At 43.7% G+C, this 144,179-nt stretch overlaps 2 protein-coding genes across 2 annotated transcripts; both read left to right on the top strand.

The window, feature by feature from the left end:
- Nucleotides 1-6,255: 6,255 nt before the first annotated feature.
- ELOVL7 (ELOVL fatty acid elongase 7) lies at nucleotides 6,256-39,795 on the top strand. Its single transcript, XM_066602776.1, has 8 exons — nucleotides 6,256-6,301; nucleotides 26,224-26,300; nucleotides 29,883-30,073; nucleotides 30,253-30,333; nucleotides 33,578-33,634; nucleotides 36,017-36,122; nucleotides 36,939-37,075; nucleotides 39,058-39,795. The coding sequence occupies exons 2-8, from the start codon at nucleotides 26,231-26,233 to the stop codon at nucleotides 39,283-39,285; spliced, it is 870 nt and encodes a 289-aa protein (XP_066458873.1). The 5' UTR covers nucleotides 6,256-6,301; nucleotides 26,224-26,230; the 3' UTR covers nucleotides 39,286-39,795.
- A 35,324-nt stretch (nucleotides 39,796-75,119) lies between these two features.
- DEPDC1B (DEP domain containing 1B) lies at nucleotides 75,120-106,285 on the top strand. The gene is made up of 11 exons (XM_066601865.1): nucleotides 75,120-75,220; nucleotides 83,547-83,812; nucleotides 86,901-87,036; nucleotides 89,334-89,461; nucleotides 95,679-95,809; nucleotides 96,491-96,538; nucleotides 98,361-98,501; nucleotides 100,567-100,733; nucleotides 103,999-104,175; nucleotides 104,287-104,472; nucleotides 105,786-106,285. Exons 1-11 carry the CDS (start codon nucleotides 75,173-75,175, stop codon nucleotides 105,945-105,947), a joined length of 1,590 nt encoding a protein of 529 aa, XP_066457962.1. The 5' UTR covers nucleotides 75,120-75,172; the 3' UTR covers nucleotides 105,948-106,285.
- Nucleotides 106,286-144,179: the final 37,894 nt, after the last annotated feature.

Below are 144,179 nucleotides of genomic sequence, written 5' to 3'. Positions count from 1 at the left end.
TCTAATTGGCTGAGCCACGGCGCTCAAGAACCAATCACAGCCAGCTCTTCCTGGAGGCGGGGATTTTGAACCTCCAAACCAGGAAGCACTTACTGAAAACTACAAGCAAGTCTGCCGGAGCTGCAGTGCCTCTTAGGTGATGTATTCTTTTTTTTATGCAGCTGAGGCTTATTTTAGGGATTTTACAGTCGGATTACGTACTGTAAAAGTTGCATTGCACAGCACGCAAACCGTATTTTTGTGCGATGCAACACAAAGGAAGGGTCCATAGGGAACCATGGGCTACAAAACACAGCAAATCGCGGCTGTATAGAGCATGCTGTGCTTTTGTATTCTCGCAATGTCACAGGCTACAAAACATCGCTAATATGAAGGAACCCATTGGAAAGCATGGACTTCACATACATGTGATTTGTAGCACTACCACATCGCAAGAAAATTGCGCGATTTTGTCGCTGGTGTGAAACTGGCCTCATGAACAAAAAATGGGTTCTATTCAATAAATATTGCGCGCACAAAACGCTGAGCAAACACGTTCGTGTAAATCTGGCCTAAGAGTCCGTTTACACTAAATGGTGTAATACGATTCTCCCATGCGCACAAGAGGAAATTGTGCGGATGGCTTTTATTGCAGTCAATGGAAGCCGTCCGTCCCGCGATACTTCCGCTGTGAGTACTGCGGAAGTATCACTAGAATACGCTTCCCAGCCCAGCGCCGGTGCGTCATGTGCTGCACTGCACATGCGCGCTGGCTCGCCGATGGAGACACTCACAGCGGATTGGGAGAGGTGAGTATAGGGTCTCTAGGGGGCACTGGTCTGGTTCCGCTGTGATATTTCGCAGGTGGAATCTGACCCGGCCGTGGGCAGGAGGCCTTACTGTATACGTGACTGAGAACGACTGAATGATCAGGATTTAAACTGAATAATAAGTAAACGAGTCAACGAGGATTCTTACACTTGCATAAAATGAACAATGAACGTAAAGCAAAGGATTTATCTCTGGCTGCGTTTACACTGAATGATTAGCGTTCGTCTCGTTCCTTATACGATAATCGTTCCGTGTAAAAGGCTGGCGATACACTTACATGGTTGCCAGCCAGGTCTCCCAACCCCCAGACATTAAACACTCATGCTTGCTGTGTATTTAGTGTCTGGGTTGGACGATATTGTATTTCTTACTTTCCGGTCAGATGCTTTCCGATTAGTTTTGTGTACTTGAGAGTTTTTCCCAGACACACCTCCCTTTGTCATCCGTCAGGTTATAGGTAACATATTAAGGAATAGTGGAGGCTGGTACAGTAGGGAAATCATTGCCTCAGGTAACATTAACTGGCATCCAAGCACCACTTGTCCCGTCAGCATGCAGGACATCATCAGCTCTACTTAAGGCTAGTTTCACGCATCTTTGTTCTTGCGATTTTTGAGCGTCAGCTATGCTTTTTTTTTTTTTTAGAATAACCCAGCATTGCATCGCTGCCGCTTCCGATGAAATTGTGTGATATTTTTTTTTAATTGCACAATTCAATAGGGCTCTTTTAATGTTAAAATCACAACGCGCGTTTGTTGTGATGCGATAAAAAGAAGCCTCCATAGGGAAACATGGGAGATAAAAAAAATGCTGATAGAGCATGCCGCGATTTTTTGTTCTCTCAACATCGCATCAATGAAAACATCGCTATTGGGAAAGACACCATTGACTATCACATTAGGTGAAAATCGCGCAATTTTCTCGCCCCTTGTGAAACCACTAGAGATGAGCGAGCATACTAGTCCGAGCTTGATACTCGTTCGAGTATTAGGGTAGTACCACGCGGTGTTCAGGTTACTTTCATTTTCTTCCCTGAGAAATCTGCGCGCTTTTCTGGCCAATAGAAAGACAGGGAAGGCATTACAACTTCCCCCTGCAACGTTCAAGCCCTATACCACCCCCCTGCAGTGAGTGGCTGGCGAGATTAGGTGTCACCCGAGTATTAAAATCTGCCCCTCCCGCTGCTCGCCACAGATGCATTCTGACATTAGTTCAGGGAAAGTGGTATCTTGGTGAAGCTGCTATAGGGAGAGTGTTAGGAGTATTTTAGGTTTCAAGAACCCCAACGGTCCTTCTTAAGGCCATAGAAATCGCAGATCGCACCTATGTGCGATCTGCGATTTCTGTTCTCTTCTCTATATGCGCTCAATGGGGCCGGCGGCAGCAGCGCCGACCCCATTGAGAACATATAGAAGAGAAATCATTCTTCTCTGCCGTGGACCAGGAGGGAGCGACAGCCTGCAGCAGCACCGCAGAACGTCAGAAGAAGTGAGTAATGATTTTTATTCTTTGCTCCACTGTATTGCCGGCGTATAAGGTGACAGTTGGGGGGTCGTCTTATACGCCCCGTCGCCTTATACGCCGGTATATATTTTTATTGTAACACATTTCTGGATGAATTGCAGGGAAGGGCTTATATATGTAAGCCCTTCCCGACAATTCATCCCGCGATTGCCGGCAGCCCATTGCTTTCAGTGGAACCTGCTGTATTGCCGGCTCCATTGAATTCAATGGGCAAACATCGTTCTTCTCTGCCACAGCTGTTACAGCTATGGCAGAGGAGAACGATCTTTATGCTGACAGTGGGGGGGGGGGGGGGCACTCTTGCCGCTATTGTGGCTTAATAGTGGGACCTGGGAACTTGAGATGCAGCCCAACATGTAGCCCCTCGCCTGCCCTATCCGTTGCTGTGTCGTTCCCATCACTTTCTTGAATTGCCCCGATTTTCACAAATGAAAACCTTAGCGAGCATCGGCGATATACAAAAATGCTCGGGTCGCCCATTGACTTCAATGGGGTTCGTTACTCGAAACGAACCCTCGAGCATTGCGAAAAGTTCGTCCCGAGTAACGAGCACCCGAGCATTTTGGTGCTCGCTCATCTCTAGAAACCACCCTAAACTTCATGCTTCCACGTTCAATGAGATTTTTCCGGAATAGAATGCTGTACAATAATCATCTCCACGTGGATTTTCCATTCTAAGGCCTCATGTCCACGGGGAAAATCAGATCCGCTGCAGATTCTCCATGGAGAATCCGCAGCGGGTCCCTCCTGCCCCGCGGACATGAGCGCTGAAAATAGGAATTTAAAAGCATTTACCCATCCGTAGCGGGCGGGGAAAGCCTTCTCTTCCTCACGGCCGGATCTTCTTTTCCGGCCGGCGGATGAATTCGTCACGCCGGCGGCACGTCGCCGGCACGTCACCGACGTGCCGCGCGCATGCGCCGGGCACATCCGCCGAGCCGAAGCAAGAAAGATCCGGCCGTGAGGAAGAGAAGACTTTCCCCGCCCGCTACGGTTGAGTAATTCTTTTAAATTCCTATTTTAGGTCTCCCTTCAATAGAAGCCCGCGGGAGCCGTCCCCGCGGGAGACCCGCATGAAAATGGAGCATGGTCCAGATTTTTTCATGCTCCATTTTTTTTTAAATCCCTTTTATTGACCATCCGCGGGTATTTATCTACCTGCGGGTGGTCAATGCATCCCTATGGGGTGCGGATCCGCGGGCAGAAGAAGAGTTAAAATCCGCTGCGGATTTTAATTCTTATTTTGCCCGTGGACATGAGCCCTTAGGGTACATGCATATGGACTATATTTCTGTCTAATTTCCGCATAAAACAAAATCGGACAGAAAGAGCACCCATTTACTTTAAAGGGTGTATCCACATGGGCTTTTTCTAACTTGGACGAATAGTCTGAGTAAAAATAATTGCATGTCCTAGTTTTGTGCGCTTTTCGGATGAGGGTAGCATGTTAATGTACTGTGTTCAGCACACGGATGCGATGGCCAAGTGCTATATGATGTGAGTGCATGTACCCTAAAAAAGTAGCTTTTGTAAGCCATGTTATCTTCAGGTAAAGGTCAATTAAAGGCCCTGTTACACAGCAAGATACATTGGAACGAGCATGTGGCCATCAGTGAAGTGGGGATCATATATCGTTTGCTTGGCATGTACTTAGACTGAAGAATATTTGGATAGTTTATTGGATCATAAGCGCACCTCTAGCAGGGGTGTAACTATAGTAGATGCAGGGGATGCGGTTGCACCCGGGCCCAGTAGCCTTAGGGGGCCCATAAGGCCTCTCATCTCCATATAGGGAGCACAGTACTATGAATAAAGCATTATAGTTGGGGGCCCTGTTACAGGTTTTGCATTGGGGCCCAGGAGCGTCAAGTTACGCCTCTGACTTCTAGTCAACCCGTCTGCCACTGCTTTCTATTCAGTGACGTGTTATGATGACGCCTGTTTATACACAAAGATTTGCAGCAAGCAAACCATGATTTATAGTTCTGCATGACAGATGCAATCAGCGATAATTTATTGCTGATTTTTCAATACCTGCATGTGTTTACACCTAAGGGCTCATGCCCATGGCTGTATGGCTAAAACCCTACGTGTCTCCCTGCAGCGTTTTACACATTTTGCAGCCATAGGCTCTGCCAACAGAGAGCCGGCAAAGACTGCATATGGCTGCGTATGGCACTGCCCACGTATCACATGGACATGCACTCTGTTTCAGAGTGGCGATAAGTATGAATTGTGTATGGACAGTGAATCATAGGCGGCCCATACACGTGTATACGACTCATGCTGCATGGTACACAGAGAAATAGAGCATGCTGCGATTTATTTCTCTTATCTCACATGAGCAGATCTGAATTGTGGATTCTGCAATTGCCATCCCTGTATATGATACGTGGTAATACGCGGGCACTGACCTTTGAAGTTTCACTTACACTTGTAGGTAAGAATTGTGGATTCCACGAGTAAAAGAAAAATCGCAGCATGCTCTATTTTACCGCGGATTCTGCGTGTATGAGCTCCATTGATCTATGGATGCCTTTGATCCACAGTGCATACACAATTAGGGTGCATTTACACGACAGATATACGGCATCTCTCTCTGCAGGGGGAGGAGGCTGGAAAAGCCGGGAGCAGTGCTCTGAGCTCCCGCCCCCTCTCTGCCTCCTCTTCACCCCTCTGCACTATTTTCAATAAGGAGAGGCGGGACAGGGGGAGAGCTAATTCCCAGAACTTAGCCCCACCCCCCTTCCGCCTCCTCTTATTGCAAATAGTGCAGAGGGGCAGAGAGGGGGTGGAGAGTTGGCGGAGAGGGGGCGGGAGCTCAGAGCACTGCTCCTGGCTCTTCCAGCCTCCTCCCCCTGCAGAGAGAGACGCCGTATATCGGCCAGCATGAAAACCCAGCCGATATACAGTTGTGTGAATGCACCCTTACATTGTGTATGGATGCAGATTTTCTTACAAGTTGCTAGGAGATCAGATACGTATGGAATAAATAAAGCAGGAATTTGTGGGCATTGAATGCAGGACAGTGTGGGGAGCTACACCCCATCCAGCCTGCTGTCTGCACTTCCGCTTGTCCTTCTGGGCTCTTCGTCCACAAGAAGTGTTGTTGTTTTTTTTAAATGGTTTATACTACTCCCAAAATCAGCAGTATAACCCAGCTGAGCCTAGAGAGCAGAAGGCTCTCAGAACCGCTTTCACCACGACAGTACAGGAGAATATCACCTGAGTGATAGAAGGGTGTTTCTAGGGGGTTGGGCAACTTTCTCATGTCATTCCCTGCTTGCGTTCGTTCTTCCGTGAGGACAATACGCTGTCATACGCAATATATCCACATGGAAAACACACATATGCGACCAAACGCAACCATACGCAATTCGCTTCTGCAATCATTCACAGGTCTTCCTCTGTGGCTATCCGCACCCAGAATCTGACCCGCTTGTGTGAGCCCAGTAGAAATTTCACACTACAATCAATGCTCCACAATAGAGCAACTAATAGAACATGTCAAATTTGTTTTATCACTTTTAAATGAATCGGACAAAGAAAACTTCTGAAATCCGAAACGTACAGAGGTATACCAGGACTCCAGAGACTTCTATGGGTGCCGTATTATAACTCTGTAAGCTGCAAACCTGTATGGATGGCCATGTGGTGCATGAGCTCAAAGGGAACACTCAATCCCATTAGATAATAATAGTTATAGTTGCAGTCACTTTTTCCTTTACGCCTCTTTCTGCAATACAATAACCTCCGATGAGTGTACCTTATTAACCCTCCGGGTGATTGTAACATTCCTGTAGGAAGGCTTCAGCTCCCCTAGCTTCCCATTCTTCTGCTGTAAGGGCCACTCCCTATGGGCATGTGTAATGTGGGATGGGAGGCATCTTTAGTGACTCACACTACACTCCAGGTCTGTTCTCTCTTCTTGTCCAGGCGGTGGGACAGGTGCTGCTAGTCCTGCAAGGTAGGAAAGTCTCTTCTCTACATGGCATATGTGATGCTTTACCCCTTAGGTATAATACTCTTCAGTCTGCAGCAGATTGGTTGTGTTATATAGTTACATTGTTTCTTTTGTTGCCCTAAATATGATATCTGTTTATAAACAGCTTATGAAATATCAGATAAGTGGGCAGATATCTATATGCTGGTATATTGCAGACAGCTTTCCTTGCTTGGCTACAATTAGCTGGTGTGTTGTAACACTTCTGTGGCTACTTTGTAGTTGTGATGTACTTGGAAGTCACAAACCTGTTATGACCCACAAGCTACGATGTGTACAGAGCGAGCTGTTTTTGGATACTTTGTAAATTAATGCTGTACACAGGTGCTATTATATGACTTTCTCCGATGTGAAATACAGACCACTACACTGATTGGAGCCAGCAACTGGGCTTCTCAGCTCTATGTGGAGTCTAGGTGTCGGCTGCAATCGTATTCTAAGTAAATTGGTGCGTTCAGATGTGCTCCTTTTTTTTTTTCTTTTTAGATGCAGGACGATTGCAGCATAACCTATTAGGGTCCATATTCTATGGGAGTGTTAAACAATTCCCCCCCCCCCCCCCCCCCCCCAAATCATGAACCAAAATCACATATTCCCATGTGAAGGAGTCCCTTCGTCTTTCACACGAATGTAAATATACAGCGTTTTAGGCAGTAAATATTTTATTTCAATGGATTCGTTCACAGCTGCATAATTTTTCATGTGACTTTCGGTCATGTGAAAAAAGCAACATGTGCCACCTTGGTGTGTATTATACACCAAACTAGCCCATTCAAATCAATGGCCGTGCATCAATAGGATTTTGTATTTAAAAAAAAAACAACTGCCGATAGGCAAAAAATCGCAGTAAGTCCTAAGGCTGATTTCACCTGGGTGAGGGCAATATCGGGCCATGAAATTCAGCCTAATATCGCGCTCACCAATGTGTGATGTGTTTTTGTGTAAAAACTTCGGGGAAGTAGCTGCGAGGCTTTTAGTTGAGGCGGAGGATCAGAAGTTTTTCAGTGGGACACATCACACTCACGTGCACCTCACACACAGTGTGATACTTTGCCAATCCCATTAAAAATAATGGGCGATACGAAACGCCCAAAGATGGCACATGCCGCAGTGTGTATGAAATGATGCAGGAAAAAAAATCACTCGTGTGTATGACTCCATTCAAAAGAAGGGGGTTCGTATTCGCGCGTGCTGCAACGCACAAATCTCATGTGATTTTTTTTTTTTTACTTTTTTTATTTTTTAAATGAGCATATTTTGTGGTGTGGGGGGCCCATGGCCCAAAAACATGGCCCGTGTAAAAAGTGCAACGGGTGTTTTTTTTTGTTGTTTTTTTTAAATTTTGATGCAGTTCTAACTGCACGCCTGAATACACCCCGAGTTGGCAGATGGGGTGTCCTCTGATCTAGAAGCATGTGTTCCAACCTCTGTTATTAGCCGCCACTAATATCAATAGACCCCAATCAGCGTCAGAAGGTATTATGGATCTCTCTAGCTGTAGGCTTCATGTTGAGGAGTATATACAGTTTGAGCCTTGGGGTCTATGTATACATATTGCACTCCTTCTCATAGCATAAACTGGCATGAAATCTTCTAGACATGACTGTAGGAACTTTAGGAGGATCTACAGGATTCCGTGTGCTTTATTGTTTGCATGTGATCATCATGAGCGCTTTTACCTGCTGCGGCCTCGGGGCCTGAGAATGCAGCACCAGCCCCATTGAAAACATAGAGAATGCATTGCGGACTTCCGCCCCAGCTGTGGCAGAAGTCTGCGATGCTATCCCATTGCTTTCAATGGGGTTGGTGCTGCTGCGGTCCCATTGAAAGCAGTGGGTTGCCTGCAACCCACTGCTTTCAGTGGGGCTTCGTGGGGATGAAGGAATCCCCTGCCATAGCCGTCACAGCTGTGGCGAAAGTCTGCAATGTACTCTCTATGTTTTCAATGGGGCTGGCGCTAGTGCCGCCGGCCCCATTTAAAACAATGAGCGATATCGCAGAGGTTTTTTTTTTGCGTTGTGAAGCCTGCATTATCACTTGCTCTCGCATCACAAGAAAACATATCGCTAGTGTGTAGGTGCCCAATCACACTGGCGATATATTAGCGCACTTCTTTAGCGCTATTACTGCAAAATGCGTGAAAAAACAGGCGAGAGAATCACAAGTGGCAGTGATGTTCAAAAATCGTGGGAAAAAGTCGCAATCGCCAGTGTGAAGGAGCCCCTAGGCCTCTCGTGTTGTTTTCAATGGGACCTTAAGAGACCTTGCATGCCATGTGAGTGCGATGCGATGTTTCCCATTGAAGTCACTGGGAAACACTTGCGATCGTTTCACGCACGTGAAAATCACAATTGCACAGAAGCAATGTGATGTATTTTTTAATCGCCATGAAAATCTCATGTTGGCAAGCGCAATAATGTCCCAATATCACGCTGACTGTATGAATGTGGCTTTCAGACAGATTCATACGAACAACGTATTTGACCACAAAAAATCTGCGTGCGCAATATGCAGAAAATAGAACCCATTGATCTTAATGGGTTTATTGACATACTTACTTGTTGTGCACAATTCCATCATTCCAAAAAACCGCAGCGTATTCTATCTTTCTGCGCATTCACTGAGGGAAAGAACACGTTTTGCACTTGGTAAATTGGTTGGCTGTTTCAACAGCTGGGATCATCGGTGCGCGGCAGTAGAAAAACTCAGTTGTATGTGCAAATACGCAATATCCGATGCGCAAAAACGTGCAATACGTTTATGGCTTTCATGGGTGCCTGAATACACCAATTTAATTCAATGGATCCATAAACTGTCAGGAAAAAATACGGACACAAAATACGCCTGTGTGACTATGATGGGACCTGGTGGCTCGGTGGCATCTGGTTTACTGCGCTGTATAAACTTATCGCCTAGAGACGAGCTGATCTGCGTTAGTGAAATATTAATGGCTCTGACGGCCGGATGGGGTTTTCTTTTCTTACCAGCAGGTTTGAATATTAAATGAAGTTTCGCCCTCCAGGATTTGAATGAGCTCTGACTTGTTCTTTTATTTGCGTACCTTGCCTGTCAGCTGCACGTTTTATGGGAACTGAGGGGCTGCCTGCGTGACTCGTCTGATTTTATTTTTTTTTTAATGGGGTTTTTTTATGCCACTTTCACACCTGTCTGTCTTTGAAAGCCAAAACCAGGAGTGTAACCTACACTGTGAGAAAAGTATAATGGAAAGACTTGCACCTCCTTGTTTTGGCTCATAAATTCTGATGCAAAATACTAATCAAAATCTCAGTGACCTTAAAAGCCCGATCCTAGTCATTATATCCATGTATTATGTCCTGTAGTGTTAGTGGGGCAATTTAAAGCACTTGTGCAAAACCTGGTACTTTTACACAGACCAATATCAGACCTGAGTGTTCCTCTGAGCGCTTGTTCGCCCACCAGAATGTGCATTAGTGAAACCATGTGTGTTTTTACTATGTTTTTAGTAAAATGTGGCAAAAAACGCACACAGTTTTGCAAATGTACTTTCTGGTGGGGTTTTTATTGCAACGGAACTGCCTTGTGTAAATGGAGCCTAAGGGCTCATGTCCACGGGGAAAAGAAGAATTAAAATCCGCAGCGGATTTTAACTCTTCTCCCGCGCGCGGATCCGCACCCCATAGGGATGCATTGACCACCCGCGGGTAGATAAATACCCGCGGATCGTCAATAAAAGTGATTTTAAAAAAAATGGAGCATGAAAAAATCCGGACCATGCTCCATTTTCATGCGGGTCTCCCGCGGGGACGGCTCCCGCGGGCTTCTATGGAAGCCGTCCGGATCCGCGGGACACAAAAATCATATTTTACTTACACGCTCCGGTTCTTCTCTTCGGCGCCGCGCCATCTTCTCTCAGCCGCGGCCGGATCATTTTGCTTCGGCCCGGCGCATGCGCGGGGCACGTCACCGACGTCATCGTGCACATCCGCCGAGCCGAAGAATGAAGATCCGGCCGCGACGAGAGAAGATGCCGCCGCTGCGAAGAGAAGAAACGGAGCGGATCGGAGGTAAGTTTATTCTCATTTATTTGTATTTTCAGCGCTCATGTCCGCGGGGCAGGAGGGACCCGCTGCAGATTCTCCATGTAGAATCCGTAGCGGGCCCGATTTTCCCCGTAGACATGAGGCCTTAGTGTGCTAGTGCGAGCGGCCTCCACCGGCCCTCATGTAATATCTACAAGCTATAATAGCGTTAATTGTAGGGTGGCACCTATGCTTTCCCGGTAATGGTCAGGAAAAAAATAGGGACCCAAAGGGACCAACGATCAGCCAACTAACGAGCAAATGCCTGTTAGGGGCCATTTAGACACAACGATTATCGCTCAAAATTCGTTATAACGATCAAAAGTGAGCGATGGTTTTAACCTAACGAAAATCGTTGGAAAATGGACGTAGTGGCCGGGCTTTTCAGTCGTTCGATTATCGTTGTATAGCGTTTCCATTAAACGATAATTGAGTGATAGTTTATTTTGAAAGGCGTGTGCATTTAGTGATGGGGAAAAAGAGCCGCTTTGTATTGGCTCATGAAAATTGTCGGTGCGCTTATCTTGTCTTTAAAAAATAACGAGCTGTTTAGAACTAGATGTCTTTAAAAAAAAAAAAAAAACGCCTATAATAGGTGATCTATCTTAAGGAATTGTGAAAGGGTTATATGAAATAAACTAGGTGGTACAAACTATAGTATTTTTGTCATTGGAATGTAAATCATCTCTTGGTCATCCGTGTCAAAAATACCTGTAGTTTTGTGTTTTGACCTATTAGTGACCTAAAATCTAACCAGATCTGCGTAAGCCTAAATAAAAATAATCCATGAATCCGTGGATGCGTTTAGAATGGGGAATTAACTCTTAATGGTCTTGGTTGCTGCTTGCAGGGTTCGTCACAATGGCACAGGCAATGGTTGAGCACCAGGTGGGCGTGTGGTAAAATCCAAGCTTTGTTCTCCCGACAGCCAATCGCGCTGCCTTGAGGCGGCTGCATGTACGCCCGCCAAACGATTAAACCCTTCCATCAAAGCGCTGGACGAATGTCCTTTAAACCAAACGAAAAGCGATCTGCCGAACGATGGAGTTTAAGTGGACTGAAAGACAACAATGAACGAATAGGTAACAAAAAATGCATGATGGGCGCATGTTTACACACGATTATCGCTCAAAAAACAGCTTTGAGCGAATCTTGGGTGATAATCATTGTCTAAATGGGCCGTTAGTCGGCTCATTTAATTGAGCATAAAAATGCTCACTGGTCAGCTGCACATCTTGACCCTACTTTTCCAGACTTCTACAATTCGCCATGGCATGCTGGATATCAGCTTCTGGACCAAATTCTGACTGATGGCAACCCATTTGTAGTGACCCCGAAGGATCCTACACAATGCTATTGCTATACTAAAGTAGTTCAAACTGGTATCACCCGGTGGTTAAAATGTCTAACTGCAGATTAATTTGCTCGGCATCCAGCTTCTTTCTCATTGGCTAACGGCAATTCTAACTCTCATTGGCCAGTCTGCGTGATGAGGACTCGCAGATTGGCTGAGAGATAGTGGGGTTACAGTGAGCCCGTGATTGGAGGAGAAAGAGAACATGCACGAAGGGTAAGTCCTGCACAGGAAGGCAGGGAGTGCGTAGTTAGTGGACTGAGAGCAGAGCAGATGCGTGTAAGGAGAGTTAGTGAGCGCAGCGGTAAGGAGATGTCTTGGAGCGGACTGTAGAGAGATCCCAGAGTGGGTGAGCAGCTGTAAGGAAGGAAGTGCCGGAGCCCATCTTCCAGCCTGAGTACAAACAAGGCTGTAATATATTCACCTTGGGTGAGCGATTCAGCGCAGCATCAAGCATCTAGTTCTGATAGAATTGTTACTTTTGGAGCAGAGGCATGACTTGAAGCTTCTGGGCCCCAATGCAAAACCTGTAGCAGGTCCCCCAACTATAATGCTTTATTCATAGTACTGGGCTCCCTATATAGAGAAGAGAGAATTTAGGTGCCCCCTAAGGCTCCTGGGCCCCGGAGCAACCGCATCCCCTATAGTTACGCCCCTGTGTAGGAGCCAGCGCCATAGTTAACACTATCGTGGAATATCTCCCTTTTAATAAAGGCATTTCATAGCCATATATTCCCAGGTCATTCTGGCAGACGCTGCTATTTGGGAAGCACTGGTGATGGCCACTGGGACACCAGTTTAGCTAACTCCCAGTCGCACAGTTCACATCCCTCTGGTGCGCTACACGTTGTTGCGTAATTAGTGTTTGGAGTTCATCACAATTTCTCTGTGTTTGTTTATACACTTTTTGACATCTGGGGAGTTTGCTGGCCATGGAGCAAAGATGTCAATGTTCACTGAGCCCCACTTGGTTATCACCATTGCCTTGTAATATGGTGTTCCATCATGCTAAAAGAAGCATTGGCCCTGGATTGTTGGTAGAAGTTGCTCTTGGAGGAGGTTTATGCTTTTCTTTATTCATGAATTGTTCTAAGGCAAAATTGTAAGTGAGCCCACTCTCAGATTGAAAGCCACCCCACTCATGAATGGTCTCTGCATGTATTACTGTTGGCATGACACAGGACTCATGGGAGCACTCCCCTTTTCTCCAGACAGTCATTCTTCCAGATGTCCCAAACAGTCTGCAGGGGCCTTCATCAGAGAAAATAACCGTACCCCAGTCCTCTTCAATCCTTGTACTTCCTGCAAAATGACAGTCTGTCCTTTGATGTTTTTCTTGGTGAGAAGTGGCTTCTTTGCTGCCCTTATTGACCCCAGGACGGCCTCCAGAAGCCTTCACTGTGCATGCAGATGCACTGATGCCTGCCTGCTGCCATTCCTGACCAGGTGCTGCACTGGTGCTGTATCTTCTTTAGAAGACAGTCCTGGCAATAAGAAGAATACTGAAATTATGTTATTTTGTGGCAAGGCTGGAACTCAGTGGAAATTAGGAAATGTTCATAGCAAGGAATGACTTTGCAATTTATTGCAATTCATGATCATTCTTCATAACCATCTAGACTTAAAGGGCCCTTGTCATTACCTGAGTCCCACAAACTGCATCATGGGGCTCAAAAGATGAGGGAACAGAGTGTCTGGGGAGCTGTTTTTAATACTCATTTGGTCCCCCATTCCAGCACTGTGCCCCCAGGAAATCGGTGCATTGCACACATGGTGATTCTTCTTTTCACAAGGCTTTGCACGTGTGTTCACCCATTCATCTCTATGGGAGAGCTTTCACACACAGCCTTGTAAAAAGTCACACTGTGTTTGCGCTGATTCCTTGGGTGCACAGAGCTGGAATGTGGGACCGATGAGTATAAAAAGCAGTTCCCCAGAATTTCTGTTCCCTCATCTATTCAGCCCCATAATGTAGTTTGTGGAACTCAAAGGTAATGACAACAGCCCTCAATGCAAATTGCCACTATAAAAACTGAAGTGGCAAACGGCTCATGCCCATGGCCGGATCGGATTCCGTCTGCGAAATCTCACAACAGAATCATACCCAGCTCCCCCCCTGAAACCCTATACTCACCTGTCCAGATTCGCTGCAAGAGTGTCGGCTGGCGAGCAGACGCACATGCAAAGGGCAGCGCATGACGCGCTGGGCTGTAGAGCAGATTCCCGTGATACTTCCGCTGTGCCCACAGCACAGAGAATCGTGGGACGGATGGCTTCCATTGACTGCAATGGAAGCCTTCCATGCGTTTTTTCGCACAAATTAGAACATGCTGTGATTCTCCCCCACGAGCGGAAAATCACAGCTGATTTCCACTCTTGGGCATGGGAGAATCGTTTTACACAGCATGTCTATAGACGGACATTGCTGCTGAAATCACGGCAGGTGTCTGACTACGATTTCCGCAGCGATAATCCGTTTAGGAGCATTCAGCCAAAATTTGCATTAATCTCCAAACTTTTGGCCACAACTATACACATTGCTGATCCCTCTAGAGCAGTGTTTCTCGCTATGGTCCTCAGGTCATAGTTACAGGATTTCCTTAGTATTGCACAGGTGATATGTTAATAAAAGCTACTCAGAAACGGTCACAGGTGTTCTCTATAGGATATCCTCAGATAATCTTCTGTACTTTAGAATGGCGTTTAGAAACAGCATCGGCTTTGTTCCGTAGATTGGGGAGGTCACGTCAACTTATTATTTTTTTCGTTCTGTCTACCATCACAGATTTGACACAGATTACCGTGAACGCCCCCCCCCCCCCTTTACCCCCCACACACTGCATTTACTTCCTGTAAAGTATCAGGCAGTTGAGTGGAAAACTAATGGACCCCATTATAGTCAACTAGCTGATATACCCGGCTTCGCCCGGGTCTATTTGGTACTGGTGTTTATCTGGTGTTCACACGGAAAATCTTATGAAGTCGTGGTTACTTTAGAGATACCGGGGGAAAAAAATATATTCACCATTTTGCATAGTTCTCTGCGTTACCCAGGAAACAGCACGGGGAGGTAACCATGCGACGTTTCCTTTATATAAAATGACATCAGGAAGTGAGAGAATTAGATTCCATTTAAAATTTTGACGCTAATTCTTTTGCACTTCGAATTGAATAATAGAGTTGGGACCCATTAACTTTTTTCCTATTTATGACATAATCAATGCCCGTGCCAAATTTCAAGTTTCTATGACATCCCGTCGCGCGTTGCTGCGAAAACAGACATACATACATTCGTTTTTATAAATAGATGACATCAGGAAGTGAGAGAATTAGATTCCATACATAAAATTTGGACGCTAATTCTTTTGCGCTTAGAATTTAATAATCTAGTTGGGACCCATTAGCTTTTCCTATTTATGACATAATCAATGCTCGTGCCAAATTTCAAGTTTCTATGACATCGGGAAGTGAGAAAATTAAATTCCGTACATAAAATTTGGACGCTAATTCTTTGGCGCTTAGAATTGAATAATCGAGTTGGGACCCTTGAACTTTTCCTATTTATGACATAATCAATGCTCGTGCTAAATTTCAAGTTTCTATGACATTGGGAAGTAAGAGAATTAGATTCCGTACGTAAAATTTGGACGCTAATTCTTTGGCGCTTAGCATTGAATAATTGGGTTGGGACTCATTAACTTTTCCTATTTATGATATTATCAATGCTTGTGCCAAATTACATCGGGAAGGGAGAGAATTAGATTCCGTATGTAAAATTTACACGCTAATTATTTTGCGCTTAGAATTAAAAAATGCAGTTGGGACCCATTACCTTTTCCTATGTATGACATATTCAATGCCCGTGCCAAATTTTAAGTTTCTATGTGAGAAAATTACATTCCGTACGTAAAATTTGGACGCTAATTCTTTTGCGCATAGAATTGAATAATCAAGTTGGGACCTATTAACTTTTCCTATTTATGACATAATCAATGCTCGTGCCAAATTTCCCGTTTCTATGACATTGGGAAGCGAGAAAATCAGATTCCGTACGTAAAATTTGGACGCTAATTCTTTTGCGCATAGAATTGAATAATCGAGTTGGGACCCATTAACCTTTCCTTTTTATGACATAATCAATGCTGGAAATCAAATGATCTACGTGGGGGGGTTGTAACTGTTGACGACGCACGCGCCATTTATAAAATTTGGATGCTAATTCTTAGGCGCTTACAATTGAATAATCGAGTTGGGACCCAATAACTTTTCCTATTTATGGCATAATCAATGCTCGTGCCAAATTTCAAGTTTCTATGACATTGGGAAGCGAGAAAATTAGATTCCGTACGTAAAATTTGGACGCTAATTCTTTTGCGCATAGAATTGAATAATCGAGTTGGGACCCATTAGCTTTTCCTATTTATGACATAATCAATGCTCGTGCCAAATTTCAAGTTTCTATGACATTGGGTAGCGAGAAAATTAGATTCCGTACGTAAAATTTGGACGCTAATTCTTTGGCGCTTAGAATTGAATAATCGAGTTGGGACCCATTAACTTTTCCTATTTATGACATAATCAATGCTCGTGCCAAATTTCATGTTTCTACAACATCGGGAAGTGAGAAAATTAGTGGCAATGATGGAAATCGAACGATCTACGTGGCGGGGTTGTAATTGTCGACGACGCACGCACGCGCGCCATTTATCGTAGCATAAATGTACCATGCCTATAACCTTCCCAGGAGTGTACTCAACAACTTCCCAAAGTTTCATGGCGATCGGATGAATAGCGTAGTAGCGCATAAAGGACAAAGACACGCACGCATACAGACATACATTCAATTTTATATAGATAGATGGTGTCCGTTCAGCGCTGATTGGTCCTTTCAACCAGGGGATTCCCCTTTCCTGCTTACCTGAATGGAGCAGGAAAACAGAATCCCCATCGTAGATGTGAAACCACCTTAACTACGTCATGTGCTAAAGAGATCCGTTGCTGCTGCATTACTACGCTATAAGTTATTACACATGCTTCATTTATTATATGATTTGCTACATTGCTAAGTCATCTGGTTTACCTTAAGGGTTCACTCACATAGGCGTATGTTGCCCACAAAAGTTCTCACGCATGTAATACACCATGCTAAAACTCAATTGATTTCTCTTGGGCCACTCACACCTGCTTTTTTTTAAATTATTTTTATTTTTTTAACATGCATGAAGAAAAATGAAGCATGTCCTATTTTGGTGTGTTACGCACCCATATAGGCTATAGGGAATTAACAAATGCAGGAAATACACATGTAGATAAGTATTTGCTGTGTACCCTGTATTTTACATGGGACACATACGCCGGTGTGAGTGAGCCCTAACATAATCTCCCTTGGTATGTGTATTCAGGCTGCTTACACTTGGGGTGTTGGCCTTGTTACTACACATAAGATAAACTGTCCTGTGTGATAGTTACTAAGGAGAGGTGAGAGGTCTGGTCACAGTAACACATTGCCAGGTATATGATGATCAGTGCATGTTCTATACTAGGTAAGATCCAATATTTTGACTTTTACTAAAGGTATTAAGATACTTTATTAATGGGCAAGAAAAATACATGTCACTATAACACACTAAGTGGGAAACCACTGGGCAAATGGAGAGAAACTTGGGGGTTTTAGTTAACTGTAAGCTTAACTGGAGCAACCAGTGTCAGGCAGCTGCTGCCAAGGCAAATAGGATCACAGGGGGCACAAAAGAAGTCTAGGGCACATGACAAGAATATTGTTCTTCCACTTTACAAGTCACTGGTCAGACCACACATGGAATATTGTGGACAGTTTTGGGCATCGGTACACAAGAAGAACATATCAGAGCTTGAGCGGGTACAAAGGTGGGCAACTAAAGTAATAAATGGAATGGGTGGACTACAATACCCAGAGAGGTTAGCAAATTTGAGATGATTTAGTTTAGAAAAAAAATGTCGGAGGGGCAACATAATAACTATGTATAAATATATCAGAGGAGAATACAGAGATCTCTCCCATCATCTATACCAAGAACTATGACTACAACAAGGGGGCACTCTTTACGTCTAGAGGAAAGAAGGTTTCTACACCCAATATAGAAGGGGGTTCTTTACTGTAAGAGCAGTGAGACTGTGGAACACTCTGCCTGAGGATGTGGGGATGGCAAACTTGATAAGAGTACAGGAGGGGCCAGGACACTTCTTCAGTATTACATGTTATAGTCACTAATTACTTCAGAAGGGCCGGTGATCCAGGGAGTATTCTGACTGTCAGATTTGTAATCTGGGAGTATTTCCCCCCCCCCCCCCCCCCCTAAATTGAGGAAAATAGTCTTCTACCTCATTGGAGTTTTTGCCTTCCTTTGGATCAACATTGCAGGATAATTGGCTGAACTAGATGGACTTGTGCTTTTTATTCAGCCTTGCTTATGTCGCTATGTTAATATTTAGACATCACAAAGATGTGACGTGGTTCATATGCCTGGCGTCATGTTACTATCTAGAGGACAACTTCCATTCTGTCAAAGGACATATTGATATCATTTCTAGGTTATGTATTATTAATGGCAATGTGTGGCATACGATGTGCAGATTATACATACAGCCAGGCAACCAGGTTCTATAGTTCTCTGTTACAGAGCAACTCCCTTGAGGTCTCAAGCACCCCGCAGTAGCGCAGTGATTGGGGAGCTCATTTGTCCAAGTCATCAACCTCAACTTTATTGGTGGACTGTAGCTTAGGTCAACACGTTTAGCCCTGAACAGAGCTGTTTTCCCAACTTGTTGATATTATAATATTTCCTAATATACAGACACCATCTGTTGAAATGGGTCAAATTGCCTTTTTATTTATTTTTTTCAAAATTTTTTTCAGACATCATTGTAAAAAAAGGGACTGTTAATAGTTAGTTATCTAACAGATACTTATGAGTTAATTGTTTTTTTACATTTATGTTTAGCAGATTGTTTTCTGCTTTGCCTAATGTAAAAGTCTTGAGCGGGTGAACTCCGGATTCCCGCAGCGGAGTTTGACCCGTTGACCCCTGCGTACCTGTCTGTCGGCTTCTTTCTGCACTGCGGATGTGCCGGCCGGCACCTCGTTGGCATGCCCAGTAGCCACCGACGCTAGGTGATGATGTGGATCCTGCGATACTTCCACAGTGCTCACTGCAGAAGTGCTGCGGGCTTGACAGCTTCCATTGACTTCAATAGTAGCCTGTACACAATCGCAACATGCTGCAATTTCTTCTCCGGAAGTGGAAAATCGCAATAGATTTCCGCTCGTGGAGATGAAATAGCAATTTGCCACAGCATGCTTATGGGGCGGTATTTGCTGTGCAGTCCGGAAAAGGATGCCCACCGTGGACTTCACAATGCAAATCTGCCCGTGAGCGGGAGGCCTAAGGTATTCAACAATGGGTTTTCTAAGGCTGCTTTAACACCTGCGTTAGGGCTTAGTTCAGGGTTTCCAGCTTTCTGCTTTGTTTTGGGGGGAGAAAAACTAAAATAAAACTGGATCCCTTTTTCACCATTGACTTCAATATGGTTTAAAGCACACAAAAAAAGAATGGGAAGCAAGCAGAAGCCTTTCTGTTTTTGAAACGCCACAGTACATGGCATCCGTTTTTTTTCCATTTCATCAGTTTCAGTTTTTCTCATCCAAAAATGGAGCAGAGCGATGGAAACCTTGAACTGAGCCCTAACACAAGTGTGAAAGTAGCCTAAAGCAGACAACCCCTTTAACAGTTAGTGGAGGAAATACAAGTAGTATGATAGAAATGATGTAATAATTGGGGAGTCACAAATGTATCGTGTGAGTGAACGATGTCGGGCAGATACACTGTTGGCTTGTGCAAGAGATAAATCATTCAGTCGTTCACATTCACTGTATAAGTGATTGAGAATGGCCGAACAATCGGTATTTAAACCAAACGATTAGTGAACGAGCCAACGAGGATTTTTATGCCTGTATAAAAGGAACAATGAACAAAAAGCGAACTATTTATTCTGCATTCGATTGTTAACTGCGTTTAGCGTTCATTTTCGCTTGTTGGCACAATTATCATTTTACAAAACCGTTCCGTGTAAAAGGGCCGTTGTATATAGAAGTATATAGTAACAGTTACTACTAGTGTTAGTCACTAGAAAAGATTGTAAAGATTATGCTGTTCATAATGATTGTTTATATAGTGCTAGGAGATTGACAGAAAATGCCCATACAATCCTATCCTGCTCAACTGGACCAACCAGTTTTCGGCACATTCACACCGCTGTGCTCTTGTTCTTCTTCTACATTTCTTTAATTTGCAGAGTAAATACTAAAAGTTGTAAAGAACATTAAACAGGTAATGTTAGAGCTGAAATCCTTTTTAGTTAACATAAATTCTTGGCCCAATCTAAGAAGCAGATACACAAGTCAATCGGTGCTTTGAATTTCCTTTTACATAGGCAGAGAATGGTGTTGAACAGTTGCTAAGATCATTTGTCCCTGTAGGCTGAGTGATCAGCCCATGTAAAAGAATCTTTAGGTGAGACCTGGAGTTGTCCTCTTAAAATGTGTCGGCTTGTTTTGTGGCATTACCTAAAGTATTGATGTCCTCCAGCATTGCTTTTTGTCAATCATGTTTCTTTGTAGATGTACATGTAGACTGCCGAGATTTATGTAGCCCATGTTTCTCTATGGAGCCTTCCTTTCCGTTGCATCGCAAAAACACAACCTAGCTACATTAAAAAAACAAACAAAACAATACATTACCTAACAGACTCTGTCCGGTCCACCACACTTACCCTCCCGAAGCTCTGGCACACTTGACTGTAGTCTTCAGCCAGTGTTTCCTGGTCAGGGGGTTAAAAAATCCCGCCTCCAGAAAGCGCTGACTCTGATTGGTTTTGAAATGTTGTGGCTCAGTCAATCACTGTAGCGCTGGATGAAATAATCTCTCCATTTATCGCAATGGCTGTGATTGGCTCATCGAGCGCTGCATTGATTGGTTCTCGAGCACAGCGGCTCAACTAATCAGAACCAGCGCTTCCTGGAGGCAGGACTTTTTTAACGCTCTGACCAGGAAGCGATGGCTGAAGACTACAAATTAGTACTTCCGAACTGCCAGAGGAGAAGTGCGGCGGAAAGGACAGCGCTTGTTAGGTAATATAAGGCTTATATTTCAAGACACCCCCCCCCCCCCCCAAAACAAAGAAAAAAACAATCCCGGCAAAAAAGTGCTACAAAGTCACGTGACTTTGTAGCGCCACAAAATTGTGATAGCGCACAAAATGCAACTGCGATTTTCTCGTGGTGATATCGCCCATGTGAAAGAGGCCTGATGGAGTGCACCTAGAAGGTGAGTGAGGAGACTTGTAATGCCGCGCATGCTCCTCTGGGTAATATGCAAATAAGAGAGATGGAACAATACCTCTACAGTGCCACCTATTGGATGGCAGCATTTCTTGAAATCAACGTCCAACTCTTTATACAAGTCTTAAAAATGATTGGTAATTGAAATCCAAACCAGAATCCATACACAGACAGCTGTTTCAGGCTATTTTTCTCCTCCTCAGTGTGCAATGTTAGGCATGACTGCAATAGGTATGGAATAAGTGTCAATGGTGGTCCTATATCAGGGGCCCCTACAGAACAGAGGGTCGTGCTACTCGATTGGGTGTTGAGAACGCTTCAATGTTAAAACCCATTTTTAGTGACCAGAAATACCGTTGTCAGGCTTCAGTGAGTGTGGGGTCCTACTACTGATCCTACATTGATGGCGTCTTCTAAGAACAGGTTATCACTGTTTCCTCATGAAACGTTCCTTCGACTGCTTTTTTAAACTTTTTTTTTTTTTTTTTCTTTTGGAATGGATTTTCAATGTTTAGGTTTGTAAACTATGCATTGTTAATTTGAGATTTTCATCTAAATTGTAATTTTGGGCTTGGTAAGCATGTATAACTGCAATATACCGGGGGAAGGAATGTGGAGGAATGTAAACTATTTACTTGTGGGAAGATTCCAGTCTAAAGAATGTAAAATATTTCAACTCTTCTTCAGGTTTAGTATTGCGTGATCACAATTTAGTTGTAGCAAGGAATGTTTTCTTATACATGAGCGACTATACTGGATGTGTAATAGCACAGGAGCCACTGGCCTGTTCAAAAACCATTACTCTCTAAGGTCTGTTAGGTTGCATGTAAGTGATTGTGCTAATGAGACCATGGATCTCAGTTACTAATGAACTGGCATATTGGTGAGACTTTCAACATAGCCATGAAGGAGGTTCTCCATGATTAGCACAGTACTGCCATCAAATTAACAATGGGAAGCATCTGTTTATGGCTTAACCAAAAGAAGGTGATGAAAAATATTATACATTGGGGTAAAATATATTGGATTGCACTGTAATACTTGTTATAAATCACAAACAACCCAGCCTGTTTTTGGCATGCAATTGGCTTTTTGGTACCATACTGTTAGAATTAATTTGCACATATGTGGAACATGTTCCATGCACAACTGCCATTTGATGAGAATTGTACCTTGTAACCATGACAGAAAACTAGACTACATGTAAGTTGTTAGGTTGGGTAATAAGGTTATAGACCTTCTCTACTGATTAGTTGCTCCAGGTAAGTTCATCAACTCCAATCAAGTACCTCCAGATCATGATTTGAGGATATCCTTTAGAAAGAAAACTTGTGGCAATTTCTTAGGCACTGACCATAACTACATCACCAATGGAACACAAAAAAAATCCTGAAAACATGACTTGTTGAGGGTACTTGGGGACTGGAATTGAGAAACATTGTTCTAGGTAATGCTTGTTTGATAAAACTAAAGGCCTTCTACTGCTCCACCTGACCTTTCCATTTGGAGGGTAATCGTATTGAGTGAACTGGCATCCAAACCTTGGCGTTGTAGAGTACAGTATATGCTTATGGTACCCACTAAGTTAGTCCTTTATGGGCATCATTTAGGCTTTTATTATATATGCACAAATACACTTCCCACTTACATTCTTAGTTAGTTCCCCCCCCCACACACACACACAAAAAAAAATGGCTTCTCCATACTAGAAATAAGAAGTATTTTCGACAAGACAAAAATGTACTCCAATCCCAATCTGATTCAGTAGTTGTAGTAATAGATCTTATATGTATTAAACCTTATTGCCTAAATAAGCTCTATTGTCTATACCATCCTTTATTTAACAAAGAACACCGTTCAATGGGTATGCCCATATCATAAAGTGATGGCATATTGCTAGAATATGCAATCCTTCTATTACTGTGAGGGTACAACCTATGAGTCCCTTGCAGATCCTGAGAAGTACTGATCAAGTACTGTGGCCCCTTCAGGCTTTCTCTGCAAAGCGATATTCTCTGCCATCCAGCTGTGCAGGATAAAGTGTTGCACAGCTCCATTCAAGTGAATGGGGCTGGCTGCAGCTCTGCATGGCCGGGTGCACCAGTTTACTGTGGGAAAATGGTGAAGGGGCTTCAGTGCTGATGCAGGATTCTGCGGGTCTCCAACTGATCATAAAGTGATTGCATATTGTGCCATCGGTTTACAGTATGAAAATGCCGCTTAAAGCGGTTGTCTGAGAGCCAGAATCTTTAAAGAGGTTGAACGTCAAATAGAGTAATACTTCTAATATACACACTATTGGAATTATTCTCTATTCCCATTACTGTGTTTATAAGGCTGCTGTAACATTGATGTGGCATCCCACTGTAGCAGTCATTGGACCTTCCTACATGGCCAGAAGTCTTTAGCTCTTGTAAAGTCCAACAATTTGTCAGATGGATGTGCCATGTTGCTAGTCGAATAACTTTTAACTGGAGGTCACAAGGTTTATATGGCCAGTTGAGCATGTAACATAGTAACATAGTATGTAAGGCCGAATGAAGACATTGTCCATCTAGTCCAGCCTGTCTATCCTACTGTGGTGATCCAGAGGAAGGCAAAAAACCCCAAGGCCAGAAGTCAATTAGCCCTTTTGGGGAAAAAATTCCTTCCCGACTCCCTAATGGCAATCAGACTGTTCCCTGGATCAACCCCTAATAGTTCCTACCTGCCTATATACCAGGATTGACACTTAACCTAATATTTATATCCTGTAATATCCTTCTCCAGAAAGACATCAAGTCCCCTTTTAAACTCCTCTATGGATTTTGCCATCACCACTTCCTCCGGTAGAGAGTTCCACAGTCTAACTGCTCTTACAGTAAAGAACCCCTTTCTGTGTTGGTGATGAAACCTACTTTCCTCTAATCGTAGCGGATGTCCTCTTGTTACCGTCGTGGTCCTGGGTGTAAACAGATCGCGGGAGAGATCCATGTGTTGTCCCCTCATGTACTTATACATGGTTATTTGGTCGCCTCTTAACCTTCTTTTTTCTAGAGTAAATAGTCCCAATTTGGACAGCCTCTCTGGGTATTCCAGTCCCGTCATTCCATGTATTAGTTTAGTCGCTCTTCTTTGAACCCCCTCAAGCACTGTGACATCTTTCCTGAGCACCGGTGTCCAGAATTGTACGCAGTATTCCATGTGAGGTCTGACAAGTGCCTTATATAATGGAAGGATAATGTTCTCGTCCTTCGCCCCTATACCTCTTTTGATGCACCCCAAGACTTTATTTGCCTTTGCAGCGGCTGACTGGCATTGGTTACTCCAGTTTAGTCTATTATCCACTAATACCCCCAGATCCTTTTCCATATCACTTTTCCCTAGTGGTACCCCATTAAGTGAATATTTGTGACATCCGTTCCTCCTGCCCATGTGCATAGTCTTACATTTTTCAACATTGAACTTCATTTGCCATTTTTCTGCCCAAGCCCCTAGCTTATCGAGGTCCGTTTGTAGCCGCACATTGTCCTCCGTTGCATTAATTATATTGTATAATTTTGTGTCATCTGCAAATATTGATATTTTGCTGTGCAGCCCCTCTATCAGGTCATTGATAAATATGTTGAACAGAGTGGGGCCTAATACTGAACCCTGTGGCACCCCGCTAGTGACTGTGGTCCAATCAGAGTACGAACCATTTATTACCACCCTCTGCTTTCTATCGTTGAGCCAATTTTTTACCCACTTACACACGTTTTCGCCCAGTCCGAGCTGCCTCATTTTGTATATTAGCCTATTATGTGGCACGGTGTCAAAGGCTTTAGAGAAGTCCAGATATACAAGATCAATAGATTCTCCCTGGTCCAGCTTAGAGCTTACTTCATCGTAGAAACTGATCAGATTTGTCTGACATGAGCGACCCTTCATGAATCCATGCTGGTGAGGAGTTATTCCCTTAATCTCCTTGAGGTACTCATCGATGGCGTCTCTCAGAATCCCCTCGAAAATTTTTCCCGTTACTGAAGTGAGACTTACTGGCCTGTAGTTACCAGGCTCACTTTTGCTCCCTTTTTTGTAAATTGGAACCACGTTGGCAATGCGCCAGTCCAATGGTACTACTCCGGTCTTGATAGTGTCTAGAAATATTAGGTATAGCGGCCTAGCTATCTCGTCACTTAGTTCCTTTAGTATCCTTGGGTGTAATCCATCTGGGCCCGGTGATTTATCAATTTTAGTTTTCTTTAGACGCTTCCGCACCTCCTCCTGCGTTAGGTATGAGATATTTTGTGAGGGGTTCGTTTTATTCCCCTGCATCTCGTGTGGCATTTCCTTTTCTTTGGTGAACACACTTGAGAAGAAACTGTTTATTAGATTTGCTTTCCCTTCGTCATCATCAATGATTTCTCCTGCATTGTTTTTTAAAGGGCCAGCGCTCTCCCTGCAAATCCTTTTGCTGTTTATGTAGCTGAAAAATAGCTTCGGGTTGTTTCTGCTCTCTTTTGCGATCCGTCTTTCTGCTTCCTCCTTGGCAGTTTTAATCGTATCTTTGCATATTTTGTTTTTTTCCCTGTATGATTTTAGCGCTTCTTCGCTGCCTTGTTGCTTTAGTAGTTTGAACGCTTTCTTCTTTTCGTTTATTGCCCCTCGTACCGTCTTGTTGAACCACATTGGTTTCCTTTTAGCTGAGTTTCTTTTATTTTTAAAGGGAATGAACTGCTCACATGAGGCGATTAGGATCCTTTTGAACTTTTCCCATTTTTCCTCCGTACTGATATTTTTGAGGATGTTGTCCCAATTAATGTTACCGATAGTAGTTCTAAGCTCATCAAATTTTGCTTTACTAAAGTTTAGTTTCTTTGTCACTCCCTGATAAGGCTTCCTATTGATTGACAGCTGGAAGTTGATTATATTGTGGTCGCTGTTCCCCAAGTGCCCCTCAACCTGCACCCCCTTTATACGTTCCGGTTTGTTAGTTAGCACTAGGTCCAGAATGGCTCTCCCTCTTGTTGGTTCCTGCACAAGTTGGTTCAGGTAATTGTCTTTGTCAGGTAAATGTAGTATTGGTCTATCTTTGCAAATCGAAGTGAATATATATGATTTGGTTACTTTACAGGACACAAATGAACATGGCCTTCAAGGACTTAACATCAAGAGCAGTGCTGCTTTATGACGAGTGGATGAAGGATGCTGGTGAGTGACAGGCCATAAATTGCATATTGCTCATTTGACTTTGGAAAATAACTTTATGATGGGGTGTGATGAACATGTATCTTGACTGTCTATATGTGATGTATTCTGTAAGCACTTCAAACTAGCCAATACTGGGATTAATACTATTGGATCCATTCTTGAACACAATCACTCCATCTCTCATTTAAAAAAAAACCGTTGAAGCCCTTTTACACGGGACGGGTGTTGGGCAAACGATGCACAATGCTCATCCCTTGTATACTCGCTCCCATACTGTTATACAGGAGCGAGTAGCACTGGATTGCTCTCAGCGCGGCCTGCAGGGAGACGGGGTGGTTGAAGGAGAGCTGTCTCCCCGCCCTCTCCTTGCCCACTTCCATTCTCTGTAAGCAGCATCTGTTCAGTACTGAACGGCTGCTGTTTACACTGAAAGAAATGTCCGTTTTTTTTTAAGCATTTCAGAATAACCCAGACACTGTATATCTGTCCCGGGTTTATGCTGCCCTTGGTTCGGGCAGCATAAACTTAGTAATCAGTTCCCTTTAAATCCTGCATGAAATACAAACAGCTAAATAGTGTATAAGAAGATGAAAGTCATGCTGGGCTGGCTAATGCGCTCACAAGGAACAAACTGCTATTTATGAATAACAGAGTGGATTAATAATTATAGCTCCCATCTATAGCATGCTGGCTGACGTCCAGGAGCAATGTCACAGCCAATGTCATTCCATGAATATGCACTCTCAAGACCTGATACAAGACTTTTGATTCTCAGTATCTGTGTAGCAGCTTTTAGAATATTTCAATATTCCTAAGGGTCACTTTGAAGTCCCCTTTTAGAGGCTCTCCTGGGCAGAACGTCATAAGGATCTATCCCCTTTTCTACCATGTCTGGTAAAATTGCCACATTGTATCAATTCAACATTTTGGTTGGCTGGAATGTAAGAGTTGTTACAGCGTGTAATACTACACTAAGATGTACAAGGCACTGCCAACCTCCTCCTTCCTTCCCCTTTACTATGAGAGGCTGCTGGGCTAAATATGTTCCTTTCAGTCATTGGGTACAGTACACTCTTGTGGTAGTGAGAATAATGTGTCCATATGTAACTAATGAGATTCTAAACACCTACAATGCTTGGAATTTTCAGTTGGGGAATAATGGCTAAAGTTTAGAGTTAATTTTGATGAGCGTAGCATTCTGTAGTTTGTTCAATGCGATGTAGCAGAGTAAAAGGGGGTTTATCCCAATATACTAACTTATTGTCCTGTGAATAGGGAATAAGTGCCTGAAGGAGGTCTGACTGCTGGGACCTGCACGAATAATACAACAGAGGTTTCGTGTCAGGTTATAGACTGCGGTGCCTAGGGCTCACCAAAAAACTATGGGAGCCCATTGTACAGCTACATGCAACTATTACCTGATCCCCATTCACAAGTTCACCACATTTTCCATACAGTTCAGTGGAAACAAGGCTGGACACAAATGCAGCCCCCTTTCCTTAGAAGTATGTACCACTCATTCAGGTGTTGGTGGCATGGCCCACTCCTGGCTCAGGGTCCATCGGTGAATTCTGTTGGCCAGTCTGAGCTTGCCTTGTTCCCTGGTATGTTGATCATGTGCACTCTTGCTTCGTTGATCACTGTGGGACTGCTGAGTGCTTTATTTGGCTTATCTTTGGTCACATAGAATGCAGCAGTAGGAAAAATACTCCCATCACCTCTCCATTCTCACAAGGTGACATGGTACCCCATTCTCAGGATCCTGGTTTATAGGACTGTAAAGGTTCTCTTTTTAATTTTAATGGCACAATGATCACATGTGAAATCCTATGGTAATCCAAATATAACATGACCCACTGAATTACATTAAATTTGTACCTCAAACGATATCATTTTTAGGTCCCAAATTTTTAACTCCTAGCATGTATAGAGGTGACCACTTTCACTTTATTTACACTCTGTCAAAAACAAATCGATCACCTAGTTGGCATTTTGCTGCAAACTCCTCATGCGATTACATCTCGGGTAGACATGCAAATGATTAGATTTGTGGTGTGATTAAATGAACGGTCTTGTTACCTTAGACCATAAAAGTGGTTCCACCCTTGGCCTATAAAAAGGCTCTCAGAGGCTCGTTGTGTGTGGAGCTTGTTAAACACTAGACTTCTCTATGACGAAATGGAAGAGATTTCATCCAGGTAACAGAGTTTGAGAGGGGGCACGTTATTGGAATGCGAGTAGCTGGATGGTCTTATTGACTAATTGCCCACCACCTGGGCCATTCTGACCAGACTGTTAGGAGTCTTGCATAGTGCTGTTACTAGTGGATGCATAAGGGCAAGAGCAAAAAGGCGACGGGGCTCAGGATGCCCTTGACAGACTACCGGTAGAAAGAATGATCCAATCATTCAACAAGCACAAGCAGCTCCAACTGTTTAGTTGAGCGACATCCAGAGACAGGTGGCATTATTGTTACTGGCCCCTGTGTCTGTCAGAACCATTTCCATGTGCTTGGCTGAAGAACATTTGGAGTCATGGCGCCCATTATGTGTACTGACTCTGACACCCACCATCGCCTCAGTTTGCAGTGGTGTCGCGAGCAACAAAACTGGACTGCTATAAAGCGGAACAGAGTTGTCTTCCGTGATGAATCCAGGTTTAGTTTGGGCACTGATGACGGCCATGTTCATTTCTGGAGACCTAGGGGGTGAGTGCCTCACTCCTCAACAAACTCCTCGGGGCAAGCGTGATATCGGGGATGCAAGGCATTTTTTTATACAAAAAAGTCTTGCATCGATTCTGTGAAATTGCAACTCGCCGGTGCTTGTTTCACGTGCATCGGAGGATTGGTAAGTGTTTTCCATTGATATCAATGGGAAGCATCACATCGCACGGCATACAATGTGTTTGACTGTCCCATTAGAAACAATGTGTGGTGTGTTCCCGAGGGGCGCAAAAAAATAAAACGTGCAACAATTATCTATCTTTTTTTTTTTCTAACTTGCAGTCTTGATGTGAGGGAAAACATTGCTCATGTCTATAACCCCATTAAAAGAAAGGCGTTCCTATTCGTGTGTCTTGCAACACCTAGGACTCGCGCAAGATTCGGGTGAATGTAGCTCAACTAGGGGAGCGCTCACAATGGACAAAAGTTAAACGGGTTGTTCGATTACTGGATAAATCAACTTCAATAGAACTGTATGGGATAAAATAAACTGAAACGTACTCATCCTGCTGTGGTCCCCGTAGTTGTTTTGATCACTGACGTCGCAGGAACTTGGATGACCATTTCTGAACTCTTGACATCATGGGGCTCAGGTTGAGAGTGTTGATGCTGCAGTGGTCGCCTGAGTTATCAGTGATCACAACCACCACACCAGTGCTGGATCCCGCTGGCTGTGTAGGGGTAAGGGTGTTTATTATTTTATCTCATACACCTCTATTAAAGCTGGGTTGTTCCGTAACCGGACAACCCCTTTAAATCATAAACCCATCTCTGCTATATCTGTACATAAAGAAAAAAGTAAATATCTCTCTTGTGCAGATGTTAAAATGGATTGGTATTTCACTTTGTCTTGATAGATCCGCGAGTGGAGGACTGGCCCCTTATGTCCACTCCGATCTCCCAAACCTTCATCATTGGTGCCTATATTTATTTTGTCACATCATTTGGGCCCAGGATGATGGAGAACAGGAAACCATTCGACCTCAAGGGCATAATGGCCACGTATAACTTATCCATGGTTCTCTACTCTTTGTACATGTGCTATGAGGTAAGTGCTTTGTAAACTTATCCCCCCCCCCCTTATATACTCCCCTCTCCGCCTTCCAAGTTGACTATAGGCTATATAATATGACATATGAAAAGGGACTTTCTTAGAGTCTACTCTAATACAGAATGCTGCTCTTCTTGACTGTTCTTTAACACTAATAATTTGCTCTTTTCCTTTAGTTTCTTATGTCGGGCTGGGCTACGGGTTACTCTTTTCAATGTGACATCGTGGATTACTCTAGGTCACCCCAGGCAGTAAGGGTGAGTAATTGATTTATGATGCCGAGTGTTATGATCACCTAGGTACCTTACTATGTGTCTTGGTTACAGGTAGGGCTGAAAAAATAATTGTTGCTTAAATACCCAGTTACGCTAGGTGCACATGGGTGTATTTTCAGGCCATGTGCCGTCCATATAATTCCAAGGACCGCACATGGTGCCATTATACTTAATTGGGCTATACACATGGACATTTTTTTTTATTACAGACTCATGATCCCTGTGGGAAAAAAAACCTCATGGTATATCCTATTCCTGTCAATTTCCCTGATGATAACATAGATATGCCCTAGACATGTTCATTATCCGTGTGCGTCGGATGGGTCTGTGTGCGCTGTCTGATGTGAGTTGCCCCCAAGTCCCCCAAATGGGTGCACCTAGACTTAAATAGAATATTCCTTCTAATAGTCTGCAGAACCTGTATATCACTGCTTTCTTGCCTTTTATTGCAGGAATGATTTAAAACCAGCAAATATTATCTTCACAATACCCTTTTTGAACAAACTTTTTTTTTGGTCCAACATTCGGTCATCAAAAGTGAATAAGCCAGACATTTTTAGAATGCCTTACTAGATTAAAGTGCATATCAGAAGTGCATAGAGCCTGCAGCAAAACATCGAGCTTCTGTTTGTATGGTGAAGTGTTGGGTCTAGGGGACAATTCCTCCAGAATACATGGTGTCCAATGGAGTCCACTACTCATTATTATTTTATTTTTTTCATAGAGGCATTTTTGGAATCTTTCATAGAATGGCTGCTTTACAAAAAAATGCTATTAACCACTATGGACACCAATAAATTAAATTTGCTGGACAAACAATACAATTGGATGGCTAGATATTCTCAAAACCCATAGAAATCAATAAGAGCCTCACCCTCCTAGACGAAGCATAAGTCAAACGTGTGGTGGTTTGCCTTGCTTTTATCCACAAGCACTTTGCTTCAAACTTTGATATTTACTTGTATTTGTACTTGATAGCACTGCGTTGGTTTACCGCCTTTTTAGCTGTCTGCATATTTCTGCTTTTATTAATATTTTTTTTTAATTTGATTTTGGTATGGAAAGAATGAAAAAAAATTATACATAGTTATTATGGGGAGAGTGAATACTATATTACAAGTGTCAGCACACTCAATCTATTGGTATCTGTAAACTGCATGCAATTAGACATTTGATGCTATTTTGTTTCTGGAGCTTGGTGTATGTTTTTCAAATTGATTAAGGGGGGGGGTACATTTTATCTTAACCCCATAGTGACCACCCTATTGCCTTTTTACGTCCTGGCCTGCTGGGCTTCAATTCCAGAGGACGTAAAAACATGCATCCTCTGGTAATGAAAGCAGTGCAGGCTGTGGACGTGACAGCTCCATGCTGTCTGTTACCGGAGGTAGCCGACATTTTGGAGCTGTCATCCCGAGTGGTGGGACCCCCTCCCGGTCACCGTATACTGGCGATAAGTCGATAGAAAGTTAAAATAAAAGCTACTGTTTCAGCTCCCCTTATGGATTGGATCCGTTAGAGGAGCTGAGAATACTCACCCCCGTCCTTCGCGATGTCCCACGGCATTCTGGTTCTCCAGGACCTGACGCCTGTCTTTTGCGCATGCGTGCCAAATGTCATCATGTCACGCGCAAAGGGCCGGGAGGCACGGGAAGTTTAAAAGCTCCCTGCTCCCGGCTAGTATGAGTAGCCGAGAGCAGGGAGATGTCACCAGGAGCCGCTGTATGCGGTTCCCAGTCACATGCTCACTGTTATCCAATGGATATCCAATCATGTAATAGTAAAAAAGTTTGTTTTCTCTTCCCTCATGGATCATATCAGTGAGGGGAGACGAAATTAGGTACCTAAGACCCCCGGATTTATCCACGGACCTTACCTCAGCTTCTGCACACGCACTTGTCGCCAAAATGGCGGACGCATTCGCAAAAGCCGCAGATTGTCAGGGTAATTTAAAATCTTCCCACACTTGGCTACTAAATGTAGCCAAGAGCCTGGAGATCTCATGGGGGCTGCTGTAATGGATAACGGCGATCACGTAAAAGTTAAAAAAAAGCTAAAGTTTCACATCCCATCACGGATCCAAACCATGGGGGGAGGTGAAATTACTTAAGAAACTGTGGGGTCAAAATACTCCTGACCCCCCCCCCCCACCCCCTCAATGAATACATTAAGATGGTGTCATTTATGGGGGTACCTATCATTCTGACTCCCATGAGCCTTTGCAATCTTGGCTTGGTGCAGGAAAACAGTGTTCCTCAAAATATTAACAATTAATGTTAAATTTGTACGTCTTCTAAATGGATAAAAAAAAAACACTAAAGTTTTTCCAATGTGCGCCCAGAATAAAGTAAACAGATGGAAATATATATCTTATCAAAAATTTCTATATTATGTTTGCACATATTTGAGATCCTGCAGTTAAAAATGAGAAAAAAATTACAAATTTATTATTTTTTTTTTTTTGCAAAATGTTCCCAATTTTTACGCTTTTAATAAATATACGCAAATTCTATCATTATTTTTACTGCCTAAATGAAGCACAACATGTGGTGAAAAAAACAATGTCAGACTCACTTGAACATGCAAAACTTTTACAAAGTTATTCAATGTTAAAGTGACACACGTCAGATTTCCAAAGTTTGGCCTGGTCATTAAGGCGCAAACAGGTCACTAAGGGGTTAAAACATCTTTGTGTAGTATCTTTTTAACAATCGAAAAATTAATGGTACTTTAAACTTGGGGTCTAGTAACACAATGCAGCCTTGCTGCAGAAATTTCTGCGGCCTACAAATCAGTTTCACGCATGTGAATGGGGTTTTTTTTTTTGCAACATGTGCATGAATTTTTGCAAGCCCCATTGCAACACGCGGGACTGCTGCAGATATTTCTACAAAACACTTGTAAATATGCCCAAATGTCCCTAATCAAGACACCTACATGCATGGCCTAACTGAAGATTGAGCAATGTATCTGTATGCAGCGTAAGACTCTATAGGATTGCTGCAGTATATGCAGCCATTGCTGAATGTATATTGTCCGCTGCTTGAAGTACAGCATTGTCCTCTGTATCCCCGTGGAAGTAAATAAGTTCTTTGTAGCGCTGGCATCTTACACTTTGATTGTGGAAAGAACAATGGTGTGCACCACGTCACTTGTAAGCACGGGCGAATGGGAAATAATTTAAAGGAGAACAATTAACTAGTCTTCTGTTTCTCTCCTTCTGCAGATGGCATGGACATGCTGGCTCTTCTATTTTTCCAAGTTTATAGAGTTACTTGACACAGTAAGTGTATTCGGATAAGGTTATACACCTCACAAGCATTGTTTTATCCTTAGTGCTAGCTGCATTAACGACTGTTCATGTCATTCAAGTGAATTATTTTTGACAGTCTTTAGTTTAAAAAGCCACCCAAAACATAAAATGGTTCAGAGATTAATAAATCGGCTAATAAAGTTTGCTATAAATCGGCACTTTTGTATTGTGGTGGCCATTTAAAAAAAAGACAAAAGGACGTACATCTATTCTGAATTAACTTCTTAAGTAATAAGACTGGAGGTGCCCGTACACCCTAAAGGGATTATTATCTGCCCTCCTTTTCATTTTTCCACTGATGATCTATTCTCTGCATAGGTCCTCAGTAGTTTGACAGGGATCCGCCACTCGGGACCTCCATTCATCAGCTGATCATCCAGTCTTCTGTCCAGTCAAACAGGACAGACGTTGTCATAAGCAAAGATGGGAGAAAATGCATGCTTTGACTCCACTCTCATTGAAGTCAGAGGGAGAGCCATGCTGCTATGGCACTTCTTGCTCCTCTTTTGGTTGGGACAGGATGTGATGTCCTGATCAGGAAGGACAGGAAGTGTCTTAGCAGTGCAACTCTCGTTGATTGTAATGGGAGTATTTCTTGTCCTGACTGTTAATGACAATGTCGGCCCACTGCATTGACAGTGGGCTAGATAGTCAGCTGATAGACTGGGATCCTGAGTGGCGGACCCTGTCCATCAACTATTAATAGTCTATCTAGAGGATAGGTCAAAGGTGAAAGTTGTTGGCCAGCAACTATTCTTCCTAACCTCCACCATGCAAATGCAAGGCCTGGGAATGTGAATGGGACTGAGCAGCAATACTAGGTACAACGATCATCAAATTTATGGCACCATACCTGGCAAGCAAGGAAGGGGATGTGGCACTCATTGGAGTGCTGCGGCCCCTTTGGCCAGCTGGTTCTAGGTGTCGGGACACCTTTTGGATGACTTTAACTGTTGTGATTGTGTTTTTTTTTTTTTTTTTTTCCTTAATCCAATTCCATATGAGTTTAATAGAAAATTGCTCTACAACCCCTGCCCTATTTAGCTATGCAGCTGAAGACTCATTGCTGAGGAAAGCCATCTTTAGCTACATAGTGGAATAGAGTTACTGACAACCGGTAAAGCTTCTCCTCGTTGTCTGCACTCTGGCGCATTATTCTTGGCCATGGACGCTGCGTTCTCCTTTAGCATCCAGCTTCTTTGGTGTGCCATCTCCACCCCTTCCCAGTACCCAGTGCGTAGTCTGCCTTGGGATTATGCCCAGTGCATTGCCATATAGTGCACTAGGTACTCTGGGAGCAGGGATGAACACAGCGTCTTCTAAAGAGGGACTGCTTCTCTTCACAGCATCTGAAGCCAGCCAGGAGAAAAGAAATAAGATTGTGGGAGGAAAGAAAACTGACCTATTTGTCTAATTATTCTTTGCTGTGTGCGAAGAATAATGTGCCAGAATGCAGACGCTGAGGAGAAGCCTTTCCTGTCAGTAGCTCTATGCTGATGATGACTGATCTTCCTTAGCGATTGGCTGCATGGCTGAACAGGATAGAAACAGTCATTCCAGAGCAAACCTCTATTAAAACCGTCTGAAAATGAAAGGGGAATAAAGGGCTGCATCCTTAAATCACTAATTCTAGTTTATCCTCCCAATTAAAAAAATAAATAAAATCATAGATTTTATTTATCCATCAATCTAGTTGTATGAGGTCTTGTTTTTTGTGGGCCGAGTTGTATTTTTCAATGGTACTATTTAATGTAACTTATACTTTACTGAAAAACTTGACATAACTCTATTCTATGGGTCAGTACAATTTGTGACAATGCCAAATTTATATAGTGGTGTATTTTTATATATTTATTTTCTTTTAACTCCTTTTGAAATTTATTTATTTTTTTTTGGTCCCCATAGGGTATAGTGGTACTACTAATACTGCAAGGGTTACCATTATACCACAATATGACAGGCAGTCTATCAAGCCACACCACGGCAGCACTTCAAAAAGCCTCTGGCAACCTCATGATTATATCTTGTGGGGGCCGTTCAGGATCCTGTAAAACCAATCAGGAGATTTAAATGCAGCTGTCAGAAGAGACAGCCGCATTTACGGGGTTAACAGCTGCGATCAGTATTAATGCTGATCGCTGCTGTTTCTGGTAAGTGACAGCAGTGAGAAACGGCTGACACCCGCGTTATATGGGGTGGGATAGGCTCTCGATTCCCCTCCATACAAACACACAGGATATAAATTTAGTTTAGTAAGGTGTGTCTGTGTGTGTGTCTGTGTCTGTGTGTGTCTGTGTGTGTGTATTCCTATTTATTTATTTTTTTTAATGCAAACACATATTTCCCTCCCAGGTCTTTTTTGTTTTGCGTAAGAAGAACAGTCAAATCACATTCCTCCATGTATTTCATCACTCCATCATGCCGTGGACTTGGTGGTTCGGTGTGAAGTTTGCACCCGGTAAGTTGATCTGGTTTACCGGACGCAGACCATAAACTAGGTTGGTGCGGTTTCTGCAAAAATCTAGGCTCCATTTTTTTTAATCTCATACAACCAATCTCAATTATGTGTGCAGTGCTTCCAGATAATGGACAAGTATACAAGGGCAGAATTTGTTCTATACCAATTTTCTTTATTACAATGTGACTGCAATGGAAATGTCTTGGGAGACAATGATCAGTGAAACCCCTTCTACTTTCCACACCTCAGTAATATCTCCGCCGTGACAATTTTGCAATCTACAAACAACAAAAATAGTTTGAGTACAAAATTGTCCAACTTGGAGAATTTACATGTTGTACTTATTATCTGTGAACATCCAAAGCACTGGGTGTGAAATGTAGTGATTTTAGTTCACATTAGTGTTTATTGGTCTCTACAGTATATAGAAACCCCAATAAAAACCTGACAGAACCCATAAGTCCCAGGGTTCATAAAGATCTATGGGTAACTGTGCAAAAAATGGATGTCTTCGGGCTTTTATCAACAGAAGCCATACTGTAAACCCAGTTTAAGTTCTTTGATTATTTTTTCAAATGGGACTCAATCAGCCCTAAATAGGTTATTCTAAAAGCATTTTTTTGCATTTTGTCAAACATAATTTAAAAGAGTGACCAAAAAAAGCAAACCAGAAGTGTGAACGTTACGTGTGCATTCTTCTTTTGTCCCTTTCAGCAATTTTACTTTTCTTGCTGGTGGCTTTAGTTTATCATAGATCGGTGAGAAGCTGTACACACCTACAGTATGTTATTCTTTCCCATGTCTAACCCCATTCAGGTGGCTTGGGCACATTCCATGCGTTGGTGAACTGTGTTGTGCATATCATTATGTACAGTTACTATGGACTCTCTGCACTGGGGCCGGCCTACCAGAAGTACCTGTGGTGGAAAAAGTACATGACCTCTATACAGCTGGTGGGTTTTTCTCTTTAATTCCTTAACATAACATCTATTGAACAGGCTTTAGCATTTCTCTTCCTGGAAGTTGTTCGTACTATTGCACTTAAATTCATAGTTGTTGCCTGATAATTTTCCATCTTGAGCAAAGCAGATATTAATATAGAATGCAGAGCACTCTAGTAATAGTAAAACACTCCTGTAATATGGAGGGACATAATTATGAATATGCCATAGACCTTTAAAAACCTTTCCTGAGGTTACTTTCCCACTATCTGTAGTACTTGGATAACTGGATCCATTTCTTTGGGAAGGATGTCCTCACCTTGGAGGTGTGAACATGTGAGGTGGCAGGCTCGAGGCTTCCCTGGTTCTTATGGTCAATACCAGCCTGTTGGGCAACAAGGGTCCTGGCTGAGAAACGGGGAGTGCCAGACTGAGCTCCATGAATGAAGCCATGTTCTCCTTATTCTCTTGGGTCGGAAGATGGGCCATGGGGAATTCATGATCAGGTTCTGGCCATACCTGTTCGGTGGAGGGATGGGTTCTGAAGTAGGCCCTATTGGCCACTGTGGCCAGAGGCTTCACAGATAACACACATAGGACTTCACAGACGTTGTTGCTGCACTAAATGATAACTTTAAAAAAACTACAGCAAGAGGGTATCAAACTGTGTCTCGGACTTTGGCCTAGTTCAGACTTGTAGGATGTTTTACTAAAACAGTTCTGATGTTTAAGGTAGGATAGCAAACGTTCGTATCCAGTTACCAAAATACTCAACTAACAACAATGAGTCTGTCTAGACCATTTACAGGACTCTCAATATGCAGAATCTGTAGTGTTCTTCCATCTAGCAGCTGGAGATGACTTTCATAGACAAGCCGCTGTTGTTCGAGTGGCTGGAGTGAGAACGCTAGACTCTGAATCCACTATTCCATTTCTCTTTTCTGCACACTGGAGGAGAAACCGTCCATAGAACAATTGCTGTGTCTCTGCAGCATCAATCAGGGGAACACACCCTTCTGCTTCCATTTACAACATAGCAGCCCCCATGCTCTACCGCTGGAGGCTTGTTTACCTGTTCCTGCCTCAGTACCATTACGACAAAACATCATAGTATGAAATGGTGAACACTATTACGTACCCCTCTTACAAATGTAACAATAGACATAAATGATCTGACCACCAGAACTTATACTTATGGATAAAATGAAAGAGTCCTTGTCCCCATTCTTGCCAAAGTGCTAGCCACAGATGATCAAATAGACCCCCAACCCCACCCCATCTCACCCTATCCTCACTGACAGTACTATTATTGCTTGTCTAATTAACTATAACTGCTTGTCTGGCAAGCACAAAAAGCAAAATGGAACCAGTCCTCTTACTTCACTTAACTAGAAAATAATCTAACAAGATAGAGGGTCAATCTAGTGATGATTGTGCATCACAGGAGCAACTGAAAGACTACAGGGGCAATTAGAATATATTAGAGGGTTGGTAAGGGATATCTGAGTCTACAGGCTATACAAATAATATTTTTAATTAGTAGAATTATATTAGCATGACCCATAGAATGTAGTGCAAATTGTGCCAGTTGTAGAATTGACGTAATACTAACCTTAGTGCCAACTCTGGGCTATAGTACTCATAACAGCCTAATCTATTATACAGACACACCCTCCAGTACACAAAGGTCTGCTGTCCCTGCTGATTAACACACCTTCCAGTACACAAAGGTCTGTTTACAGGCCCCTGTAGGCCATTCTGTGTATTGCCTTGCCACACTATTTACTTTAAATTCTGGGCAAACGTTCTTTCATCATGACATGTAGTTGCTTTTGTTTTGGTAGAATACATTCTTAATATGGCTTTTATGTGTAAGGAAATGATAAATACTGTACTAAATACAATATAAATGACAGATTTACGTCTTGTTGGGAGATGACTTAATCTAAAGCAGTTATGCTGATATGTTAATTTTTTCCCTTTCTTCCCCTTAGACACAGTTTATCATGGTCACGTTCCATATTGGACAGTTCTTCTTCATGAAAGATTGTCCATACCAATACCCAGTCTTCTTATACATCATTTTGCTGTATGGAGTCATCTTCTTAATCCTGTTCCTCAACTTCTGGTTTCATGCCTACACAAAGGGGCAGAGGCTTCCAAAAGCACATCAGAATGGGAAAGCATTTCAGAATGGATATGTGAAAGACAAACACCATTGACAACATGGGAAACGATCTATCTAAGCTGTACCCGGCCGTGGTGCTGTGAATTACTTGACAATCGGGCATATACTGATTACCAATAAGCACAATTGTTTTTGCACTTTTTTTCCAACACTATGTCAAACCTGTATTTTTACTATAACTTATTTGGGATTGTATGCTGATGACAAAACGGTCTACTTCCTCTTGTTTCAACAGATGTACATATATTTATCTGTTGGTCGCCCTTGAGACTGAACACTCTTGTACGTACGCATGGATATAGAATGAGAAGTAATTTTTTCTTACTTTGAAAATCCTTACGAACCACAAAATAACGCTATGTGAATGTCTAAGGCATCAACTTTGAATGAACTACTTTTGGATCTGACTATGAATGACTGTCTCGTTTCCGAGACATGACACCGTCAATAATGCATCAAATGCTGCGAGTCGGCACCAAGTGTCTAATTTAAATTTTGTACAAATTGTGCCAAAATAAAAAAAAATGTATACATCTGCCTGAAATCTGTGTATTCATGTGGGGCATATTTATGGGGGTATAATAAAACAGGGCGTAGTGGCTATAGTGGTGATCAATTACCCTCTCACTAGCTCCTATGCTTCTAGGCAAGATATAGTAATTTCTTACCTAACATTAACCTTGGCAGCTCTTTGGGGTCTTTCGTATTGCATATTTTAGGTGGTTGCACTGTTTGCTCCAGCAAATATACTGAAGCGGCTTATAGGTACAGAATATGACGCTAGTGATGGAGAGGCTTTATGCCAGTTCAGTTGAACAAACTATGCTTCCCTGAATAGGATGATGAAGAAGAAGAATATGGCAATAACCTACAACAGTATTTAGTGAACTGTTTGCATTGTATCCAATGTTTGATTTAAACTATAACTCAATCCATACACTATGAATAGGTTGTCGCTAACCACACAGGGCGTACAGTTACATCCTGTGTATTCGGAGTTTGTATGGAGTAGGATTAGAAGCCAATCCCGCTTCATACAATGTTGTTTCTGGCTGTTTCTTAAAGATGACACCTGCCGGCAACCCTTTAAATGCTGCTGTCAGTGGCATTTATATCCCCCGATTGAAGTTTGGAGATGCGATCGTCAGGTGCTGTTTGTTTGATACGGCAGCTTGGAGGTTTCTGAACGTGCCCAGCACTGTCATGACAGTGCTGAATGCCTGTCAGATTGTGGTGTAATGTAGCACTATGGTATTAGGCTGGGTTCACACAGGGTGGATTTGCCACGGAAATTCCATGTGGAATTTCGCTGCAGCAAATCCACCTGCGACCGCTGATCCCGGGATCAGCCAGCCACGTGGACGAGATTTGTCAAAAATCTCGTCCACACGGGACAGACAATTCGTCGCAAGAAAACGGGCAGGAGCCGTTGCTGCGGCACGGATTTCCCAGCCGCAGCATGTCTATTTTTGTTTCTTCTGTTGCGGCCGCGCTGCTCTATATGGGGGCGCCGTCCGCAGTGGAAAAGCATGCGGCCAAGCCGCTCCAAACCTGCAGCGAAGTGCCGCGGGTTTTGGAGCTACGCTTTCCCAACGGAAATCTCACGGTTCTTTGCTGCAGCAAAACCACAAGATTTCTGGTGGGATTCTGCCCTGTGAGAACCCAGCCTTACACTATAATGCATGAGCGATCCAATTATCGCATATTCGTAATTAAAAAAAAAAAAATGAAAGCCACATAAACATATTTGGTTTCTCTGCATCCGTAAAAGTAACACATTTGATCTGCACAGTAAACTTTGTAATAATAAAAGAAGAACGCCAGAACGCCAGAATTGCACTTTTTTTTTTAATAAAAGTGATCAAGAATTTGTGTGTATTCCAAGATGGTACCTAAACAAACTATGGGGCATCTTGCAAAAAACAAGGCCTCGAGGAGCTACGTCAATGGATCAATAGGTGTTATGATTTTTTTTGAAGATGGGGAGGAAAAAAGAAAAAAGGGGTTGTCCTTGGGTGTCTGATATTGTGCACAATCTAGAACTGGCACAGCTGAATGGTTTATTCTGGCCAGGGGTAAATGGCTTCACAGAACTTGCTGAAAGTAGGAGTTACCTCTAAAGTAACTTAAGGTCCCTTTTAAACAGGACAACTGTAGGGTACATTAGCGCCTGACAGCCATCCGATAAGCTACCGCCCAACTATTGCTCGTGTGCTTTACTCAGGAGTGATAGTCGTTCTAGTGAATGGGGCAGAGTGGCTGGGGATCTCTTCCAGATGCCTGCTTCCATTTACAGTAAACGGCTCTCAGTCAAACATTGAGCGGCTTCTATTTACACGACCAGCCGCTTCGTTTTTAGTTCTGCTAAAAACCAAGCGACTCCCAACAGGTGAGCGATTTCCGGCTCCGTGCCCTATTGCTGACCGCATGTAGCAGGGTGATTATCACCCGAAATAAGTGTTTCCAGCAACTCCCCTAACTGAAATATGCAGTCACTGTCCCCTGAAGTAATTGGCACAGTACCTTTTGGCATGGCTGTATAGTGATCAAGTCAAGATAATTTGTTTTCCTGGTAATGAGCCTGGTACTCATAATTACACAATACTGAAACTTGAATATCTGGATACTTGCTGCCGTTCTGTTATCGCCGGTGGTCTCTCTCTGGTGAAGGCTCGGCACTTGTGGTTGGTACTTACAGCTGATGTTTCCTTGGTTGATCAGTAGATTTCCCTTTTGGCACCCACATTGTAACAGCTAGGCAGCGCCACTTTAGGAATCTGTTGCACTCTCCCTCTGGTAGAAGAAAACCCAGCTCTCCAGTAGCATTGGGGCATCTCACTCCTCATAAGGCTCTCCGTAAAACTGCTGAGTGACACCATTGCCTAGGAATAGCACCTGCCTTTTATACCTAGCCAATCAATGGGTAGCTCACTCCCTTTTATTCCACAGCAGCAAAATTAGAGTAAAGACAGTCATGTAACCTCTGTAAAGGTTGTAGAATGGAAATTCTATATAAAGTCCAACAATAATATATATATTTTAAGTTACTTACATTGGGCAGATATCTAGGGATTTGGGGCATTGCCTGTCTCTGCAAATTTCAGGCTAAGGGCTTATTCACAAGAGTGTATATCGGCTGCCGTTTTCATGGCCGGCCAATATACGTTACCATCTGAGCTGTCCTCCCCCCTCCCCGACTCTCTGCCTCTCTCCTCCCCTTCGGCTGTTTGCAATGGGGGGAGGGGCTAAGCTAAGCTCCACCCCTCCCATTGCTGGCTGCAGGGAGGGGGCAGGAGCTTAGCTTAGTAACATGTCCTTTACTGAGGCTCTGGGATCTCAACCAACATGGGAGTTACCACAATTCTGTCTGTACTTGGATAAACGTCTCTTGCGCTCCTCATGCCTCCATGGGTCACAGAGATGCCCCCCTCTATAATGGTAGAATATCACTCTTCAGTACCCCCAGCAATTAGCTGCTCCTGCTGGAGGAAACCACAGCCAACTGCTGTAGAGGAAATGTAGTATTACAGGATGGCCGTACACATGAATGGTTGTCCTGTAATACTAGGATTACGGAAGATCTGACAGAATAGGTGCCACTCTTATTGAGCGGCTCTCCATTCAGGATCATAGAAGGAGATCCCTAGTGGAGGATTCCATTGTGACTTTATATGCCCTAGTAATGTGTATCAACAGGGGATGTCTTTATTCCATTAAACCAACAAGTTTAAATATGCTCAACCATCTTGTAATTGTGTTTTAAGTTTCATTACAAATTTTTCTTTGTGGAGATCAAAATGGCTGGCCAGAATTCAGAAATGTTTTGCCCCCTTCTTGACCCACTTTTACACGTCCGTATTTTGTTAGTATTTTGCATCCAGATTTGTAAGCCAAAACCAGGAGTGGAACAGAGAAAAACTACCATGGAAAGAATTGTACCTCATCTTTGTTTTGGACCCACTACTGGTTTAGGCTTACAAATACTCATACACAATATAGACATGTGAAAGTGGCCTAATGCCTATTGCCCACGGATTGATTTCTGCTGGGTTTCACGCAGCGTTATCCCGCAGCTGTTGGGTTCTATTGAACCTAATAGCTTTTTGCCTTGCAATGTTCATGCTGTGGAATTCCATATTCCTAATATTGTAGTCAATGAAAGCCGTCCGTCAAGCGATACATTTTCGCTGTGAGCACAGCGGAAGTATCGTGTGATTATGCGTCACTGCCCACCGTTGGCACGTCACGTGCGTCGGGTTACCGGATGGTAATCTCAAGGCGGATCTGGAGAGGTGAGTATGGGGTCTTTGTGAGGCGCTGTGTCAGACTCCGCTGTGATATTCCGCTGACTGACTCCGACACGGCCGTGGGTATAAGGCCTTAGGGTTGTGTTCACACGTAGCAGAATTGGTGCAGATCTGCAGCAGATTTCACCCCTTCAATTTGAATTCGAATGCAAGAGTGAAACCTGCTGCAGGTAATATGAGTGCAACCTTAGAGGGGTTTCACACACAGTTTTTTGGGGGGGAGGGAAGGGGTGAGAGAAGTCAAAGACGGAAATGGGTCCACCTGGAAGAAGTAGTTTTTCTTCCTTTATTTTCCATTCTTTTTGAATCCACTTCTGGCTTTAAAGGGGTTGTCCCGCGGCAGCAAGTGGGGGTATACACTTTGTAATGTACATTGTGCATTAATTATGAGCCATACAGAAGTTATAAAAAGTTTTATACTTACCTGCTCCGTTGCTGGCGTCCTCGTTCCCATGGAGCCGACTAATTTTCGCCCTCCGATGGCCAAATTAGCCGCGCTTGCGCAGTCCGGGTCTTCTGCAGTCTTCTATGGGGCCGCTCGTGTAGAATGCCGGCTCCGTGTAGCTCCGCCCCGTGACGTGCCGATTCCAGCCAATCAGGAGGCTGGAATCGGCAATGGACCGCACAGAAGCCCTGCGGTCCACGGAGACAGAGGATCCCGGCGGCCATCTTCAGCAGGTAAGTATGAAGACGCCGGACCGCCGGGATTCAGGTAAGCGCTGTGCGGGTTGTTTTTTTAACCCCTGCATCGGGGTTGTCTCGCGCCGAACGGGGGGGGGGGGGGGGGGGGTTAAAAAAAAACAAAAAACCCGTTTCGGCGCGGGACAACCCCTTTAACTCAAACTGCATTAAAAAAAATCTTGTGTGAAACCCCTTCCTCAGTTATGCTGGGGGGCCCACTGCTTCAGTGGTGAATCAGTGGCTTGGCAATTCTCCCATATGAAACTAGTGCAGTCCTGTTGGAAGGGGTTAAACCCCGAAATGCATCTTTGTTGCTGAGTTATAATCAATAAAAGGAGAAGTCAGACTTAAAAACAGGATGGATATGTTCCTCATAAATTAAAAGTTTGCACCATTACCAGATTTTTACTACCATATCACAGCTCTATTGACTTCACGCCCTCGCTCAGTGGATGTGGGGTGTTTCCCGGGTTGGCAGCACTTCTGTAAATATTTGTAGAAGTCCCCATTAAGCCAGACTTCAAAGTAAAGCACAACAGTGAGGCTAGAAATGGTAATTCTGTGGATTTTATAGAGAAATTGTGGCTGACTGTGTTAAGGGGCACTGTGAAGGTCCTATAGGACATTATTAAAAGTCAGTAATATGAGGGAACTACCACGCAGGGCAGAATATTCTGTAACACCATTGTGGAGTATGTCCTCCAGTGGAATATTCAGCAGCAAAATCCACACTGTGAACATGCAGATTTTGGTGAGGAATTAAAAATAGCAAAATCCGGCCAGCAATTCTGTATTCAGATCTGTAGTCAGCAGTGTGAATTGTGGTGTGGAATTCAGGGACGGCATATTCTGCCTTGTGTGAAAGGTGCATGATAGGAGTAGACTATGGCTGGCTACGTTATTGTGCATTGAAACCACCTGCGTACATCCAGCATAACCTTGATAGCCAATGCGCTGCAATCACTGAGTGAGCCCTATTGAGGGCAGAGCCTGATGTGAATGGTGGAAATCTATATGCGATGCTGCAGAAAATGCCAACACTTTACAGTACAAGCAGCAGAAATAATTTACTGCACATATGGGATACTGAATAGTTGGCCCCACAAAAGTTAGTCACAGGGGGCCCCTGGTTTGCAGGGAAATTATCATTCCCATTGGGAACATGTTGTATTGTACAGCTTGATTTATATCAGCCCTGCATGCTGTATCTACCACTGGAAATCAAGGGTAAGTTGGACCTTTCTCTGCTCTTTTCTTTCTGTTCTGAGGTCTCATCAGCCCTCTTGTGGTCACTGTTTATTACTACATCTTTCAAAATTCTCCTACTGGAGCTTTTCAATTTTTTACAACTAAATTCCGTTTACCTTTTTATGCTCTACTGCAATCCCTTCTAGCTCTTATTTTGAAGAACATGATTACACCTGGGAGCCTGAATCTGTGTGGATGCATTGCAGAATTAATTAAACCTAGTAACACAGGCTTTGGCTGATGATATTATCGGGTGCTATGAAAGCCTAACCAATCTATTATATAGCTATAGCATTTTCTTCTCAGCAGTGGCATAGCAAGGTCAGGTGGTACCCAGTGTGGAAAATATTTTTAACACACCCCCCCCCAATTGTGAAATTATTAATAGATGTTAAAACCTGATACTTGCAGCTGTGCTGCCTCTTTGCATATAAGAGCTCAAACACGCACCTCCGCAAATTGCCGCCACCTGGACTGTTCTGACCAGACTGTTGGGAGGTGTTGGGACCAGTGATGGCATGCAAACAAGTCGACCGGGCTCAGGATGCCCTTAGCAGACCGCCAGTAGAAAGGATCGTCTGACAAGAAACATTTCCAATTGTTTCATTAAAGATGGACTGAAAGACATTTGGTCTCATGGCACCCGTTATGTGTACGGCCTTTGACACCCACCATCCCCTCCATTTGCAGCGGTGTCGTGAACAGTGAAAATGGACTACTACATACTGCAACCGAGTTGTCTTCAGCAATCCAGGTTTAGTTTTGGCAATGAGGACAGCCATGTTCATATCTGGAGACCTAGGGGAGCGTGCTATAACTCTGCTTTTGCTGCAGAACGACACACTGTCCCCTGCTGGTGTGATGGTCTGGGATGCCATCACATACAACAGTCAGTCACCCCGAGTGTTGGTACAAGGGACAATGACAGCTCAGTGATATGTCCAGGACATCCTGCAGCCACATGTGTTTCTCCCATGGCGGATTCCAAGAGGCATTTTCCAGCAGGATAATGCTCGGCCTCCACAACATTGTCACACTTCCCTGACTGTCCGGTCACCAGATTTATCACCAATAGAACATGTATGCAACCACTGGTGTAACTATAGGGGATGCAGGCGATGTGGTTGCACCTGGGCCCAGGAGCCTAAGCTAGTCCATAAGGCCTCTATTCTCCATGTAGGGAGCCCAGTACTATGAATAAAGCATTATAGTTGGGGGCCCTGTTACAGGTTTTGCATTGGGGCCCAGGAGCTTCAAGTTACGCCTCTGCATTAAGTGGTTAAGAGAAGTTGGGGGGCCCCAAGACAAACTTTTGTGCCCGGGCCCATGAACCTTTAGCTATGCCCCTAATAATGGAACCATGTGGTGGTGGTCGAGGGGGAGGGTAAACTTCTACAGTTTACGAGTTTGCACGATCTAGAGGCTCAGTTACAACAAATGTGGACCGATATGCCACAGGAGATAATACAAAACCAGTATGTCTCTAGTACCATGTTGTACCAAGCTATAGGTGGTACAACAGGATACTAGAGCCTCCATGCCCGCCTGTATCACATCTTGTATACAAGCTAGAGGTGGTATAACTGGGTACTAGAGCCACCATGCCCGTCCATATCACATATCCAAGCTAGAGGGGGTACAGCAGGATACTAGAGCCTCCATGCCCACCCATATCAAATCTTGTATCCAAGCTAGAGGTGGTACAACTAGGTACTAGAGCCACCATGCCCGTCCATATCACATCTTATATCCAAGCTAAAGGCGGTACAGCAAGGTACTAGAGCCTCCATGCCTGCCCATATCACATCTTGTATCCAAGCTAGAAGCTGTACAACAGGGTACTAGAGTCTCCATGCCTGTCCGCATCGCATCCTATATACAAGCTAGAGGCGGTACAACAGGGTACTAGAGCCTCCATACCCGCCCATATCACATCTTGTATCCAAGCTAGAGGGGGTACAGCAGGATACTAGAGCCTCCATGCCTGCCCATATCACATCTTGTATCCAAGCTAGAGGCAGTACAACAAGGTACTAGAGCCTCCATGCCCACCCGTATCACATCTTGTATCCAAGCTAGAGGCTGTACAACAGGATACTAGAGCCTCCATGCCTGCCCATATCACATCTTGTATCCAAGCTCGCTGTACAACAGGGTACTAGAGCCTCCATGTCCACCTGTATCACATCTTGTATCCAAGCTAGAGGCGGTACAACAGGGTACTGGAATCTCCATGTCCACCCATATCACATCTTACATCCAAGCTAGAGGTGGTACAACAGGGTACTAGAGCCTCCCTCCAAGGGGTCAGTTGAACTAATTCTCCCTTTGCTCTGATATTGTAATTACTTATAACAAGATTACAATCAGACAGAGAAAGTTTTATTAGAGTTTGACAACTTCTTCTAGGGAAGGGATTGTATTTCTGAAAACTAGTAGTATATGTAGTCAGTCCAGCCGGCCACAGTGGGAAATATAGGCACCCCAGAGAAAGCCTGTACTTCTTTATAACATGCTAGTGAATACATGATGCTCCGTAATAGATACACACACACTAGTCTCACACATATATACCCACACACTAGTCTTACAGATGATGGCTGTATCTATTACAGCGCTTCATGTATTCCCTAGCATGTTATAAAGAAGTACAGGCTTACACCTGAGAATACATGCTCCTCTATTCGCACCTATGCCGCACACACTAACAGCACAGGGACCCCCGCACCACCAGGACACGGAGCTCATAACGGACCACATCCAGCATCTGTACAGCAGTCCGGCCCATTGTGTCTCCTGTACGAAAGCAGTGCCACTTACCCCTCCACGCCAGGGCCACCACTGCCAGGGAAACCAGCAGGCTGAAGCTGAGTTGTGCCATACTGATAGGCACCAGTAGCTGCTGCAGAAGGCAGTGACGGAGAACAGAAGGGACAGGTTTCTAGAAACTTAAGGAATTAAAGATAGATTTTGTGATTCACAGGTTAAAGGGGTTTTCCAGGCTTACTCTCTAATCAATGGATATTCCATAAGTGACTGATAGTAGTGGGTCTTACCGCTGGGACCATCACCTGTCGGGAGGGAGTGCAGGTCCAGTGACCATCCGTTTTGCTGATTCTGGGATACCATACTTTCCATATAAGTCAGTGGAGAGGTGGCCACGTTGGTGGATAATTGTAGTCCGGCTGTACTTTTAAGCCTGTACTATATATTTTTCTCATGTAAGGTTTGTTCTGTTTTTTTTTTTAATACAAGGTAGGTACACAGATGCCTCCAGGGCTTTTCAATTATCAAGTTCAAAGAAGGACTAAATATATGAAGTATGGAAGTTCTGAGTTGTGAGGAAAGGTTGTGAAAAGCAAATTGACTCACCCTAGACAAGAGGGCGTCTGATATGTTTCTATAAATGGTTAAAGGGGTTGTCCAGGGTTAGAGAAACATGGCTACTTTCTTCTAATCACAGCACCACTCTTGTCCGTGGGTTGTGTGTGGTATTACCGCCCAGCTCCATTGAAGTGAATGGGAGCTGAGCTGCAATACCTCACACAACCCACGGACAAGAGTGGTGCTGTGTTTGGCATAAAATAGTCATGTTTTTCTAACCCAGGACAACCCTTTTAAATGACCCTTAAAAGCAAGTATTCAGTTTGAGGACTACAAAGAGAACACAAGATAATAAAGATCGTATAATAAAGAGAATAAAGATCTTAAAAGAAAGCATTAGGCCTTATGCACACGGTAGAGACGGATTCTGCAAGCAGAATCACTGTTGGACATGCGCACTACAATTTTTTTTCATTTTTGAACCCCTGCATTTCCTACATCATCACATAGCAATGACGCGGAATCCGCAACTTTTCAGCAATGTGATTGCAGATCGGACAGCTTCCATAGACTTCAATAGTGAAAAATTGGAGTATACTGCGACTTTTTTTATCAGCGAGCGGAAACCGCCTTTCAGTTCTGCTCGTGGACATGAAGAATTTTTTTTACCATAGCATGTTATGAAGGGTTATTGCTGCGGAATCCAGAGCGGAACGCCAACTCCGGATTCCGCAGTAAGTATCCGCCCGTGGGCAGGAGCCTTACATTATTATCAGAGTCATTATGCGACATATGTTATTTGCAGACATGATTATACATAGACTATGACACAGTAACAAAGTACATGCTACAATATATGCAGCATTAGATACTTTAAATACAAAGTGTCAGCAGTGCCATCTGGTGGAAAGAACGTATTCTACAACTACACTTCTACACACATTCTACACTTACCGTTATACACTTAAATATGATCTCTTGGATGGTAGATTTGGTTTGGATTAGCTGTAAAGACATAAAGTAGTGACATGAGAAGGAAATATATTGGGAATTATTGATTTTTTATATTTAAAAGTGCACCATGAAACTAGCGCATAATAAACTTGGCACAATTCCCTGGTATTTTAGACTCATTTCTCTTCCTTATGTCACATCAAAGAGGTTATCCAGATATTTAATCAAATGGCTGCCGTCCATGCAGTCGGTGGAAAACCAATCCTAGAAAGGGTTAATGCATCTCTAGCTTTACATTCACATTGCTGCTACCGTAAATAGGGTAGATTTTCTTTGTGGACGGTCCACACAGAAAAACTGTGGCAAATATGAACATATGTTCACACTGCAGATTTATGCAGTGGAAGTTTATGTGAAATCCCCCCTGATTCCGTGTCAGATCTGCATCTCATTACATTCAACGTGAATCCGCATTGTAGTTAGACAGCAAGGATGTTTTGCACTTGTGGACTAGAAGTCCACATGTGGAAAAAAAGGAGTGACGTCACTTCTTGATGCAGTTTCTGCACCATTTCCATGTTGGGAACTCTGTATGTGGATCTGCCCATTTAAAAGGGCTAAATCTAGTATTTAGGGTTAGAACGCATGCTGGAAAATCTGCGTTGGATTCTGCCATATGAATATACCCTTAACTTATAGGAAAAGACCTCTCAACTGATGGAAGAATGACTGTATATTCACTGTGGCGTCATCCATGGTACATAAGACTGTTCTAGACGAAGTGAGAGCAGAGCTCATCATGGAACTTACTGCAGAAGTGTAGAGATGCTCTTGAACCCTGTATTTTGGTGGATGGATTAACGGGATATCTCCTTAGATTGCTAACTGCACATCATGGATGCCAAGTTTAATATATGGCTTTTTCATATCTTGTTAATATACTATGTGTATATGCTGTTTGTATCTTGTGGTCTTATGTGTCACTTTTGTTGATATCTTTTAATGTTTTGTATGTTTTTCCAGTTTCTATCACTTTATCCTATAATGCAATATTTTTGTCAAAAGCTCAGTACCTTCCTAATATCATTAAATAAAATGCCACAGGCCCAAATGAGTTACCCATGTGCTACCTTGTATGTATTAAGATTCTGTTACTCCTGTTGGTGAGGATTTCTTTCAGGGAGGTCCTTCTGCTCAGTTTTCTAATTGTTAAATATTCAACCCCCATTGAAAATTTGGTTTATTTGTCAAAATCACACTTTCATCTGCTCGATAAAAAACCAAGATGATTAGCTCAACAGAGCTAATATAACAAGAGGTTTATCTAAATTCAACACAACACAAAATGTTTTAATGACTAGTGCAGTCTCGGAATTATTCAATACCCTGAATAGAATCCCTCATAACAGCACACATTTGCAAATCAGGTGTTATCTCAGCACACCTGATGAAACTAACCAAGGGTTGCATTAGTTGCATCAGGTGTGCTTCAGCTAAAACACATCAAATACCTGGGATGGATTGGCAAGGACCTTGTTGACCGCGATGTTTAACTGCGCATTAGAAGTATGGTTAAGTCAAGACAGTGGTACAAAAGGTAAAGAGAAGAGATTCCTTGCACAAACAAGGAAAAGGATACAAAAACATAGCAAAGCTGCTGGCTGTTCCTAATCCACCAAGGCTTGGTTTCAAAAGATTATGGAGTGGCATTCACAGTCCCCTAACTCGAACCCCATAGAAAATATTTGGTGGGATTTGAAGAAGGCGGTTGCAGCATGCAAACCCAACTATACTTGCAAATTGAAGGCCATTGCCCATGAGCAATGGTCTAAGATTCCTCAGGAATGCTATCAGAAGATGGTGTCTTGCTTTGCATCACATATACAGCAGGTCATAACAGCAAAAGGGGGTTTTACTAAGTACTAAAGATGCTTGTCACCAAGGGGTTAAATAATTATGAAACTGCAGTAGTTATTAAATTTGTAAGTTCATAAATTTGGCAAATAAACCTAATTTGAGGGTTGAATAATTTTGATTATCTATTTATTTATCTCATCTATCTATCTATCTATCTCATATCTATCTATCTATCTATCTATCTATCTCATATCTATCTATCTATCTATCTATCTCATATCTATCTATCTAATATCTATCTATCTATCTCATATCTATCTATCTCATATCTATCTCTCTCTCTATCTATCTAATATCTATCTATCTATCTATCAATCTCATATCTATCTATCTAATATCTATCTATCTATCTCATATCTATCTATCTATCTCATATCTATCTATCTAATATCTATCTATCTATCTATCTCATATCTAACTATCTCATATCTATCTATCTCTCTATCTATCTATCTAATATCAATCTATCTAATATCTATCTATCTATCTATCTATCTATCTATCTATCTCATATCTATCTATCTAATATCTATCTATCTCATATCTATCTATCTCATATCTATCTATCTCTCTATCTATCTATCTAATATCTATCTATCTATCAATCTCATATCTATCTATCTAATATCTATCTATCTATCTATCTCATATCTATCTATCTATCTCATATCTATCTATCCATCTAATATCTATCTCATATCTATCTATCTAATATCTATCTATCTATCAATCTCATATCTATCTATCTATCTATCTCATATCTATCTATCTAATATCTATCTATCTATCTATCTATCTATCTATCTCATATCTATCTATCTATCTCATATCTATCTACAGTTAGGGCCAGAAATATTTGGACAGTAACACAATTTTCGCGAGTTGGGCTCTGCATGCCACCGCATTGGATTTGAAATGAAGCCTCTACAACAGAATTCAAGTGCAGATTGTAACGTTTAATTTAAAGGGTTGAACAAAAATATCTGATAGAAAATGTAGGAATTGTACACATTTCTTTACAAACACTCCACATTTTAGGAGCTCAAAAGTAATTGGACAAATAAACATAACCCAAACAAAATATTTTTTTTTCAATATTTTGTTGCGAATCCTTTGGAGGCAATCACTGCCTTAAGTGTGGAACCCATGGACATCACCAAATGCTGGGTTTCCTCCTTCTTAATGCTTTGCCAGGCCTTTACAGCTGCAGCCTTCAGGTCTTGCTTGTTTGTGGGTCTTTCCGTCTGAAGTCTGGATTTGAGCAAGTGAAATGCATGCTCAATTGGGTTAAGATCTGGTGATTGACTTGGCCATTGCAGAATGTTCCACTTTTTTGCACTCATGAACTCCTGGGTAGCTTTGGCTGTATGCTTGGGGTCATTGTCCATCTGTACTGTGAAGCGCCGTCCGATCAACTTTGCAGCATTTGGCTGAATCTGGGCTGAAAGTATATCCCGGTACACTTCAGAATTCATCCGGCTACTCTTGTCTGTTGTTATGTCATCAATAAACACAAGTGACCCAGTGCCATTGAAAGCCATGCATGCCCATGCCATCACGTTGCCTCCACCATGTTTTACAGAGGATGTGGTGTGCCTTGGATCATGTGCCGTTCCCTTTCTTCTTCAAACTTTTTTCTTCCCATCATTCTGGTACAGGTTGATCTTTGTCTCATCTGTCCATAGAATACTTTTCCAGAACTGGGCTGGCTTCTTGAGGTGTTTTTCGGCAAATTTAACTCTGGCCTGTCTATTTTTGGAATTGATGAATGGTTTGCATCTAGATGTGAACCCTTTGTATTTACTTTCATGGAGTCTTCTCTTTACTGTTGACTTAGAGACAGATACACCTACTTCCCTGAGAGTGTTCTGGACTTCAGTTGATGTTGTGAACGGGTTCTTCTTCACCAAAGAAAGTATGCGGCGATCATCCACCACCGTTGTCTTCCGTGGACGCCCAGGCCTTTTTGAGTTTCCAAGCTCACCAGTGAATTCCTTTTTTCTCAGAATGTACCCGACTGTTGATTTTGCTACTCCAAGCATGTCTGCTATCTCTCTGATGGATTTTTTCTTTTTTTTCAGCCTCAGGATGTTCTGCTTCACCTCAATTGAGAGTTCCTTTGACCGCATGTTGTCTGCTCACAGCAACAGCTTCCAAATCCAAAACCACACACCTGGAATCAACCCTAGACCTTTTAACTACTTAACTGATTACAGGTTAACGAGGGAGACGCCTTCTGAGTTAATTGCAGCCCTTAGAGTCCATTGTCCAATTACTTTTGGTCCCTTGAAAAAGAGGAGGCTATGCATTACAGAGCTATGATTCCTAAACCCTTTCTCCGATTTGGATGTGGAAACTCTCATATTGCAGCTGGGAGTGTGCACTTTCAGCCCATATTATATATATAATTGTATTTCTGAACATGTTTTTGTAAACAGCTAAAATAACAAAACTTGTGTCACTGTCCAAATATTTCTGGCCCTAACTCTATCTATCTATCTATCTATCTATCTATCTATCTATCTATCTATCTATCTCATATCTATCTATCTATCTCATATCTATCTATCTATCTATCTATCTCATATCTATCTATCTATCTATCTATCTCATATCTATCTATCTATCTATCTCATATCTATCTATCTATCTATCTATCTATCTATCTATCTATCTATCTATCTATCTATCTATCTATCTATCTCATATCTATCTATCTATCTATCTCATATCTATCTATCTATCTATCTCATATCTATCTATCTATCTATCTCATATCTATCTATCTATCTATCTATCTATCTGTCTTTGATTTTCTCAAAAGTATCAGATTTCTATTTAACAAAGAGGATGAGGAAACCGAGGAACATGGGAAGACTCAGGACAAACTGACCTTCATGACTTCAATAAGGCAGCCTGATTGCTTTCCAGACTAATATCAGATAACCCGAGGTGCAATAGTAAAAAGGTGTCCAACCGAAACGATGCTGCATTAACCTCTATGACCTCGATAATAATTCGCACAATCCTTTAGACATTGTACTCATAAAGTACAAAAAAATAGAAACTTCCAAGTTTATCACAAAACAGAATGTGAAAACTGCAAACTTTGTTTATTAAAGTTTGACACCACCAGTTGATCGCAGCAGCAGCCACATCCTGATCGGGGGTGTCTCTGCTGTGTCCTGAACCCCTTTAGCTACTAACAAAATCAATTGTAGTGCAAGCTTCAATTAAACACACAATACAGTCAATAACTGTCCCTCTGCAGTTTGTGACAGGCAGGCAGTGTAATAGAGAAGGCCTATCAATGGTATAAACTAGCGGACCACAGTAGAGTACCACTTGCGATAATGTCATATGGGCAATTTACAGTTCCAACTGCCTGACTTGTCCTCCTTAATGCTTTAGGGCCATGGTGGTGAACCTATGGCATGTGTGCCAGAGAGGGCACTCAGAGCCCTCTCTATGGGCATGCAAGACGACGTCTGCTCATTACTAAAGTGATTACCAGCTGGGGTACCACCATCACCCTGGCTAGCAATCACTCAGTGGCACTGTTATAGCTGCAAACGTACGACAGTGCGTGCACCCGGGATCCTCTTTCCCTGACCTCTCCCCCTTGGTTCTGCCTGAAGTAGTACTGGGCAGAGAAGCAGTGGCACTTTGAAGACAAGGAGGAGGTAAATATAGGGGTTTCAATGGGGAGCTATTACTACTGGGGTTGATATGAGGAAAAATATAACTTCTGAGGTCACTCTGCACGTGGCAGCATACCTCAAGCTGACTTAGGATATGTTTACCCATGGTGGAAATGCTGCAGAATGTCCGCAGCGGAAATTTCCAAAGGCAAATTACCACCATTTCTGCATTAGAAAGACAGTCAAAATCCGCATCATTGGTGCAGATTTTGGCAGGAATTCAGCCATGTACCCGCAGCTGATTTCATACTATGCGGCGCTCCCCCTCACCTCCTCTGTAGGCTTCCCGCTGTCAGCACTCCCGAGCTTCCAGTTACCAGAGACCTGGTTAGGTGCGGCGCCGCTGCTCAGGTAGGGCCACTGGGAACTAGAAGCCGCGGAGCGCTGAAAGTGGGAAGCCTACAGAGGAGGTGAGGGGAGTGCCACATAGTATGAAATCAGCTGCGGGTACATGGCTGATTTCCAGCCAAAATCTGCACCAATGGTACTCCAGTGCTCCAGCTAGGAACAAACACAGGATATTCCTCCCTGTCTGCTTTGAAATGGCCCTGTCCCTTTTCTAGCGATGGAAGTTTAATCCTACATCGTGATAATCCCCGCCCCTGATGTGTTGGCACTCAGTCTCTAAAAAGTTCGACATTTCTGCCTTATGGGCTTCAGCAATCCAGCCATATACTGTAAATTGAGTAATGAGGGTGCCTCCGCCTGCTGGACACCTACAATGATTGTACCTAGGAGCAAGGAGGCTTCTGCTGGATGCATAGTTGTCAGGAATATGCTGATTGTATACATGATTCAATTTTTGTCTCTTTTGCCATTTATGAACTTTCCCGAACAGAAAACCACAATGAAGAAATTATACTCGCTGTGTGGAGTTAGCATTTTAGGTTGTGCAACAGGATGCAACTGTGGCCATGAGTTTGCTTTCTGCCTCCTATACCAGTCAGATGATGCTACCACCCAGTGATGTGATGTAAGTTACAATCTTTATCAGTTCTATATAGGACTGCAGGCACCTCTCCGACTCTCCTCAGCTCCCCTTCTTAAACTAAATTAAAACTCACCCCACTTTTGCCTTTTAAACGTGGGGTAGTCCACAGCTTTATTAACATAACGTCTTTAACATTTAAAACTTCTAGGCCTTTTCATGCTTCGATAACTCCCCAAGTTCTTTCTTGAATCCACAAACAGTCGTTCGTAAGCCCCGATCTCATCGGGCTTGCTAACCACCCTTTAGCGCAGCTAGCATGGAAAGCTTTAGCCACCAAGTATGCAGCATACCGCCTATGCCGCACTCCGCCCCACCCCACTAGCCCGCACTAGCGCAGCCTCCAAACCATCCTGTAAACCTGAAATGAAAATGTGTAACCCAATCTCATTAGTGTGTACCCTATTCCGCCTCAAAACACTCCACTCTTTACCTTCTAACTCCCAATGACGAACAGCTATCCACCCCAAGGATTAAACGAACTTTGACATCTTTGAATTGACTACTTTCCTGACCCGATCAATGGCCTCTGGATTCCTTGCTCCTCTACAGATGCGACGAAACACGCCAGCGCAAAACCAACCCTAAATAACATTGTCTCTGTCTCATCCACACTCGTTACCTTTAACACATCCAACAGGCTACATAAAACAGAAAAGGTGATAGGGCGGCGGGTATCTACCCACCCACGTTCCTTCCATCATTTCACAATTTGTTTGAATACAAAATCCTTTGTCACATTGACCATTTCGTGCAAGCACAACAGGAACACCACTCCCAGCAGATGTTTCTTCACCATCCCAACCGAGCCCCTTTCGTTTTCTGGAAAAACTCCTCCGGTACGAGCGAACCATGATGACCAAAACGCATTGTAGCTCCGCCAAGTACTTTCCGCCACTGACACATGCACCAACTTCAGCCGCTCTCCTCTGCCAGCTCCCATAAGAAATAAGGGCAACGTACCCCCTCGGCCTCTGTCGACAGGTGAAGTTCTCTGAATGTCTCTATCGGAAAACAAGAAAGTGCACCAGCCGGCAACCCGGGACATGTTTTGTCCGAAAACATATGTTCAGTTGCAAACATCTCAGCACCAGATGTGTTAACAAAGCCAACACTGTGGGGGGAAGACGAGAATTGTTTATTAATCACTTGAACTACCGCTGCATTATCTGACCAAAAACAAATCCTCTGATCCACCAACTCCAAACCTCATACTTCCAAAGCCACCACAATGGGAAAAAATTCCAACAGCATTATATTTTTAGTCCACTGCTTCACTTTCCAAACCATTGGCCAGGGAGCGCTGCACCAATGATTTCCGAAAATAACCCGGAAACCGATAGCTTCCGCCACATCTGAAAACAGGATGAGCTCTTGACCCGACATTTCTCCTTTGAGCATATTACCTATCCATTAAAGGATTGCAGAAAAAACTTCCACATATGGAGGTCAGCCCACATGTCCCGCATCACGTGCACAAATTGGTGCGGCTCCTTTACTCCCACCATTGCCAAAGAAAAGGCTTGGCCCACTGGAATCACTTTACAAGCGAAATTCAACAGACCCAGCAGCACCTGTATCTGGTGTAGCCACCCCACCACTTCCACCATCTGCCTTAGACGAGCCACTTTCTCTCCAGGCAGCCTAAAGACCATCTCCGCCATGTCTATTTCAAAATACTAAACACAACACCGGTCCCATCATCTTCTCCTCTGATAGCAGGACGCCGGCCTGACCCATCAGTCTAAGAAACGTCACCAATAAAAATTCACATTCCGTAGACGTCTCCGGACCTACGAACAAAAAATCGTCCAGGTAGTGAATGACCGATGTTATGCCCGTCTTGTATCTGAGCATCCATTCCAAAAAGGAGCTAAATAACTGAAAATAGTAACAAGATATGGAGCGTCCCATCGGCAAACACATGTCCACGAATAATTGTTCGTCGAGCCTACAGCCTAATAGATTAAAGCAGTCAGGGTGCATCGGCAGCAAGTGAAAAGCTGACTCTAGGTCAGCTTTGGCCAACCAGCCTCCCCCACCGGCCAACTGTACTAACCTCACCGCCCAGTCAAACAATGTATAAGAGACTGCGGCTTGCTCCTTTGAAATGCCATCATTCACTGATTCGCCAGAAGTAAATGACAAATGATGGATCAACCTGAATTTGCCTGCCTCCCTCTTGGGTACTCGCCCCAATGAGGACACACGCAAATTCAAAAAGGGGGGTTCCTGGAAAGAGTCAGCCATATGGCCCAATTCCACCTCTTTCAATAATTTCTCTCTAACTACTTAAAAAATATTGAGACCAGTTTGTATTCACTTGGAAAGGTAGGCAATATACCTTAACCAAGCTGCCACAAGGGTGGCTTCACAGTTCTACAATTTGTCATCTGTAGTGGATGAACATTTAGATGACTTAGAAATACTGGCTGGTATTCAAGTCTCACATTAAAGGGGTTGTCCCGCGGCAGCAAGTGGGGTCATACACTTCTGTATGGCCATAATAATGCACTTTGTAATATACATTGTGCATTAATTATGAGCCATACAGAAGTTATAAAAAGTTTTATACTTACCTGCTCCGTTGCTAGCGTCCTCGTCTCCATGGTGCCGACTAATTTTCGCCCTCCGATGGCCAAATTAGCCGCGCTTGCGCAGTCCGGGTCTTCTTCTTTTATGAATGGGATCGCTCGTGCAGGATGCCGGCTCCGTGTAGCTCCGCCCCGTCACGTGCCGATTCCAGCCAATCAGGAGGCTGGAATCGGCAATGGACCGCACAGAAGAGCTGCGGTCCACGGAGACAGAGGATCCCGGAGGCCATCTTCAGCGGTAAGTATTGAAGTCACCGGAGCGCGGGGATTAAGGTAAGCGCTCCGGTAAGCTTTCTTTACCTCCCTGCATCGGGGTTGTCTCGCGCCGACCGGGGGGGGGGGGGGGGGGTTGAAAAAAAAAAAAACCCGTTTCGGCGCGGGACAACCCCTTTAAATCAATAATATAATACTGCAAGGAGAGTCAGGAAGAAATTGCTCTGTATCTTGACAAACTGATGAGTCACATGAGAGCTTAGGGTTGGGAGATCAACCCGGCAAAGGTCCAGAACCCTTCACAGTCAATGAAGGATGCAATGGAACAAAGGGCATTTGGTTAATTGTGAAAAATATGTGGATATCTTGGAGAAAAAAACATTCCCCTCTCCGCCCCTTGCCGGCTGCTGGCAAAGGGAGGGGGCAGGAGCTAGTGTGCTAATCTCCCACCCTGTCCTGTCTCCTCCCTTTGCTGGCAGCCGGCAAGGGGCGGAAAGGGTGAGGGAAGGAGGATAGGGAGAATCTTTAGCAGAGTCGGTGCTAAACTCCCTCTCACCTCCCTTTTCCGGCAGCTCCCATAGGCTCCCATACGAGTCTATGGGACTGGCCAACGTATTCCAGACGAAAGATAGGACTAGACCGGCTGGAATGCACACCATTTTACGCCCCCCAAAACTGCCCATCTGTCACTATTACATGGGTTTAATGAAACCTATACTTTCTTGCCTGATGCAGAACAATCATTAGTTCTGTATTGGCATCCAGATGTATCGCCTATATCAAATGTTACAGCGTCTCTTGACAAGATTATTAATCTTATGAAGATTACAGAACATTTAAAGAAACATTTGGAAGTTAATAATCAATTATTAATAGAGTTAGAAAAGCAAACTATAGTTATGTCAAAAGGAATAATAGGTATAGTGACAAATATTCAAGAAGAAAGAGGATACTAGTGGTATGATATATTTACTGGATGGTCTCCTACTGTTTCTCAGACCCTAAATTGGATATTGCATTTAATATATGTTTAATTTGCATTCATTTTATGTATTTTACTTACATTATGGAAATGTTGTCTAATATTTAAATTGGGTAATCGAAACCCAGAAAAGATTCCACTTAGTTACTCTATGTATTCTAAATAATCAAGGGTGGATTGTCAGGAATATGCTGTATATATGATTATTTAGACTCTATTTTTGTCTCTTTCAGTCATTTATGAACTTTGAAATAACCTTTTATTTCCATAGCAGAGAGCCTAAATGAAGACATCATGCTTATTGTGCATGGTCAGCATTTTTGCTTGTGTAGTATAGTATAAAGCTTGTATCTTCTAGAAGCTAAAACAGAAGCTCTTCATGACTCCCTACCTGTCCATCCAATTCTTGAAAAAGGCTTCTCTGTCTTGGTGCCGTTAAAAACAAGCTTCCCGGCTAATGTTATACAAGTAAGATGCTGCTGCCTCCCAGTGATGTAATGTAAGTTACAATCTTTATATGTGGTATACAGATAGTGATGTGATGTAAGTTGTTACCTTTGTCCTTTGTATATCAATAATATGCAAAAGAAGAACAATTACTCATCACTATGCTTGATTATCACTTAATGTGAATAAACTATTATTGTTAAACCTTCCATATTGTCTTACTCTCTTTAAAGCCGTATTCGAACCTAAGTCTTGCTCCTTGTGGCAAAACATAAATGCGTGGCACCTAATTCTCCATAGTGACTGATAAGGTCTCAGGCATGCACATGAATGAACTTGACTGCCTAGGTGATGTCACCACTGATGATATTATTAGGGTGATTGTCATAGACATGGGCTGGTGGATCCCCTTCAAGGCTAGGTAATTATCAGGTAATGTAACAGGAGTGGTGATATCATAATGGGCAATGTTGTACTAGAGGGTTCCAGGGGTGCACCTTCACAGGTAAGGCATAATTGAACTGGCTGGGTGTGGAGTTCCTCCTGCCAGCCAATCCCCATGGGTCTGCTGCATATATATATTCACAATCCCCTCTGCTGAGGAAGCTGGTATCCCATCTCTCTAGGGTTTGTAGTCATGCTTGTATATGTATTAGGCCTCCTTCCCACGAACGGATTTCCGCCGCGTAATTCGCGGCGAAAATCCGCTGCGTTGCCCGCAGCTATTAGGTTCTATTGAACCTAATAGCACAATGCTCACGATGCGTAATTCCAGCGCGGAATTACGCACCGCGATTTCTCCCGTCCTCACCCGCAGCATGCTCTATTTTCTGCGGGTGAGGACGGGCTGTACGCACTGACGGCTTCCATTGCAGTCAATGGAAGCCGTCCGTTCACGCTATCTCCCGCTGTAACCAGCGGGAGATAGCGTGAAAAAACGCTTTCCCGCCCACCGCCGCGCGTCATCTGACGCCAAATGACGCGGCTGGCCGCGTCACGTGACACGCTCGGTGACGCGGCGGTGGTGGGCGGCGACGGGCGGTGACGCGGCGGTGGTGGGCGGGGAAGCGATTTCACGCTATCTCCCGCAGGTAAGTATAGGGGCTCTGGGGGGCGCCGTGACGGGCTTCACAGCGTAATATTACGCGGCGGAGCCCGTCACGCTCGTGGGAAGGAGGCCTTAGGTGTGTGAACAGCGTCTGTGCAGGTGGCCAGACATCAGGTGTGGACAGTCCTGTTCAGTGCTCATTCTGTCTCTGTTTGTGGGGTGAACAGGTTTAGTGTGTTGCTGTGTGAAAGGTTGGTGTCGCTGGACTCCTGGTTAGTGTAGGGACTAGGGGTATAGCCTGGAGCTGTGACGTGGCCCGCTAGCTTCCATATTTTGATCAGAATGTCAACTAATACCTGGCATTTATAGCTTAACAGCTGCTACTAGTGTTTGCATTTTGGCTGCTGTATGGTGTGATTCCGGCTCTGTGTGTCAGCTTATTCTGTCCAGTTGTCCCTGTCGTGGTGGCATGTCTATGTGTCCTGGCGTGGATGTGTGGTTCCTAGGAGCAGCAAGAGCCCAGATCCGAAGATCGCTAGGCCGCCCTTTATAGGGGCGATGTCCCCACTCAGGTAGGTCTGTATCACTAATCCTAGTATAAGATAGGGAGAGGTGTATATCTGTAGTAGTTCCTTGTGTTACCTATCATTCTGGGACACTTGTGTGGGTCTGGTGCTTATTAGCCCACGCGAATGTAACAGGTTTCCATCATATCCCCTCTTCTCCCTTCTGTAACATAGATAAAGGTTTCCATGCCCCCCCTCTGCCTTCTTTCCTGTAGGCTATACAAATTACGTTCTTTAATAAAGGGGTTGTCCCACTTCTAGTTGTTTTGCAACAGGAAACAGACAGCTCCGTAAATTGTGAAAAGAGGAGTACTGCAGGCTGAGTCCTATCAAAGTGAATGGGACTCAGCCTGCAGTACCAACCTGGGCCACTGCACAATTTGTGGCGCTGTCTGCTTCCTACAGCAAAACAGCTAGAAGTGCGACAATTCCTTAAGGTCTTTCCTGCTAAGTTTTTTTTCTTGGGACCTTTCACTATTTTCAAAAGCCGTCTTTGGATTCATTCTATTTTATCAATGTCTTTCTGTAGATGAGGTCATCAGAACTGAACGCAGTATTCCAGATGTGGTCTTATCAAAGCTCTGTACAGCGGGATCACAATTTCTCTCTTTCTACTAGCTATACCGCTCGCTATGCAGCTGAGCTTTCTACTTGCTTTTTTTGCTGCCTGATCGCACTGTTGACTCATTTTAAAAGTGTCCAGGAAAATAAAAAGATTGTACCAGCAGCACCAAATGATACATCCACAATGGGTTGGACTGGATCATGCAACAGCCAAAGAAAGGGGAATCCAAACCTACAGTTAGGGCCAGAAATATTTGGACAGTGACACAATTTTCGCGAGTTGGGCCCTGCATGCCACCGCATTGGATTTGAAATGAAGCCTCTACAACAGAATTCAAGTGCAGATTGTAACGTTTAATTTAAAGGGTTGAACAAAAATATCTGATAGAAAATGTAGGAATTGTACACATTTCTTTACAAACACTCCACATTTTAGGAGCTCAAAAGTAATTGGACAAATAAACATAACCCAAACAAAATATTTTTTTTTCAATATTTTGTTGCAAATCCTTTGGAGGCAATCACTGCCTTAAGTCTGGAACCCATGGACATCACCAAACGCTGGGTTTCCTCCTTCTTAATGCTTTGCCAGGCCTTTACAGCCGCAGCCTCAGGTCTTGCTTGTTTGTGGGTCTTTCCGTCTGAAGTCTGGATTTGAGCAAGTGAAATGCATGCTCAATTGGGTTAAGATCTGGTGATTGACTTGGCCATTGCAGAATGTTCCACTTTTTTGCACTCATGAACTCCTGGGTAGCTTTGGCTGTATGCTTGGGGTCATTGTCCATCTGTACTGTGAAGCGCCGTCCGATCAACTTTGCAGCATTTGGCTGAATCTGGGCTGAAAGTATATCCCGGTACACTTCAGAATTCATCCGGCTACTCTTGTCTACTGTTATGTCATCAATAAACACAAGTGACCCAGTGCCATTGAAAGCCATGCATGCCCATGCCATCACGTTGCCTCCACCATGTTTTACAGAGGATGTGGTGTGCCTTGGATCATGTGCCGTTCCCTTTCTTCTCCAAACTTTTTTCTTCCCATCATTCTGGTACAGGTTGATCTTTGTCTCATCTGTCCATAGAATACTTTTCCAGAACTGGGCTGGCTTCTTGAGGTGTTTTTCGGCAAATTTAACTCTGGCCTGTCTATTTTTGGAATTGATGAATGGTTTGCATCTAGATGTGAACTAGAGATGAGCGAACGTGCTCTTCCGAGCTTGATATTCGTGCGAATATTAGGGTGTTCGGGATGTTCGTTATTCGTAACGAACACCATGCGGTGTTCTGGTTATTTTCACTTCCTTTCCTGAGACGTTAGCGCGCTTTTCTGGCCAATTGAAAGACAGGGAAGGCATTACAACTTCCCCCTGTGACGTTCAAGCCCTATACCACCCCCCTGCTGTGAGTGGCTGGGAAGATCAGGTGTCACCCGAACATAAAAGTCGGCCCCTCCCGCGGTTCGCCTCAGATGCCGTGTGATTTAGATGAGGGACAGTGCTGTTTGTACCGGAGCTGCTGTAGGGAAAGAATTGGTAGTTAGTGTAGGCTTCAAGACCCCCCAAAGGTCCTTATTAGGGCCACTGATAGCTGTGTGTTGGCTGCTGTTAGCAGTGGCAATTTTTTTTTTCTCAAAATCGCCTCTGCAGACCGTTGCACCCGGCATTAGGGACAGAAGTGCTGCATAGGCAGGGAGAGTGTTAGGAGTGAGTGTAGCCTTCAAGAACCTCAACGGTCCTTTCTAGGGCCATATTTATCCGTGTGCAGTACTGTCCAGGCTGCTGTTAGCTGTGCTGCATTTTTTTTTGCTTCTCAAAATCGCCTCTGCAGAGCATTGCACCCTCCATTGATACTGCAGGGAAAGAATTGTATAGGCAGGGCCACAACACAGTTATTATTCATTGAATATACGCAGTGCTGCCTTTTGCTTGTAAAACAAGTGAAAATAATTCTATTTGTCCGGCCTCTGTCCGTCCTAAGGGCGGTGGACACGTGTCGGCTGCGTGTGACACCTTTAAAAATCAGACGCACCCAGCTACGTTTTACTCCTGGCTTCGCCATTTGCTTTCCTTAATTGGGAAAAAAAATACCTGCTCTGCCACAGTTAATAACTCTGCTACCCTCACGTTCTGTGACACATTAGCAGGAAAACAGCACAGTTATTAAACTTCTCATGTTCATTGAATATACGCAGTGCTGCCTTTTGGTGCCAAAAAACGGAAAATAATTCTATTTGTCCGGCCTCTGTCCGTCCTAAGGGCGGTGGACACGTGTCGGCTGCGTGTGACACCTTTAAAAATCAGACGCACCCAGCTACGTTTTACTCCTGGCTTCGCCATTTGCTTTCCTTAATTGGGAAAAAAAATACCTGCTCTGCCACAGTTAATAACTCTGCTACCCTCACGTTCTGTGACACATTAGCAGGGACACAGCACAGTTATTAAACTTCTCATGTTCATAGAATATACGCAGTGCTGCCTTTTGGTGCCAAAAAACGGAAAATAATTCTATTTGTCCGGCCTCTGTCCGTCCTAAGGGCGGTGGACACATGTCGGCTGCGTGTGACACCTTTAAAAATCAGACGCACCCAGCTACGTTTTACTCCTGGCTTCGCCATTTGCTTTCCTTAATTGGGAAAAAAAATACCTGCTCTGCCACAGTTAATAACTCTGCTACCCTCACGTTCTGTGACACATTAGCAGGGACACAGCACAGTTATTAAACTTCTCATGTTCATAGAATATACGCAGTGCTGCCTTTTGGTGCCAAAAAACGGAAAATAATTCTATTTGTCCTGCCTCTGTCCGTCCTAACGCCGGTGGACACGTGTCGGCTGCGTGTGCAACCTGTAAAAATCATACGCACCCAGCTACGTTTTACTCCTGGCTTCGCCATTTGCTTTCCTTAATTGGGAAAAAAAATACCTGCTCTGCCACAGTTAATAACTCTGCTACCCTCACGTTCTGTGACACATTAGCAGGAAAACAGCACAGTTATTAAACTTAGATTATTCATTCACTAGAGGCAGTGGGGCCTTTCGTTTTCAAAAAAGGGAAAAAATTATATTTGGCCTGCAGTCTTGCGCCAATTTATTTCCTGCCTGTGAAATCAAATCACTGGTAATACAGCATGCTGAGGGGTAGGGGTAGGCCTAGAGGACGTGGACGCGGCCGAGGACGCGGAGGACCAAGTCAGGGTGTGGGCACAGGCCGAGCTCCTGATCCAGGTGTGTCGCAGCCGACTGCTGCGCGATTAGGAGAGAGGCACGTTTCTGGTGTCCCCACATTCATCGCCCAATTAATGGGTCCACGCGGGAGACGGTTATTAGAAAATGAGCAGTGTGAGCAGGTCCTGTCCTGGATGGCAGAAAGTGCTTCGAGCAACCTATCATCTACCCGCAGTTCTGCGCCGTCCACTGCTGCCAATCCGAATCCTCTGTCTGCTGCTCCTCCTTCCTCCCAGCCTCCTCACTCCACTACAATAACACCTGCTCAGGAGCGGGAACACTCCCAGGAACTGTTCTCGGGCCCCTGCTTAGATTGGGCAGCAGCGGTTCCTCTCCCACCAGAGGAGTTTATCGTCACTGATGCCCAACCATTCGAAAGTTCCCGGGGTCCGGGGGAAGAGGCTGGGGACTTCCGCCAACTGTCTCAACAACTTTCTGTGGGTGAGGAGGACGATGACGATCAGACACAGTTGTCTTGCAGTGAGGTAGTAGTAAGGGCAGTAAGTCCGAGGGAGCAGCGCACAGAGGATTCGGAGGAAGAGCAGCAGGACGATGAGGTGACTGACCCCACCTGGTGTGCAACGCTTACTCAGGAGGACAGGTCTTCAGAGGGGGAGTCAAGGGCATCAGCAGGGCAGGTTGCAAGAGGCAGTGCGGTGGCCAGGGGTAGAGGCAGGGCCAGACCGAATAATCCACCAAGTGTTTCCCAAAGGGCCCCCTCGCGCCATGCCACCCTGCAGAGGCCGAGGTGCTCTAAGGTCTGGCAGTTTTTCACAGAGACGCCTGACGACCGACGAACAGTGGTGTGCAACCTTTGTCGCGCAAAGCTCAGCCGGGGAGCCAACACCAACAGCCTCACCACCACCACCATGCGCAGACATATGATGGCCAAGCACCCCGCAAGGTGGGACGAAGGCCGTTCAGCGCCTCCGGTTTGCACCCCTGCCTCTCCCCCTGTGCCCCAACCTGCCACTGAGATGCAACCCCCCTCTCAGGACACAGGCACTACCGTCTCCTGGCCTGCACCCACACCCTCACCTCCGCTGTCTTCGGCCCCATCCAGCAGTGTAGTTCAGCGCACCGTCCAGCCGTCGCTTGCGCAACTGTTGGAGCGCAAGCGCAAGTACGCCGCCACGCACCCGCACGCTCAAACGTTAACCGTCCGCATAGCAAAATTCATCAGCCTTGAGATGCTGCCGTATAGGGTTGTGGAAACGGAGTCCTTCAAAAGTATCATGGAGGCGGCGGCCCCGCGCTACTCAGTTCCCAGTTGCCACTACTTTTCCCGATGTGCCGTCCCAGCCCTGCACGACCACGTCTCCCGCAACATTGTACGCGCCCTCACCAACGCGGTTACTGCCACGGTCCACTTAACTACGGACACGTGGACAAGCACAGGCGGGCAGGGCCACTACATCTCCCTGACGGCACATTGGGTGAATTTAGTGGAGGCTGGGACAGAGTCAGAGCCCGGGACCGCTCACGTCCTACCCACCCCCAGAATTGCGGGCCCCAGCTCTGTGGTGGTATCTGCGGAGGTGTATGCTTCCTCCACTAAAGCACCCTCCTCCTCCTCCTCCTCCTCTGTCTCGCAATCAAGATGTGTTAGCAGCAGCATGTCGCCAGCAGTCGGTGTCGCGCGGTGTGGCAGCACAGCGGTGGGCAAGCGTCAGCAGGCCGTGCTGAAACTACTCAGCTTAGGCGATAAGAGGCACACGGCCCACGAACTGCTGCAGGGTCTGACACAGCAGACCGACCGCTGGCTTGCGCCGCTGAGCCTCCAACCGGGCATGGTCGTGTGTGACAACGGCCGTAACCTGGTGGCGGCTCTGCAGCTCGGCAGCCTCACGCACGTGCCATGCCTGGCCCACGTCTTTAATTTGGTGGTTCAGCGCTTTCTGAAAAGCTACCCACGCTTGTCAGACCTGCTCGTAAAGGCGCGCCGGCTCTGCGCACATTTTCGCAAGTCCCACACGGACGCTGCCACCCTGCGCACCCTGCAACATCACTTTAAGCTGCCAGTGCACCGACTGCTGTGCGACGTGCCCACACGGTGGAACTCTACGCTCCACATGTTGGCCAGGCTCTATGAACAACGTAGAGCTATAGTCGAATACCAACTCCAACATGGGCGGCGCAGTGGGAGTCAGCCTCCTCAATTCCTTTCAGAAGAGTGGGCCTGGTTGGCAGACATCTGCCATGTCCTTGGTAATTTTGAGGAGTCTACCCAGGTGGTGAGCGGCGATGCTACAATCATTAGCGTCACCATTCCTCTGCTATGCATCTTGAGAAATTCCCTGCAAACCATAAAGGCAGCTGCTTTGCGCTCGGGAACGGGGGCGGGGGAAGACAGTATGCCGCTGGATAGTCAGGGCACCATCCTGTCTATTTCTCAGCGCGTACAGGAGGAGGAGGAGGAGCATGAGGAGGATGAGGAGGAGGGGGAAGAGACAGCTTGGGCCGCTGCTGACGGTACACCGGCTGATTGCCTGTCATCCTTTCAGTGTGTATGGCCTGAGGAGGAGGAGGAGGAGGAGGAGGAGGAGGAGGATCCTGAAAGTGATCTTCCTAGTGAAGACAGCCATGTGTTGCGTACAGGTACCCTGGCACACATGGCTGACTTCATGTTAGGATGCCTTTCTCGTGACCCTCGCGTTGCACGCATTCTGGCCACGACGGATTACTGGGTGTACACACTGCTCGATCCACGGTATAAGGAGAACCTGCCCACTCTGATTCCCGAAGAGGAAAGGGGTTCGAGAGTGTTGCTATACCACAGGACCCTTGCGGACAAGCTGATGGTAAAATTCCCAGCTGACAGCGCTAGTGGCAGAAGGCGCAGTACCGAGGGCAAGGTAGCAGGGGATGTGCGTAGATCGAGCAGCATGTACATCCCAGGCAGTGCAACAGTCTTTAAGGGCCTGGCCAGCTTTATGGCTCCCCACCAAGACTGTGTCACCGCTCCCCAGTCACGGCTGAGTCGGCAGGAGCACTGTAAAAGGATGGTGAGGGAGTACGTAGCGGATCGCACGACCATCCTTGGTGACGCCTCTGCCCCCTACAACTACTGGGTGTCGAAGCTGGACACGTGGCCTGAACTAGCGCTGTATGCCCTGGAGGTGCTTGCTTGTCCTGCGGCTAGCGTCTTGTCGGAGAGGGTGTTTAGTGCGGCTGGGGGAATCATCACAGATAAGCGTAGCCGCTTGTCAACCGACAGTGCCGACAGGCTAACACTCATCAAGATGAACAAAGGCTGGATTTCCCCAGACTTCTGTTCTCCACCAGCGGACAGCAGCGATACGTAAGCAATACGTAGGCTGCACCCGCGGATGGAAGCTACGTTCTCTCTCACCATCCAAAACGGGGACATTTCTGCTTCATCAATCTGTGTCTAATATTCCTCCTCCTCCTCCTGCTCCTCCTCCTGAAACCTCACGTAATCACGCTGAACGGGCAATTTTTCTTAGGGCCACAAGGCTCACTCAAATAATTTTTCTGAACAATTTTTATAAGTTTCAATGCGCTTAAAAGCGTTGGAACTTTAACTTGAACCAATTTTTCGTTACACTGGGCTGCCTCCAGGCCTAGTTACCACTTAAGCCACATTAACCAAAGCGATTAATGGGTTTCACCTGCCCTCTTGGCTGGCCATGGCCAATTTTTGGGATGTACATTAGTACTGTTGATACAGCAAATTTTGTGGGCCCTCGCCTACAGTGTAATCAAATTAATTTTTAGCCCACCTGCATTACAGCTGACGTTACCTCAGCTGTGTTGGGCAATGCAATGGGATATTTTTGTGTACCGCCGGTGGGTTCCAGGGAGCCACCCATGCTGTAGGTGCACACAGAGTTTTTAATACATCTGTACACTTCTAAAGAACCCCAGTCTGACTGGGGCATGCAGTGTGGGCCGAAGCCCACCTGTATTACGCACGACATTACTACCTCAGCTGTGTTGGGCAATGCAATGGGATATTTCTATGTACCGCCGGTGGCTTCCTGGCACCCACCCAGGCAGTGGGTCCACAGGGAGTTTAACCTACATGTGTCCACTTGTAAAGAACCCCAGTCTGACTGGGGCATGCAGTGTGGGCCGAAGCCCACCTGTATTACGCACGACATTACTACCTCAGCTGTGTTGGGCAATGCAATGGGATATTTTTGTGTACCGCCGGTGGGTTCCAGGGAGCCACCCATGCTGTAGGTGCACACAGAGTTTTTAATACATCTGTACACTTCTAAAGAACCCCAGTCTGACTGGGGCATGCAGTGTGGGCCGAAGCCCACCTGTATTACGCACGACATTACTACCTCAGCTGTGTTGGGCAATGCAATGGGATATTTCTATGTACCGCCGGTGGCTTCCTGGCACCCACCCAGGCAGTGGGTCCACAGGGAGTTTAACCTACATGTGTCCACTTGTAAAGAACCCCAGTCTGACTGGGGCATGCAGTGTGGGCCGAAGCCCACCTGTATTACGCACGACATTACTACCTCAGCTGTGTTGGGCAATGCAATGGGATATTTTTGTGTACCGCCGGTGGGTTCCAGGGAGCCACCCATGCTGTAGGTGCACACGGAGTTTTTAATACATCTGTACACTTCTAAAGAACCCCAGTCTGACTGGGGCATGCAGTGTGGGCCGAAGCCCACCTGCATTACGCACGACATTACTACCTCAGCTGTGTTGGGCAATTCAATGGGATATTTCTATGTACCGCCGGTGGCTTTCTGGCACCCACCCAGGCAGTGGGTCCACAGGGAGTGTAACCTACATGTGTCCACTTGTAAAGAACCCCGGTCAGACTGGGGCATGCAGTGTGGGCCGAAGCCCACCTGTATTACGCACGACATTACTACCTCAGCTGTGTTGGGCAATGCAATGGGATATTTCTATGTACCGCCGGTGGCTTCCTGGCACCCACCCATGCTGTCGGTCCACAGGGACTTCACAATAGGGAGTTGTACCTGCCTGTGTCTATGAATTAAAAAGCCCGGTCTAACTGGGGCATGCAGACACCTTGACAGAATGAATAGTGTGTGGCACATAGGTTCCCCATTGCTATGCCTACGTGTGCAGCTCCTGATGGCGGTGGCACAGGATTCTATTTCTCATTGCTTCTGTACAGCATTGTGGGCTATCGCCCCGCCCCTTTTAAAGAGGGTCGCTGCCTAGCCGTGCCAACCCTCTGCAGTGTGTGCCTGCGGTTCCTCCTCATGGCAGACGCACTTCTAAATAGACATGAGTGTGGCGTGGCATGAGGGCAGCTGAAGGCTGCGCAGGGACACTTTGGTGTGCGCTGTGGGGGGGAGGGGGGGCGGTTGGTCAGCATGTAACCCAGGAGAAGTGGCAGCGGAGTGTCATCCAGGCAGTGATTGTGCTTTGTTGTAGCTAGTGTGGTGCTTAGCAAAGGTATGCCATGCTAATGAGGGCTTTTCAGAAGTAAAAGTTGTTGGGAGGGGGGGGGGGGGGGCCCACTCTTGCCGGTATTGTGGCTTAATAGTGGGACCTGTGAACTTGAGATGCAGCCCAACATGTAGCCCCTCGCCTGCCCTATCCGTTTCTGTGTCATTCCCATCACTTTCTTGAATTGCCCAGATTTTCACACATGAAAACTTTAGCGAGCATCTGCGAAATACAAAAATGCTCTGGTCGCCCATTGACTTCAATGGGGTTCGTTGTTCGAAACGAACCCTCGAGCATCGCGGGAAGTTCGTTCCGAATAACGAACACCCGAACATTTTGGTGTTCGCTCATCTCTAATGTGAACCCTTTGTATTCATGGAGTCTTCTCTTTACTGTTGACTTAGAGACAGATACACCTACTTCCCTGAGAGTGTTCTGGACTTCAGTTGATGTTGTGAACGGGTTCTTCTTCACCAAAGAAAGTATGCGGCGATCATCCACCACCGTTGTCTTCCGTGGACGCCCAGGCCTTTTTGAGTTCCCAAGCTCACCAGTGAATTCCTTTTTTCTCAGAATGTACCCGACTGTTGATTTTGCTACTCCAAGCATGTCTGCTATCTCTCTGATGGATTTTTTCTTTTTTTTCAGCCTCAGGATGTTCTGCTTCACCTCAATTGAGAGTTCCTTTGACCGCATGTTGTCTGGTCACAGCAACAGCTTCCAAATCCAAAACCACACACCTGGAATCAACCCCAGACCTTTTAACTACTTAATTGATTACAGGTTAATGAGGGAGACGCCTTCTGAGTTAATTGCAGCCCTTAGAGTCCATTGTCCAATTACTTTTGGTCCCTTGAAAAAGAGGAGGCTATGCATTACAGAGCTATGATTCCTAAACCCTTTCTCCGATTTGGATGTGGAAACTCTCATATTGCAGCTGGGAGCGTGCACTTTCAGCCCATATTATATATATAATTGTATTTCTGAACATGTTTTTGTAAACAGCTAAAATTACAAAACTTGTGTCACTGTCCAAATATTTCTGGCCCTAACTGTATATTCCCATAGAACAGTGTTCCCCAACTCCAGTCCTCAGGGACCGCCAACAGGTCATGTTTTCAGGATTTCCTCAGTGTTGCACAGGTGATGTAATTATTGTCAGTCCTCAGACATTGCCTCAGGTGTCCTTACTATAGGATATCCTGAAAACATGACCTGTTGATGGTCCCTGAGGATGGGAGTTGGGGACCTCTGCCATAGAAGGTCCACACATAAAGAAGAGTACTTTGGCAGCATAAAAGGGTGCTGAATAAACATTACATTTATTCCCCCACAGCAAAGAAATACAGCGACGTTTCGACCGTGAGGTCTTTTTCAAGCTCAAAGACAATACAACTCATTTTAAAAGTGTCAAAAATCAGAACCCCTAAATCCTTCTCTTTTGAGGTCCCGAGTAACACAGAACAGCTGGTATGATACTCATTCTGAGGATTTGCTCTCTCTAACTTCACACAGGCGAGCGTGATATAGGACCGGGAATTCCGCCCCCGTATCGCGCTCGCCATCCATTTGAAGTCCCTGAGAATGCAAGGCGTTTTCATCACTTCGGGGAAGCAGGGAACCTTCGCCGTGGTGGAGGCTCACAGAGTCTCTACCATTGTTTTCAAAAAACCACACATCGTGTGCACTTTGCACATGGTGCGATGCTGCCGTCGGCCTCATTGCAAACAATGGGTGCTGCGATGCGAGAGCACCCACAAGATAAAACATGCCGGGATTTGTTTCCTGCATAGCATCACGTCTTGTGGGAAAACATCGATCATGTTTATTTTTGTATGCGAGTTTTGTGCATCTCACAACGTACAATTCTTGCATGATTTTCTCGCCAGTGTGAAGGCGGCCCAAAAGAGATGTGTTTGTAGAGCTGTTGGCAATGGGCGGATTTGGCCAGGTTGTGGCCACAGCTGCATTTACAGCTCCACAGTTGACTCTGTATGCCTGGGTTCCCACGGGGTGGAATGGCAGCGGAATTTCCGTACAGTCTTTCTGCACGGAAATTCCGCCAGCAAGTTTTATTCTGGGATGAAGCAGCAAAGTGGACGAGATTTGGAAAGATCTCATCCACACACTGCGGAGAAGCCGTTGCGGCCAAGGCCCGCTGAAACTGCTGTGGAAAGCCCGCTGTTTTTCCGTGCGGTCATTCCATGAGATTTCCACAGGATTTATGTGTGTGGATCGCACGCGCAGGAAGAAATCGCAGCATGCTCTATTTTTGTCTGTGGATCCTGCGGGACGGCTTTCATTGAAGTCAATGGAAGCTGTCATATCCGCGGCACGGCCACAGCTGTCATTGTGGCTGTGCCGCGGATCCGCAGAGGACATTAAAAAAATAAAAGCATTGCGCATGTGTCCGGCATGTCGCTGGCACGTCTGGACGCATCCGCCGTGCTGCAGAAAGAAGATCCGACTGGCGCAGAAGAGATCCACGCTGGAGCCTGAGAGGTAAGAAAACCTTTTTCTTTCTCAATGTCTGTGGGCACGGCTGGGTTCCGCTGTGGGATTCAGCAGTGGAATCCGTGTGGGCACGTGGACATTGGGCCTTAGGGCTCCCACACACTTGCGTTTTTTTAACGCGATTGTCAATGGGACTTTCTATTATTAAAAACGCATCGCACAAAAAACGCCAAGCACAAACCTGCGATGCGTTTTTAACATTAGAAAGTTCCATTGACAAAACATTGAGTTTTTTGACAAAAAATGTGTATGTATACATAATTTTTTTCCCCCATGTTGGACACGGACAGAACTCGTGCAAGAATATCGCCGTGTGAATATGGCCCTACACAGATAGTTGCCCTTTATATGCCAGACATCAGCCAATCACAGGCCACTAAACATGCTCAGTTCTGCGGCACCTTCCTTTGGTGCATATTTTGGCGCATCTCATAGTCCATCATCCTTGCAACAATTTAACCCTTTAGGTTAGACCCTTGCATGTGCACCGTTACTCCCTTCACCTGGTGGTATTTTTCGTGATCCCATGCATTCCCATTGGTTGGCCCCCGTGATCAGACGTTTGCCACATATGTTTTTAGTGGGCGAACTCCTTTCTGGGGTGACCCGCCCGCTCCTGCCTTATATCACTGCAGAGCGGTAAACAGTCGGACATTTTCGCCCTACTGAGTCCATATGAACCGTCGCCTACGGGTAACAGAACGCAGAATTGTTACATGAAACCCCACCACGTTCCGATCTAGAGGGTGTTCAAAAAACAGCAGCGAAAATGAACGAATCGTACAGTGCGAACGCAGCAACGGTCAGACGTCGAACAATAAATCGCTCAATTTTCGTTTATTTCATGCAACATAAAAATCGTTGTTGGTTCATTCACTAATTGTTCAGTTTGCGCTATGTATGCGCAAAATACCGAAGTGCAAATGAACCTATTGAAATCAATGGATTCTATTTTCTGCGTATACGTGAAGCCGGCCTGACCAAATGATAAATGGTTTGCTGTGAACTGCCCCTTAGTGATAACGCACTGCTCATGAGCGCCGCCCCTCGGCCCCCTCACACAGCACATGCAACAAGTGAGAGAAGGAGGAGGAAGTCCCGGCACAGCCACCTCCGCCGCCTCACACATGTCACGTGGTGGCGCTGCAGCCAATAGGCGGCCGCCGTCTCTCAGGTACAAGATTCAAACTGCTGCCCGTCTCTAGGAGACCGAGCGACACCGGGGAGCGGCGGCTGGGGACATGGAGCACCGCATCATCGGGCCGGGCCCGTACAGGGCCACCAAGCTGGTGAGACCCTGCGCTGCTGTAATACTTGTAGATGGACGGTCAGAGGTGCATAGGAATGTCTGTTCGCAGTGCTATGACGTCACTAGTCATGTATATATATCGGGGGGGGGGGGTCTGTAGTCATTTATAGAGTCCATAACCCCAGCTCCAGGGATTTCCACATTGGTGCTCTGTGCCCACTGCTGCCAGTCATGATACATGTATGCCAGGGCTGCACAAGAAAGTCACATGACCACATCTTGGACTACCTGGTGGTCATCTTGAGGTGCCCACCTTGTAAGTGCATTCATTAGGTCACTCTGGGGGGTGACATCGTGTACCGCGGGCGTCTAGAATAAGCGTAATTTCCTTATAAAGTGACGTGCGGCTCCTTGAAGGAGTCCTATATCTGCCCTCTACGTTTTTATACCACTTCTTGTCCCAGCCGCTGCGAAAGAGTATTCGGATGGTGCGAAAACCAAAACTTGTGTGCAGTTTTGCTACAAGTGAATGTAAAAAAAATATCAAAAGTGCGCAAAGATGGCGACATTAACCACTCCACCGGAATAGTCCCCTAGGCCGGATAGTAATTGCGGATTCTGCAGGCGATTGATCCGCGATAATGCGCAAATCAATCAAATGTATTGAAGTTCGCAGTTCCGCTCACATTAGCGGTTGGAATTGTGGAATCTACTCGCGGAAAACGGAATGCAGGATGTTCTATTGTACCGCAGATATCTGTGCCCTATAGGCCATTGTGCTCTGTGCTCTATGGGTATACCCATACCTAATTATATTGCTCATGGGCTGCGGGTATCTGCGTCATGGCTAAGTGGCGGTGCGTTTTTACTTTTTTTTTTAATTGTCCACGTTTTCCTTTGTTTTATCGCAAAGCACAAACTTGTGATTTTCGTGCGATACGTTTTTAACATTAGAAACTCCTATTGTCTATTGCAAGAAAAATGCAAACAGTGGGCATGGTTTTTGGAAGAAAAAGCCTCACTTGATTGCGAAATTGCCTCAAGAAAATCGCGACAATATCGCAATTTTGCTCATGTGATGTCTGAGCGCCACTAATGCTTTTTCTTCCAAAAACATGGCTGCCGCTTGTAATTTTTTTAAATTTTTTATTGCAATAGACGATAGGCGTTTCTAATGTTAAAAACACATCGCACGAAAATCGCAAGTTCATGCATTGCGATGCGATTAAAAAAAAAAAAAAAAACGACGAAAGATCGGGTTTTCATGATTTAAAACATCGAATAAGTGAAAACATCGCAGATGTGAAGGAAACCATTGAAGAACATGGGTTACGTAATTCTGCGTTTTCACTCATTCTCGCATCGCTCAAAAAACGTGCGTTTTTCTTGCACATGTGAAGGCAGCCTGACACGAGCTTTATTTTTCCTGCGGGTAGCGAGTGTATCTCCCATGTGGGAGCGTGCAGCGGTACGCAATGCTTTGCAATCCCCATACGCTATCCTGGCGTGCGCACGCATGTCGCGCACTGTGTGTGGGAGGCACAATTGAATGTAATGTAAAGATTGGTACCATGTATTACGCAGGGGGATAATATGCTCATGTGAGAGCGCCCCAAGGCCGGATATTAAATCTGCTGCGTGTCAACTAATCTGCAGTCAGATCCCCATGGAATAAGGCAAGAGGCGCACTGCAGCATCGCATCTGACTGTCAGTGCAACCTGATGCAGCAGGACACTTGTAGAAAGTCTTAGGCCTCTTCACACGGATTGAATGGCTGTGTTCATCGAGCGCTGCATTGATTGGCTGAGCCGCCGAGTTCGGGAACCAATCAGAGCCAGCGCTTCCAGGAGGAGGGATTTATGAACCCCCTTTCCAGGAAGCACTGGCTGAAGACTGCTTCAGGAGGAGAAGTGTGGCGGAGCAGAGAGCACCTGTTAGGTGATGTATTTTTTATTTTTTTTTAATGGAGTTTGGGGTTATTTTAGGGGAAACAGTAGGACTTCCTAAGCTAGGTTCACACTGGGCGGATTTACCGCGGACATTCCGTCCGGAATTTCGCCGCGGCAAATCCACCTGCGGCCGCTAATCCTGAGATTAGCCGGCCATGTGGACGAGATTTCTCAGAAATCTTGTCCACACAGGACGGCGATTCCGCTGCGGCAAAGCCAGCAGGAGCGCGGCATGTTCATTTTTTTTCTTCTTCTTTTTTTTCTTTCTTTCTTCGCGTAGCTCCGCCCCCGTCACGTGCCGATTCCAGCCAATCAGGAGGCTGGAACCGGCACACGTCATGGGGCGGAGCTACGCGATGATGCGTACAAGGGGGCGGAGCCGAAACGCCGATGCTTCCAAGACCAGCCGAAGGGAGAAGATCCATCTGCGCAAGCGCGTCTAAAAAAGCAAGAAGACACCGAAGTTAGACGGAACCATGGCAACTGGGACGCTAGCAACGGAGCAGGTAAGTGAATAACTTCTGTATGGCTCATATTTAATGCACGATGTATATTACAAAGTGCATTAATATGGCCATACAGAAGTGTATAACCCCACTTGCTTTCGCGAGACAACCCCTTTAAGGAGTTGTCCGACTTGTAGCATCTCAGTACAAACCTTTGCTCATTAAGTAACGTAACAAATCGGCATATACCCACCTCTGCCCGATTCTGCTGTGTCTTGTGACAGTGCTCGGTCCCCCACTTTGATCCCTACAGCTGCTCTCCGGCCCTGTTAACGGGATGTAACAGCGGCTGCAGCCAATTGCAGAGCTCAGTGATCAATTGTCGTGGGAGCGAAGAGAGGTGAGCGGAGGAGGATTTGTTATGTTACTCAGTCGGGAAGATGGTACAACTTGGACAACCCCTTTTAATGTATGTGTGTGTCCAGACACACATCCTAATTGGGGAGCTGTAAAGCTCCTTTTACATGGGCCAGTCATTGGGCCTACACATTCCTATGAACCCAAGTTCTCCTGAAAGGCTGGTCGTTTCATTTAGTTGGACATGAGAATGCTTGCTGTCTGGTTGCACGTCTCGTGGAAAAGGGAGCCAATCAGTGACAGCTGTATGGGGACAAGCAACTATGTTAGCGATGGGCCGTCCCCATATAATCTGCCCGTGTACATGGAGGGAACGAGCGCTGATTGACATGTTCGTTGTCAGTCAGTGGTCATCAACGCAGGCAGATTATCAGCCCTTGTATGGGGGCCTTAAGAGAACACTCAATGTCCATTCCTTCAGACTGACGGGGGCATCTGTACTGTAAGTAGTGGCGGTTCGGGGTGAGCTGCGTATACGGTCATACACAGGGATTTCCTTTTGTGTATGTGCAGAAACTATCATGCTGCTGGACACTTCCCGGTTGTTGGCTCTGTACCAGTAGTGGTTTGGCCATTTCCTCTTAGTCACAGGATCTGGTTGTATGTCATCTGCCACTTCTCTTGTTACAAGTTCAGGCACGGTTCTAGTATTTCATCTATTGTATAGAGGAATGTACACGTCTTTGTCCTACCATCAGCTACTTTAGTAGAGTAAAGCCTCGTTCATGTATCAAGAGTAGAGATGAGCGAGCGTACTCGGAAAAGCACTACTCGCTCGAGTAATTTGCTTTATCCGAGTATCGCTGTGCTCGTCCCTGAAGATTCGGGTGCCGCTGCGGCTGACAGGTGAGTCGCAGCGGGGAGCAGGGGAGAGCGGGCGGGAGAGAGGGAGAGAAAGATCTCCCCTCCGTTCCTCCCCGCTCTCCCCTGCAGCTCCCCGCTCCGTGCCGGCACCCGAATCTTCAGACCCGAGCACAGCGATACTCGGATAAAGCCAATTACTCGAGCGAGTAGTGCTTTTCCGAGTACGCTCGCTCATCTCTAATCAAGAGTGATGGAAACGCTTATAGGTCACACCCAAAAACTACTGAGAAACCTTCTTGTCATAGAAATGCTGCATCACCAAGTCACCAAGATACCGCGCTGTGAAAGCTTCTGTACGCTGTATACTGTTGTATCCACGATGCAATCTAGTGATCAAGAAAGATCTTGAGAAAAGTGAGAAATTAAGTTGTGTTTAGACAGAATGATTACACTGGTCAACAAATCCCAAAATTTTTTTCTGTATCTGGTTTGTAAACAGGTTAATGTAACTAATTTTGAGGTGCTGAATTCAGTGGATGAATCAGATTCTATCTATCATGTCACATTTCTGAGATACATAGCACTATTAGGCTGTCTGTCCAAGGGGCGTTTTTGCATTAATAATCCCCGTGGGGATAATCCGGCCGCGGGGAAAGCAGTGCACGTTTTTCATAGCGTTGCTATGGAAAAGAGACAGCCCTGCTGTCCACAAGCGGATCACCATAGGGATTCTCCACTCACGGGCAGCAAGTCGCAGCATGCTGCGATTCTCCACAGTGAGTCTGTTTGTTAGATAGGCTCACCGCAGAGATCTGTCATCTGGATCCTGCTCCCCGGCGGCGGCTCCCGCCCGTGGACAGGCAGCCTTACATAGAAAATAATACAGTATTGCAAAATATTGTCTAGTTTTAACCCTTTCCAATCCACTGTCTGACGTCTGAAGACATTCTGATTGAAGGCTGCACAGCTTCAATGTCTGGGGGCACTCCAGCATGTCCCACACCGCAGGACTGGCTCTAGCCAGCAGATGGCACCATTGTGAATTGGCAGAAAGAGAAAGATCCCTGTGAAACCCTGAATCCAAAATTGGACTGCAAAGGGTTAAATACAAAAAAACCCCACTCAGAACTCAATGATGTTTTTCTGGTAATGTATTTGTGAATAAAACTCAAAAAATACTGGTATGCTGAGGTAAGAATGAGAAGTGCTTTAAGCAGATTACAACAAACACTAAACAGCAGTACAGAGAGGCTCATGTCGGTAACCTTCCTGCTCAACTATATTGTTCTGTCATCTAGTGACCATTTTTAGAACTTCTTCCACTGCGTATTACATTCAGATAAAGAGTTTAGCTTAGTCACTGGTTGAATTTAATATAAATAAATCACCAGAAAATGAGCACAAACTCAAAAACCTTTTGTAAAAAAAATTGAAAAAATCTAAATTACATAAAAACCTTACGTGATACATCATTTCTAAATGGAAATTCGGATTCTACAGCCAAAAATCCATAAGAATTGATATATCGCATACCAGATGCAAAAACTGTTGAGCAGTGTTCTTGTTCCAAAAAATCGATAAAACTAACAAAAGTGAACGATAAGCTCAGAATGTGAAACACCGAACCTTTCCCAGCGATGATTTGGCTGTCTAAACAGGTTGTCCAAGTGTGAACGAGCTGCTGATGACACCACTAGCTCGTGGAAACCAGAATCGCGAGGCTCTCATTAGGTATAAAAGTTGTAGAACCCTTCATTTCTGCTGTGATTTAAGCTTCATTTAGATAAAGGCGGAAAATCCCTTTAAATAAAGAGTTTGTGTTATATACACTACTAGTGTAGGGATTGTATACCTACCGCAGGGCACATGTAGTGGAGTGTGACATGTAATTGATGACTTCCTGTTCTTATCTTTCTGGCACACCAGGTGACCCTTGCCACTAGCAATATATGTTCCTCTGACAGCCCATGTATACAAGCCGGGTGCTAACCATCATCATCATCATTCCTTGCAGACAGTTCCGTCTTCTGCGTTCTCTGTTTATACATTGATAGTACTAACTATATTTTAGAATTTCATTAGTGTGACGGTTACTTTCCAAGCAAAGGCTGTTTACACTGTAGCATGATTATGTAGGCTTTATAGTGGGTTTATGTTGGACAGATCTATGATATAACACCCACACTATACACTCATATAAGACCATTTCATATGGCTTGCCTGCAGTATACAGCACATTATAGAGTATTTTCGGGCTGTCTGTGAGGCTATACGCATGGACGTTTTTCACACAGACTGATGGTCCACATATAAAAAGGCTCATGGCATGTCTTGTTCCGCTCTTAGAGCTTCTGCACTTTTCGAGGGCGATATCAGGCCGTGATTCATGGCACCATATCTCCCTTGCAGTCCTTCTGAAAACCCCTGGATACGAGGCGGTTTCAAAAGAAAACAGCCTCACATCCCTGCGAGGATGAAGGAATCCCCTATAGCGAGGGGAGAGAGGGGCAGAACTACAGGGGATCTCCTAGAGATCTTCCCATATTTGGAAAGATAGGGGCATGGCTAGAGGGATTCCCCCAGATCAGGGCTAGAGAGGGTTCTCATAGTGATTCCCCTCTGGCCAAGAGAGGGGGCGGGGCTAGAGGGATCCCTATATGACCTGACATTCTCTGGTAATAAACAATGTATGTGACTGGTCAGAGTCCTCTCTGGTCTGGTCTAGATGCTGAGTATAACCTGTGGTGGTCCCCCAGGGAAGGTTACAGTCCTGAAATGTGATGGTAATGTTTACAGCAGTCCAGAGATGGTGGAGGAGTAGTGATCGTTCCTGTTGCATGCGGTGTGGTGACTGCAGGGGTCACTTTCACACTCTGTTGATTAACAATTGAACAATGGACACAGGTGACAAAACAGCCTGTTACCGAAACTAATCTGCAGAGCAGTATTTGGTGTTCTTGGCCCAGCTGAGTTTTACAGGGAGGGATTTTAGGTTTCCTCTTCTCTTATATTTACACGGCTAAACATAACGCAGGAGTTCGCTGCAGTCTTGAGACACTGAATTCACGCGTTGTACTAATCCATTGTTTTCAGTGGGTTAATTTACATGGGCCTTTTTTTTTTTTTTTTTCTTGCACCAATAGCTTAAGTGAGAATAGGAATTGCAAAATGTGATTGTTCCCAGCAAGAGAAACCACGTAATCTTGTAGATATGATACCTTTTAATGGCTAACAAAAATACACGATATTACTGCGAGCTTGCGAATCTCTCGGGTTCTTCGTCAGGCTAAAATGGAATAGATCTGAAGAGGCATGAATATTTATACACACTTATAACATACATACTTATGACAAGGCACAGATATGGATGTGATTGGTTCGCGCTTAAAAGTAATACCGCAACAGCAAACAAACTTTTTTGTCTAGGCACTGATAACGGAGTGAAAGTTTTATGGTCCCTGAATTACTGTTGGAGGGTTTTCACCAGGCCAGCAGTCTTATCTGTGCAATAAATGTCTCACACTTCCCATTCACGCATAAATCCTGGGGAACCATTTAACCCAGTATTCAGCGTGTCAAAAGTTGTTATAAATTTATTTTCCCAAATTCTTCTGTGGTTTTGTGACTTGAAACCACCCTTCAATATCAAAACTCTCATATCTCCTATGTCATGTCCATGGTTAGAGAAGTGCTCGGCCACAGACAATTCTCTCTTTCTGTGATAATGAAAACAAAGATCTGGTACCGTGTTTCTCTTGCTGAGAACAATCACATTTTTCTCTTTCTGTGATTAATTGTATGGCGATGAGACCTCATCCTCGCTTTCAGTTTTTTCCGTTTCTCCGATTAAAAGGTATATGTACAAGATTACTTGGCTTCTCTTGCTGGGAACAATCACATTTTGCTCTACCGGCTAACACCATACCAAACCTTTGTTTTCATGATAGGAATTGCAATGTACAGTGTCTTGCACAGCTCGTGAACAGGGTGTCCGTGCGCGACGCGACCAAGAATCTGACGGAACTTGCAATGGGCCGTGTAATGGCCATCAAAAGGAGCAAATCTAAGGCCGTATTTACACGGCTGATTTTCTCATATGAGTTTTGTGTATTGTAGGTCATACAAAACTCATGGAAATATAACCCATTATTTGCAGTGGGTCTATTTACATGTGCGTTTTTCCCCCCCCTCTTGCCGTAATGCTGCGAGACGGACACATTACAACCTGTCATGTTTTTGGACAATATCGCTCATTATTTCTCATGGGAGGCAAAAAAATCACACTCGCACTACGATGTGGTTTTACTAGTAAAGGTACTGGAGGAAAATGCGATTATTTAATCTTTTTTTTTTTCACGTGTGCGTGTGAAAAATACACATGCAATATCAGTCCGCCTTTCTTGGACGGAGCCAGAGAAAGATATGAAGGAGCCCTGGGAGATGGCCTGAATCTCTGCACATTCTGAGCGGAACAGTCCAGTGGGCGGAGCTACCAGTGATTGACAGCTGTGTATGACTGTACATACAGGGGTAGCTGTCAGTCACTGATAGGACCGCCCTCTATCAATCACTGAACTCTATAAACGCTGAACATTCCCAGAGTGCTTTCTTAATGACTAATTATTTTGTGCAAGGTGTCCAAGTGGTTATAGGTTCGGAATTCCCAATGTTGATGTATTCGTTTTGCTGGTTATTGCTGCACTGAATACAAGATTTGAGTCTTCTCCTGTTTCCTGTCATTTTTTTCAGTGGAATGAAACTATTGAGCTTTTCCGCTCTGGAATGACCCAGAAGAAGCATCGTGTGCACTTTAAAACCTACGAGCGATGCTTCACTGCGACAGAAGCCGTGGACTGGTTACATGAACTGCTCCAGTGTAACCAAAACTTTGGGCCAGAAGTAACTCGCAGTCAAACGATCCAGCTGCTAAAGAAGTTCCTGAAGAACCACGTCATTGAGGATGTGAAGGGCAGATGGGGCAGAGAAGACTTTGAGGATAATAGCAGTCTGTACAGGTGAATTCTGCATCTCCCGGCCTTGGGCTTTCAGGATAGTTTTTCTCATATCCTCTTTTAATTGACATAAAAAGCCAGCAATGAGAAGGAAGCACAAAAAAGCGAAGAAACTATAAAATAGATTAGTTTTAAAATGCTAATTTATTGTGTGTAAAATTTTAACCCTTGATGACCCTTCTGGATATTTAGAAAATCCTTCACCGAGTAAAAGGTTTTAAGATGGCTATATAGATTAGATGTCTGTCTGCTGAACGCTTGTTCTGCTGCTAGCTGCCTCGCCTGACCTCCCCATACACATGAATGTTAAGGGAGGGGTTGGGCGGTTCATACCCGTTAGGTGATGGTCCGGATTCACAGATATCAGTGGATTTGACCTATATACATCTAATATCTATAGCCATCCACCTGAGAAGATCAGTAGGCAAAACTATGTTATGTGCATGGTTTTTCAGGCTTAGGTTCAATTGGTATTCACTTCACCGACTTTTATGACGTATCCACATAATATGCCATAAATGTGTAATAGGTGTGTGCATAAATGTCTGATGCACGCTCGACTGTCCCTGTATAGAAAGGAATAGGCAGACCCTTGTACTAGCACAGAGAACTCTTCATTCATTCTCGGTCGGGAAGTTGTAGTCGGCACACCAGGTCGGATTGACGACCGTGAATCCCTCTTTAGACATGGGTACGGGTCCCAAGGGTGTCCTGTTGGTAGATGGAAATGTCTGTGTTAGCAATACCCCTCTAAAGTCAGAGAGGTAGATCATATACATTTTATAATAATAATCTTTATTTGTATAGCGCCAACTTATTCCGCAGCGCTTTCAGGCATGGATAAATGCAAAACAATACAACAATTGCAACAATTACAATGTGAGGTACATTGGGTTAGACACAAATGGGTTGGGGTGGTACAGGAGGTGCAGGGGTTGGGGAACACAGGCAATAGAAAATTTCATGTACAGATCATTTATTAGAAGGCAAACAGGGTGGGGCACCATAGGGAGGGGCGGGGGACTAGGTCAGGAGATTTGGTATGCTTCCCTGAAGAGGTGCGTTTTTAAGGCATGTCTGAAATTTCGTCCATTGGGAATTGTCCGGATGCCTTGGGGTAGAGCGTTCCAGAGGATTGTTGCTGCTCTGGTGAAGTCCTGTAGGCGAGCATGAGAGGTTCGTATTAGAGGGGTGTTTAGTCTGAGTGTGTTAGCCGATCGGAGTGAGCGCGCTGGGTGGTGTACTAACAGTAGGGAGGAGATGTACGGTGGCGGAGCGCCATGCAGAGCTTTGTGAGTGAGGTAGAGGAGTTTAAATTTAGTTCTGCAGTGGATGGGCAGCCAATGCAGCGACTGGCATAATGCAGAGGCGTCTGAATAACGACTGGATAGAAAAATGAGTCTAGCTGCTGCATTTAGTATGGATTGGAGCGGAGCGAGTCTAGTGCGGGGGAGGCCAATGAGTAGCGAGTTGCAGTAGTCAAGCCGGGAATGGATGAGGGCAACCACGAGCGTCTTTAGCGTGTCCGTGGTTAGGAACGGACGTATTTTAGCAATATTTCTGAGGTGCATGTGGCATGTTTGGGCCAGAGATTGGATATGGGCGGCAAAGGAGAGGTCAGAGTCCAGTGTGACCCCAAGGCATCGGGCATGCCGCCTGGGGGTTATGATGGTGCCGGACACTGGAATGGAGATGTTGAGGGGAGGTCGGTTAGAAGGTGGAAAGACAAGGAGGTCAGTTTTAGAGAGGTTTAGTTTGAGAAAAAGGGAGGACATCGTGTTAGAGACAGCGGACAGACAGTCTGTGATATTTTGGAGGAATGGTCCAGAGATCTCACGAAAGGAGGTGTATAGTTGGGTGTCATCAGCGTAGAGATGGTATTTTAGCGTTGGTCAAACTACTAAAGGCTTAAGAAGTCGGTTAGACTACTAGGCAGCCGGTTTGCTCTGAGAACTGTCCTCAAAGTCCATAGAAAATGATCTAAAACTAGGTGAAAGCAGGAAATTGGTACACTACCTGGCTCTTGGTGTGTGTCCTACCTTACCTTTTTTATCACCCTGTCGTTCTTCTGCGAACATTCGGCAGCAATTAATTTCTTCGTATATCTTTTTAATACAGGTCGGGACTGTTTTTCTAATATGGAGTCCAAATCACCTGCAGTAGAGATAGGGTGGAGTTTGCTTGGCCTTTCATACATGTCTTAACAAATTTAACTCCAGCATATTTTGGATTAAGACACACATCTCTTGACTGTGCGGCAAGACAGCAAATCTGTCTGCTATGAACTGGTGTAGATCTGTGCTAGAATTTACACCAGTTTCTGACGTAGACCATAGTAAATCGGTTGTGCCGCGAGTAGACATGCCCTCCACAAAGCCCCGCCCACTCTATTTTTCTGTTTTTTCACACTTTTCATAAAGTGTGCAAAAATGGCATGTACCAAAATTTGTGACCGTTTTTACGTCAGGAAAGTGCCTTAGTAAATCCATAGAGTTAAAAGATAAAATTCTGGCTGCCTGCAAACACCACTAGGGAGCTTACTAAGGAGCTATCTGCATACTGGTATAGGGGCATTCTACACGGAATGAATGTTGGACACTAAAGCGTCCGACAGCCGTCCGAGCAAGAATCGCTGCTGTGCCTTCACATAGGAGCGATGAGTAAATGGAGGCAGAACATGCTGGGCATCATTCCCCCCCCCCCCCCCCCCCTCCCTTCCCATTCCAACCTGCCTCCATTCACAGTAAGCAGGCAGTGTTGATAGATTATTGTCGCTGGTCTTCCACAGCACGTGTCTACACCACACAATTGTTTTGCAAACTGTCCGATCTGACGATGATCATTCTGTGTAAAAGGGACATTAGTATTACTATGTGACATAGCTTTAGATAGTGTTTTCAACTATCTCTATCAAGGACACAACTACATATGGGTATGGGTTAATCTAATTTACCTCAATAACCTGTTTGGCGCATATGTTATTGTAGATCAGTTTGGAAGCCATTTTGGCCCCATACTCACTCTTAATACTTCTAGCTCATCATTGGCTTAATTTAATTAATATTATTTGTCTTTTTTTTTTCTTTTAAAGGTTTCCACCAACATCACCACTTAAACCATATCCAAAAAGACCGCATCCAAAAGTGGACCCTCTTCCATTTCCTCAGTGGACTGATGAAGACTCTGTGGCTTCAAACATTCGTATTCCTGTGAAACCTGTTGTAATGGTTTGTTTCACTTCTTCCCCTCCTTGTGATGCAGCAGCTTCTCACTACTACTGGTACCCCATTGACTATTCACAGCCCACTGTTACAGATCTGGCATGAAACGCTGGATGAAAGTCATGGTATGGAGGACTTTTTCATCCAGTAAAAATGCTGGACAGGTGCAGGAACCTAACAGACTCCATTATAGTCAATGGGGTCCATCCGGCACAGTTTGGTTCAGTTATGAGACAGATCAGCTCATCAAGGGAATTCCGTTTTCCTGCTCCTATAACGGATTCCCTAGTGCAGATGTGAATAGAAGCTTATTTGCCCCAGTAAAAAAAAATGAAGCAAACAGAAAGCATTCATTTATTTTATTTTTAAACCCATTGAAATCAAAAAAGAAAAAAAAACTGATCAGTTTATTTCAGTTTTACATTCGTTTCTCCTCCCCAAAAACTGAGCAGAGAGATGGAAACCCTGAACTGAGCCCTAATGCAGGTAAGAATTCACCCTTACAAGTAAGGCCTCGCCTCCTGTTGTATAATGTTTCCCCTTCGGGGACAAACCTTTTGCCACAGTCCTCATGTCACTGAACCAAACAAAAGCCTCCCTTTGTGGCGCTGTATAATTTTCAGGTCGCGGTCTGATGCCACCTGCTGCACTTTAATCTACACGGTTGATGTTCTAATATGCTAATATATTCCTCTCCAAGTGAAAATGTTAATCAAAGGCATTTCCTCTCCTTCCATGCACCAAGCTCTTCAGTTTTCAAGCACAGGACAAATTGCTCCAGTATCAAGTTGATTTTGTGGTTTATACACTCCTCAGAAAATTGTTTTTCAGTGATTGCTGGAACATCAGCCGTTTTAATCCTATAAACATTGCTGCTAAGATTGGACGCAGGGAAGGCTGTAGTTAGGAATCGGGGGCTTGCTGTGTGCTAGTTTTCATAACGCTTGTATTTATCAAGGGCCTAATTGAAATGTCAGAAGTGTCATTCTAAAACTTTTATGGCATGTTGACTAAACAATGCCATAAAAGTCAGAACAAAGGACGTCTGACCACTGAGGATTTTCTTGCTTTTCCCTTTCCAGGGATTTACAGCCATGTCATAAGACACGGCACGCTTTTCTTTTAAATGGTCAGTAACTTTTCAACAAACTCTGTGATAGCCAATATGATAACCTGCAAATCAGTTTAGAGGATAACTTGCTTGTTAGTGGAGATCTCACTCCAGAGACCCCTGATGAACAAGAGCTGTGAAGGGGAGAAGCAATGGAAAGGACTTAATTGTATAGTGCCAACTTATTCTGCAGGTAATTTGTTTATTACCTCTCAGCAAGCTTGGGTACTCATTTTACCAACCTCAGAAGGATGGAAGGCTGAGTCAACCTTGAGCCGGGTACCTGAAACATGCGGGAATTGAACTCGCAACCTTCATGTCGTGAGTGAGAGCTTAGGACTGCATTCTGCTGCCATAACACTCTGCTATAACACCCTAGAACTGCTTCTCCTGACACAGTTCATGGGGACGGCAGCAGGAGTGGGATCGGACATTAATAAAGCACCAGTGGGGGTGGGACAGATTTGACAGATTGGGGGCACAGGGCTATTTGAAAATAAATGAAGTATAATGGAGACCTTTCTTAATAAAGTGGTATATGGAAACAGATGCATTAGCGAGTACAGGGCAGAGACGGCTGCAGCGCCCTCTTCTGCAGCTGAAGATGGAGTTCTCAACCCTATCTTCATATAACCGAAGAGGGGTTTTGCAAGAAAAATGTACAGAATAGACTGATAAAACCTGTGGCAGAAATGCTTAGAATCACCTATTCTGTATGTTAAAAACAAAAGAAAACAAGTACAGTCACTCTGTGTTTTATCCGATCTCCGTTTAGGAGTCACAGCCGTGCTGCTCAGCACTGCTGTATAATGTCCTTCATGCTATTGCTGCTTCGCAGACTGTGAGAGATAGAAATAGGGAAAATTCCTCTGTATGGAGATATCATAGCTGCTAGTCTACACTACCGAGCTCAGGGAAAATTTGACAACTGGATATAGCATGCAGAAATGCTATATAAATGTCATATATAGATATGTTGTTCATCTTGTACACACACAAGGCAACTTCAAACAACTGATCGTTAGTGGGTCCTGAGCAGTGCACCCCTACTAATCAGATATTGATGACCTCTCCTGAGAACGGGTCATCAATTTTCGCGTCCCAGAAACCCCTTTAATCACACGTAAGGCTGACTTGTCTGGATGAGCGCTGTGCTGTTACACAGAACTAAAATATGTTTTTTGTTTTCTAGAATTCTGAGATGTGGTATAAACGTCACAGCATTGCGATCGGGGAGGTGCATACTTGTCAACTGGTGTATCGCAGAGAGCTAACTGCAGCAAACATTGAAGAGATATGGAAATCTAGGACACTATTACGGTAAGTCAGCCGTGTATTATTGACTTGTCATAGAGATTTGTTTTAAATATAATTACCTTTTTCAATAACGAAGTTGAAAAATTAAAGGGGTTTTCCCAAGATTTAAAAGTTATCCACTACCCGCAGGATAGGGAATAACTGTCTTATTGGTAACAGGGGTTTCATATTTAAGAGATAACTTTAGAACTTTGGGAAAACTCCTTTAGGATGTTAGAGGTGTGTTTTTGTTCTTTTTTTTTTTTTTTTTTTTTTTTTGTGTGTGTATTTTAATAGCTGTAAGCTCGGGGCACTGCAGCTACACCTAGGGCAGACTCACACAAGTGTAATTTAATCGCGTACCATGCGCGCAATGTATGCTGTAAATGGATTCAATGAAAGTACAGTAAACAGAAATCGTAGAAATGACAAGTTGAAACACAAAGGAGCCGGTTTATTACTTTTGTGTTTGTTGTTGTGTGTGTGTGTTTTTTCTTTCTGTTTGTTTTGTTGCCTTTTTGTGTTTTGTCTGTCTGCTAGTTTACTGATTTGGCAGTTTAATATCCGATTGATTTATTCGTTCAGCGCACGGCACTATATAAATTTGGTACGTTAGAATATGTGTTAGAATGCCGTCAAGCTTGATGGTCTCAGTTTACCTAAAAACTTTGAATTGTGTCCCTAACATCGAACAGTTGTTGTTCTGGTTCTTGCTAGATCACAGTAATCTGAAAGATAATTGTTCAGTGTGAGTGCCTGCAAGATCTGAATGACGGACGATAATTCGTTCATTGTTCAAATCGTGCAGGCATAAAAAAAAAATCAAACAACGATCGGCCTGTGTAAACATGAACAACGTCACGTTTACAGTGAATGGAAGCGGGCAGCCAGAATGATCTCAGGCCCACATCACCTCCATTCACTGATGATCGCTCCTGTGTGAAAGCACAGGAGTGATTGTCACTGCGATGGCTGTCAGTTACTTTTGCGCCCGACTGTCATCCCATGTAAAAGGGACCTTAATGGGCAAAAAAAAGGAGCAAATCAAGAAAACGAGCACATCCACAATTAACAAAAAAAAAAAAATCTGCCCCAAGGTACCTTTTATATGACTAAGATATAATGACAGAAGCCTGAGCAACTCCTAAAAGGGGTGATTCGAGCATTTGACACAATGTCTGCCGGCCATGCAAACTGTGGAGACCCATCCTAGGAAGGGAGAATGCATCTCTAGACTGGAAGGGCGCAGGGCGGAGCTTATTCAGCGCTATTAGGGGGAATGGCTAGCCTGACGGGAACAGTATGGTCTTGGGCGCCATCTCCTTTCTCCTCTGGTCTAGAGATGTATTTGCCTGGTTTGGATAGGTTTCCATGGGCTGCATTGATGATGGCTAGAGATGAGCGAGCACCCAAATGCTCGGGTCCGCGTTATTGGAGTCGAGCTTTTCGTAAAACTCGAGAGAGCTACTCGAGTAACGAACCCCATTGACTACATTGGGAGACTCAAGCATTTTTGTATGTGGGACGCCGGGTCCCGAGCGTTTTCTTCTTCTTCTTTTTTTTTTTCCTTGGTTCGTGTTCTCTTGCGTGCTGCGTCGGGGTGGGGTTGAACACGGCATCAAGCTCGGCAGAGTAGGTTCGATCAACTCTAATGATGGCCATTTTGTTGAATTCCTGGGCTACCCATAGACCATAGTTTATTTTGAGTCCGATGACTCGCCGTAATTTTGCATTGCTGTATTCTAAGAGCTCCAACTCTTTGTTTGTTTTATGACTTGTGTCTAATAAAAACTTTATTTTTTTCTCAAACCTACAAAGGGACTCTTTAACTATTTAATCTTATTTTACTTTTGTAACAATTGACAGGCAGCCTCCCACAGGTGATCACACAAGTACAACTGTGATCACAGCACTGCAAATATATGGTGCAGGGTCGTTCATTACTAGCATTAAGTGGTTATACACTGTGTTGTCTTATGCCCCTTTTACAAAGGCAGACAGTCTTTCAAACGACTTGTCGGCGCTCATGCACAGCGTTTACACAGAGACTTGCCGCTGGATCGCGGGCTACTTGTCTTTATCTTGCTCGGCACATCCCCTCCTATGGAAAGCGTTGAGCAGGTAGCATTTACACAGGGCAAGAAGCCCACGAGCCAACGATGTTTTGTAAACTGACTGAAAAGTCAGCTTAAGGTCCCCTATCCACAGGCGTTGCGGTATCCTGCTATGGAAAGCTTCAGACGGCACGATTTGCCGGCGAAATCACGTCCGTGGACAGGGGGGCCTAACAAACCACGAATGACAAGTGAGCAATTTTTGCACATTTTACAAGACCCCGTATAAATGGGTCTTTACTGAAAACTGTGGTCAGTGGGAGATCTAACTATTTCAAGACTCTTGCTGTGTTACTCTGGTAATTGCACACCCAAAATGCACCTTTTACTGAAAAGGGGTGGTAGGCATTGTTGTTCATACACTGCGCTATTCTCCGATTTGTTGCACTACAGACTGAAATATCTGTCCATGGCGCTTATAGTTGCAGCGCTGTGAAATAGCTGCACAGCTGATAATGTTCTTCTGGCTGCTTTCGAAGATTTAGCCTGTGTTATAATACAATAGGGTGTAACTATATAAAGACAATTTGTACTGTACTTTGTTTGTCATTAACAATAAGGATGTCAATCATGACAAACCTTGTTTCTGAGCCCCGGATCTTAGAAGTGACACAGAGCTTATCAGATCTCACAAGAGGTAATCTGCATCCTTCTTATTAAAGGATGATCTGTTGTCCTTAGAGAGAGGATGCACAGTGACTTAAGATACTATTTTACTAGTCTTAGGTTTATTATTTGTTTTTAATCTGATCAGTCTGTAAGCGAGCGGTCCTTGTAAAAGGTTAACCCCTTAGTGACCACCTATATGTGTTTTCATGTACTGGGTGTCTGGGCTTTAATTCCCAGGGCAGTAAAAACACACCAACCCTGTAGATTAAAGCCACAGGGTTTGCAAGTGTGACAGCTCTATGCTATCGGCTGACAGAGATAACCGATAGTTTGGAGCTGTCATGGTGGGCCCGTGGTGTGCCCCCCCCCCCCCCCCGCGCGGTCACGCGATCGCCATTAACAAATGAATAACATCGATCTAATAAAATTTAAAAAACAAAGTTATAGAAAGTTAAAGTTAATGCTCACCTTTGGCCTCTGTGGTGTCCCGTAGTGTTGTGGTCCTTCAAGGACCTGACGCTATCTTCTATGCATTCACGGCAGACATAAAATGTCGGGCACATGTGCAGAAGGCCAGAGAGCCTGAGAAATTTAAAGTCTTCCTGCCCCTGGCTGTCAAACATGGCTGAAAACAGGGGGCAGAAGCTAGGGATGGCCCAGGACATTTAAAATCTCCTTGCTCTTGGCTACTAAAGGTATCACTTGATCGCCGTTATCCAATGAATAATGGCGATCACGTAAAAGTTGAAAAAAAAAAATTGAAGTTTAATCTCCCCTCACTGATGCAATCGGTGAGAGGAGATGAAATTTCTTACCGGAGGCCTCCGTATTCGAAACCTCCATGGACATTCTCCGGCTTCAGCGCATGCACCCGCCGGTAAAATGACGGACACATATGCAGGAGTTGGGAAGGGCTCAGGAAGTTTAAAATCTCCTTGCTCCTGCCTACCAACGGTAGCAGAGAGTCTGGATCAGTGACTGGTGGCCTCGTTGAGCGGTCCCCGGTCACATGATAAAAAGATAGTGATTTACCATTGGGTCAGTCTCACATGACCGGATAGAAATTGCGGATTCTGCATGTGTTTTTTGCTTGGTAATAATGCGGATCAATCAAATGCACAGTTCCGCTCACATTAGCGGGTTGGAATTACGTAATCCAATCACAGAGACAGGAAAGTCTAAAGTATATACAAATATAGCCCTTCACAGTTATAGACTTAAAAAATAATTCTTTATTGGGATATTCTTATAAAAACACACACATGGGCTGACAGACAAACTAAACATACAAACAAAGGATATATAACCAATACCCTTTCCAAACACGTGTCTTCTATACTTTGTTGGAAGGATTGACGTGTGTATAGGAGAGAAACTAAAGATTCAGTGCTTATATGAAACTACAGATTGAGTAGTGCCACTGATAAAAGATTGCATGTCGCAAATTTTGCCAAACTCACAGATCAGTTGCTATGAGATAATACTGGAACAGATGTAGTTCTCCACTGAGGGTTAGCGTAACGCTAGTCCTACAGATAGTTCAAGCTCAAGTTTTCTTTGTCTCATCCGGGTAGAGGTGGCTCTTAACAAGGTGATCCTTGAGATTGTGCCCACGGCGAAAGGTGATAAGCGGCTTGGGTGAGAATTTTTTCACACTTCAACCGTCATAATCAGTGCATTCTGGACTTTCTTGAATTTATCTTGACCCATAATTACTTTCTGTTTGATGCCAAGTACTTCCACCAGCTCAGGGGTACAGCGATGGGGACGCCTTGCGCCTTAACCTATGCCAACCTGTACCTGGGCTGGTGGGAGGAACGGTCTATCTATAACAATTCACTGTGGTCTGACAATATCATTCTCTGGCTTCGCTACATAGATGATATCCTCGTTTTTTGGAAGGGTACTCCGGAATCCTTCATGAGTTTTGTGGATTCCTTAACCCTTTCCAATCCACTGTCTGACGTCTTCGAACATTCTGATTGAAGCCTGTACAGCCCCGACGTCGGAAGACGTCCAGCAGGGTATTCTTACTGTATATTACTGGTCGCTTTGTTGTTGGAGGCCTCTCCAGCATGTCCCATTCTGCAGTACTGGCTCTAGCCAGCACATAGCGCCATTGTATAATGGCAGAAAGAGAGAGCCCCTAGGAAACCCTGAATCCAAAATTGGATTGCAAAGGGTTAAATGATAACACCTTAAATCTACTTGTTACTAGTGAGATCAACTCCACCACTCTACCCTTCCTGGATCTATTGATTCACAAAAACAGAGACGGTACCATCTCGTCTACATTGTATCGCAAAACAACTGCTACGAATAGCCTGCTCGGGTGGCACAGTCACCACCCCACTCCCCTTAAGCTTGGAATCCCAAAAGGCCAATTTTTGCGTCTGAGACGTAATAACTCAGAAGAGTCGTCCTTTCAGGCTGAAAGCATAAAATTGATCCAACGTGTTAAGGCTAGGGGGTACCCGGAAAATGTGGTGTTGGAGGCTTATGGACAGTAAGCAGATTGGGGCTACAATGGGTATGTTTCTGAACATACACAGGTGTCCATTTTGGGGTGAAAGTCTTTATTCATATGTGTGCTGTACAAAAAAAACTGTTTTTGAAATGACACAATTGCCAAAAAAATTAAAATCGTAATTTTTTTTCCTTCTGTGGGGTGAATTCTTAAGGGGTCTAGTTTTCAAAATGGGGTCATTTTTGGGGGTCCTCCATCGTTTTGGCTGTTGAAGGGCTCTACAAGTGGGCAATGGGGCCTAAAACGCCTTCAAGCAACATGGCTGTTCTGAAAGCCACCGACTGCTCCTTTAGTTTCGGACCCTGTTCTGCATTTTGGGGGGTAAATCCTAATTTTCATGTGCATTATAGAACAGAAACCTGCCTTTTAAAATGACATATTTGCAAAATTATGACATTGACTCCTGAAAGAAAAACTGTGGGGTCAAAATACTCATGACCCCCCTCAGTGAATACATTAAGGGGTGTAGTTTGTATCTATCATTCTGACACCTATGAGCCTTTGCAATGTTGGCTTGGTGCAGGAAAACATTTTCCTCAAAATGTGAATAATTCATGTCAAATTTGTACGTCTCCTTAATGGTTAAAAAAACTATACAGTTTTTTTCAATGTGCTTCCAGAATATAGTAAACAGATGGAAATCTATATCTCATCAAGCATTTGTACATTGACTTTGCACATATTTCACATATTGCAGTTGAAAATGTGAAAATGTTAAATTTTTATTTTTTTATATCACAATTTTCCTAATTTTGGCGCTTTTAATAAATATACACAAATTGTATTGGTCTATTTTTACCACCTAAATGAAGTACAATATGTGGCGAAAAAACAATGTCAGAATCGCTTGGATATGCAAAACCTTTATGGAGTTATTCTATGTTTAAGTGACATGTCAGATTTCCAAAATTTGGCCTGATCAATAAGGCGCAAATAGGCTTGGTCACTATGGGGTTAATGGGACTTGCACTGACTTTTTCCTGCCTTACAGTTTACAGAGGATTTTCGGACTTGATTCTATGGATGACGTGTTGGACACGAAGCAGATGAATGGGAAGCACATAATGCACAATGTATACAATGTCAACAGACAAGGGATTGTGGTGATGGATGACAGGGCAAGTGAGTGCTGCTTTCTGACCCATATTTATAATAGATGTCTCTGCTTAACGTAAAGGTGTTGTCCTGAACATACAGGATAAGTCATCAATCAATTGTTGGTGGGAGATCTGACTCCTTGGGACCCCAAAGATCTGCAGAAGTTATATTTATATCAACGTACATGTAAAAACAAAGTGGTGGTGCTTATGGTTGTGCATTAGAGATTGTCTGGGACTTTACTATGGATGACTTCTCCTCAGGATAGGTAATCAATAGTTGATCGGCTAGGGATCCCTGATTGCCAGTCCGCTGACAGGGCTGGAAGCAGATTATGCTGACCATATTGCAGCAGACCGGGTTGGTACTGCAGATGCAGTTCCCATTGAATTCAATAGGAGCTGTGCTGACATTACCAACTTGGGCTCCTGCAGTGTTGACTGCACTAACGGTCAACTTGGGGATCAGCTGATTGGTACGGATCCTGAGCTGCAGACTCCCACCAGTCAGCTATTGATAACCTATCTTGAGGATAGGCTGTAGCCACATTCATGTATGGCGCTGTGCCTGTATCAACCGTGAAGGGACCACGGTGCTTCAACAAGGAGCTCATGCTTCTTCATTTTCTGCTGACCAGTGGGAAATCTACATGGCTTGCATATAGAACATATCCTAATGATATTGATAGTGTTCTTGTCTCTACAGAGGAACTTCCTCACTGGCTGCTGTCGGCAATGAAATGCCTAGCTAATTGTAAGTGTAGTAATGTGTTTTTTTTTTTTTTTTTGTTTTGTTTTTTTTTTAATCTTAATTTCCATGTTTATGTACAATTATTTAGTTCACTGAGTGATATTTAACCCCTTCCCAACACGCATCATACATGTATAGCACAGCGGACCAGTAGTTCCCACATCCTCCCTATACATGTACGGTGCTGATTGCTAGAAGTCTCCAAAGCTGAGTCCTCAGTAATCATAGCAGGATCGTGGGGCTAGTTTACAGCTGCAGGCCCACCGCATCCACTGGGATGGAGCTTGGCTGCAATCCCGATGATTTAACCCTTTTAGATATTGTCTTTGTAGACGGTGGCATCTAGAGGGTTTGGAGAGGGATGGGGCTCCCTCCTTCAACCCATCAGCGCTTCTGTAATCTGATCACAGGTTGCTGATGGTTACCATAGCAACCAAAGGTCAAACCATGACCTTCAGGTCTCCAATGTACAGTGGCCCATCAGGGTCATTGTCAGCACTGATATTATTGTCCTGTGTTACATAAGTAGTGCAGTGTATTATGTAATTGATCGGATGATCACATCTTCAAGTCCCCTTGTGGAACAAACAAATGTGGCTAAAAAAAAAAATAGAAAAAATGTTAATTTAAAAAAAAACACAAATTTTGGTATCTATTTGTTCATCATGACTGGCGCTATAAAATTATGTCATTTATCCCATACGGTTAGCACCATAAAAAAATTCTTCTATAGGTGTAATTATTGTTAAAGCGGCACTCTGGAACGTTAAAGAAGGGAAAGGAAAAGGTGAAGGGGCTGCTTTTTCTTCTCCCATAAACCCCACCGCTCTTAACACGTCATTCACCAGAATAGGGGGGAATTAGAATACCGGATATAGCTGATGGATGAGAGCGGCGTTGTTGGTGGGTTAAAAGAAGTAGATCCTTCTTACTAATCCTAGGCAATCCTCTTAGGGTGCCTTCACCCTTTGGGATGTAAGTGCTGTGGAAACTCCACTGTGAAATTTGCTGTGGAAAAGCTGCAACATTTACACTACAAGTCATGTAGATGAGACTTCCATAATCCTGTCCACATGGAGTGGAAACATTCTGCGCGGATCTTAAATCCTCAGCATGATAATTAATGCTGCAGACTTGGACAAGAGGATTTAAACTTTTGAAATGTGAAGGTTGAAACGCGGGGCGAAGTCCACACCATGTAGGTATGAATTTACTGCCTATAAGGGCTAAAACAGACAACCGTGTTTGCGCAGGTTTTTGCATACGTGAAATTCATGCCTGTAAAACGTGGCAAAGCGAAGCCATTGATTTCAATGGCTTCAGTTTTACCACATGTTTCTTGCACGCACGATTTGCGCAAAAGAAAAAGATAGGAGTTGCCCTATCTTTCTATGTTTTACGCAAAAGTAGTCTATGGCAGGTAAAAAAAAACAAAAACGGGGAGAAGGGTGTAACTGCGTAACACACAAAGAAAAAAGACAGCTGGCCCTAATTTGGCTTTAAATAGCCATTCTGTTCAACAAAAAGGGAGTAATACGCCCGCATGTGAACTGGCAGGTCGAGCACAAATAATGACATTACTATGTGCTGGCATCTGTGTGTCGGCCTGTCTAGCGCCATCTCCAAACCTTGTTTATGCGCAAATCCGCTCCGTCGCGATCAGCGTATTTGCGCTTGCATTCGTCTGTGGAAGCCCTTAGCTGCTGATTTTCCACTGTGGAAAGTTGGCAGTGAATCTGACTGATGTGATGGCACCCTTCAGACTTTCATTGGAATTAATAGCTCTGCTTTTTTCATGCTTTTAACTCATTGCTTATCTGCTCAGGGCCAAATTGCTCCGACATGAAGCAGCCAATGTACTTGGGCTTTGAAAGAGACGTGTTTAAGACCATCGCTGATTATTACAGTTCTCTCCAGGAGCCACTTCTTACATTTCCTCTATTTGATGTTTTTGTGAATATCCTCGGTAAGCCAGCGAATGAGCACAGTTTTCTAAAATAATGAGTCCTCAGATGCTTCATTGCTTTATATTGCCATCATTGAATTACTATAGCGCTCAATGAGAAGACTAGATATTGAAGCATTGCTCTGAGTTCATGGCATGATTTGTCTTTATATAGGACGTGTCTTATTTCAGCCTAGATTTCTTCTGCTAGTTATTCAAATTCACAAAATGGTCCCAATTCCTTTAGTATAGACTGTGAAACCTTCTATGGTGACATATGGTCACTTGAAATGACAGGTTAAGGCCTCCTTGTCCATAGGCGATATTTCACTGCGTTACCTGTGGCGATAATCTGCACGCAGGTAATGTAATGAATACTTCCCATAGGATAACTATGGAAAGCACAGCCCGATGTACGTGAGCGGAAAAATCATGGCATGCCGCGATTTTCCTATAATGATAGGTTCATTGTGGAAAATTGCGGTGACCTAATGCTCCCACGGCGGCAATCCGCAGCGATATATAGCAACGCCCTTGAACAGCCGGCCTTAAGCCTGAGCCTGTACTACTGAGGGATATTTTGCCTGTTCTTGATTTCTGTATTGTAATGGAGACTATATTTGGATTAAACTCACTAATTGCAATAATACTTGCCAAATATGAGTAAAAACAGTAAAAAGCGGGCAATCCCTTTAAATATGGTGTGTGTATATACAAGGTTATTCAAAAAGGAGCAGATTTGGGGATTTAATTACAAACAGATTACAAAAGACGAGTACACAAATCAACGATCACTGAAAAGAGGAGGGTTCAAAGCTTTTATGTATGACATACCAATGAGTTCCATTTTCTGCCACATCGTAGCGCTGTTTCTTGTAGTTTATAGGAAAATGGTGACCTCACAGGAGAAATCGGTTTTGTGCTTCAATCTGAATCTGTTGTTGAAGTACAATGTGAATTCCGGCATCGATTCCAAAAACAGCCGCCTCGGCGCAAGCAAAATTACGAGCATCACAGAAAACTTGTCGAACCAGGTTGCATATGTACCTCAGTGACTGTAAAACGAGACAGCCAGCGCTGCAGTGGGGCGGAAAATGGAACTTGCTGCTACGTCATAAAACTTTGCCCCTTCCTCTTTTCAATGATGTGCGGATTATGTACCCGTCTTTTGTAGTTTGTTTGTAATTAAGTCACCAAATCTGCTCCTTCATTTTGAATAACCCTGTATATACGTTGTATTTGGAGCCTCAAAAGGTTTCCGTTACAGCACTACATCTAACAGAGAAGGCGAGAAGGAAGAGTGTAGTCATCAGAATCTTTCAGTAGTGCAGCCTCAGGCATTGGTCTTGTAACTTCAAGCCCTAAACTCGCAGCGTAGCAATTTGAAAATATGTAAGTTATTTAACCCCTTCCCGCTATATGACGTACATTTATGTCATGCTGCATCGTGGTACGTATGAAGAGAGGGGCAACAGGGCAACCTCTCTTCATACAGAGCGAGCGTCAGCAGTTTATTACAGCTGACACAAGTGGGTAATAGCTGCAATCAGCTACCCGGCAGATCGCGGCTATAAACCCTTTAAATGCTGCTGTCAATTCTGTCAGCGGCATTTAAATCTCTTGAACGGCTCCCCTGCGATGAGATCACAGTGAGACGTGAGGGTGTCATGGCAGCCGGGGGCCTTCTGTAAGGCCCCAGGGCTGTTATGGCAGAATGTGGGGTGGCTTGATAGACCGCCTGTCAGATTGCAGTATGATGCAATGCTATGGCATTACAACATACTGCAGGAGCGATCAAAGCATCGTTAGTTGTGGTCCCCTGTGGGGGCTAAAAAAAATAAAAGTAAAATTAGGCTCAATAAAGATTTATTTTATTTTATTTTTTTTCCCCCACCATTAGTATTAAAAGTTCAAATCGCCCCCTTTTGCCATATTTATTTTTATTATATTATATTTTATTTATAGTCCAAATAAAAGCAGATTGCTTTTTTATATTGTTTATTCCTGATTATAGGTTTGATACTGAATGGACTAACGTCCCTCGCATCTTCTTCCATTCATTCATTGTGATTTATTGCTGTCACAGGTCTTCTGCAGAAGAGGCTCGTCGCTATTGAAGCTCTTCAAGTTTGCTCTCTGCTTCTGCCACCAGAAAATCGCAGGAAGTTGCAGCTACTAATGAGGATGATGGCAAAGATAAGCCTCAACAGAGAAATGCCGTCCCTCTGTGATGCCACTGGAAACCGAGCGCTGGTATTATCTGGATAATAGGAACGCCTTGACTGCTGTGCATGGTGCCATCGGTGGCTCCTCTCAGAGCGGGCAGCTGCATCCACTAACAACAGATTGCCATGTTCTAGCTTTCCTCTTACTCCAGGGCATGTGATTGAGAGAGAGAGGAAAAAATGTCATATGAGACCATTTGTGACTGATGATAAATACCGATCATAGAGTCAGAAAATTGTACTACAGTTGCACAGCTTCCTCACTAGTTAAGATCTCTGCATGCTGTTAGCAAATAGAAACCGTTGTACTTCCATTCAGAGCTACATGACTTCTTACAAGAGAAAGCTCTGATACATTTCATAAGCTGGGTACCCAGATTGGACATCAAAACTAATGTGATGTGAGCCGATAATTCTTTACAGCCGTTAGAACGGGTGCTGCAGTTGATTTAGTTCTTGCCCCAACCACCTATCTGGTCTTGCAGCTGCTCTAAGTGACTATATTTAATAGGGCACATATTGAATAATGTGAAGACTCCACTTTATGACAACTTTCAGAACCTTGTTTTTTACTATCGAAGGCAATGAGGTAAAGCTATGAGGAATCTGTTCCGTCTGCAGGCTAGATCATGAGACAAAGAGTCTTGATACAACTCATTTTAACCAAATTAAACAAAAAAAAAGAAATTAGTTCACCTTTGTTTATCACCAGGTAAAAAATTGCAGTCTTTAATATACATTACTGATGAATATTATACTTCACCTGCATGCACAGTCCTACATTTGATATGACATTTTCATTTTCTAGTCAAGTGTAGCAGTTGCTGAAAATGAACATATTTGCATGATTCTGCCCTAACCTTAACTGTTAATGAAATCTTGTTGTTGCTACACATTTGGAGTTACTTGCTTTAAGGAGTACCTGCACTTTTTTTTTTTTGGTACAGAATAGATGATTCTAAGCATTTTTGCAGTAGGTTTTATTAGTCTATTCTGTACCTTTGTCTTACAGAATACCTCTTTTGCTATGCAGCTAGGTGAGGACAGGGCTGAGAAATCTGTGTTCACCTAGTTGTACAACAGTAGAGGGCGCTCCATCCAGATGTGTCTGCGTCCATTCTCTATAGAACAGCTGCAGACACTGTTCTCTTCCAATATTACAGTGTATTAATAAATGTCACTATTATAAATAATTTATTTTTAATAACGTTGTGTCACACCGCCCCCATGTTTCACAATTCTCCCGTCCCTCTTGTACACTGCTGTTCCCGGGCGCTGTGAATGAGAAGCGTTCTATTCTGCACATGGCTTCTCTCCTCATAGAGCCCCTTCCCCATAGACCGAGTTCTCTGACAGGGCTCTCAATGTATAGGTTACAGCCCAATGCACTGAGTCCCTGTCAGTGCACCAGATCTGGTGGGGTGCAGACACACTGTGAGGAGAGAAGTGGAATTCGGAGTAGATCGGCTTCTTCTTTTATAGCACTGCTCGCTCCCTGACGGACCCAATGCACCGACAGGGGCTCAGTGCATTGGGCTGTAACCTATAACAGTGTACACCTGATGCACTCAGAGCCCTGTCAGTGCATCAGGTCTGGCAGGGAACAAATGCTAGAATGGGAAGCCCTCCGCAGAATAAAATGTTTCTTCTTCTCAGCACTGGGAGACGACGAATGTGAGAATTGTAAAACCCTGTAGCGGTGGGGCACAGGATTATTACAAATTCTATATAATAGTGACATTTATAAGTAAACTGTAATATGGGAGGAAAACAGGTTTTGCTGTTCTACATAGAACTGCTGCAGACACATCTGGATGGAGCGCCCTCTACTGTTATATAGCTAGGTGAAGATGGATTTCTTCAGGCCCGTCTTCACATAGCTGCATAGCGGAAGAAGGGTTTTGTGAGAAAACTGTACAGAACAGGCTAACAAAAACCTATTGCAAAAAATTTATAGAATCACTGATTCTGTACATATTTTTAAAAAAGTGCAAGTACTCTAACCCCCTAAGGCCATGCGGATGCAACAATATTTGGGGGATTTTCGTCTCCACTTTTCAAAAGCCGTAACTTTTTATTTTTTTTTTTTTCTGTTGAGGGCTTGTTTTTTGCTTGGCAAATTGTAGTTTTTATTGGTACTTTTTTGGGGGGAATATTTTTTAACTTTTACATTGCTGCATTAAAGTCCCATAACTTTTTTTTTTTTGAGTGCTTGATTTTTTTTTTTTACATGACGAGCTGTATTTTTTTATCTGTACCATTTTGGGGTACATACAGCTTTTTAATCACTTTTGTATTGCGTTATCTGTGAGGCAAATAGGGAAAAATACACAAGAAAGTTTATGCCCTTTTTTTTGTTTTTTTTTAACACTATTTTTATTTTTACACTTTTATTTTCCTGTAGGGGACTTGAGCTATGATCGCTGTCATAATGCATTGTAGGACTTCTGTACTGAAATGCCTTATCACTTACAATAGTGACCATTGGAAATGAAAAGCCAAGACGCCAGTATCTGGAGTCATGTTGCCATGGCAGCCCATCGGCCCTCTGTAATTACATCATGGGGGGGCCAATGACGTCATAGAGGGAGCGCACTCCATCTGTGAACCCTTTACATGCCGCGATCTATGTAGATAGAGGGTTAACAGTGGGAATGGCTTTCCGTACAGACCCCTGCTGTTGCAGCAGGAGGCTGACTATCGGCAGCAGCCGGCCCCCACTGCGGGATGGCACGTGCTTCTCTTCTGATCCCGTGTCATCCGCTGGACGTAAGTTTACATTCTTCGGCATTAAAGGAGACCTTAAATGATAAAAATCTTCTGATATAGTATAGATCTTTTTTGGAAGAATTTCCCCTTGAAAAGCATTTTGTTGAATTACTAATATATTATCAATCCCCTGGATAGTTAATAACTGCTAGATCAGTGGGGAATGAATGCTGGGGTCCCCATCATTTGCTAGAACGGGGCTCTCGTGTTCCCCTTTTTGAAGGAGCAGTGGTCGATATGGTACTCCATTGAAAGCGTATAGGACTGATGGAACTAGCGGTCCGCTGTACTCTTATCTCTGTCAGTCCTGTGGACTTTAATTGGAGCAGCAGAATTTATGTTCAGCCCCCGGTTTATTCAAATTGGGGACACGAAACCTTCATTCTGGTGACTAGTGGGGGTCCCACTGATCAGAGACCCATCTATCAGTGCATAAGAGACAACTTCTTAGTACCGGAATACCACTTTTACAGTTTCCCAGATTATTCTTAATGACTCTATCATTACCAATTCATTGTTGTCAGATGGTGCAGACGTTTTCTCGCTGTGTCCTTCGCTCCAAAGAAGAGGTGGACCTGGGGGAACTCTTATCCACAAAGCTGGTGAACTTCATGATGGACCATTGCCAGGACATTTTGACTGTTCCAACATCTTATAAAAGCTCTGTGGAGGCCTATGTGGCACACCAAAGAAGAGTCCAGGTAAACAACATCTTAGTGTGACTAACTTGTTCATGGTATCATCCAGCCTTCCCCATACTTGATGTGATAAAATATTACACTTTTGATAATTCTTCTCTTGTGTGGCTTCAGATAAAGTATCCAGGCGCCGACATTGACAGCACGCTTCACCACGCTTCCATCCAGCCACAGGGAACAACACATGACTACCACTATCAAAAAGTGAGCAAACCTCTGGATCCTGTGAAGGTTGCACTGGAGGAAATTATAAATAACACGCTATTGTCCTCCAAGGAAAAGAAGAAGAAGCTGAAACAGGTTAATAGATTCTTATTCAGGCCTATATGTGTATATGTCAATGTATAAACCAATACAGGAGTTGTGTAGGCCAGCAGGTGCTTTGTTGTCAGAGGACACTACTAATGGGCACTGGTATTCAGTATATTAAATTGACTCATTTAGGAAACTGCATATAAACAAGCGGTAGATAAGTGGTAAAAACGTAGTTCTTTACCAGCTACTTCCACACCACTAAAATACAATAATAAAAAATAATTCCCTCTGAAATCCATGCTCTGGCACTGGGGACTGCCAGACTTCCTTTCCTGTTCCTGCTGGTGGCAGATGATAATATGCACCACCACCTTTCTCTGGTGTAACTAAGACCTCGTGATATGGAGAGCTTGAAGTCTTACCAGACAGAAAGTGAGACCAGGTCTAACGCAGATATTTGAGCCTTTGACTTATGACTAGCTCTCGTGGAAAACTGCTCAATACAAAGTCTAAAGCACTTCCTAAAGAGGCTTTATTCTTTTTGGTAGCACATTTATCTCAGTGACTCACTGGTTTCGGGGCAAAATTCTGTCCTGGAACCAGAGCGAGGAGGAGATATATTACCTGTAGTTGATCTTCTCTGCCGTCGCTTCATTCCACCGTTTTGGGATCCCGTTTTCAGGTGGCCAATATGACTGCTGCCATTTTCTAACTATCTAATACATACTATGCACTGCTATTTGATTGGCCAGCGCTGATCACATGAGCAGAAATAGTGACTTGGTAGTGTAAAGGGCATGTTTGCCATCTTGGAAAGTCGAAAATAGGGCCTCGAACCAGCAGACGCAAAGGATAGCAAAAAAGATCAACTACAGGTTCAGAATTTTGTCCCACAACTGGAGGCTTGCTTTGAAGTATAACCATTGTTCCATTAATCAGTAGTACAAGCGAAGGTAAACTTTTGTAATATATCTTGTTAAGAAGAAATGCTTCTCCACATTTTAACCTCTTCTCCACTCCCACAGCTGCAGTGGAAGACACTTTTTGCATTTAGTAAGTGTTTTACTATCTCACCCCTCACAAACAGCATTGTCAGCAGTGCTCTGTAATGTCTGGAGAGCGGTTGTGGCAAATGTTTCCCCGCCGTGCCGCTGTAGGGAAGAATGAGTGGTTAGATGCAGGTTTTCCCAGCAAGAACAGCTGATCACTGGTTGTTAGAATACCAAATCCATGAGGATCAGCTGAAGTGTAAAAAACCCTTTCAATGTGAAAGCAGCTTATTTTGGTCCACCAGTATAATTCCCCTGTCATCACATGGGTTGTCACCACATCAGTGACAATTTTTTTTTTCTCTTCAGTTCCAAAGAGCGCATCCTCAAGTCTACAAGGAACGTCTCCCGACACCAGAGAGCGAAGCTGCGATATTACCAGAGAAAAGGAGCCTGAAGTCTCAGCTATCGTTTTTCACTCTAAAACGGCCTTTTCAGTCATTTCAGAGGACACGAAGCTTTCGCATGTAAGAGAACTCTAGTTGGAGTATAGGTTTATAGTATATAATATTTTACATGCCAAGCAGCAAGACACAAGATAGGACGACCACTTATCAGTATTTGATCTATCACAATAGGTCAGTTGTTAACATGAACTTGCATTTTTTTATGCAGCAAACATAGGACACTTTTCCCTTTTTGGACTGTGGATTTTAACTATGACTACTGAAAATCTAAATCTCACTCAACATCCTTCTCGGGGAACACTTCAAGACACACTTGACTCAAACTTGTATTACTTTTAGATTGTGTACCTACTTGAATTTCTTCTATACACTGGATGACTGAGACATAACAGAGCACTGTATATATACACTTAATATTTGTGTCTATCTATAATAGGTTTAGTGTTGGGTAAACATGCCTATTAATGATTAGTCATTTTTTTAAATAAATTAAATATATCAGGGGCCGCATGTAGCTGTTACCAAGCAATTTATGCTGGGAGTTTTAGCACCTGACAAGTAAAGACGTGTATTGTCAAGGGGGTGGTCATCACAACGGTGACCTCTCCATTGGCAGTACATGGCCTTATTCGCATTGTAGATGCTGAAACTAATGGTGCTGATTGCGCAGGAAGAGCGTGAGGGGCTAGAAAAAGAAAAGCCCGAATCGGCAGAGCGGTGGTTGTGGACAGATAGAGGACAGTAGAGCACTTGTTGGAGGATGTGACAGGTCCCCTTTTAAAGGCAACCTGTCACCAACTATAAGCACTCTAAACGTAAGTTATGGTGCTTATAGTTGAGCTAATGTGGACACCAAGAACCTTTTTCATGCTCTGTCGGTTCCCCCTGTTCCTGCAGTGTGCCCTGGTGAACTCAGAATGCACAGCAAGTGGGACTCTTTTCAAAAGTCTGTGTGCGCACACCCCCATAGAAAGTAATGGGAATGCACAAACGCTCAGTTCTGAAAAGAGTCAAGCTTGGTCTGTGCATGCTGAGGGACACCGCAGGAACGGGGGATTGGGCGAGTATGAAAGAGGCTCCCCAGACCCATTGTCACCTAAACTATAAGCACTATAACTTAGTTTATGGTGCTTATAGTAGGTGTCCGATTCCTTTTAATTAAACATTTTACAATTAGGAATGTCTGATAATCCAACATTAGTGTTCAGAACAAAAAAAAATTAATTTTATACCTTTTTTTTTTTTTCTCCTAATCAAAGGTTGGCATTTTATTTTAGGGTTTTTTTCTGGATGAGTTTCTTCTTTTAGTGTTAGTTTTTCTATATTTTTCTATGATCATTTTATAATAATTTGATAATCCTGTCCTATTAGCGTCCAAGTGAATGAATTTTTTTAAGGGTAGAGAGACACATAAGAAGAAGATGATCCAATCGCATCACTTTGTAGCAACCGTATGTTTTCATTCTATACAACAGAGTAAAATCGCAAAAAAACAGTATTACGTTTGCTGACTGTGGAGATAATGTGAGTCACTTGCAGGGCTTCACTTTGGTGTTCGTGCCACAATTCTTGTTCATTCCCTCTGTGAAAGGTCTTGTAGACAGGCTGATGCCTCATTGCATCTTCATCTGAACATGTGACTTTACGCTGCTTAGTGTCGTTGGGGTTTTTTGCTGTTGGCGGCTTCTGCCCATTTGGCCAAAGGTAAACTGATCGTCCTAGAGATGTAAATGTTATACTGCATAAATTTATAGGTTTTTGTTGTTTTCTTTTTTTTTTTGATTACTTTTTTATACTACTGAAAATGCCGCTTTCATGGTATCAGGAGTTTTACCACCACTACCACAGAGTTTAATACTTTGTGCTTTTTAATATTAGATGTCCTGTACCCTTTACAGACTGTAATGTGCCCATAGGGCAGCAAGTGTAGGATGTCATAAAACGCCTTATCAGCTGCTAATGCAAAGCAGCCATGCCGGCCTATCAGAGGTTCTTATGCTAGTGGTGTGCTGTGTATATATGGGAATTGTGCACCGTGATATCATCCTCCTTTGATATAGGCTGCTATTTATCTCAACTTGAAGGGTGAAGTATGTTTTCTGTTATATGTCCTATTAGGAATGTCCTCCTTGTCCTCCATGTAGACAACAGGTGAGGCTTAGACCGTTTTGTTTGTAGCTGGAAGATGTCTTGCTGCAGCAAGAACATCACACCTGTAACAGAGCGGACTGTATTCTATACGGCGAAAGTATCACAGGGCTGCAGAGAGCCAAATGGAGTACAGCCGGACGTCACAAGGAAATGTATAGAGCCCATATCAATACTGGAACATACAAAAGATATGGGACGTCACCTTGGAACAATACCAGATGAGTGCTGCACCGCCTTTAAAGGGAGGCTAGCAAATAGCAACTCCTCGCTAATGAGGTAGGCTGAACAGAGCAATTAGCTGATCCAGTCCAGTGGTTTAGCTACCACAACAACTTAAAGCCCTTTTACACGTGCCGACAGTCGTTAAAACGACTGCATGAGCGCTGACGTCACCTCTAAGGTTTTCATCGCTCATGCAGAGCATTTAGACTAAAAGACATCACTGTCTTTTCGCTCATCGCTTCACATTTTATTTGAAGTGCTCAGTGGGGAGCGTTTACACACAATGAGACGCCACTGATTGTTTGATAAACAATGAGCATTTTGTCTTTTCTTTTTTTTATTTGTTTTTTTTTGTAATTCACCTTTACATTTTAACAATTATTGCTTAAATTCGTTTGTAGGAACAAATTTTGAGCGATTTTATCATTGTGTGTAAACGGGCCATTAGAAGTGAGAAGATAACAATGTACCGATCTCACACGACCAGATTTGAATTGCAGAATACAAGATTGTCGCCCGCGAGGACGATCCGCGGTATTCCACGTTCCTTCTAAAAATAGAACATCCGCATATCTGCTCACATAAGCCGACAGCAATTTCTGCTCGCGGAAATTAAATCGCAGCATTGTCTATTTTCTTGTGGATTCCACACGGATCGCTTCCATTGAAGTCATTGGAAGCTGTCAAACCTGCGGCCCTTCTGCAATTGACATTGCGGATAGGTCATAGGTACCTGCGTCATCGCCTAGAGACGGTGTAGGAAAGCCAGTGATTTGAAAAAAAAAAACTGTACTCCGTATGTCCGATGGAAGACGCCGGGTCCATCTGCAATACAGAGTTAAACAGGTATGTGCGAATGCCAGCCGGTACAGGGCCGGATTCTACAGCGAGCTCCCGCATGCTAAATCCGACCTGTCCATGTGAGATTGGCCTAACGCCACCACTGTTCTGTCTGGAATAGAGACAGACCTCTTACAACTCCAATCCTCAGGAGCTTCTCTACTAGCTTTCTACTCCACTTTTTAGGAGAAAGCCTAGCAGACCATAAATGTTACTTCCTTACTCCCCCCAACCCCTTCCTTTTTTACCTCAGTCTAGCATCCTTGTATTGATTTACTACTGTATATTGGCTAATTAAAAGGCCATTAAATAGCCTTCAGTAGCATTTAGAGATAAGCGAATCTGTGAAAATTCTTTGTCTGCATTTTGACATTTACTGAGCTGTATTTCCTACAGATAAGGCCATGGAGGCTGTAATGCTGAAATAGGGCTCTGTGATAGGAAGTTTATAGAATGGTAGAGTTGGAAGGGACCTCCAGGGTCATCGGGTCTAAACCCAATTTTGTTCTTAATGGTGAAATACCAACAAAGCAGAACTGTGGAATCTGTAAGCAAAACTTTTCTCTTTCTTCACACTCAAGCTATGACTCGTTTATTAATGCCCCCCGTATAATAATTAGTAAAAACAGATTCACTGTAGTAAAATGGTAACATCAGGCTTAATATGTTATGTATTAAAGGGGTTGTACCACAATCGCAAGGTATCCCCTATCCATTGCTAATTGGTGGTGGTCTCACCGCTGAGACGCCCTTTGATCTAAAGAACAAGAGTCCCTTTCCTCCATCCTTCTCACTGTAGGGTTGGTTAACGCACCGTCCGCAGTGGGGAAGATGCTAGCGCTGCATTCACGTTCAGTGGGACTGTGGAGGTACCGAATCGGCACTCGCTTGGGTATTTCTGTCAGCCTCAATGAAATGAATAGACAGACAGTGCTCAATTCAAAGGGATGTCACTGTGCGGGTCAGCAAGTGAAACCCCACAAAGCAGCAAGCTATCTGCGATTGTGGTACAACTCATTTTAATAATGTTTTATGTTGAAGTCAGAGCTGATACATTTCTGTACTCTGACTCTGGCCAAAGCTGACTCCTATCTCCACAAACCTCCAGCGAAGAGGTATCACATGCCTTTTTTTTTCTTCTTTTTTGGTTGGTCCTCCGCAAATTCAAAAAAATCATAACTTTTTTTTTATTTTTCTGTCAATGTAGCTGTCTAAGGGCTTTTTTTTTCGGTGGGACAAGTTGTATTTTTCATTGGTACTATTTAATGTAACCTATAATGAGCGGTCTGCAAATCATGTCCTATGAGGAGCGGTTAAAGGATCTGGGAATGTTTAGCTTGCAAAAAAGTAGGCTGAGAGGAGACTTAATAGCTGTCTACAAATATCTGAAGGGCTGTCACAGTGCAGAGGGATCAGCCCTATTCTCATTTGTACAAGGAAAGACTAGAAGCAATGGGATGAAACTGAAAGGGAGGAGACACAAATTAGATACTAGAAAAAAACTTTCTGATAGTGAGGGTGATCAATGAGTGGAACAGGTTACCACAAGAGGTGGTGAGTTCTCCTTCAATGGAAGTCTTCAAACAAAGGCTGAAGTGGAGTAAAATGGGTAGAAAAAAACGCAATTCCGCCATCATTGATGGGTTTGCTTTTTGCGGTATACACACTGCGGAAAAAATGACATAACTTTAATCTGTGGGTCAGTGTGATTACAATACCAAATATGCTTTTCTTGGAGACTGAATGATTAAAAAAGTAAGATTCTAGACTTTTTTTTTATTATAAATGTGACAGAATGTTTGGGTTTTTTTTCCAAACTTTAAATCCTAATTTTTTACAATGATTGATTAGTTTTTCTTTCACTTTTTTTTAAGCCCCCACAGGGAACTTGAACTTGCAATCATTTTATTGCTTATACCATATACTGCAATATTGTAGTGTATGGTATTTCTGCCTGCATGCACTTAAGACAAGGGCACAGGCCCATCTTAATAGGCAGTAATACATGGCGGCACTGGCTTACTTAACAAACGAAAGGCACCTTGTGACCTCATTGCGAGGGGGCCATTCAGAATCAACAACAGCATTTTAAAGATTAACAGCCACTGCTGGCATGAATGCAGACGGTTTGGGCTGTCAGGGAGGGCTTACACCGGCCGTGCATGGTCAGCTCTTGGTTCCCCTCCATACAAACCCGGCGCGCCTAGAGTGTACTAATACGTCCTGGGCACTAAGGGTTAAAGAAGATTTGTTGCATTTTATATGTTCCTTTTTTAAAGGTATACTTTTACAGATTTTTATTAAAACTATTGTATTACAATATAACTGTCCTTATACCGCACTCGTTAACGGGAACCTGCCATTAGCTTTGTGGCCACAAAATACCAGCATGAAATAATGCAGCCGGGGTGGTGTGTGGGGGTTAGGGAAACCATCTGTTGTGGGATTGGGTAGAAAAAGTAGTTTAAAATGTACTGGAGAGGAGTCCATGCGCCATTGTATGGTCTAGAGGTTCCTTTATTGAATGCAGTGACGATAAACAGAAGCACAACTAAAGCACAAAATCCTGTGTCCATAAAAATATATTAAAGCTCCATTCTCATGCCCCTTTTCTTTACCAGACTGTTCTCTTAGGCAACATTCAGATGGGGTGAGCGCGATATCAGGCCAAACTGCTTGCCAGCGTGTTTTTTTTCTTTTCTTTTTTCTTTCTTCACACCAATGCAAGGTATTTTTGATTCAAAAATGCTTTGCCTCACCTCTGTGCAATCCTCACGTGCATCAAACTGCAAGTTTTTCCCATTGATTTCAGTAATGGCAAACATGGCATCACACTTCATGTGAGTGCCATGCGATGGCTTAAAGGGCCCATTGAAAACCATGAGCGAGGCGTTCTGCGGTAACGCCAGAAGATAGAACATGCTGTGATTTTTTTTTTTAAATTTTTTTTTTATCATCGCTGCCAGGGAAAAAGATCACTCCTGTAAATAAGTCCATTCAGAAGAACGGCGCGCATATTTGTGCGTCTCGCACGTGATTCTCGACTGTGTAAGTAAGCCATCACTCGCCTGCAACGCTGTGTATGCTGCAAGTGGTCTGTCTGAAGACCCTTATTAATATTTTAAACCCTGCTCCGCTCACCGTCTCCAGGCAGTTGGATTCCAGCCGTGACCGCCCAGTATGAGAACGGTGGTTATTTATTGCAATCTTTTAATAATAACCTTTGGGGGAAGCAATTAGGCTCTGTTCACATTTCCTTTCCTTCTTCCCGTCATGGTTTCCGTCGCAAATGCCGTTCTTAAAAAAAAAAAAAAAAAATGTCGGGCTGTGCTGTGAACACATTATGACCAATACGTTATGTCACTTCACTGCTTCGGCATGACATGCTTTTCTATTTTTTTTTCTCTTCTGTTTCATTACAGAGCAAAAGAGTTAAAATATAATGGAAGTGTGAACAAAGCCTTGTGTTTGTAATTGATTAAAATTCTGTGACCTAAGCGGTATCAATGGTCTGTTACAACTGTATGATCTGTGATTGCTGTATGATATGTATGATGTGCACTTAATAAATATGTGTGTTTTTCAGTGATTTGTGTCTTTATAAAATGAAGTGGTGTGTGTGTGTCCTCCAGGGGTATTAGACAGCTGACACCTGCCTGCATCAGCAGCGATCACGCTGATTACAACTGTTAACCCTTTATATGCCTCGATTAGCGTTCGGGTGTACTGAACAGCCCCCCCCCTCGTGATGAGATTGTATGATGCTGTTTGTTGTCATGGCAGGACCCCAGGACTGCAATTAATGAATGCCTATCAAGGTATGCCTGTGGCATGTCTTGGAAGACTGCCTGTCAGAATACAGTATAATGCAGTACTATGGCATTGCATTGTACTGAACGAGCCATGAAGCAATCGCAAGTTCAAATAAACTTCAGCCAACTTTAGGTTAATGTATATGGTCACCTTAATGGCCCTTTTACATGGGCCGACAGTCACCGCTAAGGTCATGAGCGCTCGTACAGAGCGTTTGCATAAACTTGCTGCTGGCTCACGGGCTTCTCGCTCTGCGCTTCACCTCCTATTGGGAAGCACTGGCCATGATGCATTTACACAGGACAAGAAGCCAGTGAGCCAATGATATTTTTTAAGCTGACTGTAAAATGATAATCGTGACCAGTAAATGGGCCATAAGACTTTCTACCTCCAGGGCAGGAAAAGTATTGGATTTGTTACTTAGGTTTTGGTGCAAATAGCAGGCCATGCCAAGAGGGTTGTTACATTGTTACAAAGGGGTGGGGGTTAAACTTTTTTTTTTTTTTTTTTTAAATAATAAAAAAAAATAAAATGTAAAACTCAGTTTTAAAAAGCTTTATTAAAAAACTTGCAGTGGTGTAAAATCTTGGCTTTGAAAAGGCCCCCGGGTGCCATGGCAACTGAATGCCACCTCCGAACATTTAACGGCTCCAATCAGCGGTACGGCTGATTGTAGCTGTTGCGAGCGGGTGTTAGCTGTAAGAAACAGCACTCACATTGTATGTAGCAGGATCGGCCCTCGATTATTCCCTCAATACAAACCCCGAACCTCCATGACGCAACTACGTGATGGAGCGGTAAGGGGTTAAACACACTCGATCGGGCATAAAATATTTTATAAATGTCCTCCAGAGTAAAATAGTTGTACAATTTTTGAGTCAGGCTTGTTTGAGCATAAATTTAATGACTTTTGGTGGTTTGCTCCACCGTCCACCACTTTTCCAAAAAGCATGACAGCGTGGCCGCCCGGACAACACACAATTGATATAATTTATGCCAGAAATGTGCGCCAGGTTGAGCCTGGTGTGTAATTCTATGTAGGAGCATGGAGGTGCTGAAATGCCCCTAATATAGGAAGAGGCGTGCAGTGGGGGACTCCAAAACTATACTAATCAAAGGGCTTCCTAAGTAATTGTGTATTTATGAGAGAGGGAAATTAGACTGGTGTGAAGGTGACAATCTCTGTGCTACAGAATATGTTGTTGCCGTATCTGCAATGGGAACTGATAAATAAGCAGTCTTCAAAATGACACATGAAGACCGCAGACAACCTGATTACAATAAAAAGGTGTTTTATAAAAGTTCAACTTCATATAATCTGTGCGAAGAATATAAACATTAAAAAAATCCTATTTTTAATTTGCGTATTTGCACTCCTTTTCCTATTCTGCCAACCAAAGTGGTTATTGCAATGCAAAAAGAGCAGATCACCAGTAGAGGGCAGCATTGGAAGTCTTATGGGGCGTATAAAGTGGAATTTAATCTACAGCAGTTGACATTTAGATTTCATAAGGATATGTGTGTAATAATTCTCGCTGAGATGCTAAAGAACGAAGAAGACAAAGGAACAAAGGGTAGACTAGCAATTCAGAGTACAATGTAGATCTTGCTGTGAAGTGATGGGAATATTTAGACTGCTTTCTCCAAGTGAAAGAATAAATGCATCAGAAATCTGACAAATGGATTGCTGGCGTATATTATATGCATCCTACAGTCTACAGAATATCATGGAGGTGTGTTCAGAAACTGTGTGCATGGGGCTTTGTGTTAAGTGGAAATCACAGGCTGCCATAACTCTGAGTCCACAGTGAGCCGGTGTATGTCTATAATGCCTACCATAATGCCCACGTAAAGTGGAAGCAGGCAATCCATGCCTGGGATGATGTCACCTTCCAGTTCACCTGAGATCCACCATCAGGGTGGCCCCGAGGTGGTTGTGTAACCCATCACACAGCACATGGACCCTGCACACTGCATGTACTAGTCACATCCATGCAAACGGACAAGAATAGGACATGCAATGATTTCTTTCACATAGCCTATTGGCTATAAAGTGTCTGTGTGCTGGAATAGACGGACAGCATGTGGCCCTATTATACAGCATCTGAATGGGCTCTTTCTGGACAGCTACAATGTTTTGCAGTACAGCTTAAAGGCTGAATGAGTCCATTGTAGGTTTGTGAAAAATTGACTTTTTTTTTTTTTTTTAATGGGATCTTGTCCCCAGGTTCATGCTGCCCAAACTGTACGCTTTCAGAATAACCACATTTTGATATTTGTCTCAGAACTGTCAAGTCAAAGAGGCGGGCCGCACCAGCTTCTCTTCACCTGCAGCACATTGACTGACAGCCCTCTCCTTACACACAAGCCGGGACAGGAGCTGGCAGTCAACATGCTGTGGGCACCATGAATGCTCATACTGGTTCCCCATAATCTGTGTGTGTGTGTCCATATTGCAATTGTATACATTGCATTTGTCCATTTTTTTTATTTTTATACTTCTGTGTCATTAGACTTTTTTTTTTTTTTTCTTGCATACAAAAAAAAAGTTTTTTTTTTTTTTTATAGGTGGCTCAATTTTTTTTTTTTAGTATTACAATTTTCTTTAAATCATATCCGTGAGGTGAGATAAAGCTTTTATCTTTTAAACTTTTTTTTCTAGCTTTTACGTGATCGCCGTTATCCATGGGATAACTGTGATCACCTGCCTGGGGACCACTCACTACTGCCCTCGGTCACTGCTCTAGGTTCCTGCCTAAGTAGCCAGGGGCATGGAAATTTTACATTTCTCATGCCCTCCCCAGCTTCTGCACTTGAATCTGTCATTTTGCTGATGGTCGCATGCACAGAGGTTAGTGGAAGGTCCTTGCAGCATGATCGCATCTTAGGTAAGTTGTTTCATCTCCCCTCACTGATTGGAGCCGTGAGGGAAAATAAAACTATCATTTTTTTTTATTTGTACTTTTATAGTTGTTATCCATTGCATAACAGTGATCACATGACTGGGGATCGCACTCCACGGCCCCCGATGACTGCTCCAGACTCTCAGCTACCTCTGGTAGCCTGATAACTAGGAGCTATCACAATCCCAGACCCTGAGACTTTATTCTGCAGCATGTTTTTACAGCCTTGTATAATAAACCCAGGATGTGAAAACGTGTATGGGTGGTCACTAAGGGGTTAAGTTGACTTACATCCGCAGAATTGGACAAATTAAATGTGATTATTTTTTTTAAGTGGGCTGTCAGTCTTTGTACAAATACACATGCCTGTAAAGCCCCAGTGGAGCCTACTTACTTCACCCTGGATGCCTAAATTCTGTTGTCCAAAAATTGCAATTTTGGCACAGGTGCCGAAAACTGTGACTTTTTCGACAATTAAGCCACACCCCACCACATTTTCAAAAAATAGGTGGGGCATGGCTTTAGGGTGCTTGGCCCACATTGCCCATTCCATGTACAATAATCTACGCCAGAAACAGAAGTGCTGCCAGATGATACAAATGTATTAAGGGACTTGCACCTCTATATTTGTAGCTTGTGTCCAGGCATAGCGATGTCTTAGACCGGCATGCGAAACACCAATCTAAGTAGATAAGCTCCATTGACTGTTATGGGTCAGTCTGATGCCCAATGTGAAGTCTGTTGCAAACCTGGACAGCACACAGATGGACAAATCTCTTAAGCCAGTAGGATAATGTACTCCTTCAGATACAAACCTGCTTTGTAGGACATACCCCATGGCTAACCTACAGCGCTGGAATTGGATCTGTCACAATGACTGTAGCACATTGAGGCACTATTCAGCCCCGGTAGGTGAAGGGAAGCGTATACATACAGTGCAGCCCATCTATAGGTACGGGGTACCAGAATCTACACCTAAAATCTGCATCAAATTACCAGCTAATCTGCTGCATGTGGATACGGCCTTAGTGCACTGTAATCTGCGAGTTTAGATATTGTAGTGGATTCAGCTGCAGTCCTATCACATTGTGCCATGTAACATTAATTCTGACTGTATACAACCGATATAGCTCTGCTTCATTCATACTTTGGAAGCCTTGCCTTTGACAAACAAGTTCTATGGCAGAAGTCTAATTGTGACTATACTCATTTGTTCTACGTAACTAGCCGCTCCTTATCATGTCGCAGCACACTTCGCAAAAAGATAATATGCAGAACTTTACACTCCTACGCACTGAAGCCTATTGTAGAGGCGGGTTTCAGCTAGAATCATCATCTGCTCAGTCTATAAGGGATGGAGCACAACACAGTGTGATATATGGAAATGCCAAATGTCAGTTTCTAGGATTGACTCATGTGATCTTCAGTCCAGCAGCTGACATTTGGCATTTGCCTATAGCATACGGCGATGTCTCATCTGTTACTCTCTTCTAGGCTGAACTTTTAAGGACATACGTGGCGCACAAAACTCTACTCTGTTGATAAAAAAAGTATAGACCAGTAATTTTTCAAGTGTTGATTTCTTCTTTAATCTGGTTCAATCAGAACTATGCTAATTAAGACCAAGACCATCATGAGAAGATGTGATTGCTGGCAATTATAAAGTTCCTGGGCTGCTGCGTATGAAAGAGAGAATTTAGAGTAACTGCACTGTAGGAAAACTTTTGATATATGATAGCGACCTGTCAAAAGTTTTGGTCACAGGGGCTTTAGGTGCTGAGGCTTCCACTGATTACTAAAATGGAGGGACTGCTGCGCTCACCCAAGCACTTTGCCTCTTCGGCTGAAGATGTGATCAAAGAAGTCTATAAAAGTCTTTTATAGGCTTGTACGAGTCCATTTTCAACTGCTGACAACAGCTGAAGCTCAAATGAGCAGCCCCTTCAATTTAGTAATCAGTGGGGGTGTCAGTACTCGGACCCCCACTGATCAAAACGTATGGCATGTCTGTGACCTGACAAGTTTTTATGAAAGTGCATTTACTCTTTGAAGGAATGTAGCAAAAAAAATGCATCTTATGGTTCAAAAAATATCTTGACTCATGCAAACTATAAAATATAGATGACGTGTTGTTTATAGCCTCACAGCTCATGGCGTAAAAAAACACATTGGTAGAACAGCAGTTTTTATCCATACCCAAAAATAAGTTATAAAAGTTAATCCATAAATCATATTGTACCCCGAAAGTGTGGCGGTAAAAAATGACAGCTCTCGAGTATCAAAAAAATCAAACATTTTTGTCGTCAGCAAAGCTGTACGAGGATAAGAGTTATGGACCTTAAAGGGTTAAAAAGGAATGACCAAGGTAGGCCAGCTTCACACGAGCAGGAAAATCATGTGAGATTTGTGCGTTGCGGGACACAGAAATCTTGCACGAATATGAATTTTGAAACCAAATCCCCTCGCATCTGCGGCAAAATCACATGTTGGCAAGCGCGAAAACGGGCCGTGATATCGCAGTCTCTCGTGTGAAGCTGCAAAATATTGTAGAATCTCATTTTTTCCCCTCTCTGATGTCTGTGCCGATCGCGATTTTAACATTACAAGTCCCATAGACCCCTGCAGAAAAAAACCGCTGCGAATTTTGCAGTGAAAAAACCCTTAGTAGTTTACCCCTCAGATGCCATAGTGGCTGCAGCATCTAATTGGTTATATAGAGGGAGGGGGTTCCTTCTGTCACTCTATCGCTGTCTGCCCTATTGCCACTGCAGGGTGTCGATGGGTTGCTGTGACAAACTGAGGCCTCAGGGCGCCTTCAGACGACTGTATATCAGCCGGGTGCCGATATATGACGTCCCTCTCTGCAGGGGGAGGAGGCTGGAAGAGCTGGGAGCAGTGCACTGAGCTCCTGCCCCTCGCCACTATTTGCAATGGAAGGGGGTGTGATGGGGGTGGAGCTAAGTTCTGTAACTTGGCCCCATCCCGCCTCCCACTATTGCAAAGAGTGGAGAGGGGACAGTAGCTCAGAGCACTGCTCCCAGCTCTTCCAGCCTCCTCCCCCTGCAGAGAGGGACGCCGTATATCGGCACCCGGCCGATTCACAGTCGTCTGAAGGCGCCCTCAGACTGGCCTTATGTCTGACATTTTAATTACACCTGGCAGCGCCTATCAGCATTAGGGCTCATTCACACGGGCGTATTTCCCGTGCTTAACACTTGGTGAATGGAGGCAATGAAAGTCAATGGACTTTCATTCTTCCATTCACAACTGCAAGTGTACTTTGCTTATGACACACAGGAAAGATAAATCACAGCATGCTCAATTTCTCCGCGTATCATACGCAGCCCTTGAAGTCCATATGCAGGTATTTCATATGGGCAGTGTTTCACAGTGCTGTCAGTGTTCAGTAACAAGGGGACTCCCCACTGGGGAATATTGACGCGCACCAGGTTTGTGCTTTTGTACGCCTGTAAAACACGGACATGTGAACACACCATAGGGAACCAATGTTTCTAATAGCGTGTTTTTGTGGGCACAACTGTACGCACAAACACACGCTCGTGTGAAGCCATCCTAGTTATGTAAAAGAATATAAACATGGATCTTTGAATGTAGAAGCACAAAGCCATTTTTGTATTATTTTTATTGAGCAAGAGTAAAAAAAATCACTATATAAATTTGACATAACGAACTGAGCCACAAAGTAAAGTTAACACGTTGTTATACCATTTAATGAAAAAAAACAGAGCAAATTGCTTTTTCGTTCCAAAAAAAAGTGGAATAAGGCTCCTTCACGCTGGCGAGAAAAATCGCATGATTTTCTCCTGATACGGGAATGAGTGAAAACGCATGACTATGAAACCAATGATTTTCAATGGTTTCATTCTCATTTGCGATCTTTTCACTCCTGTGAAAAGTATTCGCAGTATTTCCTTTCTTTTTGTGATATCACCCATTTTTCAATCGGGTCAGCGGCAGCAGCGCAGGCCCTATTAAAAACAATGAGAGAACCTTTGCGATCCCCTGCTGCGGCTGTAACAGCTGCAGCAGGGAATTCCTCCAGCCCCATAGGGATGTGAGGCTGTCGCATCCAGGGGGTTCCACATGTTTTTAATGGAGCCGGCGAAAGCAGCGCTGGCCCCATTGAAAACAATGGGAGGATACTGCGATCTCCTGCCTGTGACCCCCGCAGGGATGCGAGGCTGTTTCCATGTGAAAATGCCTCGGATCCAGGGCTTTTCAGAAGGATTACGAGGGCGATATCGGGCTGTGAAGTACAGCCCATTATCACTCCTGCCAGTGTACAGGAGCCCTAAATGTTCAAAATGTCACAATTTCTCCAACAATGGTACTAATAAAAAACTACACCTTGTCCTCCCAGGCAAAAAAATAAGCCCTTTTATAAATCTAGTCTCACTGTAATCATAGTGACCTTCAGCATAAAGTTTACATGTCATTCATACAGCACAGTGAACGCCGTAAAAGCAAAACACAGAAAACAAAGATCAAAAAATAATGTAGAATTTCAGTAGTTTTTTTCTGTGAAGCCTCAAGAAAAAATGACATTTATTCAATACATTATATGTAACCCAAAGTGGTGCTATTAAAAGATGCAACTCCTCCTCGTACACCTATGTCAATGGAAAACCCCAAAAAGTCAGCGCTCTTGAAAGGCGGGGATGGAAAAAAAAAAGTAATTGTCTTTAAAGCATTCAAGGAATTTTACGGTACTATATGTTCAGCCAAGTAGAATATTAAGCAGCAGACTGCTGGCACGCTCTCTGTCTCGGTTGTACAATTAATATTAAATACCCTTGGTGCCAAGTCAAAAAAGGAATTGCATCAAAGAAATCTTGGCTGGTGCTGATGCCTCTTTGTCTGAGGCCGGATTTACACGAGCGTATGCATATTTTGCAGGTGCATTTGCGCCACATTTTCCTGCATCGAGCGTTGCATATTTGTGTGTGCAACTGTGTCTTTCTGTACTTTTTGCGCACACACATTGTGCACATTTGATGTGCCAAAAAAGTGCGGCCACGATCCCGTACATTGAAATAGCTAATTAGCCTAGTTAGTTTCATATGCTCTATTTGCCTACGCAAATGCCCATGAAAATAGAGCATGCTTATTTTTTTTACGCAGCAGAATTGTGCATGTTAAATACGCATTTGTGAACAAACCCATTGAAATCAGTGGGTTCTATTCACTGCGTGTTACGCCCACAAATACAGTCGTGTGAATCCAGCCTGTAGGAGTGTTACTGTGCTTGTCAACCTTACCCGAGATACAAGGCATTAGCAGTTGTATATTTCCAGGTACAGTGTAATTACAGCACGCTGACACTAAACCTTTAATATCCACCTCCAGGCAAATTTCTGAAAATACAGGTGAGATTTATGGAGCTGCTCTTGTTCACATAATTGAGTGCTCCTCAACGATACTGTTCTGGAGATCCTCCGCTGTTTTTTAATGGAACACAGAGGAAGCTTGAGATGACCATGGTAAAGGAGCAGCTCTATCATGAACTACCAAAGAGTCAACATAGGAAATACTACAACGGTCAACTCAAGCAGCAATCTCCATCACACAGTGATAACATGTTGGAGGTAGAGATAATGTGGTCCAATAAAGTGTACTCTGCCCACGTGTCCCCTTTTTCAGGAAGAAATGTGGTTGCAAAGAATGGCTGCTGCTCTGTAGGACTCGCCATGACCATGTATTTAACATGGCTGTTCATTCAATTGTGGCTACCTGCCATTTTCCCTGGAGAGCTGGGGCATTGCAGAGGATTACAACTGTCTGACCTCCGTTCAGCAGGTCAACTAAATTTAGGGTAAAAGAACTGGTCTAGTTTGGACAACTCCTATTCAAATCTGGAGAGAAAATAACATCAGAAGATACAGATGGAGGCAACTAATTGGTGAAGGTTAGTGTTGAGTTAATCGAAACAGTTGAACTCTCTTGTAGATTGAACTTTGCTAAAATTTCGGTTTGGAATGAACCCGAACCTGGTTGGTTTGCCTCGGCTGAACCCACTAAAATAGCTATGTCTTTCTTCATTCCTTTCTTTCACCTAAGCATGTTATACAGGACTTATAAGGCTCTTAGATAGTGTTATACACCAGTTCTAGGGGTATTGGTAAAATTCGCGTTTGGTTTGAACTAATTTGGACCGAACCAAAATTTTTGCCCAAATTCAGCAAACTGGCCCAACCAAGCTTTTTAAAAGTTTGCTCCTCACTAGTGAGGGCACTGTAGCAGAATATCTCTAGTCTGTGCTATCATTCTGTTGAATTTGTGCAAGGCTGTTTTCTTGACTTATTTGTGGAAGTGAAAAAAGTTGGCTATGTTGTAGACCATAATTATGGACTGGCTGGGCATAGGGAGCAATAAACTAGTCAGCCATGATGTGGGCTCCACGAACATTCACCAAAATGCTGCCTATAAATTTGAATGGCATATTATTGATGACATCATTCATCATGCAGGTGGTAATGTTGGCTGAGTTTTGGTTCAGTCCACAGGAAGATTTCCTCTACTGCAGTGGTCTCCAAACTGTCTCTCACCAGCTGTTGCAACACTACAACTCCCATCCAAACTTGTCTACTTGTGGTAGTCAGTAAATGCTGAGTGTCATAGTTTTGCTAACACTGCAGAGCCACAGAAAGATCATTGCTCTACTTTTATAAGAAACCCACAACACTGGAAAAATAGGGCACAGGCGTAATGCTCTGGCAGTCTAGTGCAGTGAGCAGAAGGGTGAAGCTAGCCTGAGTAGTTGCACTAAGTTTCAGCGTGGTCACGATGATGGCTACTCCAGCTCAAATGGCTACTCGTGTAGTAGGAGGATTGCAACATATACATAAATGGTTCCGATTATGTCAAATCATGACGCCAGTACCTCCGAGAGAAACATGGTTAGATAAATAGTCCAAGCCGAATCAGCTTTTGCAAAACCGGAGGTACATAGTTCTACTGTAGGTTGCAGGTGGTATAAAATAACATCCACAAAACCATTCCTTCCAACAATATAATCCAACAATATTTCATACAGTGATTTTTGACAGTCTTTGGGGCTCTATCACTCTCTTTCTCAATCTACTTCTTATCCTCTTTGAACAACTGAGTTGACCAGTCTAAGTTATCGGATTTCTGCTCTGAGTGATTACTCGTAGAAGAAATAGTAACAATACAGCCACCTCAATGCTGAAATACACCAACTCCAATTTGTGCAGAAGCGAGTTACACTCATGGTTGCGAAACTCCATTTAGTTCAGCTACCGTGAGACCAGCCCTGAATCCGTTTCTCTGCCGCAGAGGGGTAGACAACTCTGTCCCTACTTCGGGTGCTGTTAGTTCACTCCTCTGCACTACGCCCTACTCCTGCCACCTTCGTCCAGATCCTGACCTCCAGAGGCTCTTTCCTAGTTGTGGCAGCTCCTCACTCTGCTGCCTCTTTTCTACCTCCTCCAATGCCTAACTCCTCCACTTCATGCTGTTTTCCCGCACTTCTCTACTTTTTGATGACTCCCTTCCCAGGCTTCACAAAACCACCCCCACTCCACCAATTAGAACTTTACAAGCAATCGGCCAATCAGAAAAGGCCATTGCCAGGTAGCCTAGCTCTATCCCGGCATACAGGAAAAGACAGTGTCTTTCTCCTGCGAGATGCCTCCTATGTCCTACTAAGGGCTAATAGCAAGGATCACAGGATTGGTTAGCACTATTGACTACCCTCTAGGACCCTCCAGGTCACTACACTAGTTTTCTCCTTCATGGTCTGCATCTCTGATTTTCAATTGTCTGTGAGATGGTGCCAGTAGCCAGCTGTTTTGCTGTCTACTATATCCTGTGCATAGAAGACTGCAGATTCTGCTCCCTAACTGTCTGTAACACAAACACAGAAATAACAGCATCATGTAGCACAGAGTACAGTGGGACTGAGCAGTGTAGATGTGATTTCAATAGCTCTAACACATTTAGCAATCACTGGTAGCTGCAGGAACATCTATGTGAGTTTCTTTCTCTATCCCACCCCCCTCCTTTTCTTGTCCAGAAACTTCTATGGGCAGCATGAGCTATTCCCCCTACTTCATTTCCTGTTCGCAGTCTTGTTATCACTGTTACTACAAATGTGCATCATTTGACAAAAGGTAGTGGACATTAAATTAGGAGATGAGACCCCCAGTGTTCAGCACTTTTGAGTTTTCAGCAAAACATAATTTTGTCATCACGTTAGCTATCATATAAGCGTGAGTTATTTGAAAAGTTACTGACCGAAAAAAGCTGCAGCAGATATGTGCTACCGCGTTTCCCCGAAAATAAGGCACCCCCTGAAAATAAGGCACCCCTGAAATTTTCAGAAGCCCCAAATATAAGGCACCCCCAATAGTAAGGCATAGTAAAGTGTGCAGGCAAGTCAAGAGGCCTGTCCCCTGCTGCCATCCCCGTTGTCTCCTACCTCCAGATGTATAGGTAGATCTGCAGACAGTCTGCTGTTATCCTGTCCCTGCTGTGCTGTACGAGTGTGCTGTTGTGAGCTCCCCTTGCTGGCTGGAAAAGTCCATACTTTACGTTCTGTTCCTGCTGTACATGTCTGCTGTGATGAGCTCCCCCTGGTGGCCAGAAGCTGCAATACCATCCCTGCTTACAAGTGGTACAGGAACTTCTGTCTGCAGACAGGTACGTTACTTTACAGGCCTTATTTTATGGCTCTGTGTGTGAGTCAGGCAACCTGTGTGTGATTCTTAAGGCTGGGTTCTCACAGAGCGTATTTTCAGCTGAAATCTCGCGGTTTGGCCACAGCAATAAAGAGCGAGATTTCCGCCGGGAAAGCGCTGCTTCAAAACCCACGGCACTCAGCCGCTTGTTTTGAAGCGACCTGGCTGCACGCTTTTCAGTTTCTGTGCCCGGTGAATCTGCACCACAACACCGGCTTCTCCCGGCTTTGCCGTGACAGATTTGCTGTCCCATGTGGAGGAGATTTCTGAGAAATTTCGTCCACAAAGCTGGCCAATTGAGGGATTAGCGGCCACAGATGGATTTGCCGCGGCGAAATAAGACACCCCCTGAAAATAAGACGTAGCGCATATTTGGGAGCAAAAATTAATATAAAACGCGTCTTATTTTCAGGGAAACAGGGTATTTATTGTTCATTGACCTTTCAGCAAACCCCTCGGGTTAAGTGCTGATACTGCTCTGGCCGCTAAGGCCTGTGATTAGCTGACCAGTCGCATGTACAAGGAACAGCACAAGACTGCTGCAGCTTCTTATAAGGATTGCGATGATGGGGTCGGGACTTTTGTACTAGACAGGAGAAAGGGGCACTTAGGCCAGCTGCACACAGATCTATTTGCATTGCAGAGTCCGGAGCGGGCGTCCACCTCCAAGTTCCGCAGCAAAAAATGCCCATAGCATGCAATAGAAAGGCGCTCTTTCCTGCACGAGTGAAAAAGTGAATGGAAGCCGTACGACCCTCGGCCATTTCGCAATTAAAGGGGTTGTCCCGCGCCGAAACGGGTTTTTTTTTTTTCTTCAACCCCTCCTCCCCCCCCCCCCCCCCCCCCCGTTCGGCGCGAGACAACCCCGATGCAGGGGTTAAAAAAGATCACCGGACAGCGCTTACCTGAATCCCCGCGCTCCGGTGACTTCTTACTTACCCGGTGAAGATGGCCGCCGGCATCTTCTCCCTCCGTGGACCGCAGGGCTTCTGTGCGGTCCATTGCCGATTCCAGCCTCCTGATTGGCTGGAATCGGCACGTGACGGGGCGGAGCTACACGGAGCCCCATTGAGAAGATAAGAAGACCCGGACTGCGCAAGCGCGTCTAATTTGGCCATTAGACGGCGAAAATTAGACGGCAACCATGGAGATGAGGACGCTAGCAACGGAGCAGGTAAGTGAAAAACTTTATAACTTCTGTATGGCTCATAATTAATGCACAATGTACATTACAAAGTGCATTAATATGGCCATACAGAAGTGTATAGACCCACTTGCTGCCGCGGGACAACCCCTTTAACATTGCGGAAAGGTCACGGATTCTGCGTCATCGCCTAGGGACAGCATGGAAATATCTGTTCTGTGCATGTCCGACGGCTCGCTGGACGGACCATCCGCAGTACAGAAGAAAGAAGAAAACTACAGGTACACGGGGTGACCGGCCAGGCACAGGGTCAGATTCCGGTGCGGGACCCGATTGTGTGCAGCTACCTTTAAGGGGGTGAGTATGGCTTATTTGTTTATATTACGACATTCTATTCTCTGTACTTTTTTTAAGTCTTGAAAAACCCATTTAATGCTAGCTTTCTTCCTTTTTAAAAAGACTTATCTTGCAGAGAAAATTGATGCCTGGCACTGTTCATCAAAAACTTAGAACTGTATCCAGCAGGGCAGCGGAAGTTTATAACATTCACTTTGCTGTCAGAGTCTAGGTGAGTAAAATTGCAGCTTTGCCATAGTTGGTGATGATAGGACTGATTGCTGACGCATGTTAGGGATATTGACAAAACCTCAAGTAAGACCAGTAACTAGCATTCTCCAAGCAGTCAATAATATACAGTACTGTGCAAGTGTTTTAGGCAGGTGTGAAAAAAATGCTGCACAGAATGAATGATTTCACACATAGAAGTGTTAGTAGTTTTTTGCTCAAATAACAAGATGCAAAGTGAATGAATAAAAGAGAAATGTAAATCAAATCAATATTTAGTGTGATCCTTTGCCTTCAAATAGCATCAATTCTAGGTACACTTGCACACAGTTTCTGAAGCAACTCAGCAGGGAAGTTGTTCCAAACATCTTGGGGAACTAACCACAAATCTGTGGATGTAGGCTTGGTCAAATTCTTCTGACTCTTCATGTAATCAGAGACAGACTAGACTAAAGGTCCATTTACACACAAAGATAATTGTTCAAAAGATAGGCTTTGAGCGATTATTTTGCATAAACTGCTAATGGACACTAATGTCCATTAGCAGCTTATCAGCTTCATTTGCATGTAAATCAGCCTCCAGGACCTGTATGCAGAGAACAGCAGGTGGTCTGTTCTCTGCATTCAGCTCCTTTTTTCTGCCACAGGGCGGAAGGCTGAATACAATGCAATTAGCACTCCCGTGGAGAATACAGCACCATGGACAGCAAACACAGCATGCTGTCTGTGCTATCTTCTCTCCAGCTGAACAATGGATTTTATGCTCACCTAAAAATCATTGTTCAGCCGAAGAGTAAAAGATTGTAGTATTTACACACAACAAATATCGCTCAAACGATGGCTTTTGAACGATAATCGTTGCATGTAAATGGGGTTTTAGGCTACACAGTGACATATAGTCTCATAAAACTTACTTAAACAAAAAAATTCTTTGTGATTTGCTGTGGCAGGACTGTTAAAAAACTGCAGTTTAGATGATAGCCCTCAAAGTGGCAGCTCCATACAACTTACATTGATGTCTAAGGTATAAAAGCCGCCTGGGTCTTTTGGATTTTCTTCAACTCTCATGTTTCAGTCACATTGGGTTGCAGGTTGCAGCATGACACCATTGACCATTATTAGATAAGTTGTTGCAGTGCTACACTGTGTTCTTCATGCCACATGACACATTGCTGTGTAACCCTAGCATTCTACTTTCTCTCCTTTTACAATCCAGACCTGATTTTGGCTTTAAATCTACATCAAAAAGCCTGAACATATGACCACACCCTAAAGACTGTTTCACATGAGCATATTGCGGCTGAGTGCCCCAACCTGACCAAGGGTCTCGTGAACCGATCTCACAGGATAAACATTCCTATGAGGCTCTGAATTTTGGTCAGTAGATCCGCAGTGGGGCTGGAACACTTATCTGTATTACAGGTGCATAAGTTCACCTGTAATACACTTGTGTAAAATTGTGATGGACTGATACACGTTATATTAGAAAAATTTCAGGCTTTTCCCCTGGAAAACTGGAATATTCCTTTAAGGGTCGACTCCAATGTAAGGCACGCACTTTCCTAGTACATGACGTGGATGTGACTGAGTCAATATTGCGCTTACCTTTCATCCAGGTTGCAAAATTGAGCATACAACAACACATTCTGTACACCCCCAGATACCCACTGCTGCTACTTCTTCTGGTGAGAGCCAGACGACCTAATACACTCACTTATTACTTTCCAGTAATCAAAGGGTTAACCCTATCAAAAGCTATAAATTCAGAATAGCAAGGACTATGTTTATTAAAGTTTTAAGCTTTAATGCAAAAAATGTAGTGCTTACAAAAGGATAAAAACAATTAAAATGACATAGAAATACAAGCAGTTATAAAATAGGGTGAGAAAAATACTGAAGACGTATCACTTACAGCAAGTGTTCAAGTCTTTTTTTTTTTTTTTTTTTTTCCCCCAGAGGCGAGGAAGAGAAAGGTCATACATCTCAGCATGGGCTGGCACCTCAAAATGTGTCCATCATATTGTCCAAGCTTGTTTTATATTTCCAGTCCCTGACTCAGTTTTTAGTACTGCCTATTCATCCTCTCATGCAGGCAGCAGACTACCAATTGAGGGAACTATTATGGTGTCATTAATAGGTTGCTGGTCTACATGGTGCACAACATGTATCAGAAAGTCTGCCTCTCTGTATCCACTCTGTGTGGAATTATACACCAAGCAGCTACCCCCCTCTATATTAAGAGGCTGTGTGAGTGGTTGTCTCATTGGTGTCCCTCACAGGTGTAATTAGCTCCCTCATTTTGGTAGTCTGCTGCCTGCATGGTGAGAGGTTGCAGCTATCTCCCCTCCTTAGTCAGTAAGTATATGGCCGTTTTCTGTGATTGTTTTTATATTTCCCCTGCTGTGACATATTTATAATAGTATAGGGACCCACTACATGCAAGGAACCTTGACGCGGTTAGTGGACTGATGTATCTTGGCCAAAATCCAACTAATGCCTTGCCTTTCTTATCTATCATTCACATGCAGTGTGGCTTTAAAACTCCAGGGGGAGCCTAGGGTGGCAGTACCAATGTGGTTCACTGTTTGAAGTGCAGGGGAACTTGCCGAACTATTATGGCGTCATTAATAGGTTGCTGGTCTGCATGGTGCAGGACATGTATCAGAATAGTCTGCTACTTTGTATCCACTCTGTGTGGGATCATACACAAAGCAGCCACCCCCTCAATATTAAGAGGCTGTGTGAGTGGCTGTCTCATCGGTGTCCCTCACAGGTGCAATTAGCTCCCTCATTTGGTAGTCTGCTGCCTGCATGGTGAGAGGATGCAGCTATCTCCCCTCCTTAGTCAGTAAGTATATGGCCGTTTTCTGTGATTGTTTTTAGATTTCCCCTTCTGTGACATATTTATAGTAGTATAGGGACCCACGACATGCAAGGAACCTTGATGCGGTTAGTAGGCTGATGTATCTTGGCCAAAATCCAACTAATGCCTTGAATTTAGTATCTATCATTCACATGCAGTGTGGCTTTAAAACTCCAGGGGGAGCCCCGGGTTGGCAGTACCAATGTGGTTCACTGTTTGAAGTGCAGGGGAACCTGCCGAACTATTATGGCGTCATTAATAGGTTGCTGGTCTGCATGGTGCAGGACATGTATCAGAAAGTCTGCCGCTCTGTATCCACTCTGTGTGGGAGTACACACCAAGCAGCTACCCCCCTCTATATTAAGAGGCTGTGTGAGTGGCTGTCTCATCGGTGTCTCTCACAGGTGGAAATAGCTCCCTCAATTAGTAGTCACCTGCCTGCATGGTGAGATGATGCAGCTATATGCACTCCCTACTCAGTAAGTAATGGCAGTTTTCTGTGATTGTTTTTATATTTCCCCTTCTGTGATGTATTATCAGAACTGCCTATTAGTTCATTAAGCAAATCCCTTGGCTAGGACTGGATAGTAAGACACTAAGCAAGCAAACACAAGGAATATTTAGCATTCCATTTTCCTGTAAATAATGGGATGTGCAGTCTGGACAAACAGGGTCCATCTGCCTTTGCGTTGAAGCTTGCAGAACCTAGGCTCAGGTGTCAAACCTGTCACTCCTCTCCAATGGATAATAGCCCCTACAGAACTCTTGCCTTACAATAAAGGTTCTCGGCCTGTTCTAAACGCTTACACGGAGAAAACCAGGTTAACTATGTGGACACCAAATATGTACAATCATGTTACATTTTCATCCTATCATACCTGGCATAAAAATCCACCACAAACAAATCCACATCAAAATCTGCATGTCTTTACGCGTGGATTTGCCGGGGAACTGCTGTGCATTGCAAACAATGGAATCCACAGCATTTCCACGGCAAATCCATATAGAAGTCATGTAGATTTTAATGTAGATGTGTTTGAAGAATTTTCGCTCCATGTGTTAGTCCACACTAACAAATCATCATTAGATACAACTAGCTAATGAAAGGCTTCTTTAAAATTGCACACAGCAGATTTATATTTACTTTTACTTCAAAGTCAAATAGAATGGACTAGAAGTTTGTTTCAAGCCTGCAATGATTTCACTCCCGAAGGAGAATGGGTCAAAATTGTTAATGAATTTGCTTTTCTTTCAAGTCATGTAGTCCCTTTATACACTTCTCCAAAGGGACCAAAATAATATAAAAGGCACACAAACATTTCATCAATACATTTGTTGCGTTACTGATCAAAGAGAAGTTCAGTGACAATAGATGATGTGTTTGGATTGAAGTCCACACAGAGAATTGATTGCTGATCAGAAAGAAGAAAAAATCCATTCGGTTCCTGCGGGCAAGCAATCTGTCATGAGTTCTGCCGCCACACAGCTTTTACGTATTGAGTGGTGCTGCTCATTTGGAAAATGATTGTGTAGCTGTATTGATGCCTCTGACTAGGCAACCGACATTGTCAATCTCTTACATGGCAAAGACAACAAATAAGATTGTGACCCCACTGACAGGACTAAACACAGCACTGTGCAGAATGGAAAGAAAATACAAGAGTTGGAATATATGGCATATATGTTTTTTTGTTTATTGATGTTTCTATAACTTTTAGAGGGAAGGTGTCATCAGAAAATAACCTATTAGATAAATCACATTTTTACATTTAAAAAAAAAAACTTTTGGTTTAAGTAAAAAAAAAACAAAAAACTAAAGTCCTGACTTTTTCACGCTGACAAAGAGCCTAATAGTAGACTGATATTCCTGATCTGTAGAGTAAACTTTGCAACAGTCATCTCACTAACATCCAAGGCAAGATTACACTGAAAGGTAACACCTATATGTAGTGAATGGTGGATCTTGTGTTATTAATAGGTGATCAGCTGTGACTATCTACTCCCCCTCCCTGCAAAATGACCTCTGCACAGGTCACAGCATGGCTAGAACAGTCTCCCATACATGTCAAAGGGTCAGCTCCTGTCCATTGTGTGAGTGGCCCATGAAGCTGCTGTAAAGCATATCTCTTAATGCTTTTGAATATAGCTCAAGCAATATCGCGGCCCCTATAGTCATGTATAGAGAACAGATTAATACATTCAATTCAGAAAATTAAGACAGATTAGAAGACTGGAGTATGTTTCTTTATCTTGTTTTAATTAATAATACAAATGATGGTAAAAATGTGAAAACTTCATGATTAGTAAAATGGAGCTATTAGGGTCATGTGAGATGCCAAGACTGTTAAAGGGGGTTTCCAACCTTAAACTATTGGTAAACTATCCGCAGGATAGGTCACCAATAGTTGATTGTAGGAGTCCATGACTCAGGATCCCCGCCAGTCAGCTGATTTGAAGAGGCTGTGGTGTTTGGGTGAGCACAGCAGACTCTTCTCAGGCATGTGACCTCATGTTCATCGGTCAGATGGCCTCAGAGCACTTAGGACTGAGCTGCAATTTCGGGCACAGCTGTTATACAATGTATGGACTAAAGTGACTGTTACACTCACCTGAGCACAGCTGTCCTTTCGATCAGCTGCTTAGGGGGGAATCCCCTATCAGGGGACTCACACGAGAAACTATTGATGACCTATACTAAGGATAGGCGATCAACCGTTTAGTACTGGAAAACCCCTTCAATTCTTTCTTTCTGGTCTCCAAATGCAAATTTATAAGGTGCTAGGCACACTATAAGCAAATGTAAATATGTTTAGTACAGCTCACCATTTAAAGGTATCTCGGTTAGCCTACCACCATATTGGGAGTTGTTCAAAGAAAGGTGCATGGATTGCTTGTTGGACCACAAGCTACGGATCATATCCAAAAGTTATCAGCTAGTTATCAGCAATAGTTTCCTATTGTGTTATATATCTATTGTGTGTAGAGCAACTTAGAAATGTACATTTGAGGGACCAGATTGAATTAATGACCCTAGTATGTAATAGTAGGTCCATTTTGCTAATCATGAATATTTGCCTGGTGTTTAATTATAAAGGGGATTATTCCATGAAAATCATTGACAATCTATCCACAAGATAGGTGATAAATGATTAAGCTCTGTTGTCTGACTGCTAGGATCATAGGAACAGCGCACCCTGAGTCCCAGTTAGTGAATGGACAAGCGGTGCACATGCATGACCACGGCTTCCTTCACGGTCTATGGAGATGGCTGACGTCAATGCTTGGCTGTCACACCCATAGAGGTAAATGTAGTGATGGTCACACACCACTGCTAATTCACCTGGGAGACTGGAGTGCAACGATCTCATGATCCCAGTGATTTGACCCCAACAATTATTTATTTATCACTTATCCTAACCGTTAAAAGTAATGCATTACTGTGGATGATGGCTAATTTATGGCTGGAGTCTGAAGCGCTACATAGTCTACAGGCATCTGATATGTAAGGAGTCCACAGCCCCTTGAACAGTTGGAGCACTTTACAAGTTTACAAATACAAATGATCGTCCCCTTCCCCTCCAATGCATTCTACTAACCCAAATCCAGTGTATCATGGCTAAGATGGTAAGGACTTATGACTTTAGTATTCAACGGCTCATATCACTCTCAGTCCACCCTGCACAAGTCAGTAGATGACATCTTTGTACAAATCTAATAATGTTCTATGACAGACATCATTGTTACCTCTTGGGTGAGAGAGAGAGACAAATATTTATATGGAAGATGATCCTTGGCTCAGAGCTCGCACTGCAGACTTCATTCTAAACAGATTAGCGCAGCCCGTTAATAATACCCAGCAGCGTGTTTATGTTATTAGGTAATTATAATTAAATCTTAAAGGTGTAGTAACTCAACATAACTGGCCATTTCTTCTATTACAATGGATAGGAAGAGGCAGGCAACAAGAATCGATAACGATACAGCTGGCCATGCACAAGTTTACATACCTTGTTCATTGGTGTCGTAGTTACAGTTTTCAGGCTCTACTTTGGGGTACATATACTTTATCATTTCAATTGTATAAATCTTCATTTTGGCAGGATGAAAAAAATGTCATGCCATACCTTGGTAAATTTTAATTCATTCACAACCTAAGGGTGCATTCAGACGTCTGTATATCGGCTGGGTATTCACGCCCAGCCAATATACGGCGTCTCTCTCTGCAGAGGGAGGAGGTTGGAAGAGTCGGAAGCAGTGCTCTGAGCTCCCGCTGCCTCTCCGCCTCCTCTCCACCCCCCTGCACTATTTTCAATGAGGAGAGGCGGGACAGGGGCGGAGCTAATTCCCGGAACTTAGCCCCACCCCATCCTGCCTCCTCATTGCAAATATTGCAGAGGGGCGGAGAGAGGGTGGAGAGGAGGCATAGAGGGGACGGGAGCTCAGAGCACTGCTCCCGGCTCTTCCAGCCTCCTCCCCCTGCAGAGAGAGATGCCGTATATCGGCCGGTGTGAATACCCGGCCGATATACGGTCGTCTGAATGCACCCTAAGACAGATATATACTTCATAGGTCTCAAGGGTGAGGTATGGAGGGGACTCGGAAACTGAGCTCATTTCATACCTGATATCGATCAGCTGTCCCTGTCAGTCAATGGCCAAGGTCAGATCTATCATGGCATCTGCTTAAATACCAGAGTCAATTGTATTGACCACTGCATCTAAGCAGGGGGCAAGTGCTGAGGGGGTAGGCGGGGTGAGATCCCCTCCAGCTTCCAATCATCCACCCATTGCAATGTTATTGCAGGGTGCTGATGGGTTACCATGGCATCCTGGGGCCTTGTAAAAGCTCCCAGGCCTGCCGTGGAACTCAGTTTATTAAGTCCTACCTGTGACAGGGCTTAATAAGACTGTGCCATTGCTTAACCCTTTCCAATCCACTGTCTGACGTCTAAAGACATTCTGATTAAAGGCTGTACAGCTTCCGATGTCGAAAGACGTCTGGCAGGGTATTCTTACTGTATATTACTGGCCGCTCTGTTGTCGGGGGCCTCTCCAGCATGTCCCATACCGCAGTACTAGCTCTAGCCAGCAGGTGGCGCCATTGTATATTGGCAGAAAAAGAAAACCCCCCTAGGAAACCCTGAATCCAAAATTGGATTGCAAAGGGTAATAGGCTGCTGAGAAAAGTACAATATGCTGCATTACTGAAGTATTGCAGTATATTGTACAAGTGTTTAAATGATCATAAGTTAAAATTCCTTTTGAGGGCTATAAAAAAAAGTTTCATAAAAAATATTAAATGCTAAAAAAAATAAAGTTTAAAATAATCCTTTTCCCAGTTTTCACCTAAAAAACAAAACAATAAAAAAAAACGTAATTAGTAGTAGTGTGTCTGTAAAAGCCCAAAATATTAAAATTTTGCATTTAACATTTAAGATGAACGCTGTAAAAAAATACACAATTCCAGAACTATGTTTTTTTGTTATTCTGCCACTCTAACAAAAATTAAAGTGCTCACAAAAATTTATATGTGGCCCATATTGTATCAATGCAAACTTTAGGTCACCTGGCAAAAAAGCCCATATAGTCTGATTAATGGAAAAATAAAAAAGTAATGGCATCAGAATGTGATGACAAAAAGCATTTTTCTTAAAAGTTTTATTGCTTTTAAAACTACTAAGGGATAATAAGACTATAGAAATTTGGCATCCCTGTAATTGCGATATTTGGTACTGTTTCACCAATATATACAGATAGATAGATATATACACACACACACACATACAAACAGTAGTGCTTGAAAGTTTGTGAACCCTTCAGAATTTACCATCTGTTTGCTTAGATTTGATCTAAAGCTTCATCAGATTTTTAACACGTTCTAAAATAGATGGAGAACCAAATCAAACAACACAAAACAACCTCAAAAACACCTGACTTTTAATTGCACCTTGAAATTATCTGCTAATCCTAAAGGATCGGATACTGCCCGCGATTTGAGGACATTACTCACCAGTCCAGATGCGTGCGGATCGTCCATCGTCTCCTCGGCACGCCCCCGCTCATGTGCAGTGGAGATTTTTTAAAAAAATCTCCTGCTTTCCCGCAGGACCCGCAGCACACCCGGAGTGAACGACTGGAAAACAAACCTGCATGCTTTTATTAAGCTGCAGGAGCCCATGATTGTCCATGGGAGGCTTGAACTCCGGATAATCCACGCAGGCACACTACTTAGATCCCGGAATGAGTCCTAAATGACTGAGGCGGCTGTCCAAAACAGGTGTGCGTGCATTTGCACAATGGGCATTGCGCATTTGCATGTGCGTGTTTTACTGTACTTTTTGTGTACACAAATCGTGCACATTTGCGTGCGCAAAATAGCACGCAACCATGCTCCTGTTAATTGGGCTATTTTTGTGCACAAATGCACAGGAAAATAGAGCATGCTGCAGTTTTTTTTGTTTTTGCGAGAATGAAACACGCAGGTAAATACAGTTATGCGAATGATCCCATTAAAATCAACGGGTTCTATTCACTGCATATTGCGCGCACACAATTTGCGTGCAAAATATACAGCGCAAGTAGGTTCATGTGACACAGGCCTAAATTTTAATTTTTGACTCATTTGTTTGACTTGGTACTCTATCTTCTTTTAGGACTTGTGTTAAAATCTGATGTAGTTTTAGGTGAAATATAAGCAGAAATATGAAAATTTCTGAAGGGTTCACAAACTTTCAAGCACCACTGTTTGTGTGTGTGTGTGCGTTTTATAATTTTGTTTTTGCAAGGATGTATATACCATATATCACCTAGTATGATACTATCCAATCAGTGTTGACTGCGTGAATGGTAACATCCAGTTGTCAAGTTATTCATAAATTTCAAGGCGGAATAATAGAGGAACGGCACAATTCTAAGAAAAGATGGCGTCATGCAGTCTCCTTTAATAAAGGTCTTAAGACAATCCATTATGTTGCAGTATTTTGAACTCCAATAATCCTATTTCCAATGCCTGGTTTAGACCAAACTATTCTCACTCAAAATAGATCTATTGAGCGATAATCGTGTGCATTTACAGGACAAGGTGAACGCTCAAACGGCAGTTTGATTGACAGTTTTGAGCGATCACTTTGCGCTCCGAGCGGGGTATACAGAACACAGCTGGAGCGCTGTCTTCTGGATACTCCTGCTGTGTTCACAGGACCGCTTGTCTTCTGCATCAAGCTATTCTCTTCTCTGAGCGCTCAGCTGTTATACAGCTGAGCGCTCCGAGCGGGGTATGCAGAACACAGCTGGACCACTGTGTTCTTCATACCCCGGCTGTGTTCACGGAGTGGGATACAGCTGAAACAATAGTATCAGCTGTATCCTGCTGTGAACTTCTGATAAGGTGATTGTTCTCTTTCAGCGTGCTGAAAGACAACGATCAGCAACTCGTTAACGAAAACTGAACGATGTCCGTGCAGTTAGACCCAACGATTCTCTCTCGAAAGACGGCCTTGACCGATTTTTGAGCGAGAATCCTTGTGTCTAAACCAGCCTTAAGATCCAGGCATAAAAAGGTCAGCAACAGTACAAAGTTTTTTGGTGTTTGCTTCTTCTCCAGGCTCTTTCCTGCAATGTGTATAGACACTAAAAGTGCTGACCTCAGCAGTAGATCTTCTGTGTATCCATAAATACATGGATTCTTATCATTCTTCTTCCCAGAACCACCCACTGCTGTAAAGTGATTAGAGAGATAGCGATGATGAATCAAATACCTCCAACTTTTACGCAGTATAAGGGGGCCACACAAGGAGTTTATCCAAGGAGACCAAGAATGTATGTGTCATAGGAAGGAGAAAACTACATCCAAAGACCCAGTGTGCCTGCCCAGACTTTTGTTTTCTTTAGACAAAGATCAGAGATAGCGGCTTATTGGCTTATTTTAATCTGTTTGTGATTCACAAGACTCATCTGATCTTATCAGTAAAACTTTATAACATGTTCAAAGAACCTAATTTTGGTTTAGTTTATATAAATTGTATCTAAATTCTTAGCAAAGGCAACTGTATCACAGAGCTGCCGCCCTCCTTTAGAGAAGGCACATGCTGAAGGACGTTTTGCATGGCCCAACGGTTGAGCACGGACATTCGCCCGAATGCTCATTTGTTCAATCGTTGGCCTGCGTAAATGTGCCAAATATCAGCAGCCGAATGAGCAAATGCTTGTTTGCTGATCATCTCATTTGTGTGAGCATAGAAATGCTTGCAGGCCTTCTGCACATCTTCCCCTGTGAACAGAGAGATGTGCAGCTGACCAATGATAGCTGGATGGAAATGAATGATCCATTTCGCAGATCATCTGCCCTTGTAAACATACGGAACGAGTGTTGCCTGACATGCTTATTGTCGGTCAGCGCTCCTTGCATGCACAGATGGCCCGCCTGTGTAAAAGGACCCTAAGTGGAGGCTCAGATACGACAGCGGTGTGTAAGCAGTACTTCTGGTCGGTGGCGCGACAGCTTTCATTTGAGTCCTTTGCCACAGTCAGCAGTGAGGAAATATTGAATACTACTCAGTAGTTACCTGTCGCCTGTTTGATTGAACTTGCGCTGCGGAATAAGTTGGTGCTATACAAATAAAGATTATTATTATTATTACTTGGAAGGCTAGTTTGGGTAACTGTAAATAAAATTAAATAATGTGGTTGCATCAATATATGCACACATATATGGGCAATGGGGGCCTAAATCATCTTCAAGCAAAATTTCTGTTCTGAAAGCCACCAGCTACTCCTTTCACTTTGGGCCTTGTTGTACATACAGACATATGATTAGGGCCACAGTGGGTATGTCTCTGAACACAGCACAAACAGAGGTATCCATTTTGGGGTGCAAGTCTTCATTCATGTGTGTGCTGTACAAAAAAAACTATTTTTAAAATGACAGAATTACCAAAGAAATGTAAATCATATTTGTTTTCCTTTTGCTTTGCTTAGATTCATTTAAAAACTGTGGGGCCAAAATACGCAGTACACCCCTAGATAAACACGTTAAGGGGGTGTAGTTTTCAAAATGGGATCATTTATGGTGGTTCTGTGTTGTTTTGGCCGCTCAAGAGCTCTACCAGTGTGCTATGGGGCTTAAAACACCTTCAAGCAAAATGTCTGTTCTGAAAGCCATCGTCTACTCCTTACATTTTCGCCCCCGTTGTGCAAAGAGCCATAAGATTAGGTCCACAATGGGTATGTTTCTGAACACCGGACAAACAGGGGAATCCATTTTAGGGTGTAAATTCTCATTTTCATGTGCACTATAGAAAAAAAACCTGCCTTTAAAATGACATATTTGCAAAAATATGAAATTGTATTTTTTCTCCTCTACATTGCATTAACTCCTCAAAAAACCTTTGGGGTCAAAATACTCATGACCCACCTCAGTGAATATACTAAGCGGTGTAATTTTTAAAATAGGGTCATTTGTGGGGGTATATATCATTCTGACACCTATGAACCTTTGCAATCTTGACTTGGTGTAGGAAAACAAAGTGTTACTCAAAATGTTGATGATAATTGTAAATTTGTACGTCTCCTAAATGGTTAATCCAGGGTAAAGTGAACAGATGGAAATATATATCTTATCATAAATTTGTACAGTGTGTTTGCACATATTTGAGCTATTGCAAGTGAAAATGTGAAAAAATGACAATTTTTTTTTACATTTTCCCAATTTTGGCACTTTTAATAAATATACACAAATTCTATTGGATTATTTTTACCACCTAAATGAAGTACAACATGTGGCGAAAAAACAATCTCAGAATCGCTTGGATATGCAAAACCTTTACAGAGTTATTCTATGTTAAAGTACATATGTCAGATTTCCAAAATTTGGCCTGGTCATTAAGGTGCAAATAGGCCTGGTCACTAAGGGGTTAAAGAAGCAAATGCTGGAATGACCTATGGCAGACAGAAACAGGCAAGGAAAGATAAGACAAACCACAGACTGGACTAGGAAGCCAAAGAGCAAGACACACTGACTTGTCAATGCTGGACTAGGCCGAGTTATGTGGAACTAGAACAGCCTCAGTCCCTTCATAGAACAGGTACACAAACTTGATAAACTACGTCGGCTGTATGTCATAGCATGCTGAAGAAAATGCGTTAACTCCGGCACTAACCATTTTCCTTCAGCCAGGATAGAAGACAAGTCACAGCTATCAACTGTGTCAAATTGCAGAAACCAAAACTGTGTCAATTGCATTTAACCCCTTCTGTCATAACCAGTTTTGTTTTTTTTTTATTTCAATTTTTTTTCTTTCCACTTTCAAAAAGGAATAACTTTCTTTTACACGAGGGCCTGATTTTTGTGGTGGGAGTTGTATATGTCAATGGTTCTATTTAGCGTATAATGTATATACTGTATAATACATATCATTTAATAGGGTGTCACTCTGTACTTTTTCTTGTGTTTTTCTTTATTGTTTTATTTTCCCCCTTTTTTGGCTTGCTTTTTACTAGGTTGTACACATTTTTGTGAATATGATGGTTTAATATTGATTTTTAATTACGTTTGTTTGCTTTACAGGTTTTGTATATCTAGGTGTTTTATATATCCTGTTATATAAGAGTGGTCACCTTGATGATTCATCATCACCAGGAGAGTACAATATAACCACTGAAGCATGGAGACGGATTACTGTTAGATGTAGATCAATGGATAGTGGTCTTTCATCTGAGTAGACATAGAGGAATTAGGATATTGATTACACCCTTTGGTGTAACTAATATGGAATTCTTTCTATGTAATGGTCCACTGCCCAGTTGACACATCAGTGAGCGGGTGTCATCAGCGTGCATGCGCTGGCATAGTCTGGTGGCGTCTCCTGGGACATTCTGTATAATGATCTGCTGCAAGGCTGAAGCATAAGGTAGCGGTTGTCCTCACGGCACATATGCTGGATAAGGCCTCATGTCTACGGGTGAATTTTTACTGTGGAATCCAGAGAGTGGGTATTCCACTCCAGATTCTGCAGCATTAACCCTTCATAGCATACCATGGAAAATGATTTTTCATGTACGCAAGCAGAAACCAATTGCGGTTAAGGCTCGCGGATGAAAAATCGCAGCATGCGCCATTTTACTATGGTACCCGCACAGATGGTTTCCATTGAAGTTAATGGAAGCCGTCCGATCTGCTGCCTGTCCACAGTTGACACTGCGGATGGGCCGCAGATTCCGTGGGAAGAGAAGGAGATTCTTCATGCGGAATCTGTGCGTGCCCGTGGATATGAGGCTTTAGACCAGTGGCTGTGCTCAGGGATTGTGTCAGGCCGGTGGATGTGGATCCATCTCGCCAAACAGCCGTTTGCCTTTATGCCAGTTTTCACCCTTGACCACTCCAAGTGGGATATAGTCTTTGCTGTTACACGCGCAGATAGTCCCGGTAATGTGGATTCTGACACTGCACTGACTTGAGGCATGATACCTAAGGGTTCAATCACAGCCATTCATCGAGCACTGGCTGTGATTGGCTAAGTGTCAGCCAATCACAGCCAGCGCTTCCAGGAGGCGGGGATTTTTGAATTACCGGTCAGAAGAGAAGATGATGATCAGGGCCGGGGACCCAGGAAGAAGATGCGGCCGGGCTGACAACCCAGGAGAGGTGATGTATGTGTACTTTTTTTTTTCTGCAGTTAAGGCTTAGATTATAGCTTTGACAGTAACATTTGTTACTGTCAAAGTTGCATCGCACAAAAACCATGTTTTCATGCAATGAGATGTGACAGAGAGGAAGGCTCCATAGGGAAACATGGGCTACAAAACCTCACGAGTCGCAGGCATATCGCCGGACCCGTGAGTTTTTTGTGTTTTTTTGCAGCATGCTACAAACCATCGCATGTGTGAAGTAACCCATAGGAAAGCATGGGCTTCTCATACATGCGATTTGTAGCATTGTAGCAACGCGACTTTGTTGCCCGTGTGAATGAGGCCTAACAGAAACAGGCTGAAGTCAGGGCTGGCAGCACAGGTGCAGTAACGAGGTCCAGGCTCAAAGTCAGGGCAGGCAGGAGACCGTAACGAAGTCCAGTTTACAGAGTCGAGATGAAGCAGCACATAATTAAAAATGGTCAAAGTAAGGCAAGGGTCAGAACCAATACAAACACAACCACAAATGGCAGTAGGAGACCAACAGCTTAAGCTTACACCCTAGGGTGTGGATGCCTCATACAAGGAGTGCATGAACATATTGGAGGGGAATAAGGTATGGAAATGCTCACTGGCTCTTAGAGCTCCCACCTAGTCTCTCAATGAACAAAGGTCAGGGAGCGATCAGAGGAGGAGGATGGAGCTGAAGTACGACGTCAATCACCTGCAGCTGCGCAGGGACAGGTGCACTATGACGAAAGCATGCTGTGACAATATAACAGCTGTCATTAATGAATCTGCATGCCTATACACTACTCCAGTGCACTTGCGATATACAATAGACAGGTCAGAAACTGACTACAAACTGTCTTCTGTCAGCATGTTTATTAAAATGTGATCTTGTAGATATGATACCTATTAATGGCTAACAAAAATATATTATGATATTGAGAGCTTTCGAACCTCTCAGGATTCTTCCTCCGGTACTGGCTAACACGGGGCCAAACCATTTTTTCATATTATCAAAAAACATTGAGAATACGTCCGTACAGTCGGAATCTAATAGAGAATGCCACTACAATGGGAACACTATTACATAGTACTGCCATGTGCATGAGGCATGCGTGACCACTGCTAATCTGTGCATTAGAAAATCCTTGGTGGAGAGTCGAATATCCATATGATTTGTACTTTTGCTTATACCATTCATGAAACTGAATCCATTTGGGCATCTTGACATCAGACTACTGTGCACGTAAAACAAGGCAGACCCGTATGTAGAGACTAAAGCAGATGGTGTAAATTAGAGGAACATTTCTCTCCATTGTTGTTGATTTAAAAATTCCAATTTTGTATTGTTGACAACTGCCATGTAATGAAATTTACATCAGGACGACAAGTGCTCCAGCCGAAACACTGAAGCAGTCATTACAATTTTCATGAGCACCATATGTCTGTGGCTTGTAGTTACTTTTATTTGCATATGAGTCATAGCTAAGTAGGACATAAAATGTTCCTAAGAAACAATGATATAATTCTCCTTTATAACAATGTTTCACAACACTGTCTACTCTACCGAGGGTTCTTCGTTCCGTTCCTATAAATATGAGCCCAAACATATGTACAAGAGCTAAAGAGCTTCCACACTGAAATGTGGATTTCTTCAAAAATATGGTTAATGTGACAGTACAAGATGGTTTAAGACTTTCTTCCCATTCCAATTTTCTTCTGTTGAAAGTACAGAATACATCAGGAATGTTTCCTAGCATATATAACTGAAATTAGGCTTTGACATACACTGAACGGTCACTTTATTAGAGATACCTGTACTATTACGGTTGGAATCCGGTATGGAAAATCCTGTTTCCTGTATGGAAATTAGACCTGTGACTGCAGAGTCCAGCATAAGATCAAATATGCATATTTTCTATGCATCAGTTTCAGTGTAAATCCACATTAGAATTGGAAATGATGTAAGTGACTTGAACTCCTTAATGACGCGGCCCCTTTTTCTTTTTCCATTTCCGTTTTTTCCTCCCCCCATCAAAAAATTCGTAACTCCTTTATTTATCCATCGACATCGCTGTATGAGGTCTTGTTTTTTGCGGGACGAGTTGTATTTTTCAATGGTGCTATTTAAAGTACCATATAATGTACTGAAAAACGTTGAAAAAAATTCTAAGTGGAGTAAAATGAAAAAAAAAACGACATTTCGCCATCTTTTAGTGCGTCTTGTTTCTACGGCGCACAAACGGCAACGAAAGCAACATGATAACTTTATTCTATGGGTCGGTACGATTACTACAATACCAAACTTGTATAGGTTTTTTCTTACTATGCTACACTTTTTTTTTTTTTTCAAAGACATTTAATTTTTTAAAATTATTTTCTGTGGTCATTTTGTGCACGCGATAACTTTTTTATTTTTCCGTCGATGTAGTTGAGCAAGGGCTCATTTTTTGCGCGATGTCCTGTAGTTTCCGATAGTGGCAATTTGGACTACATACGACTTTTTGGTCGCTTTTTATTGCGTTTTTTCTGGGAGACAGGGTAACTAAAAAAGAGCATTTCTGGTGTTCTTTATTTTTTTTTTCGAGCGACGTTCACCATGCGGGAAAAATAATGTGCTTTGATAGATCGGACTTTTACGGACGCGGTGATACCAAATACATATTTTTATTTTAGAATTTAGATTTTTTAATAATAGATATGGCAAAAGGGGGGTGATTTAAACTTTTATAACTTTTTTTTTTACAATTAAAAAAGCTTCATTGATTTTTTTTATTTTTTTTTTACTTACTTTGAAGTCCCCCTCGGGGAATTTAACATGCAATGCTTTGATCGCTCCTGCAGTATGACATTACGTCATACTGCAATTTAACAGGCAGTCTATCAAGCCACCCCACGAGGATGGCTTGATAAGCAGTCTGGTAAGGCAGCCCTGGGGCCTTTCATTAGGCCCCCGGCTGCCATGACACCTGCACGGCTCCCCCGATCTCACTGCGGGGGGGGGGGGGGGGGGCGTGCGGGACCCCCGAACGTTCGGGGCATTTAAATGGTTAATAGCCACGATCGGCCGAACGCGGCTATTGCCCGCGGGTGTCAGCTGTTATAAACAGCTGACGCCCGCACTGTATGAAGAGAGGTTGCCACGCAACCCCTCTTCATACATACCCCGCCGCTCCATGACGTACCAGTACGTCATGGAGCGGGAAGGGGTTAAACAAGACCAGGCCATTGGCGTTAGAATAGCTGGGGCCAGTATTTCAAATACTGCCAACCTTCTAGGTTTTCTTGTGCAGTGTAATGTAGAGTATATCTTGAATGGAGTGATCAAAGAAAAGCACCCAATGAAAGGAAATCTTGGGAATATAAACCACTCGCTAATGAAAGGTGTCAAAGGAGGATGTCAAGAATCATTGGTATACATGCCACCTACTACTTCTACAGCT

This window comes from Eleutherodactylus coqui, chromosome 5 (assembly GCF_035609145.1).
Source record: "Eleutherodactylus coqui strain aEleCoq1 chromosome 5, aEleCoq1.hap1, whole genome shotgun sequence".
Classification (NCBI taxonomy): Eukaryota; Metazoa; Chordata; class Amphibia; order Anura; family Eleutherodactylidae; genus Eleutherodactylus; species Eleutherodactylus coqui.
The sequence above is the reverse complement of the archived record's forward strand: the minus strand, read 5'-3'. Positions and strand labels throughout refer to the sequence as shown.

What these genes read in the sequence shown, in the direction of transcription:
- ELOVL7 (XM_066602776.1), top strand. Translation starts at nt 26,231, where the DNA reads ATGAACATGGCCTTCAAGGACTTAACATCAAGAGCAGTGCTGCTTTAT. An exon ending in CGAGTGGATGAAGGATGCTG is followed by an intron (nt 26,301 to 29,882) that starts GTGAGTGACAGG and finishes TTGTCTTGATAG; the next exon opens with ATCCGCGAGTGGAGGACTGG. An exon ending in CTTTGTACATGTGCTATGAG is followed by an intron (nt 30,074 to 30,252) that starts GTAAGTGCTTTG and finishes CTTTTCCTTTAG; the next exon opens with TTTCTTATGTCGGGCTGGGC.
- DEPDC1B (XM_066601865.1), top strand. Translation starts at nt 75,173, where the DNA reads ATGGAGCACCGCATCATCGGGCCGGGCCCGTACAGGGCCACCAAGCTG. An exon ending in GATAATAGCAGTCTGTACAG is followed by an intron (nt 83,813 to 86,900) that starts GTGAATTCTGCA and finishes TTTCTTTTAAAG; the next exon opens with GTTTCCACCAACATCACCAC. An exon ending in GGTGATGGATGACAGGGCAA is followed by an intron (nt 95,810 to 96,490) that starts GTGAGTGCTGCT and finishes TTGTCTCTACAG; the next exon opens with AGGAACTTCCTCACTGGCTG.